Source organism: Aethalodelphis obliquidens, unplaced genomic scaffold, assembly GCF_003676395.1.
Source record: "Aethalodelphis obliquidens isolate GAN/ISIS:26980383/991018 unplaced genomic scaffold, ASM367639v1 scaffold5, whole genome shotgun sequence".
Taxonomy (NCBI): Eukaryota; Metazoa; Chordata; class Mammalia; order Artiodactyla; family Delphinidae; genus Aethalodelphis; species Aethalodelphis obliquidens.
This window is the reverse complement of record NW_020837949.1, coordinates 26,861,301-27,005,479: the sequence shown is the minus strand read 5'-3', so window position 1 is coordinate 27,005,479 and position 144,179 is coordinate 26,861,301. Positions and strand designations below refer to the sequence as shown.

The 144,179-nt window shown below is 37.9% G+C and overlaps 3 protein-coding genes, 1 long non-coding RNA gene and 1 other non-coding gene across 7 annotated transcripts in view; 3 read left to right on the top strand and 2 right to left on the bottom strand.

The window, feature by feature from the left end:
- The window catches only part of ASB15 (ankyrin repeat and SOCS box containing 15), a 25,808-nt gene extending 17,621 nt beyond the window's left edge, over nucleotides 1-8,187 (top strand). Inside the window, exons 8-10 of the mRNA XM_027101309.1 lie at nucleotides 1,100-1,670; nucleotides 2,178-2,331; nucleotides 8,015-8,187. Of these exons, the coding sequence (XP_026957110.1) occupies nucleotides 1,100-1,670; nucleotides 2,178-2,331; nucleotides 8,015-8,187 (898 nt within the window). The remainder of the gene's footprint in view (nucleotides 1-1,099; nucleotides 1,671-2,177; nucleotides 2,332-8,014) is intronic.
- A 15,565-nt stretch (nucleotides 8,188-23,752) lies between these two features.
- Nucleotides 23,753-31,778, top strand: LMOD2 (leiomodin 2). Of its 2 annotated transcripts, none has more exons than XM_027101307.1 (3): nucleotides 23,753-24,177; nucleotides 29,246-30,583; nucleotides 31,105-31,778. In XM_027101307.1, the coding sequence occupies exons 1-3, from the start codon at nucleotides 23,905-23,907 to the stop codon at nucleotides 31,129-31,131; spliced, it is 1,638 nt and encodes a 545-aa protein (XP_026957108.1). In that variant the 5' UTR covers nucleotides 23,753-23,904; the 3' UTR covers nucleotides 31,132-31,778. The 2 variants fall into 2 exon arrangements, with proteins under 2 accessions (XP_026957108.1, XP_026957109.1); XM_027101308.1 differs by having other exon boundaries at nucleotides 23,905-24,181; nucleotides 29,253-30,583; nucleotides 31,105-31,131.
- Nucleotides 31,779-43,214: 11,436 nt separating this feature from the next.
- On the bottom strand, nucleotides 43,215-114,305 carry WASL (WASP like actin nucleation promoting factor). Of its 2 annotated transcripts, XM_027102059.1 has the most exons (12): nucleotides 113,843-114,250; nucleotides 82,771-82,905; nucleotides 80,067-80,153; nucleotides 78,843-78,939; nucleotides 75,182-75,205; nucleotides 67,679-67,847; nucleotides 66,601-66,643; nucleotides 65,420-65,573; nucleotides 59,845-60,365; nucleotides 52,425-52,533; nucleotides 49,791-49,879; nucleotides 43,215-43,408 (listed from the first exon to the last, which is right to left on the bottom strand). In XM_027102059.1, exons 1-11 carry the CDS (start codon nucleotides 113,957-113,959, stop codon nucleotides 49,818-49,820), a joined length of 1,518 nt encoding a protein of 505 aa, XP_026957860.1. In that variant the 5' UTR covers nucleotides 113,960-114,250; the 3' UTR covers nucleotides 43,215-43,408; nucleotides 49,791-49,817. The 2 variants fall into 2 exon arrangements, with proteins under 2 accessions (XP_026957860.1, XP_026957859.1); XM_027102058.1 differs by lacking the exon at nucleotides 43,215-43,408 and having other exon boundaries at nucleotides 47,262-49,879; nucleotides 113,843-114,305.
- Nucleotides 67,881-68,396, top strand: LOC113618158 (uncharacterized). Its single transcript, XR_003431901.1, has 2 exons — nucleotides 67,881-68,189; nucleotides 68,274-68,396. It is a non-coding gene; the product is annotated as an uncharacterized LOC113618158 (long non-coding RNA).
- On the bottom strand, nucleotides 68,788-68,918 carry LOC113618653 (small nucleolar RNA SNORA18). Its single transcript, XR_003432083.1, has one exon. It is a non-coding gene; the product is annotated as a small nucleolar RNA SNORA18 (small nucleolar RNA).
- Nucleotides 114,306-144,179: the final 29,874 nt, after the last annotated feature.

Genomic DNA, 144,179 nt, shown 5'->3' with positions numbered 1-144,179 from the left:
TAAAAAGGCCAGATATACTTTTAAATCACAAAAATGTGCCACAACCAACATATCAATAGAAATCTATAATCATTATATTAAACTACCCACCATGAAAGGATGGTTTTAGGTAATTAAGTATATTTCATAAGTTCAAAAATTTTGAAATCATTAGGCTTTATCACAATTTCAGTGGTGACATTGGTTAAGTAGCCAATGACACGTAATTGACACTAAGTGACACGTTGTCAAAGTTCATAAATTCACGTATGGTCGCTCTGAATTAGGCACAAGAGATCAACTTATCCTTGCCTGTGGCTCTCATACCTCTCTAGTTCATCAGTCAAGTGTGAAATTCACAGCTATTTGTCACAGGTTCTTTGAAACATAAGCTGTGGTTAGTTGTCTCGGTTGAACAGATGTAAGGTTGATGGAACAACAAAGACTCTTCTTGTTGCCAATAATTCAATTTCAAGTAAGCAGACAGGATGTACATGGCCAATATTCAAGCATACATTGCTCAGGAAGCAGTGAAAGGGGAGTAACAAACGAGAATTCAAGAGGCCTAAATTGTAGTCATTGCCCTACATCTATGTGACCTTGGACAAGTCATTTCACTTCTCAAGACTTCATATGGCTCTGCTGGTATTAAAGGGGTTGAACTCAGTGATGCTCAGGGTTACTTCCATCTCTAACTTCCTGTGACTCCATGTTATAATGGTCAAGAGTGTGAAGCATTCTTCTATAGCATCAAATGGACTTACTTTCCTATTATATTTTTTTCGTTACATAGCATTGGTTGATTATAGATATTATGCTGTTCAGAGAAGAACTGAAAGATGGGGAGGGTTCCTGAATAATTACAATTCTAGGACCAAATATATAAGATCCAGTATTTTCCCCAGGAATATTTAGCCTGGGAAGCTAAATCAAAACTAAACTAAATTACACTAAACTGAAAAGGAGTAAGTCAATGGACAAATATTAAATGTTTTTGTGTAAGGTTATCTAGAGAAAATACAGGAAACTAAGTGAATTGCATTCACTTGTCTAGTGAGGAAACTGGTTTATTTAATTTCTTGATTTTCTTCATGCCGTGTGGATATTTGATTTCTTTTAGTGCACTGAAATATCTTATTCCAGTAACATCCAAACATGCCATCCAGAAAAGTGGGCTAACGCCAATTCACTCAGCAGCAGATGGACAAAATGCACAGTGCCTAGAACTGCTTATTGAAAATGGCTTTGATGTCAATACCCTGCTTGCTGACCACATTTCCAAGAGCTACGATGATGAACGGAAGACTGCTCTCTATTTTGCCGTTTGCAATAATGATATCCACTGCACAGAAGTCCTCCTGGCTGCAGGTGCAGACCCAAACTTAGATCCCCTCAACTGTCTTCTTGTGGCAGTGAGGGCCAATAATCATGAAATTGTCAGGCTGCTTCTCGCCCATGGAGCTAATGTCAATTGTTATTTCATGCATGTGAATGACACTCATTTCCCCAGTGCCATTCAGTATGCCCTAAATGACGAGGTAATGCTCAGGCTGTTGCTGAATAACGGCTATCAAGTGGAGATGTGCTTTGACTGCATGCACGGGGACATCTTTGGAAATTCGTTTGTATGGTCAGAGATAGAGGAAGAGATACTGCCGGGATGGACGTCTTGTGTCGTAAAAGATAACCCGGTGAGTTACATCCTTCTCTTCTTCATATTGGGTCATCATCCTAACGTTTGCTCATCAGGGATGTTAGAAGAAAAGAAAAATCAACTCCAACTTTTATATTTTTCTTGTTCTTGAGTTTTTGTTTGCAATGATATGGGGAAATAAGCATAAAACTAGGCCAAAAACAAAGTGTATTTTTCTTGAATTCGAAACCGAATGTTGAAGAATGTGGGAAAATATATCAATAATTTATGCTTATTTGGTGGAATGTTGGGGCTAGAAGCATGGAAAGAAGCATGATTCTTCCACATCGTGCTGAATACAATCACATCAGAGCCACGCGTGCTTCAGGGCTCCTAGTTTCACAGAAACAAGCAAACCGTTTATTTTTCTTTTTTTGTTCATTACAAGGAGGGAACTTTCACTTCCTGTAATATGACAGATAATAATTTTTCAGAACAAAATTAAGTGTTTTTGTATATAGTGTATTAAAAGTACTACTAAGTTAAATTTCATCACTTCTCTCAGTTCTGTGAGTTTATTACAGTTCCTTGGATGAAACACTTGGTAGGCAGCGTTATTCGTGTGTTAATGGATTACATGGATTATATCCCTCTGTGTGCTAAACTGAAATCTGCACTAGAAGTACAGAGAGAATGGCCAGAAATCCGTCAAATACTAGGTAAAAGCAAAAGTTTTTCCTACAAAATTTTTTATGGAGAATGTATAAAGGGGATATTTCTTTTTTTTTTTAACCTCTTTATTGGGGTATAATTGCTTTACGATGGTGTGTTAGTTTCTGCTTTATAACAAAGTGAATCAGTTATACATATGGGGGATATTTCTTAATGTCATTTTGATACTTTTTCATAGCTACTTTGTTTTCAGAATTATCTGTTTTTTCAAATCATCCTTAATACTTCCTCTGATAGAAGATACTAATTTTTTGCTTTCCTTGATAATTTCCAACTCTTTAATTGTATAATGAGTAATCCTATTACTATATTATATTCTGACTAGAACTCACTTTTTAAAAGTTAACTGCTATATATCATAAAGTATGTAGACTGTAATCTCCATGTGGGCAGGGATCTGTTTTGTTTATTTTTGTATTCTCAAGGCTTAGCATAATGCCTAATAAGCAGTAAATACTCAATAAATATTGAGTAAATGAATGAATGGAATGAATTGGAATTATCCTTTTTGATATGCTCTCTTCTGGGTCTTGATTGACAAATTCCTACCATCAAAAGTATGTATGACAAGCAGGCCATTTTGTATTCTCTAGGTTAAAGTTTACTTATAATCATAAAAGTGAATCATATTGCAAAAGTTTCAATTAAAGTACATCTAAAATTACTCCAAATTCAAATAGAAACTAGAAAAAAAATCATAAGCTGGAAAGGTTTTCTCTTTCAAAATATGGGTTTGGAAAAATGAACTTTCAAAACCTACATGGACATCACTTTATAGAGCTTGAAGAAGCATCATAGAACTTGGCATTACATTTAAATATTCTGGCACTCTTAATACACCTAAATCAAGTTTAAATGTGAAAAACCGTGACAGCCTAGCCTGTAGGATCTGCCAAATTTTATGCAACTTAGTAGATTATATTTTATAGGCAAGAAGATGAAACTGAAACGTTGAGCTGATTCACATACCATATTTGTTAGGTATAAAGTTCTATAAAAAGAAACAGGCAATATAGTGGTTTTCATCTAAGCACTTTGTTTCCATCAGAGTCTCATACATTAAAGTATATAATCTGAATTTGGACCATTTTGACTGTGGTAGCAAGAGACGTAAATTGGAGGAAGGATGGAGACTTTGATGGGCCAGAAAGAGTGATAGTTCAACTGAATGAAGATTTGGAGGGAAGCTTGGATTTTCCTCACATGGTGCTTCCACTGGAATGAGTTGGACGGTACAAGAGACTTTGTGGCAACTGAAACAGGAACCTTAGAGAATCTGATGAATCATATAGTATCGTGAGCTTAGAAATCGACCTCTGGGGTCAGATAGACCTAGAATGGGATGGAACTCTGGCCTTGCCTAGGTTAGGATGGCTGGGTCATATAGTGCATATGTCATTCAGGGCTGATATTTTCATGGAAACAGCAATAATTTATTGCATCATTTTTGTTTCATTGAGGGGAGGGGAATTTTTTATTTCCTGTAAAAAGACCAAGATAGTCATACTAGTTGTGTAACTTTGAGCAAGTTACTTATCCTTTTTATGAGAAGGTTTGCCCACTGCAAAATGGGGCTAGCATAGTATTCACCTCATAAGGTTGTTGTGGGGATTTAAAGAGATGATGCACGTGAGGTGTTTAGCATAAAGCCTACAGCATTAAAAACACTTATAAATTTAGCTATTTTAAAAACTAAATTATTAGCATTTTATGTTATTTTTATTATGGTAAGGTTACATGAAGTATCTGAAATGTATATGTAAAGGATGTCATGAATCCCCACAACTTGTAGAGTTAAGTGCTATCATTGCTAATTTTTATAAATAAAAAACTAAGGCTAGGGCTTCCCTGGTGGCGCAGTGGTTGAGAGTCTGCCTGCCGATGCAGGGGACACGGGTTCGTGCCCCGGTCCGGGAGGATCTCACATGCTGCGGAGCGGCTGGGCCTATGAGCCATGGCCGCTGAGCCTGCACATCCAGAGCCTGTGCTCCGCAATGGGAGAGGCCACAACAGTGAGAGGCCCGCGTACAGCAAAAATAAATAAATAAATAAAATTATTATAAGAAAAAATAGAAAGAGGAACAGAATAACATCCTCACAGACAACAAAAGCACACCAGAAAAACATGCCCTCAGAACAGATTAAAATTGAAACCCTCTGTTTCAAAACAAGCTAAAAAGCATAAGGAAAATGACACAAGACATGAAAGAACAACACAAGTCAGTATTAGAAAAATTCAGAAATGAGGTAACAGTACTGAGGAAGGAATTAGAAAGAAAAACAAAAAATTAATTTCGAATATAAAGACTGAACTGGAATGAAAACAAGAACTAATAATGCAATAGATAATGACAGGAGAAATAGAAGATGAAATTAAAGAAAATTTGAAAAATAAAGTAGAAATAAAGGGATATATAAAAGGCTTTGAAAGACAGGGACAGTTTTGAAGACAGCTAAAGAAAAAGAAAACCAAATCAAAGGAACAGAACAAATACAAAAATGTGTACTGTGAAAAACTTTCTGTAATAAAAAAAGATTTGAAGCTGAACATTACAAATTACTCTACTCTTTGGTCATGTAGGTAAAAAGAACAAGTGACTTATAAGGGAAAATTCAGATTATCTTAAACAATATTACTCTTCTGATGACGTTCTCAAGAATCTCCTAAAAAATAAGCTTCAGACAAACCAAAATAACTAAAGAGATAATGACATAGGACCAGTAACGAGCATTAAACAGAAAACCAAGACTAAGCGCCAGTTAAAAGGGAGAAGATATACAATGGTTATACTGTCAGATAATGTAGATATGACACAACTGTTTTTAATGGGAGAAAAATGGAAAGAGCACACACAAAGACATTTTTAACAGAGCTCAGAAATTATATTTGTTGGTAGCATGATATTGTTATGCTGAGAATGAGAGATGTAGTCAGTATCTAGGATATTCTAATTCTATTATTCTTTGTATCCTTGAGAACCAGCATTGCCAGTGTGGAAGAAAGGGAATACAGATGTAATACGGAAGAGCTTAAAGAAAAATTCTGTAGTTCTGAATTTGAATTGGTACTACTAGTATGAACTCATAAACTATTTTACCTTGAAAGCGTGTGTGTGTGTCCGTCTACAGAAGAGTCTTAGAAATAACGACAAGCCCAGTAGCAGTGCATATCCCTAGCACCCAGACTGTGGCTTTGAAATAGCATTTCCTGGAAAAAGAAACCAGAGTTTCTTGGAGAAATGGATGATTTCAGGTTTGGGGAAGGAAATATGCAAGATGAGTCAGGTATATCTGGTCATGCCAGATAAACTCTCACAGACTCACGTCCAAAGAATTCAGGAGCCAGCTTGAGGCTCCCACTGGCCAAATATGGGACAATTTAAGCTTTAAAAGGATAATTATTTCAATGAATTGAAACCAATTAAAATATTTAAATATAATATTTAAAAAATTGGTCAGCTCCAAAGGATAAGAAAATCAATTCATCATCTTGAAAATTAATGAAGGAAAAGATGCAAGCATTTATTCCACCTTACCTGTATGATTTGTGCCATGAGTAACCAAAGAATACATGAGCAAACGTATCCTTTTATAAAAGTATTCCAAATAATAAATTAAGATGAAATGATATAATTAGATATCACCATCTTGCAGCCCTCAGTAAGCTGCTAATACCCCGTAATGTGGTTCTTGGTGCAAGAACACGGCACCAGCTATAGTTTTGCCAAAGAGATCAAACCTGAGTCTGATCAAGCCTCTGGATCCAGCTAATAATCTGCAAGAAATAGAGAAGGCAGTAGGACACAGAAGTGCACCATGAAAATGCAGTCTCAAAATTCAGGCTGTGGGAAATACGGCATTTTGGATATTCAAAGATTAATTGAAAGGAGGAAGGGGATAGAGAGAAGACTCTGCAGATTAAAAAAGCCTTAAAGAACACATCAAATTCAAAAAAATATTGTCAATACTATAGGGTAGGGATAGCACACTGAGATGATGAAGCTCTAAAGGAAGTGATTACTATGAAAATCAGAACAGTAGTTCCTTATAGGGGAGGAAGGAATGAAGTTTGGGATGGATTGTGGAGAGAATTCTGTTATGGCTGGGGAAGTTCTTCTGTTCATGACCTGAGAAATGATTAAAGATGTTCACCCGATAATGACTTATAATAACTTAAGAAACTGTACGTTTGTGCAGTGGCTTTATCTATATTTTATTTTACAATAGACGAGTTAAAATATTTTGGAGATTGTAAAGGAAAAAACCCTAAGGCTTAGATAAATTCATTTCCCAAAGTTATAGACAGAAAATAATAAAGCAAGGATTTGAACTCTTAGGTCTGTCTCACGTCAAAACACAGGCTCTTTCTCCAACACCACTGTGCTTCCTGTCATAGAACAGATTCTGCTTCTAATTGGTAATTCATTGTCCATGTGTCTGTATTGCAAAAGAATGACCAATTCTTATGACTTCAGAAAAGCAATCCAAGTAAGAATAAGACCAGGAAGTTTTTTTATTGTTTCAGTCACACATCATTGCAACTAGAGCTTAAGTCAGTTGATTGCTATGAGTATGGTTAACCACTGGATGTCAGGATTCCTCCAGGTATACGTAAGGCAGAGGCTTTGTAAGGGAAAAAAATAAAATGGTAATTTTTTAAAAACGATGGGTTTATTCTGCCTATTTTGGTAACAATAACTTTGCCTCAATGGTTTTTCAAAAACACTGTTTTAATTTTTTCGAGATAATTTGAATGTTTATAATCTCAAATAGAACAGAAATGTGATCTCTTTGATTACTGAATTGAGTGATCATTCACATTATTGAATGATTACAATGTACCAAGCACTTTTCTAATACTTTACATGAATTAATTTGTTCGATCTTCAAACAACCCTGTAAGGTAGGGTTATCCACATTTCCCAGGTGAGAATACTGGGACCACAGAGGTTAAATAACTTGTCCAAGATCACACAAATACGAAGTGGCAGAGCCAGGATTTTAATCCAAGCCGACTGAGTCCAGAGCCCACAACTAAGTCCATGTGCAATGCTGCCTTTTCACTAGCTCATGTTGCTGGGATAATATATCGGTACTGTAATTATACTATAGATAAAGGTACTAAGAGATAAAGTAAGAGTTGAAAATAAAGGTTAACATCAGCTATTTGAATAACATTAGTAGATTTTTTTGGAAAATATAAAATGTTTAAGTATCAGACACTGAAACAAACCTAAGATTGAATAATGGATATATGGAAACATTTGTGTCAGATGTTTCACAGATAACTATTCATCAGAAAGATTGGTAGGAGAGAGCGGAAGTAAAGAAATATATCTTTCAAATACTCAATTCTAAAAAATAAATAGAAGGAGATGTGAGCCTTTGCTTTGTTTAATCAAGTCCATTCATTCATTTAACATATTGTAGTTGAACACCCTGTAGGAGCCAGACTCTCTAAACGTCTGCTTCATGGAGCTTACATTCTAGAGGAATGGTCTGGAAGGCTTAATTGCAATTTGAATTTTACTTAAAGTCACCAGTTGCTAACGTGTGCATCCCTGTTTTTTAGAATGACACTATTAATATTATTCTAAAACAGTCTGTATCTTACAGGTTAATCCATTAATATTGTTTCTATTTTTTGCTTGTTTTTCCCATTCACTTTAGAGAATCCCTGCTCCTTAAAGCATTTATGTAGGTTAAGAATTCGAAGACTTATGGGACTCCAGCGACTCTGCCAGCCAGCCTTAATGGAGAAGCTCTCTCTGCCACCAACTATTCAAAGATATATATTATTTAAAGAGTATGATCTCTATGGACAAGGGTTAAAATTGCCATAATTTAAAATAATATTTTTAAATGTGATTTTAAAAATGTGTTTAAATGAGATTCCTTCAGAGGATTTCTTGGAACCGTTTTATATCCTTATGTGTATTTAAATCCATTGACAATTTTATAACTGGATCCTGGGTTCTTTTGGGAGCACCATATTTTACATCTCTAAGGACCTTTTACATTGTGATTTTTTAAAGCTAGTCAATATTTTGCATTTGAATTTCTATTGATTGTCTTCACTTGCAGTAAGTCTTCAAACTCTCCTTTTCAAATGACCCCTACAATATCCATGAGCAAGTCTCTCCTATGTTTATAAAACAAAGAACCACTTTCTCAAACCCACATCTCCAGCCAGTTGCTGCCCCATTCTCTCCTTTCTTTTATCGCCACGTGGCATAAAAGAGCTCTTTCCTGTCCGCAGATTCACTCACTGTAATCTGGCTTCTGCTCCTTCCACGGCCCTTCCCAAGGTCCTTAACAACTTGCTTGTTGCTACTTTCAATGAGCATCCTTCAGTCCTTTCAAGTGATTCCTGCAGCAACTGACTGATTGCCTGCTCCCTCCAGGAAACAGTTCTCCGGATACTTTGCTCTCTTGGCTCTCTTCCCACCTCTCTGGCCTCCTTGTCTCTGGCTTCTTTCTGCATTGCTTATCTCCTGCCAACTCTTTAGTAATACGTCTTAAGTCCCCTTTTTTTATGCTAAGTTCTCTGGGAAATTTCATCCATGTCCATGGTTTCGTTTACTATCTACATGCTGTCGAATGTAAAATTAATATCCGAAGTTCAGCTTTCTCTCACGTGCTTGAGACCTGTGTAGACAATTGGCCTAAGGGACCTTTGAATACAAAGATACCTCAAATGCAGCATGTCCCCAAATGAACTCACTGTCTTCCTCCACAAAAAGGCTCCTTTTCTTACCATCTCTAGCTCAATAGTTAACCCAATTATCAATTCAGTTTCCCAAGTCAAAAGCCTGGACATCAACCTTGACCATCTCATTTTCTTTACCCAATAGAACAAATCACCAAGTCCTGGTAAGTTTATTTCATGAAGTCATCTTCTACTCAGTCTCACTAATTCAGCCCAAATACCAGCTATTATCTCCTTTCTTCCTGGGACACTGTAGTGCTACCCAGCTGGTCCTTTTCCCTGCTATCTTGCCTCATCTAACACACATTCTACACATAACGTCCCAGAGTAATCTTTTACAAATGTAAGCAAGTTTCACTCCCTTGCTTAAAATCATTCCCATTGCTCTTAGGTAAAGTCCAAAATTCTTCCATGGCCCTTCATGATCTAACTGCCTGCCTTAGCCTTATCTCCTGATATCTCTCTTACCTGTCCTCTTTAACCATGTTAAACACCTTTTAGAAGTTTATTCTTTGAACAGTGATTCCCAGATTTTTCGATTTCATATGTTAGTAGTTTTTAGTAATTTTAAAAATAGGGTCATCTATTTATCACTGTCATTTCATAAGAGAGGGGCCATTTTAATGCCAGAAAATGGGGCTGCCTTAAACTCAGTTATTAAAATTGAATGACTTTAGGGGAATTCCCTGGCAATCCAGTGGTTAGGACTCCGAGCTTCCACTGCAGGGGTCACGGGTTCATTCCCTGGTTGGAGAACTAAGAACTCTGTATGCCGCACAGCACAGCCAATAAATAAATACATACGTAAATAAAATGTTTAAAAAATCTAAAAAAAACTAATTGAAGGACTTTAGCTTTGAAAAGACTTACAGTTTGGTCTTCATTTTCCCATTGATGAGTGAAAATTTCATTCTGATCCAACAAGTCTCTGAGGTCTTTTATTTGGGAACCACTGTTATAGAAGAAAACATACTCTCTTGTACCTCAGCGTTTTTGCATGTTCTACTTCTTCTGCCTGGAATCCTTTTTCCATCTCCTTCTTCCCCGCTCCATCCTTTATCCTACAGGTCTCAGTTTAAATGTTCTTTCCTCTAGGATGGGAGGCCCCAGAACTGCCCTGTATTACAGGAGCCTATGTTCCCCATCTGTCTGCCCTACTAGACTGTAAGCTCTATGAGGGCAGATTTGTTTTGCAGTGTTTTCTTAGGGCCAAACACATTCCCTAAGAGCATAGAGAAAGTGCAAAAATTACTTGTTGAATATACTGAAGGAGCGAATGTCATATGAGAGCCAGACAAAAGTAATCAGTGACCTCATGGTAAAATGATAGTTTTGAGTCTCTGAATTGGTTATATACCTTTATAATGTAATTACTTAGACTCATTCTTCTTAGATTTTTCTTATATATTTATCTTAAGGGTTATTGTATTCTTTCAATAGTAATACCTCACTGGTTTATGAACTTTTCAAATTGTATTTAGCTCTAGTTATAGGTATGAAAAAAAACTGTATAATTAGAGCTATAGTTTTAACAGCTTTTATTCCCTAAAGAATATATTTTCCTATAGATTAAGCTCTAATGTATTTAAATACAACTATAATGCTTTGTGTATGGGATTTCGTGATTCCTCTGTTGCTCTCCTACTTGTGGCTAAAATACATTGTTACCTATAAATATTGCTCTAAATAAATTTTAAAAATAAGGATGTAAGTGTGCCATATGATACTTCTATTAAATAAACTAAAACTTTGATATTTAACGTATTATGGTATAAATACGTTCAGGATACTTCAGATATTAAATAAACTCTAGTATGCAAAAGTTTGACATTGGCTTTAATGTGTTTTATGTAAATATATTCAAGAAACACTTGAAGGTAAGGATATGAATTCACTGCACAGGCTATGGGTTGAAAGTGGCTCTTTTGGTATTTGTGAAGCAGGAGAAAAATATATCCTATGAAACTGAGGCAATCACTATATCCAAAATGGATTGGGTCTTTCTCTTATCACATTTTGAAAATTTCTAGCAGTGTTTTTGTTTTGGGGTGGGCTGGATGGTAAGAGAAGTAATTTACAGCTAATTAGGACTCTGTTTCTCCTAGAATATGTCACTTTATCTGGGAGAGGGCAACAGCGGCTCCCCCCAGTGAGCCTCAGGAGAAGCCAAACATTCTACAGTGGTGCCTGTTTAACCACTATCATGTTTAATCAACATGATAGAGTTTTGATGACATCTTCCCAGGCTGCCAAGATGATCATGGCTGTTTTGGTGACTGTGGATTTTGTTTGTATCATACAGGGTCTCTGGTTGGAAAGAAGCAGATATGGCTTTTCATTTGTGTGTGTTTTGTTTAGTTTTTCAGTAGGCGATCTTTAAATAGTATTTCCATTTCTGACTCACAATAATTTCATAAGCACATTGAAAACAAGTGCCCCCTGAAGAATATGGTTTAATCATTTTAGATAATCACAGGACATGTTTCCGTGCACAAGATGGCAACGCAGAAGATGTGAAAACAGTTGTGTAAATGTGGTACAGCAAATATTCATAGGTAACACTCCCTTTGATGCAGGTTTTTGAAAAGTCAGTACATAGGGGTGAGACAGCATGGAAACTACCCAAGAAAAGTGGAGTCTTTTATGACGTAGAGAACACACTTAAACCTTGACCTTTTATTAGACGTTCCTACCGAAATTTTAGGTTCAAGTCATATTACTCTTATGTATATAGGCACCTTCCAATCAGAAATTACTTAGAATGCAAAAAAAACTCTAATCTGCTTCAAGTTATTTACGAGACAAAATCAAACACCACATGCATATATCCATACTTTCAGACACACATGTATGCACATATATATATGACATATCCGCATCTAGTATACATACATACATGCATGCATTATAGTGTGGCATATTACTACAGTCGTATATAATGTAGTAGGTAAGGACATATACTTTGTAGTCAAACAGGCCTTTCTGGCCTTAGTTTGAACCAGGCTCCACTAATTATTGGCTGCTTGATTTTGGACAAGACATGATAAGTGTAAAAACACCAAATCCAACACAGAGTAAGTGCATGTGAAACTCAAGCTCTCATTATTATTGTTACATAGTGGCCATGCCAATGCCAGAGTTGCAAGCCTCAAGAACTTTGGTCTTATGGCAGAAGTCTGAAGATTGTCATGCTTAAATGGGAAAATATGAAAAAATAATAATGTTAGAGATATAGATGGCATCTCACTATCATCTGTAAATACCTTGAGAAAATGCACAGAATGAAAACAGCAGAGAATTGCCCCTAGCGCATAAAACCCCACATCTGCTGTTGCTTAGTAAAGCCCCAATCATCAATCGTTAAAAGGGAAGAAAGGGCTTCTCGGGGGAGAAGATGTGTAGAAGGAACAGACTTATTTGACCTCAATGGCCTGTGTTGTGTAATCTCAGGGAATGCTAAAAATGTCTGGGGATTTGCTGTTTTTGGAAGGAGACAGTCTAGTAATCTGAATCTGGGCACTGGGAACGCCTGAGTTCTAATGTCGTATTGACCAAGGAATTCCACCAGAGGCACTGGACGGGTGCTCATGTTCTGTGCTTTCAGATTCTAGTAAATGACGGACAGCCATTTCTCTTGCCTTGGAAGTCTTTCATCCCAGGATGTCCCAATGAGATTTAAGATAAAACTTCTTGGAAGCAGCCCATAGTGTTGGATAAGGTAGAAAGTGTGGAGGGTGATAGATGTGATACTTACTTGGGGATTGAGTGGGTGTGAGATACTAGTATCCGGTTCTTTCTGTTTGAAGCAAAGTCTGAACTGGCTTCTCAGAGAAACTCTTTTTCATGCTTTGTGGAAGTCAAATAACTAGACGTGACATTTAGTAGTCAACAGTCTATGTTCCTGAATATTTGAATAGCCCTCACGATCTAGTTACACCAATTGGTTTAATATTGTTTCAGTGAAGTGACAATTTTAATCACCTTTGACTGGAGGATGGAAACATTTGCTTAGACTTTAACTCATTGGAAGCCCCTCAACTGGACTCAACTCTGTCCCCAACTCCCTTATTGGGGGCCTGACCTTCACAATCACCTGAGGTACCCAAGAGGCAAAATTGAATCTACGGGTTGGAGGTTGACCTGATTAAATTTGAACTGCAACTGTACAGAGTCCAACTTCCTATAGTGATTCTAGGAAATCTGAAGATCCTCTCTTCAACAGGAAAAAAAGACTTTTATTTGACAATCAAAAATAGAGTTTAAAATACAAGTAAATTTAAGAGAGGTAGAATAATTTTAAAACCTTTCTAAATGACAGGGTTTGGTAAGGGAAAGATGGTGAGAACCCCAAGTCTATAGAAGGAAAAGGGTAGTTATTTCCTACAGATCATTTGTTCTATGAATGTAGAAAGAATCTTGAGAGAAATCTAGTTCATTTTAATACATTCTAGCAAGAGTACTTCAATAACAATGCCTTTCATATGTCCTGTGTTTTATAGCTCACAAAGCATTTCACATACATCATCCCACTTGATTCTTACAATTGCTGTAGGAGAGGACAGGAAAGGAGTTCATGAACTCTACTCTACAGATAAGGAAATCATTTTTTACAGTTAACCAAGGTAGTAAATGCCAGAGCTAGGATGCAGTCTGGGACTCCTGACTCCAAATCCCAAGTCTTTTCCACCCCATCATTTTTAGTACAGATTAGGAGAGCATTGTTCAGAATAGTCAAAAAGTGGAAACAACGCAAACGCCCATCAACTGTGAATGGCTAAACACAGTATGGCCAATCTACACAATGGATTACTATTCAGCAACATGCTACAACGTGGACAAATCTCAAAAGCATTAGGTTGAGTGAAAGAAGCCAGACACAAAAGAACACTATTTCGAGATTCCATTTATATAAAATGTCCAGCCAAGGCAAGTACATAGAGACAGAAAACAGATGAGCGGTTGCCTGGTGCTCGGGGGGTAGGAACAAAGGGTGACTGCAAGTGGGCACAGGGATCTTTGGGGGTACTGGAAATGTTCTAAAATTCTATGGTGGCGATGGTTGCACAACTTGGTAAAGGTACTGAAAATAATCATTGAACTTTACACTTAAAGTTGAGTGAATTTTATGATATGTGAACTACATCTGAATACATCACTTAAAAAAAACAAAAACACAATAAGAAGAGCATGCCTCTCACTGACAGGTGGCACCATGGTTACAACCTCGCTGAGGTCGCCCAGCTAAACAGTGGAATCATCTGGCTCAGAGGAAAGCACTTGGTTCTTGTGCTGGCAGCATGTGATTTATTAGTTTTGCTCTGCTGATAAGACCATTAGAAGCAGATGAGGACACAGCATTCAAGGGCAGCACCGTGCTTGCCGCGTGCACCAATCTCACTGGCTCTCAAACACAAACAAACGCAGGCTGCTCTGCCGACCTCTGACATTTTCGTGCTGGTTGTAATATCACTTCCCCACCTTTTATTATTACCATTACTATTATTATTGTTTACAAAACACACAAAAACATACAGTTTGGAGAGCTAAAAATGAAGCTTTCCTGTCCCATTGAGGGCATACCTTGACAAGAATCATGTTATCATGGGATGGGTCCTTTGTAACACTCATGGAAACTAGCTCTGATTCCCTGGACGTTCAGTGGAAAGGAGAACAAGCAGAAATGGGGGGAGGGACGGCATTCCAGGGGAAATCAGAGAAGGTAAACTTTCAAAAGGCTGTGGATCTCAAGAACACAGGGGAACTGTGGAAGGAAAGGTCAGTGAGGAACTGTGAGTCTGTGCGAAAAGACAGTGCCTTTGATTTTCTGGATAAATTTGCCAATGAAAAAGCTCAGTAACCAGACACCAGCTCTCAAGCACTGACTGTCCCAACACTGGGCGCACCGAGTCCCCAGATTCCTGGACTTTGACACTGAATTTACCTTCCTAGCCGCTTTTCAAAGTGGGATCTCAGCTGTTCTGCCCTTTCAGTTACCACTTCCCTTCAGGACTGGAGTGGTAGTTATTTACGAGACAAAATCAAACATGCATATATCCATGCATATATATCCATACTTTCAGACACACATGTATGCACATATATATATATGACATATCCGCATCTAGTATACATACATACATGCATGCATTATAGTGTGGTGTATTACTATAGTCGTATATAATGTAGTAGGTAAGAACATATACTTTGTAGTCAAACAGACCTTTTTGGCCTTAGTTTGAACCAGGCTCCACTAATTATTGGCTGCTTCATTTTGAACGAGACATGATAAGTGTAAAAACACCAAATTCGACACAGAGTAAGTGCATGTGAAACTCAAGCTCTCATTATTATTGTTACATAGTGGCCATGCCAGTGCCAGAGTTGCAAGCCTCGAGAACCTTGGTCTTACGGCAGAAGTCTGAAGATTGTCATGCTTAAATGGGAAAATGTCATGCTTAGAGGAGGGAGCCCTCCCGGGGCACAGATCCAAGTCTTGGGTGGTCTTGGGTGCCGACCCTCCACATCATTCTTCCTAATACACAGTGAGCAAACCTTCTAAAACTGTCATATCAACACCCAGGGTTACAACTAAACTAGTTGATGAAATGAATGAAAGCCTCAGAACTTCCAGCACGCCCCAAGTAAAATTCCCTTTATTAGGACATCATATAATATATATCAAATCTGCTCCTGGTTCCATAAGTGGAATTCCATTTTTATGACCTGTGTTATAAGCTGGAAAACCTGATTGAGGAAATTCAGCTTTTCTTTCCTCACTATTGTATTTTTCTGCAAACCATTTTTTTGTCTTTACAATTTTAACATTATCAGTTTACCTTTCCATTTACTTGCATGGGGCTCATTTTCACATGCTTGAATTAGTTCAGCAAAAGATACTTGAGGGAAAGCATTATCTGTGTTGTTAACAAATTTCTGTCTTTCATCCCATCTGTCTTCTATTATGGTACATTTGGAAATGACAAACTAGCAAATCTCAGTATGAGAAGCAGCTTGGACTTACAGAACATAACACTAATTATCACTTCCTAGCTGGGTATGCTTAAAGGGAATTTTTAACCTCTCAGAACTTCAGAACCCATTTTCACCCTTTGTAAAATGAAAGGCATAGTGTCTCTTTCATCGAGTGTTGCCTCGCACGCAGTAAGTGTCAGCTACACACAATTTTTTAAAAGGAGATCAGATTGCTATGTTAGACTACCTGGCACATTGAATTTTGTAAACTATAAATTATACAGTTGCAAGATATTATTGTTATAAATAGCTCTAATAATTTTAAATTTGACTCACGCTCATGACCACAGGCTGGCATTGCTGGGAGACTGGCTTGGCGGCCAAGCCCGAGAGAGAGAAGACTTGATAAGGGTATTGCCAGCTCTCATCTGATCCCCGTGGCCTGCCTTGTTGTTGTCTGTGCTGAGGCTGACCTTTGCCTGACATTCCCCCGGGAGCCTGTCTCCAGCTAATCTGAGAAGCTCCCAGCAGACTGAGTGAAGTCGGAAGCTTAACTTCCTTAGGGGTCATTGCATTGGTACAGCAGCTTTAGGACCAACCATCTGCAGGAAATGTTGAAAACCCAAATGCTTCTGCCTAAGTGAGAAACAGGTTAGATCTGGTTCAGGAAGCAACCTGGCACCTGTACAATGAGAGAGATGAGCTAAGCCTTAAAGAAAGAAAGAAAGAAAGAAAGAAAGAAAAATTTAGGAATGACTGTTAACAGTGGATAGACAGTTGACATTTGTGAAAATAAGAGAATTTCCAGTTTCCCAATCATGCAAGTGACCCTGTGGCATAGATTTTTGTGCTTCCTCATCAGCCAGTTGAGGACAATTTAAATAAGAAAGGCATCCATGAAATGAACAAAAATGGCTTCACGAGATATGAACACATAGTGACCAGTTGGGCTAATTTGTCAGTCTGGGGGCCACACTCAGAGGCAGACTGATCATGAAGCAGGAGCTTCTGGGCCCTTGTGGCTGTTGGTGGTCCCAGGAGTAGTGGAATGTTGGGAGCAGGGTGGGACAGCCGAGAATCCAGGTTATAATTAGGTAGCATTTCTCCATAAGCACTTCATGAGCTGCTTCAGAAGCAGAAAGCTCGAATCACCTAAGATCTAGTAGTTTGTCGTGATTCTATCAGTGTGTTATATACAGCCTCATAACTAATCTTGTATTTAAATGTTTTTATTATTATTCTTAAAGAGGCCTCCCACACTGTAAAATCTCCAGGCTCTGTAAGACCCGGATCTACCCCTGCCTACACTGCAAACCCTCTGGGCTTTGTATTTTTTTAAACGTACTTCCTGAACACCTGAGAACTATGCTAGGCCTTGGGGACGGTGAAGGCGCAGACATGGTTCCTTCCTTGGGAGAAAACGCCTTTCCTGTGAAGACGATTTCATATGAAGCAATCCCAAGTGGGATGCTGTATGGAATGGAGTTTTTTTTGTTTTGTTTTGTTTTTATAAGAATGGCTAACTTTTTTTTTTTTTTTTTAGATGTTGGGGGTAGGAGTTTATTAATTAATTTATTTATTTTTGCTGTGTTGGGTCTTCGTTTCTGTGCGAGGGCTTTCTCTAGTTGCGGTGAGTGGGGGCCACTCTTCATCGCGGTGCACGGGCCTCTCACTGTGGCGGCCTCTCTTGTTGCGGAGCACAGGCTCCAGATGCGCAGGCTCAGTAGTTGTGGCTCACGGGCCTAGATGCTCCGCGGCATGTGGAATCTTCCCAGAACAGGGCTCGAACCCATGTGCCCTGCATTAGCAGGCAGATTCTCAACCACTGTGCCACCAGGGAAGCCCCTGGAATAGAGTTCTGTGGCAGTTGGGAGAACTAAGCTGGCCTTGGGCATCAGGAGAGGCCTCCTCTCGGGAGTGTTACTTCAGAGCAAGGAGGAAGACGCGTCGGCCTTGCAGGAGAGGGGAGGGCATGCGCAGTGGCTTGGAGAAGGAGCCAGCCTGGAGTTCAGAAGCCCAGCTTGGCTGAGGGTGAGGGTTGGAGAAAGCAACCCAAGTTGAGGCTGGAGAGGTGAGCAGGGCCTGATCCTGGAGCGGCCAGAGGGCACCGTGAAAGATTCTCTCTGAAGGACAATGGAAGCCATTCGAGGGTCTTAGGCCGAGAATGACCTGTTGAGATTTGTGTTTTCAAAAAATTACTCTGGCTATATTGTGGCAAAGGGAAAACTTTCAGTCATCAGAGAAAATGAGGACAGGAGCTTAGACTCAAGTTGGGACCAGGGGAGTGGTCACACATGAAGTAGGATTCAAGAGCTTGGGACCGAATATGACAATGTTGGTGAGAGAAGGTGACACACAGGCTCCACAACTGGATGGATGAGGATACCGTTTTCAGAAATGTGAAAGCCTTCGGGGTGGGCGGGGGGAAGGTGGAAAGAGAGAAATCATATCTGGAGCAAGTCAAGTTTTTGGTGCCGGTGACACCCCCAGATGAAATTTATCTTGGTAGTTTCATAAATCATTCTTGAACTTGAGGACACAGATTTTAGCTCAGTAAAATTACATGTCATTATAAATCTTGGCCCTTTGGGATACTTTCAAATCATTGAAACTACGTATATTAAATCTGTGAGTGACAAGTGCCTACGGCAGAACAAAGCCGAGGACCAGGGGAAATGAAAGTTTTATAAATGTGCTCCTGCAGTACATTCATTTAACTCTGCTTTGTGGTTATAGATAAGAAACGCCTATACAGTTTTTTTTTCTTTTCCATTAGGCTTTGTTATAGGACATTGAATATAGCTCCCTGTGCAACTAGGACCTTGTTGTTTATCCATCCTATATATACTAGTTTGCCCAAAACATTTTGAAATACGAACAATTCCTGAAATTACCAAATTCTTCCTGAAATGTGGGGATTATTAAAGAAAACGTATTGATAGGAACTTTCAGCATTTCTGAACATTAAGAGCCAAAAGTACAAGCCAAGAAACCCACCTTTAGGGAGAGGGTCTCCCGCCTTGCCGAGCATTAGGCTGAAGTAGTTATTACTTACAAGTGGAGTTAGGAGGTCTCTGATCGCTGCCTAAAAATATTATTTATTGAAATACCAGGTGTGCTGGCAGGTCTAGCAGTGCTGATTTTTGGAGATGCTGATGAGTTTTGCTGTTGTTGAGTCTTCATTAACATGAAGACACTTGCTGATTAACAGTTGCCTGTACTTAAGAAGGCAAATTCTGGCTATGGGATAATGTTAGAGATTTTTTCCACTTAACTTTAGACGATAATAAAGTCCCAAACTCGTTGACCTGGCCCTTCAAACAAAAAATATTCAACATCGATAGGCATCTGCCAGGTGCCAGACATGACGGTGGTGGCTACAAAAAAAAAAAAAGAGTTGCAGGGGAGGCGAGTTTCTGCCTAGCTCTATACCTCCTCCCCACCTCTATACCAAAGAATGCCCTGTTTTTGTTACGTTTTTGTTTTCATACTCCTGTGTGTTTGCTCCGGAGGCTGCTCTCTCTGCCAGGAAATCTCTTTAGGGCTCCTGTGCCTTCTCTGACTGCACCCACGTGGGCTGCCTTGCTTCTCCATCTGTATTTATTCCACGGCTCTTGTCTTGCTAGCACCTTGGCGAAGCTGTCACTGCACTGTGTTACTGTCAGCTGTCTGCCTCTCTCCCGGGAGTATGAGCTCCTGAGGGCAGGGACTAGATCAATTTCTATTTATCTGTTTAGAATCCTAGCTTCCAGCACGGTACCTAGCCACACAGCAGGTATTTGGTAAATGGGTGTTGAGTAAAGAAACAAATAATAGCATTTTTGCGAGGAAACTAAAGGGAAAAAAAGGTTGAAAGAAAAAAAAAAAAAACTGTTTTCACCAAAAAGGGAATTGCTGATGTCCTGGGAAATAGTGTGTATCAGATTGACAATCAAGAAGCATGAAAAGAATTCTCTCCAAGATAGAGAATTTTTTAAAGAGAAAATGCAAATCTTCAGATGGCTTATAGTATTGTGGACTCTAAAAAGCAATTCTACTCAAAAACACAGTGTGATCAGGTAAAAATCCCAAAACAGAAAATGCTGGTGCTAGGAGCACATATGAATGGGAATTTTTTCCCTCAGTGTAGACAAGGTTGCAAAGAAATCTAAATTATTCATCATACTTAGGTCTGGCCAGGGTTAGGCAGTGATGTTTAATTACTCAGCAGAATTTTATCCAATGGATTTAAAGTTTCTGGAGAAAACGTAAAGAGGGATCCAGTGAACTAAGCTCATCCAGGAGTTGTGATTATTATCGTAATCAGAGTGATTTGTAACATATATATAGAATATCTGAATGACCATTGTTCTTAAGGTAGTGTCTTGAGAGGCCATAATTCTTTTCAGTGATGCTGGCACAGAGAAGAACACTTTAATGTCTCCTCTTCCAGAGCTATTTTCAGAGTCATTCATGGGCCACCCAAGATTTGGAAGAAGAAACTCACATGAGACCATATTTATTCTGGGTTGTTCCAATGAGAAAACTAAAATATATGTGTAGTGATTTTTCAAGAGATCAGTTTCAACACAATAGAAAAAAGAATTTTCTAATGATTTGAGCCATCCTACAGTGGAGTGAATTTTTGGTAATGTACAATTTTCACTGAAAGTTTTCAAGCAAACACTAGATGACCATTTATAGAAGTGATAGGGGATTGATGTGTTCCAAAGTCCCTTAAAAAGCTGAGAATCTGTGATTCCAAGAATATCTGAGTCATTAGTTTATAGTCACGTTAGTTGTGTATTATAATCTGCATCAAGCCCTCACTTCTCCAGGTCTGTGCTCATATGTCACCATATTAAAACAGAGATCTTTCCTACATGAAATATTACTCTCACAATCTTCTTCCTTCCCATTTACCCTGATTTATTTCTCTCCATTGAGCTTCTGTCTGATATGTTCTGTATTTACCTGTTTATTTACATATTGTCTGTCTCCCCCAACAAGACTATAAACTCCACAAAGGAAGGGACTTTGCTGTTTTTCTTCAGTGCTCTAACTCCAGCTCTTAAATTAGAATCTGACACACAGTGTATGTTCAATAAGTTGTCGAATAAAAATAATACTGAAATATTACAGGAAAGTTATAAACACAAGAGAAAGAATAAAACACAATTTCATTTTTTGGTACATAATTGCATCTCTCTAAATTTGTATACTGGTCAACATAGCATATGGGCCTAATACAAAATTGTTGAAGAAGTGAACCTGTACTATTATTTTAATGTATTTTTTTCATCTTTTTTTCCAAAAAACACATAGGTTTTTACATAGTTGTAATCATCATTTTTTAACCTAAAATGTCATTATTCAGCCAGATAACTCATCTTATTCACCAGATTTGGATTTAATAATTTGATGTCATTTCCAAAAATCAAACTCATTTTCACATTAAAAAGATGTGTCACCACTAAGACTACACAAAGGTATATGCTAGAAGCCACAAAAAAAACAATGAACTCAGCATTTCTAATATCATAATCATCTCTGTCACTAGTATCATTGAAAAGAGTCATAGTTATTTTGGGAGGCAGACTACCACAATGAGTTAAGGTCATAAGTAGTTAGCCAAAACATTCTTGCAAAAAAAAAAAAAGTTGGAGGACTTCCACTTTCTGGTTTCAATACATACTACAAAGCTATAGTAATTATGCCTAGGTGGTATTGTCATAAGAAAATAGACTTACAGATCTATAGAACATAATTGACTGACCAGAAATAAACCCTTACATTTGTGGCCAATTAATTTTTCACAAAGGCACCAGTGCAATTCAATAGGAGAAGGCCTAGTCCTCAAAAAAAAAAAAAAAAAAACGAAGACAATTGAACATCTGTATATACAAAGATGAATTTAGACCATCACCTTACATATATGCAAATATTAAGTCAAAATGAGTAATAGACTTAAATATAAAAATCAAAAACTATAAAACTTAGAAGAAAACATGAGTTAGTCTCTCAGACCTTGTGTTAGGAAAAGATTCCTTAGTTATAATACCAAAAGCTCAAGCAATAGAAGAAGAAATTGAGAAACTAGACTTCATCAAAATTAAAAACATTTGCTTTTCAAAAGACACCAACAGACAATTCACAGAATGGGAGAAAAATCTGCAAATCATATATCTGATAAAGTACAGAATATACAAAGGACTCTTATAACTCAGTAATAAGATAACCCAGTTTAAAACTGAGCATAAGATTTGAATGAATATTTTACCAAAGTAGATATAAGATGACCAATAAACACATGAAATGGTGCTCAGTGCCATTAGTTATTTGAGGAATGAAATTTAAAACTATAATGAGCTACCATTTCACAGGCACTAAAATAGCTATAATCAGAAAGAAGAGCAATGACAAATTAGAATGTGGAGAAACTGGAACTCTCATCATTGCTGGTGGGAAAGTAAATTGGTGCAGCGGTTTTGGAAAATAATTAGTTTCATGAAAAGTTAAACGTAAATTTACCGTATAACTCAGCAGCTCCACTACTGCATACCTACCCAAGAGAAATGAAAACACATGTCTACACAAAGACTTTCACATTAAGTGTTCGTAGCAACATTATTTATAACTACCCAAACCTGGAAACAACCCAAATATTCACCGACTGCTGAATGCATAAACAAAATAACATAATTATACTTGTGTTGATAAATGTATATTTCTGTGCATATACATTTTAACCGATGTTTATATATCTCTATGCTAAAATGATATATTTATGAAGCCCTGTAAACTATGTATATATTTCATCACATTCATAAGAATATGGGCACATATATAATTTCAAATTAGCATCTCTTCAGTTTTCAACCCAGATGCAAATCTAGTTGCAAATTTCTAGCTCCACCACTTCTTAGCTCTGTGGTCATGAGCTAGTTACTTAACCTCTCTGAATCTGTACTAGTAAAATATGGGTAATAGTGTACACCTTCCAGGACTGTGGGATTAAATGAGATAAAATGTATAAAGTGCTCAGCACTAGGCTGGCACGGTGTCAGTCCTTAATAAATCACACCCAGTATTATTATTTGTCTTTTTGGAGTTTTAGTTGCAAATCTAGTTGTTTACTAATATTCAAGGGTGAGAAGAAGGAAGCCATTTTGTGCAGAGGAGAGAGCTACATCTCTCCTTCTAGCTGTCCAACTTTTTCACTTAATTTCTCAGAGCCTCAGTTGCCAAAATCTGTAAAGGAGGATAATGTAAGTCATCTCACAGGACTTATGATCAGGAAAATTACATTCAAGTGCTTTGCAAACTGCAAAATGCAAGGTAAATAGGAAAGTGCTATATTATTATAGCCTTCTGTTCCCATCAACGCCACCCACAATATGTTTTTAGGAGAACCAGAATAACTAGAGGGATGTGCAGTCATTTCTTATCCTGGGAGATTATAAGGAAAGAATCTTTCTATGACAGTGGTGGTGGTAGCGAGGCATTTTCAAAATAAATGTTACCCCCTTGTTGTCTGAATACAAAGCAAGAACTGGGCTACTCCCTATCTGAAGCACTGTCTGCCTGTCCTCATGAGCTATCAGGCTCAGCTAAATATGTCCCTGGCCAGTATGTGAATAATCCCCACTGGTTCCGAGACCTCCATCGATGTGACATTCTTTGTGTTCAAATGTCTAGCTGACGTCTGATGCTTAAAACAGCCTATGTCTTCACCCCTCTCTGCATTGTCACAGCCTGTACCACCACTCTTAAAAGGCTATCGCAGGCACTCCAGGCACCAGTTGCTAACCAGCCTACCCACTTGTTTCCCCTGCCTGCTGCTGGCTGCCTTGAATGCCTCGTGCTCCAAGCTCCTTGTGGGTCTGACAGAGCAGGGACCATGTCTACCTTCGGCTACAGGAGAGGACTTAGCAAATACGAATCCATCGATGAGGATGAACTCCTGGCTTCCCTGACAGCCGAGGAGCTGAAGGAGCTAGAGAGGGAGCTGGAAGATATTGAACCTGATCGCAGCCTTCCCGTGGGGATGAGGCAAAAGAGCCTGACCGAGAAAACACCCACGGGGACATTCAGCAGAGAGGCACTGATGGCCTACTGGGAAAAGGAGTCCCAGAAACTCTTGGAGCAGGAGAGGCTGGGGGAGTGTGGAAAGGTAGGCTCTCAGATTTTTTTTTCTTTGGCTGCTCCCACGGCCCTACCCCGAACCCAGGAAGCTGTTTTTTCTAACTTTTCAGCCCTCCTCACTTTTCTTTTCTTATAACCCACTTGTAGCTGCTATTGAAAATCTTCTCAGGCTGAAATAGTCATCTAACTTTTATGGCCACCCAATGGATTATATGTAAAATTCTTAGTTGGGGTCCCATGATTGACAAGGATGGGATCTTCAAGAAGAAAAAAATTCACAAGCAAAGCATGGGTTTAAATATTTTGCCAAACGTAAGTCTAATTTGAGTTATAAGTTGGGGATGCGACATAATAGAAATGTAGATGTATTTATATATGTGTATAGATATGTGTGTGTGTGTATAGATAGTGGTTAACTAAATTTATTCTCTTCTATAAAGACGAAAGGGTGTACTCTGGTTGCTTGGACTGTGATGGTGACTGTAGTAAAAATAATTCTTTTTTTTCCAACAACAGGAAGTGTGGGGTGGTGAGAAGTATATGGGGCAGAGAGTCAGGGGACCTTATTTCTACTCCCTGCTCTGTGCCTAACTTTTAAGATCTTAAACAGATAGTCGCTTCTGCAGGGTTCTTTTTCCCATCTGTCGATGGAGGACATTGGATCCAGTGTTTCTTTTGTGAATCAAACACCCTTTTGAGATTTTGATAACTTATGGACCTTCTAAAGAAAATGAACGTGTGCTTGTGTAAACATACACAAATTTTACATAGAATTTCAAAATGATGACACACATCCTGAAACCCACCTAAGGACCCAAGTTAAGCATGCCTGCGTAGATGATCTCTAAGATTCTGTTCTATTTTATAATGGTGATTCTAAGGCCAGGAAATGTGCTTATATTAGAGGTCAGACTTAGTAAGCTCTTGTTCTCTGACCCGTAAACAGTTACTTTGAATTTGCCAAATGAATCATTCACAGAAGGAAGTTCAAAAAACTAGGCTCTGGGAAAATATTGTAGTAATGACAATAAGAATGTCAAAATAACAAATTCCTGAATTTGTGGAAGAACACTGGTCAGGAGCAACAGTTTAATACCTCTGTGCTCCACTGGAATCATCTCAAATCAAAATGGCCCAAAGCCAATGGCGAGACTTCCATGGTACTAATCTAGGCGCTGTTAGATGATCTTGATGATAGGGTGTGTTGGCCACATTTTTAGCAAGATATGTGTGAGTCTTGTCCATGTCAATCATCGCAGGAAGGGCCACTGGGATCAGGCCAGGAGCTGCCAAGGCCACGGTGGCCGCCTGCAATGAGGGGCTGAAGGAGTGGGGTGGTGGTGAGAAGGAAGGATACACATGATGGGCCAGGATTGGGGTTGGTCAGTTCTTCCACAACCATGATTTTCAGAGGTCTTTTTTTTCTTTTTTTTTCTGATGTGGAAATGTGTGTCCAAAATCTGATCAAATATAAGTATGACATTTTCCTAACAGTTCTTAAAGATGTTCCTTAATAAAAAGATTAAAATTGCCTCATAATGTCCAGGACAGATAGCCATTGGAGCAATGACCAAGCAAAGGCATTTTAATGGCATAATGTCTTGAGATCAGTGGAAAACAAAGGGCAAAGCCTGTTGTCAGCTGTTGATGAAACCCACTAGCTCCTGCCAAAGGTTTTGCTGATCCCTGATCCCTGCCAATAGCTTATCAGCTCAATTAGAGAGGCTTTATGTTGATGAACTTTGATTCCTTTCTCAGCTAGTTAACTTTTCTCCCGCTACCCTTTCCCTGCTGGCTAGTTGTCTCTGGAGTCACAAGGAGCGCTGAGCAGAAGCTTGCCAGTGGAGGGTGTCCATCCATTTTCACTCCAGGAAAAAGCTCAAAGCAGCTGACTGGTGGGTAGGAGGGGGAGGGGGACGGCAGCGTAAGTGAAGAGCAGCCCGGTACGGACCATGAGAAGGAGACAATTATTAGGCTCCTCCTGGCTCTGTAAACGCTTATGAAAATCCTGTTCAACCCCTAGGGAATGACAGCCTCTGCCCAGCTGGACTCACACAAACTTATCCTGCATTAAACAGCTCCAAGGGGCCTTGCCGACCCAGAGGTGTAGCTCCCCTAGCTTGAGTGTCTGCCGGGCTTCAGGCATAGGTGCCAATGAGTACATTCATTTTATTTCACTGAATTCTTACCTTCTGGACATGAGAACTGAGACTAGGAGAGGTGAAGAAACTCATTTGAGATAAACAGCGTCTAGCTGAAATTCAAACCAAGTTCTGTTGGCACAAAGACTGTGATTCTCAGGATGTGGGTATATCAGCATCACCTGGGATCTTCTCAGAACTCCTAATTCTAGGGCTCCCCCAGACCTGCTGAATGAGCAGCTCTGGGAATGGGGCCCAGCACTGTGGCCTCACATAACCTGGTTATGTGACACACACTGGTTCAAGAACCGCTCAACTCTACTGCAGTTTCTTTGAGACTCCTCTCCACAGAGGTTTAGTGATTTGTCTAAGATCAACCCGCTCTTTATGCGTAGAACCAGAACCAGAACGGAACCAAGCCTCCTTTTTCATGTAATGGTGCCAGGGAGGTAATGAGGAGAAATGGTTAGACACCCTCTTCTTTTTGCCTAATCTATGCCCTAAGTGTACCAACATCGCCCCCCAGCACCTCATGCCCCCCCCTCCATCTTCCCACCCCTATATTCCTGCAAGGATCTGGGTTAACTACAGAGCAGTGGCAGATAGGTGATCTGGAACAGTGCAGTCAGTACAAATGCCAGAATAATTTTGAGACTAGGCAATGATTGTTTTTATATCCTCCTTCCTCCCCCTCCAGACACCTTTCTCCCTTCTGCTGTTCTTCTCTTAGATGTCCCCCACCCAGGATGACTAACCATCTCAGATTGTCTGGGACTATCTAGATTTTAGAACTAAAAATGCTGCTTCCTGGGATACCTTTCAGTCCTGGGTAAACCAGGACGGTCGGTCACCTTCCCCCAACCCCAGCCCCATCAGTAGTTTTCTCCTAGGCCTTGTCCCTTCTCTCAGCGGCTGTTAAAACCAATGTCAATTTAGAGCCATTCCGTTAACAAATGTTATTGAGTCCCTACTACGTGCTGAGCGCCGTGCAAGGTGAACAAAACAGACATGATCCTTCTCCTTACCCCACAAGCAGTCTTTTGAGAAAAATGACAAATCATTAAATAGGTACTTTATTGGAGGAAGTACAACACTGTGGGAACACGTCACAAGGATAATTTAAGGAGGTGTCAGAGACATTTCTGGAGGAAATGTCATTTAGATGTTACAGGACAACTCATTGCTGGATAACAGTTTCGCATATGACCTCTCCAGATACATTTAAGGGGAAAACATCTCTTGCAGATAAAGCCTAAAGTTCTTTTAAAAACTAGAGTTTATAATTTAATGGTGGTATGACAGGCAGTATACCTTGAATTTTGTGACAGGTCCCTTTCTTCCAAATACTGAAACAGCTAAAAACATATACTTACAACACACACACACACGCACACGCACACGCACACACACACACACACTGTATCACTCTCCCTCCTCCTCCTGAATAAGTGAGTAAAAACTCAAGACTGGAGGAGGCAACCGAGGAGCGGCCCCTTCCCCAGGCCATCGCGTGGTGCCTGCCACTCCAAGCAAGTGGATAACTGGAGGCTATTTTGTGATAGCAACTGGGCAAGCAAACCTGGAGACCAGCACAGTGTTTTCCAAAGCTCATTCCATACGCCTCGGCCTGGAGTCAAAAACATTTCCAGTGTGGAGGGAAGAATCAAGGCTTTGGGGACAGGAAAGCAACTCAGGACTTTAGAGAAAATAACGGACTAAAAAGATCGCATTAGAGAAAATCGGACTCTGTCAGCAAGTTCGAGATTTTTATTTTATCAGAAAAGGTAGCAAGAAAAAGAGAGATGGGGTCACCTGAGCTTCTCAGTACAAAGAGTCTTGTAAACAGGAAAGACAAAGATGGAATGAAATTGTGTTTGCCTGAAAGTCTTTCAGAATTAACACCTGGTAACTAATTTAAGACCATCAGGCTGAGGCAGTGGCTTGCTTCAAGATTTTCTACTGTTCTCTGCTGTTCCACATTATGGTTGGAATCTAGCTGGTGCCAAGGGCGATTATCTTTCCCATCTCATGTCTCCTGCAGTCCTGTCTCATTTAACCCTGTGATAACGCGAGATTTCAAGCTGATTTGCTGAAAAGGGTGACCTGATTGAGTTTCTGCAGAAAGCTGGGTTTTGACCTGCTGCTGCCCTGAACAAGCAGCCCTGCCCCCTCGGCTTCTTTCCCCAGAGAAAGGACAGAGACAGCCTCAGCTTTCAGGCGCTGTGGAGTCTCTGAGTCCCTGTGCCAGGCTCTACCCCAGAGGGACATGCCCCGCCTCTGTCTACACTGAGACAGGACAGGGCAGAGGGCTCTGGGCTCCTGTCACATAGGCTATAGGAGGCAAATTGGGGGAAGAATTTTTGAACATTGAGAAAGGGAACCCATGCACCTGTTGTATATTTTCGTTGTCACTCGTATGTTTGGGATGGAGAAATGAGGAAGGACAGAGGGGTGATTCCCTAAGTGACAGTTGAATTTGCTAAACTGTAATAGACTAGGAGTCAAGTAGTTCAGAAGAGGTAGTCAAGAGAATAAAAACTTTATCAAGGGCTTTCCAGAGCAGAAGTTCCAACACATCTGTTCCAACTGGTAAGATGATAGCAAACTTTTATTCAATAAACTGAATTCTGCATATTTATTTTGCAGAAAACAAAAGAAACGTTTGTAGAAAAAGCTGTTGGGCTATGCAAGGAAATATTAACCTTGGTCACCCAAACTAGAGAGCTCAGAAGGTGGAGATGAACTTTTTTGTCTTATATACTTCCGTGTTACTTGCTGTGTGTTACTTTTTAAAAAGTTTATTGAGATGTAACTGACATATCACATTGTATGAGTTTTAGGTGGACAACATGATGATTTGATCCATGTATGTATTGCAAAACCATGTGTTACTTTCGTAAATTTTAAAAATGTGCTTAGAAATGACAAACTTAATGAGGATACCATGCTCTTTAGGTTGCAGAAGAAGACAAAGAGGAGAGTGAGGAAGAGCTTATCTTTACTGAAAGTAACAGTGAGGTTTCTGAAGAGGTGTATACGGAAGAGGAGGCCGAGGATGAGGACGAGGACGAGGATGAGGAGGAAGAGGACCGCGAAGGAGAGGAAAGAACAATTGAAAATGAGAAAGGGATGAATGGATCTGTACATTATGGTAGTGTCAATTCTGACAACTCGAGGCCAGAGACATTTAAAAGCCAAATTGAAAACATACATCTGACCAACGGCCACAGCGGAAGGAACACAGAGTCCCCGGCTGCCATCCACCCCTGTGGAAACCCTACGGTGATCGAGGATGCTCTGGAAAAGATGAAAAACAACGACCCTGACACCACGGAAGTTAATCTGAACAATATCGAGAACATCACGTCGCAGACCCTCATCCGTTTCGCGGAGGCCCTCAAGGCCAACACGGTGGTGAAGACCTTCAGTCTGGCCAACACGCACGCCGACGACAGCGTGGCCACCGCCATTGCGGAAATGCTGCAAGTCAACCGCCACATCACCAGCGTCAACATCGAGTCCAACTTCATCACGGGCAAGGGCATCCTGGCCATCATGAGGGCTCTGCAGCACAACACCGTGCTCACCGAGCTGCGCTTCCACAACCAAAGGCACATCATGGGCAGCCAGGTGGAGATGGAGATCGTCAAGCTGCTGAGGGAGAACACCACGCTGCTGAGGCTGGGTTACCATTTCGAGCTCCCAGGACCAAGAATGAGCATGACCAGCCTCTTGACCAGAAACATGGATAAACAGCGGCAGAAGCGGATGCAGGAGCAAAAGCAGCAGGAGGGGTACGATGGGGGAGCCAACCTTAGGACCAAAGTCTGGCGAAGAGGGACGCCCGGCTCTTCACCTCACGCATCCCCCAGGCACTCTCCCCGCTCATCCCCCAAACTCCCCAGGCAAGTCCAAAGCGTGAGGAGCCGTCCTCCATCGCCGGTGGCCCCGCCCCCTCCGCCGCCCCCTCTTCCTCCCCAAAGGCTGCCGCCCCCCCCTCCTCCACCGCCACCCCCTCCGCCCCCAGAGAAGAAGCTCATCACACGGAACATCGCAGAAGTCATCAAACAGCAGGAGAGTGCCCAGCGGGCCTTACAAAATGGACAGAAAAAGAAAAAAGGGAAAAAGGCTAAGAAACAGCCAAACAGTAGCCTAAAGGAAATTAGAAATTCCCTGAGGTCAGTGCAGGAGAAGAAAATGGAAGACACTTCCCGACCTTCTACCCCACAGAGATCAGCTCATGAGAATCTCATGGAAGCTATTCGGGGCAGCAGCATGAGACAGCTAAGGCGCGTAAGTAACCCGAGGGCAGACCCTGGGGCTCAGACCTCGTAAAGGAGCCGGCCTCCACCGCACAAGGGTACCAAAGTCGCCTCTCAAATACTTAATCAATATTTTAAATGTTTAAGTATGCCAGAGCAGGCTACCAAATTTGGAGCTTCAGAAGCAGGTCACCAGATAGCACATTTCCATTTGAGAGATGTGCCTGGTCCACCTTCTTGGCATCTCAGTCTTTTAAGGGCCAGGCTCATCTTAAGATACTTCAATCTAAAAAAAATCCCGATTTCCTTAATAAGAAAATCAGGGCATTATCATCTACATTCCAGAACAGATTCATCACTTGTCAAAAATTTTACCACAGAGTTGCAAGTGATTTAAAACCTACTTTATAATATAAAATTTGAGTACCAATGGGCAATAATCTATATCTGAGTTCTTCCTGGAGAATACTGCTAAAGACATACTCTACAGATATTTTTTTCACTTTATCATTTGTACTGTTTTTATTGAAAGAAAATCCCCTATTTTTGTAGGTGGAAGTTCCAGAAGCTCTGCGATAAAAACCCGATCTTTAGAAGAGGATGCAGAATTATTCAGTGGTATTAGATAAAATGCATTGTGAGATGTTTCTAAAATACCTTCTTTAATTTGAAATGTTCTCTGACTTTAAAAGTAGCCTCACCCATTAATTCCAAAGAGAATTTGAAGAAACTATCACCATGTTTCTTCTGTAAATATGAAAATAAACTTCTTTTTTATGTCATGAGATTTGTATTGGCAAGGAGCAGTTTATTTAAACATGCTCTGGCTGTGTTGGTAATTCTGAGCTGTAATGAGTTAATGAAATGTGCTGTTATTTTTGTAATCCCAATAAATTTGGATTGAAGTTTTTCGGTTTTTTTTTAAACAAACTAATTTTTTTTTGTAAATTGATATTCACATCTGTCAGGTGTGTTTGTAACCTTGCTAAATATTAAAAATATTACATTCTCAGCCCCCCCAAAAGGTTTGGGTCCTTAGCATTTGCCTTTGTTTTCTCATGTCTAAGAAAATCTGATCAGAGCTCTCTCTAAAGGTCTGGAGTCAAGAACCTTCTTAAAAGTCTTTTTGGTAGTGAGATAAAAGCTTGGGAAATGACCCCAAAGTGACCATTATCATCTTAGATGCATGGATGTTGGACCCAGGATGGCAGCTGACACTCCCATATTTGCATAAGGCTGATAGGTACCCAGAAGTCATTCAATCATTTATAATTAAAACCAACTATTTCTGGAAGAAAAAAAAAAAAAAAAAACAGTTGAAAGTTAGAAATCTCTTGGTAGGGCTTCCCTGCTGGCGCAGTGGTTGAGAGTCCGCCTGCCAATGCAGGGGACACGGGTTCGTGCCCCGGTCCGGGAGGATCCCACATGCCGCAGAGCGACTGAGCCCGTGAGCCATGGCCGCTGAGCCTGCGCGTCCGGAGCCTGTGCTCCGCAACGGGAGAGGCCACAACAGTGAGAGGCCCGCGTACCTAAAAAAAAAAAAAAAAAAAGAAAGGAAAAAAAAAAAAAATCTCTTGGTAGAGAGGAACTAAGTGCTAAGGGAACGTCTGGAAGATAGGGGCTCCCCTGAATTCAGAGCTATCTTGAGGCTGATGCTAAAGGTTCACCTTCAAGTCTCCTTTAAGCTCTCCCTGGATGAGCTTTAGTTTAATGCGTCTCAGCCTTTTTGTGCTCTGAATACATAGTGATGATGTCAGAGTCCACCACACACATCCAGGGACAAGGGTACATGTATCTGCAGTCATTCTACCCCCCCTCCCTCTCACTCAAGAAAGATCTGAATTCAGTTAGAGAAAGACCTATCAGAGATTCCCTTCATTCCACCCTAGCGTTCCTCTCCAATTTATGAAAGCTATAAATCTCCTCTGAAGTCCTTTGTATTATCTATGATTAGCGATGTTTCCCTTGTGTCCTACAGAGTATGACAGTGGTCCTGGCGAGCTCCCTGGGCCACCCGTTTAATAACTGTTTCCTGACTTTGTGTAGGGAGTGACTGACATTTTCAGAACTAAGTTGTGTAGTTTTCACAGCAACATTAAAAGGTGCTCTCCCCAGTTAGTCCATGAGGAAACCCAGGCTCAGGGGGGCTGGGGTTGCCTGGGAGCCTGGGTGTTTCAGAAGCCCATGCTCCTTCTGCATCGCTGCCCGTCTCTGCTTGCATCGGGGCTCAAACGTCCCACCCCACGAAGGCTCCCTGTTCTTAGAATAACAGTGGGGATTTCAGTTTCCCTTAGTAGTGACTTCACTACTTTACCCCTTTCCACTAGTGTTTACAATCATGTTCCTTATTGTTGCACAAAGAAATAAAAGCTAAAATGTAGGTTTTTAAAAGGTGTGCATGGGTGTGTATGGTGTGTGTGTGTGTGTGTGTGTGTGTGTGTGTGTGTGTGTAGTGAATTTAGGACAGAAAGTCAAGACTGACCTTCCTTTCCCCTGACCTTTGTGTGTGCATGAGGACGGGGCTCTTCTGAACGCCAACAGCTTTCAGCTCCATCATGATGAGGCAGAGGGGCAAATGGTTGCTGATAAAAGGGTCCTTTGATAAAACCACGTAGATCATGTAGGCGGACTCCCAACCACTGTGCCACCAGGGAAGCCCATCTCCTTCACATTTTAAAAGACTGCTTTGCTGGAAATTTTTGGGCTTCAGGAGAGAGCAGCGTGCACTTACGAGGCACTTCACAAAATGTAAATAAGGATATCCTTACAGTCAACCCACAAAACAAAATATGAGAAAGCCCCTAATAAGACAAGTATGGTATGGTCAGGCACTAAGTTGGCACGTTTTTCATTCAGGAAAAGCATTTCTCGAATGTGATTTCAGAATACAGCAAGGTATTCAGGCAAGGTGTCATGACTCCTCAGCACAGAACAGGGATCCTTAGTTCATCCTTCCTGCAAACTCACAGAGCTGGTGTGAAGGCCAGTTAGTTCATCGTCTCTAAAGAGCGTTCAGCTCACTGGGAGAGAGGCTGTCCAAGACCAGATGAAGCGTTTAGACCATGATTTATATCTGCACATTAATCTCTTAAAGTACGCCTCATCCTGATTGAAACAGGGCCAGGATGCCGAGTCTCACCCTGCTTCTTGAGCCCTGCTGCCAGAGGTATTCAATAACTCAGTGATTTAATCCCTGCCCTGATGTAGTTGCTCCAAGTGAGTGAGAGGGAAGAGGTCATAACAGACTGCAGTGGCCAGTATGGAGAGGCACGGAAGACTGGGGTAAATCGATACATTCTTGAAAAGACCTCTTAACTACTTCATTTCCAGACAAGTTCACACTGTCTTTTCTTTGTTTCTCTGAGGTTTGGAAGGTGGGGGTTTGTCTCCATCAGTCGTCAAATAGCGGATGTAAAAGACAAAGAACTGAGGTAAGAATTACAAAACTCAGAAATATGGTACCAATACGGACGCACCCAACTTCCACAACTATTTTCTGAGCATCTGCCATGTTCCAGATACTTCTGGATACTGAGGATACACAGTGAATGAAGGAGATAAGACGCCTGTCCTCGTGTCACTTACAGTCTAGGAGAGGGAGCTGACACCATTCTTTCACGCATCGTGCGTCTGTGTATCAGGTGCCTCCCGTGGATGAGGCACTCTCCTCGATGCTGGGGAGACCAAGTTGAATTAGAAAGTGTCCTCCAATGCCAAGCAGTGAGGATCCTCATTCCTTCCAGAATACGCAGTAAGAACTGAGCTAGAGGCTGGTGTAGGGTCCTATATGAGCACTGAGGCAGCTTAATTACCTCAAGCTGGGCTTAGCATACTTTTTCTGTAAAGAGCCAGAGATATTTAAAATGGCATATAAAATATTTAAATATTTTAGACTTTGTGGGCCATTTGGTGTTTGTCACAGCTATTCAGCTCTGCCGTTGTAGGGTGAAAACAGCCACAGACAATACGTAAGTGAATGAGTGTGTTGGTGTTCTAATACAACTTTATTTATGGACACTAAAATTTAAATTCCGTATAATTTTCATGTGTTGTTAATTTTCTTCTTTGATTTTTTTCAGCCATTAAAACATGTTAAAACTCTCCTTAGTTTGCAGACTGGACAAAAACAAATGTTGGATGCATCTGACTTGTGAGCCACAGTTTACCACAGACCCTTGACCAAAAGCAGATAAGGGTCAAGAGAAGCTTCTCAGGGAAGGTGACACTTGTTTTGGATTTTTAAAGAATAGAGAAGATGCCAGGCTAAAAAAGGAATCAGATGGTAGGGGTGATGAATGAAGAGAGATATTTAAGTTTGAGAAAACAGGGTATTATAGAAAATGGTAGAAAATCATAGGGTTAATGTAATTCTATAAAAACAAGAATTTGGCAGGTTTAATATTTTAGTTTTTTTTTTCTGGTATTGATAATTCTGGTGGATTAAGAATAGTACTAGTATGTAGTTTCAGTATGGTCTTTTCTTTTTACAAAAATAGTATGTGATCATTAAGAAAAACTAGAATATATAGATAAGGTAAAAAACATAAAGAATCCCCAAAGTCTCACCCACACAGAACTACTGATAACCTTTTAGTGTATATCCTTTTAGATCCTTCTTAATGCATACTTAAACACACATATAACTTTTTTCTACAAAAAGGGGAAAATAACACACATGCCATTACGTAGCCTAGCGTATTTTATTTAAGCAATTTCAATAGCTTGAATATTCAGCTTATTCTGATTAGACCGCTGATGTTGGAATTTAGTTTGTTCCAACTTATCTTTTTGAGTTATTCTAACTTGTAACTTTTCCAAAAAGCCCTTAGAAGAAAGGATTGACTGAAAAATCACAGCTAAGGAGCCATCTCCCAGTTAGACAAGAGTTGCGAGTACATCATCATTGTGGTATACCAAAACTGGAAATTAGGTTTCAACTAAATTGTCATGTTTACCAGTTTCCTCTCAGTCAAATTATACGCCTATCTGAACCACAGAGGCATGTGTTGGTAAGACACATTTCAAAAAGTCCATTCAATTTTCTATGTCTGAATAAAAAGCCTGGGAGGCGCTGAGAGTCACAAAAGTCCGTCCTGAACAACTCAGTGTGGGCTAAGGAATGTGGATTCATTATGAGAGTCACGGAGAGCACAGAGGATTTCAAGAGGAGGAGTGACATGATGTTTATACAGCTTTACAAAAATATGGCTTGTGTAACCGAGAGAAGGATGGGCTCAGTGAGGCCCAGGCTGGCGACAGGAACACCAGTTAGGAGACCATTGCAATGATCTAGAAACAAAGTAATGCAGACGAACTGACCGCTGTGTAGGTATGAAGAGGTCAGAACAGAGCAGAGACTGAGAAAGCGCACGTTCCACAGAATTTAGTTACTGGTTAGACGTAGGGGGCAGGAGGCAACAAAAGAGAGAAGTCTAGGTGGATCCGATCCTGGCTGGGCCACCTGGGTGGGTAGTGGTGCCGCAAAACGGGACAATGGCACACAGCAGGAGCAGGCTTGGAGGAAGAAGGTGAGCTCAGTTTTGAATAGTATCGTGTCTGAGGTGCCTGTCCATTTGAAAGTAGGGGTCTAGAATCATGGGGTGGGATTCGGGCTGGAAGTGAGGATTTGGGGGTTGTATATGAGTAGCATTTGAAGATGGGGATTTGGACGAGGTCACTCAGGGAGACCGTGGAGAAGGGCAGAGGCTGAGTATGTCCAGAGAGAAACCAGACGAGAGTCAGGTGGCAAAGCAGAGAGTTGCGCTAAGGAAGGGCCAGTCGGCAGCATAAGATGCCTCAGTGAGTTCTGCAGCTTGACAGGGTTTACTTGAGCCGGTGATCTTGGTGGGAGCAAGTCCATGGGAGCCGTGGAGATGGAAACTAGACTGTAGGGGTAGAGTGGGGCGACTCTACCACTGCAATGAAGAATGTAGGGCGATGCTTCAAATAATGGGTGTGCTGCTCTCTTGCAGAGTCAGCCGGTCCACAAATCTCAAAATTAAAAAGGCACATCTTCCTGGTATGTCATTACATTATATTACATTATATTATATTTTCACATACACAAATATATACATACATTATCATCTTTACTTTATGTGAGAAAAAAATGTTATATATGTTTCTCTGTAAATACATTTATATATTATATACATACTTTCCTCATGTCAAATAGAAAGGACATATATGTGCACATACATGTATATATACAGTCTAGATAAAGTTAACTGGAAACCTCAGTCCACCTCTGTGACAGTCCAAAGTCTTCTGCAAGGTTTCTGAGAATTTCTGGGATGAAGGGGCTGGGGGCCGGAGGTTTATCTGCCCATCGTTGTCTCTGGCTCCACGCACCAAGCATGCATCTAGCAAACCTATGGTTTAATGGCCCTATTTCAAACCACATGGAAATGGACCTGTGGCAATCAGCCCTCTTTCTTGGTTTCCACAGGTTCAACATTACATGAAAATTTGGGAAATAAAGGTAAGGTTGACATTACAGCAACACAAATGACTTGGTATCAAACATGAGATGTTATAACAATAACAGAGGGGCTAATTCCCCATCAGAGATTTTCTTCCCCCACTGGCTATTTTATCGCACATAATAGTCTGTATTTTCTTGTTAGTTTATTACACTTTCCTCTTCTCTCATGATTCACCCTCATTAGTATCCTCCTAAGTCACTCCTGGGAATTCCAGATTCTCTTCATTTTGTTTTGCACAGCAAATTCAACTCTCTCCAACCCCTGGTGAAGGGCAGCTCCAGTTTACCTTTGCATATCCAAACTGGTCAGAGTGGTGCAGATCAAAAGATGCTTTTATTTAACAGGAGCCTCCCTAAGGTTATGGCTGTGAATAGAATTTCTCCCCTTGAAAATGGCATATCCTCTCATTGGTCACCACAAAAACCTTTGGTGGGTCACTCACAATCTGTTATCCGGACTGTTGCTTCTGAACTGGCTTCTTCCTAACTGGTTCCTAACCAGTTGCTTCCTAACTGGTTTCTCTGTCTCCATTCTCCCTCACCCCACATGGCTCCTCCACATGCTAGAGTGAGATTTTTCCAAGATGCAATTCTATTGACATCAGTCACCTGCTTGAAATTCTTCCGTGGTAACCCATATTCTGCAGAATAAACTTCAAATCCCTTGGCCTGGCAAACATGGCCCTGCTGATCTTTCGACCTCATCTGTCCTCATGTGCCCTGTGCTTAAGCCATCCTAGCATCGTGCAGTTCACTGAAGCAGTGATGCTGCCTCTTGACACACACCTTTCACATACCATCCTACCTGCCTGGAATTCCCCTCCCACTCCTTACCTCGGGGGAGCGCCTACTCATTCTTCAAGAGACCTTGAAGGATGAGTAGCTAATTGAACCAAGGAGATGGGGAACAGGGCGCCTTTCAAAGGAGACTCTATTCTCTTCCACACTCTCCCTGGGTGACCTCAACCAAACTCCTATCTTTAAATTCCACTCGTACCACGTGATGCCCAAATCCTTACTTCCAGCACAAATACCACCCTCGTGATTCTAAACCCATACGTTCAAAAGAACAGGTACCTCAGACACAACGTATTTAAGGCTGAACTCATCTTTTTCCTCCAACACTGCTCCTGTTATAGTCTGTATCCTACTATCTCGCAATACATTTTACCTTGCGTTATATACTACCTGTGTAGATGTCTTAATCTTCCTACTATCCTACTGGATTCTATATCGTGGAGATCTGGGACTTTATCAGCAAGCCCTCAATGCATATATCTGAATAGATGGAGATGATTAGCTGCTCAGCAACAATGAAGAGACCAATGACAGTATCTTCTCGCCATCCCTCCCAGGGTGGCCAAAGGGTGATGCGGGACCAAAAACGATCATGGTCGAGAAACCAAGCTTAGAGGCGAGATTGGTCCCAGGGTCTGTGACAGGGCAGGACCTACATGTGGAGGCTGAGGGGCTCCAAGGAGTGCATCACTAGGGAGCAGCCAGTGGTAGGCACTCCCCCTGTGTGCATTGCAGGGCCAGAGCTCTAAGAATACCTGCATCCACTCTTGCTGGCCCTCCTCTCTCAAAGCCTCACTCCACCCCTTCTCCCGTGTGATCTGGGGCCATGGTCAGGATGTAGTCACGAGCGGCTGCGCAAGCTACAGTCGGGAGAGTGTTCGGGTAAGCCGAGGACTGACAACTGGCGGATGGAAGTCCTGTTCTCTACATCCTGAGGTCAAATGAGTATCATCCTTAAACCCCTAACCCTTGAATTCATTACACAAATTTGCACGCCGAAGCAGAAGTCTTTACTCTGATATACTATCTATTCGTACATTGGCTATTTTGCACTAATTTTCAGATGACTAATCACTTGTTCCATATTGGAACTTTGTGTAATTAGCCATCTAGTCTTTATGACAAGTTCAGCAGGTTCTTAGCAACACGACTTTTGTGGGGTTATAGATTTAGAAGTTTTAAAAATGAAGCATGTATTTGAAGTCTAGCCATCTCCTCTGATCGAAATACTGTTGTCACTCGTACCCACAGCTAAATTCTCTGTCTTCCTGAATGAAATCTCAGCTGATCCATCTGAGTAATCATCATTACATAAACACAAAAACAAATGATCTAAAGTCAGTCTCAAGTCACAATTTGAAATTTGCCCTCAGCTGTTGCCTCATAGTTGCAGACTATGCAGGAGACCAGCAGAAAGCTGAAAATATCACAGTCAGAAAGAACAAGATCATACTCACCAACGTGTTCATTTATCTTTCTCTAAACGCTGCCAGGAAGTTTTGGTGATTCTTCTCCGCGACACTCATAAGAAGGTTAACAAGAATCTTGATCTGTCAGAACTTGTTGGGATGGTAACTATGCTTTTACCCCAGAAGCTGTCATTAATAAGTTTGTTTTTAAAGAAATGCAAATTATTTTTAACAGAAGCAAAAAAAAAAAAAAAAAAAAAAAGGCAAAACGAATCCAGCTTCTTCTCTACACATGATATTCACAAGTTAAAAGTCATCATTGGGGTGATGAAAAATATGAAATCAATGAAAAATGCTCAAGGAAAGAGACACACTGACAGAGATTACTTGAAATTCAGAGAGAAGATTCTGAGGTAATTCCAAATAAATTCTTGTGTAATCATTTATTAAGCATTTGGGATTCCTCAAACATGCCAGTTGCCTAATCTAATATTTAAATGGAAAAAAAATTTTAATGGCGATGGAAGGAGAATGGGGATTGGGGATGAGCAAACACAACAATTATGAAAGATTCTATTTACCGAATACTCCGACCATCTGAGGCTGTACCAATCTCAAAACTGGCCTTGGCTTTTGCTTGAGTGGCTGTTGGTTTGGCTGCATGATTTTAACATATTTTCCTTCCTGCTTTTTTTCTTTTGGAAAACAGAATGACAGCATTTCCCTTTGGGTCTTTACATGTGCAAAAGCAGAACAATCCCAAGCCTCCTACATTTGAAGTAAAGATATTGGAGTCATATTTTTTATCCAGATCATTGCTGGTGTCTTGATGCACCTGAGAGGCCGGGAACTATAGTGGTCGAGGGTACATCCTTTGTATTAACACAGACCTAAGTCTGATGCTCAGCTCTGCCATTTACTATTTAACTTGGTGCAAATTGTTTGTTTCATTTGCCTTGGCTGAAAAATTGGGATAATAACCTCCTCATGTAAAACATCTCATGTAATGCCCAACACTTAATAAGTGGTCCAATAAATAGTGGTTAGTATTATGATGGGTCCTTTTAAACATGACTTTTCTCAAAGGAAAAACATCTCAGTTAGGAAAGGTCCGGGAGTGGAATAAGCACAGCCAAGGGGCTTCCGGAAGCCCCTTTAAATGGCATCATCATTATCATCAAAAAGTGGCTTGGTCTGAACTAGCTGATTGCTCACATTACAGCATCCCCTGCAGAAAGGAGACAGGGCCAGGGGATGCCTCCCTGTGGAAGTTAGAGCAGTCTACACTGGGAATTGCACACTAAGTGCGCAGGTGTTGACCGTGCCCTCTGGGGACAGTGTTTATCAGAAAAACACTTGTATGGGCAGGGAATGTACTCCCTGTACAAAGCAGAACCAATACCTGGAGGTGTTCGTTCTTTTTTTTTTTTTTCCTTTTTGGCTGCGCCATGCAACCTGCAGGATCCTAGTTCCGCGTCCCCTGCAGCGGAAGCATGGAGTCTTAACCACTGGACTGCCAGGGGAGTCCCTATTTGAAGGTGTTCTTGACATTACTTATACAAGAAATCCATTGAATTTCCACTGTGCTCCCCAAATCCCAGTATCAACTCACAAGTCTCAAGAACCCACACGTGCGAAACCAAATCCCCCTAGCTCTCTTGGTTACCAGATAATTACCGTTAACTTCTGTCATCGGGGAGAGATGTAGGAGGGGATGACAGGAACCATAAAACAACAACGAAAAACATTGTATTGGATAATTTCTAGGAGAGGTAAGCAGAATGGAGGTTATTGCTTTAATAGTCAGAGAAAGAGTAAAGCTGGAGGATGATTTAAGGGGACAATGCTTTCAAGAGAAGCAGTAACTGAAGACCGGGAAGCAGCCCCCATAATTTTCTGAAACCTGTTGCTGCTTCCAGTTCCCTAGTCAACATTGTGTAGTAATTTCTATCTCTGGGGGAGATGCTGTGAAAAAAATGCCATTGGGAATTCAGGTATGGAAACCAAACAACTTGGGGGAAAGTTTTCTATATTTTGAACTTTACATGGCATTATTTTTGTTCCTTCAGACTTGTCAGAACAGATCTCGAGTCAATTAATACCGTCGTCAAGGCGCACATTTATTCAGGCCAGTTATTCCAGAAGAAATAGATGACAGTCTAAATGTTGCCTGGGCCTGCATTTCACTGAATAGTGTGTAGGGTATCGAGATTTGTCCATGTCTAACAGTTGGTCATTTTTCCCAATTATAAGAGAACAAACAGCCATGGAGAGATGCTGACATAGCGTTGACAAAGCTTGAGATGTATTTCCTATATTACATCAGTGATTCAAACTCTTGCCATATTTAGAGATAAATCTTATGGCAATTTGATGTTAACACTCCTACATAAAACAGTCTGGAGTCACCAAATCTTTAAACTAGCCTAAGTTTTCATCACTAAGCTCATTGCCAATCTTGTGGGTAACGCTTACCGATAGAAGCCTTTTCCCTATCTTTTTCTGTCTTCCCCACATTTTCTCATTAGATGCTGAGTGCGGTCCTGTGAACTCCCTAAGAATCATGACCTATGGCTAAAATGCTATTTCTCAATCTAAATGGAGTCAGCTGAGAAACTGTGCACTAATTCCTCCTACTTATACCTGGTCAAGTTAGTAATTTCCACAGGCCAGGATAGTTCCATAAATATATTTTCTATACATCAAAATACATAAATGTTCCTGTTCATACACCCTAACACAAAGAAAATTTCTTGAATAACGTCAAGTGTCTCCCCAGTGATCTGCTAGAGGAACCCACACAAGTGTTTCTCCAACATCTAGTGTCGTTTTTTCCAGCCCTTCTTTCTTCTTCACCGTGTGCCTTTTTGCCATTCTTTCATGATCGGTCATGAGCACACCTTCTATTCCTGATTGTGTGAAGGTAACTGAGTAAACTACAAAAACCTGCTAGGGAGCTGGCAGGCGGGGTTGAGAGGGGAGCCTGATTTCTCAATGGGTCTTAGAATTACGTGGTCACATGAATTTCCTCTATTACCCTGATGTAGATATATTAATACATGGAATGAGAGATGTGTTTTATTCTGAAGCCTACTTCCAACTTACAGTAACAAAAATCATTTAAAATAGTTTGGTTTAGGATAGGGCATTAGGGTAACACTTGCGTTCAAGTGCATTCACCTAGTAGCTCTGAAAATACGATGTCTGGGAATTTGTGACAACTTGGGAACATGATCTAGGAGAACATTTCCTTATGTTTCTGTTTCTTCTTGCTTGATTCACCGGTTCCTATTAATATTTAAGAAACTTGTGTATTTGAAGGCTTTGGGGGCAAGATTCTCCAAAAATGTTAACAGTTTTTACAACGCCCATCCCCATCCTCAGTTTTGTGGAAAATCTTATCAACATAAAGACACAGCAATGGTTTTCATGGAGTATGGTTTTCATACTCCAAAGTTTTATTATAATGTCGGACAGTTCATATGCAGGGTCATTACTGCAATTATAATTTACCACATATCATGAACTGAGACCAAGATATGAAAACAGTGCTACATCTAAGTGTTAACCAGCCATGCAGTGGAAAGAATACCACCACATTTTTTTCCTACAAGTATCCTATCTTTTCCAACAACCACCAAATCCCACTTGAGGAGTAAGCTTTACAGAATTACAACTGAACTCGAATGCATAATGTTTCCCCTTATCCATCTTCTCCCACGCAGGCTATTGGAATAGCCAACGTAATGATGATTGGTTTCAGATTTAGCTAGCTGGGAAATGAAGAAACATATAAGAAAAATATAAAGCGGTCCCTCAGTACACACAGAGGATGAACCCCATGGATACCAAAATCCAAGGCTGCTCGAGACCCTTATATAAAGTGGCAGTCCAGTGGTTAGGACTCTGTGGTCTCTCTTGCCAAGGGCCTGGGTTCAATTGCTGGTTGGGGAACTAAAATCCCACAAGCTGCACGTTGAGGCAAAAAATTTAAAATAAAAGTAAATAAATAAAATAATAAAAGTAAAGTAAAATAAAATAAAATAAAATGGAGTAGTACAGGGAATAGAGTTGGCCCTTTGTCTTTAGAGGATGCGACACCTGCGGGAACAGAGAGCTGACTGTAGTGTTCCCCGTCAAACCAGTTTTTCTGTTGTTCTGCGTTCTGGAAAACAAAGTGATGAAAATGGAAAGTAAAAAGGATGCTGAAAGGGCTCAGGTTGTGTGTAGAATTTCTCTTTGCTCGTGGTCTAACTGGCATAAACCTCATCAGGCTGTCCCAGACATGTTGGCTGTAAAACCGTGGGGCACTGGTACAGATCTAAAGCATTCATCGGGCTCAGAATCTACTTGAACTTTCTAAACATCTTGAGGCAACAGGTCCTTATAAACATGTTCCATAGGGGCCAGAGGCATTCATGCATGAACAAGGCAAGACCACTTACAGAAGAGAATCCATTTACAGGTGGCTTGGAAAGTGGTTGCAATTCTAGAACTACGTTTATTAAGTTAGACTCTAATAATAATTTTTTTAAGTTGGTTTTATTTTTTTTAAAGATTTTTCTGATATGGACCATTTTTAAAGTCCTTATTGAATTTGTTACAATACTGCTTCTGGTTTTATGTTTTTGTTTTTCTGGCCATGAGGCATGTGGGATCTTCGCTCCCCGACCAGGGATAGAACCTGCACCCCCCTGCCTTGGAAGGCGAAGCCTTAACCACTGGACCGCCAGGGAAGTCTTGACTCTCATAATCACTTAACTATTAATGTTAACTACATCACAACCTTCAGCAAATATCCACAGCAAAGTTCACAGGAGTCTTAAAAAGAAAAAACAATTTTTTAATTTCCATTTGAATGGGCTAGTATGGATTGAGCTTTAGCTGAATATACAACTAAGATGTTGGCCTTACTACGTTCACATCCTTGTGCAATAAGCAAAACCCAGATATGCTGAATATTTCATCAGCTTCTCCCTAACGAGTTATCATCCTTCAGAACGGAGATGTGAATATACTTAATTTTACTTGCCGAGTGTTTTCCCAATCCCATTCTGAAAACAAAAATCTGGCAGCAGACACAAATCCCTTCTGTTCTCTGCCTCCTTGGAGTCCCACTCTAGTTAAAAAAAAAAAAGAAAGAAAGAAAGAGAAGAAAAAGGAAAGGTTGCTTCTTTTTAGGCCCAGAAACTGATTTAAGAACCAGAATTGTCTTACAGACAACTACAGAATTGAGATATTATGAACAGCTTTGATGATTTGTTTCCCTACAGTTAACTGCACATAATGTCTTTTCCTTTCACTTGTTTCTTTCAACACCACAAATACTAAATGTTTTATTTTCCTGCCTCTTTTACAATAAGGGTGAAGTACATGCAACCAAATTAGAATCTCCCCTGTCTCACTAATAAGAAAACCAGGAAATTGGATTTAAAGTGTTCAGTTTGTCCTTGTACTCCTTGGAAGAACTCCTGGTCTTTAAATTGACAGTACAGCTGTTGATTGGAAATTATACAGAAAGATTAATACATCCTCAAAGTAATTTTCTGTGAGGCCGTTGACTAAGGTTTTACAAAATACGTATGTTTATATAAAGGCAATGCCCATTTTACATCTATAAGAAACGAATGAAAATAATTTGGAGGTAGAATAAAAAGCTCAATTTCATTTCGACCCAGTACTAAATGACAGGAGTGTCCTGTGACGACTGAATGCCTTGACAATGTAGGGTGGCCGCCATCACTGAGCCAGAATACTACCACATGCCTTAGAGTCAGAGGCTGGCTCCTCAAGCCAGCCAGCTTTCCGGGGCAGATGACAACAGGATGTGCTGGAGGCTTCTATCAACACCCAGCTGACATGGGTGACATTTGTAGCCATAAATCTTTCAGAAACAAAGTAAATCTGCAATTTATCCACAACTTAAGGAAAATAGAGAAAACAAGGATAAAACAGTATTATGGTAATAAATGGAAAAGAGCAACTGACCTAGTAGCCAGATCTGGCTTCTAGTACCTAGCTTTCTAATGGGCTTCAGGCAAGGCCCTCAACTACCCTGGATACCCTCTCACCCAGGAAAGGAGAATAGGCTTGATATAACTCGATTGTCTCCAACTGTCTTTCAATTGTGAAGTTAAATATTTTAGATTTCAGGAGGAAGGGAAGCTGACTGAACTGTTATATTTTACAATACCCATCACATAGTTAATTTTAATAAACAGTTGTTTAAATAAGGTGATATTGATGCTTAAAAATTCTTAGACTTTTGGGCTTCCCTGGTGGCGCAGTGGTTGAGAGTCTGCCTGCCGATGCAGGGGACACGGGTTCGTGCCCCGGTCCAGGAGGATCCCACATGCCGCGGAGCTACTAGGCCTGTGAGCCATGGCCGCTGAGCCTGTGCGTCTGGAGCCTGTGCTCCGCAACGGGAGAGGCCACAACAGTGAGAGGCCCGCGTACTGCAAAAACAAAAATCTTAGACTTTAGGCCTTGATGAAAATCCTCAAACATCTAGCAATAACTAAGATAAAACTGAATTTAGGTCAGGACACGCCAACCAATTTAAGGTAGAAAATGCCAACATGACACTTGGAACTTCAAGTTCCACAACGCAATTTGATACTGCTAAAGCTGTACTTCTTCTTAAATAAAAAAAATTTTTAAATCCTTAAATTTTTTTGGTTGTTAAAAAATTAAGGGGCTACTTCGATTTACTAGAAATTCCCCAACACACAAACATCTAAGCCAGAAACCACCCATAAGCTACTGTTACATTTTACTCAAAATAATTGTTATTCATATCTTGACTTGTCAGTCGTGATGGTGGTACACATGACCAGTTTAGATATACACGGGACTTGTGTAAAAAGTAATACTATATGTGTATCAATAGTTAGTATGGCCATTGGTATATATTAAAAAATGTTTTTTTAAGCTATGGTTGATTTATCTAGATTTTGTTCTAAAGCCAAAATTTGCAATGGGTTCCCTCATGGCAAGGGAGGATACCATGTATCACATATGGAAGTAAAGGCAGTCTTCGTATTAACTGCAAAGTAAGTTCCCCATCATATTCATAACAGCCAAGTTATTACACCTTTTTCCAGTGGCTTCACTAAAAGCAAAGTTAAAAAAACAATCTATGAATAAAAGAACAAGTGATTACAAAGAGTATGCTGTGTTTTGGAGGTATGATGTGAAAATGTCAGTAAGATAGGTGTGCAAAATAAAATGTCTCAACTTTTCCATAAATAATTTTCTATTGTACAATAAACAGGCCTTATCTCTATAGTTGTCCTTTAAGAACTCCCTTTCTAAAGCAGAGTAAGTTGTTTCAGGAATTTCTTCACTGATTAGATTAATATAATGCGACAAGAGCAATTCTGAGGCACTTCCCTCTTTAAAAAAATTTTTAAGAAACAAAATTTGTAATAGGACATATCATTATGGAAATGTTTAAATTTGACTAACACTCTTAGAAGGCATTTTTGTAGCATCCTACACGCTGGATTCCGTAACTCAGTTTAATCTTTAGACACCCACTTGTGCCAGGGACAGGAGAACAGAAAATTTTATTTATCAAAAACTGAATTTCCTATTTAAAAGGAAGCACCATGTTTGATACCATTTATTAAAAGCTATTTAAGTCCCACATGAACTTTACATTTGGTTTCTACTGCAACTACCAGTAAACTCCACTATTACTCTGATTTAGGAAACTGCAACATTTTCGGTGTGCGAGAGTTCTGGTTTGACCTTGCAATGTGAATGCTCTGTGTACCACAGCAGTGGCTCCCAGGGGAACAGCTGAGCAGCCGTCACGTTTCCCAGAACAGGGTGTAACATTCTTTTGCTCACCATGTTTATTTAACGGCACGCTCCAACTCTCAGGGCATGCAGTCAGCTAAAACTTTCAACCCTATTGTTCACTGCTATGAACCCGTTACTATACAGTTTAAGATTTTTTTACCCATTTTAATCTCTTGACAATAAACAAATAAGAAACACACTATTTTATACTATTTGGGTCAAATTAATTTTATTATGCTCCATGATGAATTGCCACCAGTGCAACATCCTATTCACTATACATTTCAAAAAAATATTTCACATACTAAACAAAATTTCAGTTGATAAATGGAAGTGAATGATTGAGAGTCTTTATGAATCTCATACATACAGCATGTGGCTAACTGAAACTATCACGCAGCATTCAGATATAAAAAGCCTCATGCTAGTTTGTTAAAGGCGAAGGCTGTCAGACAATCATTTAGCTGGAGCACACGTGGGAGGCCCTCAGGCTGTGCACAGGTGTAGTGCTGTCCACAACGCAAGGCAGTGGGGGACTGAAACATGCAACCTTTACGTCTAAAGCGGATTTAGTCTTCGTGGCTGGACGGAGCTCCACAGCTGCTGTGTTTAAACCAATAGCGCCTCAGACTTTGTGCAACAACAAACAACAACAACAAAATCTTTTACTTTTCCTTTAAGAAGAAAGAATAAACTCGATTATCACTGGCAAATTTTATACCCACCTGACGTATTTCAAATTGCGTTTCCAATTCAAAGAATTGATATCCTCTGCTCAGAGCAGCTCCTGATAAATCTTTATCATAACAAAGTCAGCGGGGAAACCCTGAATTCCTTGCCCCAAAGTTAACAGAGATCTTAGTTGGCATTACTTTAAAGATATTTCTAAGATATTTTAAAAATTCTGTATAATGTCTAAAATAAAAGAAAGGAACACGTTTATTATTACTTAAAATAATTACAATGTTCTATTTACCATTTGCACAAATTTCTAATTTTACTGGTTAGTAGTTGTCCAGCCTCATCCACACCAGACCCACAGAGCTCAAGCCACAATAAAAATGAGAGTAAGCAGAAAAAGGTTTCCAGCAGCAGAGGGCACTGTTTTTGCAAGAAACAAAAAGTCTAGAATCTTTCCCACGTTCTTAAATTATTCCTGCAAGGTAGGTAACATTCTTTGAATAACTTAACTGTTTTACTGCACCACTTACTGCTTTCAGCAACAAAACCTTTTAAATTATTTCTCATGATAACTAGACGCATGATCACTAGAGATTATGTGATAACTGGTTAAAATTCAAGCCACATCTTGCAGGTCCAGCCTGTCAAGATCATGCCAACACCAGATTTTGGTCGGTACAATTATAGACAGCTTAATTTTTAGTTGGATATTGTGACTATAGTAATGAAATACATTTGCAACTACATTCTGACTCAATGTGAGAAAAACGGGTGTCTGTATGTAAATCAGATAATTTTTCTACCTAAAATTTAAAGTAGGTAGGTATGATAATTAATGCTATAAATATGAAACCACCACCTTTAGGCAGACTAGTGTATTGTAGAGAGGCAGCGTATCATTTAGCATACATAACAAATGTGCAGGTTGTAAAGTTTTATTTGTTTTTTTTTTTTAAACCTGTCATTCAGTTTTGTATTTCAAGAAATTTGACATTGGGACCACCAATCTTTTAAGAAAAATGTAACCCTTCACCTGACATTTGACAAAAATCTTGAGAAATTATCAAACTTTAAAAAAACAGCATAATAGTTTCATCATTACAGTGTATACCTTTGCCAAATAGGTAAGATTTTTATGTCTGGTATTTCTGAATACCTCAATCTATACAGACTGCAAAATAAAAATACTTAATTCCACACCACTTTTATGATGTTCTGATTTTTACAGTATATTTAACCAAATATTGAAGTAACCACAATGTATAGCCTCCTTCAGTTCATGTAGAATGAAATTATCTCTAAGATCCCCAAACCTCAACAACTTTTGTTTCAGAATAGTACCAAAAATATTTTTAAAATTTTTGCCTAACAGAGCCTGCCACATTTGCTATAGCACAAAAATAACCTCAGTCAAGCATAGGTATGCAAGGGCTCCTTATGATTCCAGCCTCCAAATACCACATCTGCACAGTAACAGGCAATATTGCTGTAAGAGGTGTGTTACCATTTTCCCAACTAGCATCTCTGTAGTGATTTTACATAGAGCATATTGCTAAAATTTGAGAAACTGCATCAGTGTAGTGATGTCTAGAGAACTGTGCAATGTATCAGCTTCAACATTCATGTGGCATGTGTTCGAAATGAAGGGGCTAAATAAACTAAAGTTTGCATCACTTAAAAAAGAATGTAGTGCTATACTAGATTTTAATAAGAAAATTTAGGTACAGAAAAAGTAGGGTATGAAAATAGTGTTTTCCTTCTGGCATTATAACTAAATTACATTAAGGTTTTTGTCAGTCTCACATATAATATTTAAACTCCCTTGTTGATGGAATGAGAAATATTCACAAATTAAGTGAGCATCCTGGTGTAAACGTGCACACAGTAACAGGGAGTAGCTTTGCAGAGGATTATGACAAACCCTTACAGATTAAATGAGGTATTGCACAGATTAATAAAAAAAAGCAAAAAAGGCAACAAAAATATACAGCAAATTGGTAGAACATTTACATGATAATTTTACAGAATCCATAGACAGAAAGTAGTGTTTAGTATTTCACCTTAAAAATATATATATAATATATAGATCAGTCTTCCCATTCATCATCATCCTCAAAATCTTCTTCATCATCTTCATCCTCATCTTCATCTAGAAGAGAATCATTAATACAAACAATTAAAACATATGTATAAATCAAATGACATTTCATAATTCTTAGGGGACTTCTCTAATTATTCAGTTTCTAAAACACAAACCTGGAGGAATCTAGTTACTAAAATGGTTTAAAATGAATCAGTAAAATACATCTAAAGAGTATTGGATAGTAAGCTGAAGATTAGAACATGACTAAGAAGACTTGGGTTCTAGTCCCTAAGTATCTATGTAACCAGTTTCAACCTGCGTTTCTTTATATGTAAAATCACATTTGAGTTGATCTCTCTGAATTTTAGGCTCACATATCGCAAACCCAACAAAGGCCCCTTCAATGACTGTCTTTAAAGAAAAGTTGTAAAAAATATAACCAGCACATTGTTTGGCTACCAATTTTAATTATAATTCAGTGACAGGTGGGAACCGCATCAGCACTAAGCCATAAAGGAAACGGAGTAGGCAGTCCCAGTACCTAATCTCCTCTTCTACCCCCTATTCTCCCTTGAACCCACTGACACCGCTCTTTCCAGGTCACCAAGGACCTACCGTCGCTAAAGCTAAAGCTCAATTCTCTGTTCTCATTTTCCTGACCCATCACACCCACCTGACCCAGATGATCACTCCATCCTCCTTCAAACACTTCTTCACCTGACTTCTAAGATACCACACTCTCCAGTGCTCCAAACTCATTAAACTTTCTCTTCTCCATTTATACCCACTTTGATGATCTCATCCAGTTCCATAACTTTAAATACCATGTATATCTTAATGACATGCAAATTTATATTAACCGTTCACATCTCTCCCCTGAATTCCAGACTCATAACCAAATGTCTACTCAATATCTACTTTTAATTTTTTAATAAGTATCTCAAATTTAATTTGTACAGAATCAAATTCCTAATCCTTCCTTTCCAACTTGCTACTCCTAAATCTTTCCCACTCTGTTAAAGAAAATTTCACTCTTTCAGCTGCTCAGTTCAAAAACCTCAGAGTTATCCATCACTCCTTTTTTTCCAAACCTCACTTCCAATCCATCAGCAAACCCAATGACCTCCATATTCAAAGTATAACTGGTATCCAACCACTTCTCAGGTGCTCCCAACCTGATTCAAACCTGCATCATCTCTAGCTTGGATCACTGCCACTCCTCTGCTAAGAACCTTCCAGTGGCTTCCCATCACATTCATGGCTTCCAAAGCCTTACTCCTGACCCGCTGCCACCTCTCAAACTACATTCCTTCTTCTTTCTCCTGCTCTCTTATTCCAGCCCTACTGACCTTGACTGGCACTGTTCCTCAACCTCAGGAACTTTGTACTGGCTGTACACACTTTCCTGTTTTCTACATGGTTTACTCCCTGAACTCCGTCTGGTCTTTTCTCACATGACATCTTAGGTAGGCCTCATTATCCTATTTCAAAATGAACTTCCCTCTCACGGCCTGTTAGTCCTTATATCTCCCTTTTCTGCTTAATTTCTGTCCTTAGTACATATCACCATTTAATATACATATTTTCTAATTTGTTTTATTTATTGTCTCTCTCTTTCTCACTAGAATGCATGGTCCATGAAGGCAGGAATTTTTGTTGTTTTGTTATTTTATTATTATTCCACAATAAATATTTGTGGACTGAATTAACCTATCCTATCTTTGTAACACGGTATGGAAATAAAAATGCCTATTTAAGAAAAACAAATGTTGCTAAAAGATCTTAGATACCCACATCCTTAAGGAGAAAGAAAGAGAAGGAAAATAACATTTACTGAACACCTACTATGTGCTAGGCAATCTGCTGGTTAGCTGCATATTAGTTTACTTACTGTTCATATCAATCATCTGATTTATGAATTCTCTACATGTAACAAACTGGAGAATTGAGGTCCACCACAGAGAGTAAGTAATAGATTTAATAAGAACAAAGATCTGCTTCTAGTACATCATGCTCTCCAGTAAACCTCAACCATCACATCAGCAAAACCCATATTCTTTCTCTCTTTTAAAAGTGATATTCATTTACGTGGTGGTGTGTATATGTTTAATAACCTCAAATGAGTACTAGTTTATTCAAATAAACCTTTTAGGAAAAAAAAAAGAGGAAACAAAAAACTTTAGGATTCTTTACTAAACCCTAGAAACAGTATAAATTATCTCATTTCTCAGCCCCAACTCTTGCAAATCAGGGAAACCTAAATTTCTTATGTCACAAGAATGTCACAGGAATGAGATTCAGAACTCTCCAGCCTTGTTTACAAGTTGTTTGCCAGGCATTCTATTAGTATTTCTGGTTCAGGAAACAAAATTGTCATTTTGCTAAAGTTGTTCTTCCAATTTATGATTATGACAGTGGTGTCTTGACATCCATTAAGCTTCAAATAGACTAGTCACAGTTGCAACAACTTAAAATATATCCTAGAACCTACATCAATAAGTTATTCAATAGCAGGGGAAAATCTAGCAAAGACTGTGTCACAGAATAAAAACAGAAGCAGAACTTCAAATATTCAAATTTATTAGATATATATATACACATGCAAATATACCTGAAGAATGAATGGCTTTGCTCCTTTTCTGCATCACTTCCATTAATGCACCTACAATTCCTGAAGTGGGTGCAGGTGTCGGTGGTGTAGACTCTGGGCCGTCAGATACCTTGGAAAGGAAAATCAGCAAAATTTAGTAACACATCCTTAGCAACAAATCTCTGTCTCCAGAAAATCTTTCTCTCTTAGAATCACTTTATTATTTTAAAACAAAACAAAACAAAAAAAGCAAACAATCAAGCCTAGAATAGGATTAACAAAATTAAGAAGAAAAAAAACTGCTGCCTTAAAATAATTCTCCAAGATACATTTCCCCTCCTTAACGTATAAGCCATTAATACACTTCCAAATTTAATACAACAGTCAAACTTTTTCCTAAATAATACTTGCCCTTACAGCTGGGTTACTGTTCATTCTAGTACACAAAGCCTTGGCTGATGAGAAACTTTACAACGATTATCAAAGGACATCATTTTACAAAACTAAGGTAGTATGTAGATGCCTAAAGTTATCAGAGAAGAACATTTTAGGATATCTAAGAGCAATTAAAGAGACTTATGGTTTCCTAGAAAAACTCAGCTTTACTAATAGGCTTTATAACTTTAAATATTATACTTAATATAAAGTTATAATGTAAATATGTACAATATATAATATATATACTAGAATTCAAAATGAACTTTCCTTCTCATATCATGTAGGAGGAGGAGATCAGATGCGTAGCTTTCAAAATGTGCCTCACAAGGCAACTGACTATCCCTAACTAAAGTACTTTACCTAATATAAACTACATTTGGGGGAAAAAAATCAATATCAAAGGGTCTCATTAAAATCTAATTTCTATATAAAATAATCCCTGATTCCAACACTCATTAAAAACGAGACTACAGGAAGTTTGTAGAGATTTAGGAAAAAAAAATATAATTTAGAAACTATTGCTGTATGTGCACTCTGACTAAAATGAGCAGTCATTTATACAAAACAGTCATTTTGTTAACTTTGTCCCTGGGATGATACTGGTATAATTAAAAATGAAATAGCACAGCTATACTAAATAATTACATACACACACACACACACACACACAAACACACACATAGTTGACCCTTGAACAACACGAGTTTGAACTGCATGGGTCCACTTATATGTAGATTATTTTCAACAAATATATTGGAAAACTTTTTAAGGATTTGCTACATTTGAAAAAACTTACAGATGAATCACACTGCCTAGAAGTATGGAAAAAATTAAGAAAAAGTTAGATATGTCATGATTGCATAAAACATATATACACATCTATTTTATCATTTACTACCATAAAATATACACAAATCTATTATAAAAAGATAGAATTTATTAAAGCTTATACACAGACTGTACACGGCACCATTCCCTGTTGAGAGAAATGTAAACAAACATAAAGATGCAGTTTTAAATCATAACTGCATAAGATTAACTGTAGTGCACATTGTACTACTGTAATAATTTTGTACCCACCTGCTATTGCTATTTCAGTATGCTCAAGTGTTGTAAGTATACGCTTAAAACTCCCTGTGACGTTATTAGTGTGAGCAGTTTGTCCCTCCAATAAATTGCATATCACAGTAAAAAGTGATCTCTCGCAGTTCTCGTGTATTTTTCATTGTATTTAGTGCAATACTGCAAACCTTGACCAAAACCACGGGACCCATACTAAGCACCACTAGTAATGCTAGAAGTGCTCCCAAGAAGCGGAGAAAAGTCATGACATTACAAGAAAAAGCTGAATTGTGTGATATGTATTGTAGACTGAGGTCTGCAGCTGCAGCTGCCCACTGTTTAAAGACAAATGAATCCGGCATTAAGGACCATAATAAAAAAAAGACAAGAAATTCATGAAACCATCGCTGCAGCTACATCATCAGGTGCAAAAACCTTGCACTTTTTGTGAAATAACTTTATATCTCATATTGAAATGCAGCTTCCATGTGGATGCAGGATTGCTATAAGAAAGGCATACCTATAGACTCTAATGATTTGAGAAAAAGTGAAGTCATTACATGACAACTTAAATGAAAAGGAAGGTGAAGGATCTAAAGCTGGAAAATTTAATGCCAGCAAAGGACGGTTTGATAATTTTAGAAAGAGGTTTGGCTTTAAAGGAAAAGCAGCTTCTGCCGACCAAGAGGCAGCAGAGGAGTTCCCAGATGCCATTAAGAAAATAATAGAGGAGAAAGGATATCTGCCTGAATAGGTTTTAAATGTAGACGAAAATGTCCTAGAAGTGCCCTGGAAGAAAAATGCCACAAAGGACACTTGTAAGTAAGGAAGAGAAGCAAGTACCACGACTGAGGAGGGTTAAGTTAACTCTGCTGTTCTGTGCAAATGCAGTCAGGTTTACGATCAGGACTGCTCTTATCTATAAATTTGCTAACTCTTGTTGAAGGGAAAAGATAAACACCAGCTGCCAGTCTTTTTGGTTAGATGACAAAAAGGCCTGGACAAGGAGAACACTTTTTCTGAATTGGTTTCATCAATGCTTTGTCCCTGAAGTTAGGAGGTCCCTTGCCAGTAAGGGACCACCTTATAAAGTTCTTTTGATATTGGAGAGTGCCCAGGCCACCCAGAACCCCATGACTTCAACACCACAGTGGTCTACTTGCCCCCAACACAACATCTCTAATTCAGCCTCTAGATCAGGGGGTCATAAAGACCTTTAAGGCTCATTACACATGGTACTCTATGAGACGAACTGTCAACTATAGAAGAGAACTCCGGGAGAGAGAACATCATGAAAGTCTGGAAGGATTACGTCATTGAAGATGCCATTGTTCTTACAGAAAATGTGGTGAAAGCCATCAAGCCCAAAACAATAAATTCCTGCTGGAGAAACTGTGTCCAGATGTTCTATATGACTTCATAGGATTTACAACAGAGCCAAGCAAGGAAATCATGAAAGAGATCATTGATATGGCAAAAAAGGTGGCGGGGGGTGGTGGCAGTGGTGGTGAAGAGTTTCAAGATATGGATCTTGGAGAAATAAAAGAGCTAACAGATACCACACCAGAAAAATTAACAGAAGATGACTTGATGAAGATGAGTGTTTCCAAACCAGTGCCAGATGATGATGAAGAAAATGTAGAAGAAGCAGTGCCAGGAAAACAAATGGACATGAGACAATCTGGAAGAAAGAAGGGTTCTCAGATTATTCAAGACTGCATTTGACTTCCTTTACAACATGGACCCTTCTATGATATGGGTACTAAAACTAAAACAAGGAATTATTGGGTTGGCCAAAAAGTTCCTTTGTAAAAAGGAAGCAAAATAAAAGACACATTTTTCATTTTCACCAAGCACTTTAGTGAACAATGTAGTCACCCTTTTGTTCCACTATCTTCTGCCACTTTTCAGGCAACATCATAATTCCATCTTCTAAAAACTTTTTTTTTTTTTTTTGGCAGTACGCGGGCCTCTCACCGCTGTGGCCTCTCCCATTGTGGAGCACAGGCTCCAGACGCGCAGGCTCAGCAGCCATGGCTCACGGGCCCAGCCGCTCCGCGGCATGTGGGAGCTTCCCGGACTGGGACACGAACCTGTGTCCCCTGCATCGGCAGGCGGACTCTCAACCACTGAGCCACCAGGGAAGCCCTTCTAAAAACTTTTTATCTTTTCGAGCAAAGAACTGTCCCAGGTGCCTTTTACAGTCTTCCAGGGAATTGAAATTTTTTTCATTAAAATAATTCTGTGAAGACCGAAATAAATGGAAATCCGAAGGTGCAATGTCTGGTGAATATGCAGGATGAATCAGAACTTCCCAGCCAAGCTGTAACAGTTTTTGCCTGGTCATCAAAGAAACATGCAGTCTTGCATTATCCTGATGGAAGATGATGCGTTTTCTGTTGACTTAATTCCAGATGTTTTCATCAAGGGCTGATTTCAGTTGGTCTAATTGGGAGCAGTACTTGCTGGAATTAACTGTTTGGCTTTCCGGAAGGAGCTCATAATAGAGGACTTCCTTCCAATCCCACCATATACACAACATCACCTTCTCTGGATGAAGACCGGCCTTTGGTGTGGTTGGTGGTCGTCCATTTCGCTTGCCCCACAATCTCCTCCGTTCCACATTATTGTACAGTATCCACTTTTCATTGCCAATCACAATTTGTTTGAAAAACGGAATGTTTTCGTTATGTTTCAGTAGAGAATTGCATGTGGAAATATGGTCAAGAAGGTTTTTTTTCACTTAACTTATGTTGAACCCAAACATCAAAGCGATGAACATAAATCAAGCTGGTGCGAATGATTTTCAGCGCTTGATTTGGATATTTTGGGAATGTCGGCTATCTCCCGCGTGGTGTAACACTGATTGTTCCCAATTAATGTCTTGGCTTGATCGCTATCAACTTCAATTGGTCTCCCTGACCGTGGAGCATCAGCCAGCGTGAAATCTCCGGCACGAAACTTCGCAAACCACTTTTGACACGTTCGATCAGTCACAGCCCCTTCTCCATACGCTGTACAAGTCTTTTTTAACGTTTTGGCTGTGTTTTTACCTTTCTTGAAATAATAAAGCATAATATGCTGAAAATGTTTTTCTTCCATTGTCAATATTAAAACGGCTACACAAAAATTCACCGATTTTTGGTAAGTTTTTTTTTTTTTAATGCACGCTGATATGACAGCTGTCACAATACAATCTAATAAAACTGTTTCAAATGAAGTTAAAGACAACCTAAGCGCTACTAGAGCCATCTTACGGGAAAAACCGAACAAACTCTTTGGCCAACCCAGTATGATATAGTTCTATAAAATTAGTGTGCCTGCCTCTCCTGCCTACCCTTACCCCTCCCTCCACATCTTCCATTGAGGCCACTCCTGAGACAGCAAGAAAGACCAACACCTCCTTTTCCTCCTCCTGCTCTTCAGCCTGCTCAACGTGACGACAACAAGGATGAAGCCCTTTATGATGACCTACTTCCACTTAATGAATAGTAATCATCATGCTGTACAGTTAATAAATTATCTGTTGTGTATGTGTGTCTCTGTGTTAAAATCTAATAACTATATGGCAAGAACTGTATGAAATATTTTTGTGTCATCATCATCACCTAAGTATTCATCATGTAGAACACTGTGTGTAAGAGTTGAAGTGGATAGCCGCTCCTTACATAGGCGTAAGGTGAGGGATATTTAATATAAAATTAATACTGTGTTAGTTTTCTTACTGTTTTACAACTTTGCTTTTGGAGAACTACATTACCATACAGTATGCCCCCCTCTCTCGTAACTGGAGAAACTGCGTATCTGCCTACCTTCACAGGCAAGTGGTTTTTGAAAAAACATATAACAATGTTCCCAATACAGTATTATGAATATGACTGTACTAACATATGCCATAAAAATTTTATAACGATTCATTCACTAGTATATAGGCTGGCTACTGTGAAGCAACCATATCGAATATGCTAGGCTGCCATAAAGCAATCATGGCTGCCTCTCCATTAACGCTGCATGAATTATTATACATGTAATAAATATAAATTTCTCACATTCTTTTCATTTTTGATGTCTACTGTTAGTATTATAAATAACATCTACAGTGTTTGCATTATATTAATAAGACAATATTGACCAAATTGATGTAGGTACTAACAGATAGATTATTCATCTTGTAAACAGATGATGTAAACTTACAGCATCGATAAATACAGTTCAGTACTGTAAATGTATTTTCTCTTCCGTATGATTTTAATAACATTTCCCTTCTCTAGCTTACTTTGTTGTAAGAATACAGTATATAATACATATACAAAATATGTGTTAAATTAACTGTTTATGCTATTGGTAAGGCTTCCAGTCAACAGTAGGCCATTAGTAATTAAGTTCTGGGGAGTCAAAAGTTATACACAGATTTGACTGCTCAGGGGGCTGGCACCCCTAACTCCCATTGCTGTCCAAGGGTCAACTTATGTATTTGAAATTCTAAAGTATATGACCCCATTAAAATCTGCTATTCACCTGGGCTGTGGTCATTTTGACAATAATTCCCCCCCCCCAACAACTATTCAAAGTTCTTCAACTGCTCCTGAGAAACCTGTAGTCTGAACTAAATGGGGAGAGGGAGCAGAGGTGATTGTTCACAGGCTGAGCTAAGTATCATCCTGAATACATATTAAGAAAAGATGTAGACACATTTTAAAGAAGTTTCTTAAATCTGTGCTAGGTTGATGTTTAAATGCTTTCCTTCGATTAGCTGTGTTCCCTAGCCATCATTCTCTTCCTAGCTAAAGCTTCTGAGATTTAGTAAGTTATCATAATTCTCTACACACTGCAAAATAATTTTCAATTAAAATCTCCTTTCAGCTCCATTTACTTCATAGAAAAATCTACCATCCACAACCTGCCTGAAGCCCTGCAGAGCAAATGTTCCTCCTGGAACTGAGAGACCACACATAAAGGCCCAGAGGAAGCATGTGAATGTTAGCCAGGTTAGGCTCTAGGTCAGGGGTCAGGAAACTACGGCCATGGACCAAATCTAGCCTGTCCCCTGTTTTTGTATAACTTTTTTAAAGCTAAGAATGATTTTTTACACATTTTTAAATGGTTGAAAGAAAACAAAAGAAGAATATCTGTGATATGTGCAAATTACATGAAATTCAAATTTCAGTGTCCATAAATAAAGCTTTATAGAACACAATCATGCCCACTGACTTATGTGCTGTCTATGGCTGCTGCTTTTGTGGTATAATAGCAGAGTTGAGCAGCTGTAACAGATACCATATGGCCCGCAAGCCTAAAATGTTTATTATCTGGTCTTTTAAAAAAAAAGTTTGCCAACCTCTGCTCTAGAAGATGAAACGATGACCTCAACCAATTCAGAGAATCCAAAATTATCTGTCACTATAGAAATTCTAATTAGAACTCTTTGAATTTTCTGTGGAGTCTCATTCTCTACTAATCTAAATTTCAGACACATAAACTTTAAAATATGGTTTAGTTTTCATAAAGTTAATGGTTTGACTTTGCCAAAATGATTACAATTGGTTTCAACAGGGCTATTTTTACTTCTGTATAGTTTAATAAAGATTTTTCTTTAAATTAAAATTTATTTAAAAGTGTAGAACGACAGACTGCAAACATAGTGCAATATTCTTTATATGAAGTTCTAGAATAGGCAAACTAAACCTATGGTGATAGAAATCAGGTCAGTGATCCTTTCTGAGAAGGGAGAGGCATGAGGGAACTTTCTGGGGTGATATTTTGATACAGAAGTATGGACCACACAGGTAAAGGTATAAACTTACGCATTTTAGGGTATGTAAGGGTTGGAAAAACACACACCAAGAGAAAAAGTAAAAAAATTTTTTTCAAAGATGTCTTATAATTGCTTTAAAATTCCATTAAGACAGGCAGTCTGAACCGAAAGGAACAGATTACTTACAGATTTCAGCTGAATACCCTGCCGTATCTGGTCTAAAAGCGCATCCCTTCCAGAGCAGGACACCGGTCGACTGTTCTGTTCCACTTTTTTTAGCTGAGCACCCTCTCTGATTTGATCTAAAAGAGCTGCTTTGCTTCCTGCAGAAGTTGGAACCTGATGGTCACCATCGGAAGGGAGGCCGGGGGGAGGTGGCGGCCCCGGCGGCGGGGGAGGTGGAGGCGGCGGGGGCGGTGCCGCCGGCCCCGCCACCGACATTGGCGGAGGAGGTGGCGGCGGCCCGGAAGGCGCTGAGGAGGGAAGGGCCGGAGGAGGGGGAGGGTACATCCTGTTTGGCGGTGGCGGAGGCACCCCGACACCTGGCCTGGACGGAGGCGGCGGTGGCGGCGCAGCCGAGGGAGCTCTTGAAGGGGGCGGGGGAGGAGCCCCTCTTCCCCGGGCAGGAGGGGGAGGAGGGCCCGAACTGTGCGGAGGCGGCGGGGGAGGAGGCGGCCCTCCCCGGGACGGTGGTGGAGGTGGTGGTGCTGCAATGAAAACAGAAAAAAAGAAAAGCATGCTTCCCCCCCCCGCGCCCCAAAACATGATACTGAAAAAGCGGCTCATTTCAACATGTATTAAAAAAAAACAATATGAGGGGGAAAAAAGAGGCCTCATCTTTGTATGTTACTTTACAAAGATACCTGGGCACAGATGATATCTTACAACTCTGTTTGGGACTACTCGGCCTAAGATTGCCTTCGTGGTCTATCTTGAAAAAATACTAGCTAAAATAGTAGAATTTAGTTTTTAGGAATCAGCACCACTTATCAAGGTAAGGGAATAAACACATTTTTATGTAATAATAATAATAAAACTATAACAATGATATCAAACATTTTGGGCAATAAGCGACATTTTACATTTTCATAAAAATGGATACCTTCTCTCTTTAAAGAATCAAGTATATTTAGTTGTTTTATAAAATTAATTTACATTCAGAATTAAATAGCTAATGTAGTATAATCTATTAGAATTTATTCAAGTTAATCTGAGCTAAACTCAAAACTTTTTGACAATGTAAATCTTTGTCACCTTACATTTGTAATTTATATTGTCCTACATTTTTACATGTATAGAACATATAATAACATATAATACAAGTTATGTAATAAATAAATATTATAGTGATATATAATACAATATATCATGTATATATTGTATCTGTTGTACTACATTAATAAAAGATGGTCAGCAATTCCAGTGATGGCATTAAGGGAGGCTGGTTGCTCAGCTGAAATGTTCAACTACTTATCCATTAACAAATTAACTGAGAATTTCTAAACACTGTAAAATTAAAGTTATTAATAAAATATTAACATTATCCTGGTAGTAATGACATATACATTCTTATTTTACTTAAGGGAAAATGTAAGCTAAAATAGAGAAACAAATTCAAAGTACAAAATTTATTACATTTCTAGAGACATGATTTTACCAACAGCATACACAAACTTACATAATAATGAACTTCATTATTTCTCCATTCATTTAAAGAGTGACTAGAAAAAATAACTATTTTTAGGAATAAAGAAATCCTAAAACCCATAACAGCTATTTGTATTTACTGGTACCAACTAATATATTATTGATGGATATTTCGACAATCTATATAATAAAAACACCTACCTTAATTTCAAATAATAATAGGCTCAGATGCTCAATAATGCAATGATACCAGAGAAGAAAAAGCCCCCCTCAGTTCAAAGGAAATCAAACATTATCTTCTGATTTTATCTGGGGCTATCATGGGAAATACACTCTAAAATATGCTATCAAATATAGTCATAAACATTAGATGAAATATACGGAAAGGCCAAAGCTCACAAGGGTACTGTCTCCTGGCATAGAAACTTTTAAAACTGGAAATAATATATAGCTGCAAACAGGACAGTCATCCTACTTGGATACAGGCCATCACTGAGGAAAGTTCCTATGATTTACACTCAAGGCATACTGGAGATCTGGGTGTTGCAGCTAAGGTTCACCCAATTTTCTCACCAGATCCAAGGCAAGGAGGTTTAAACTTGCTAAAACCAAATTCTTTTCCTAACATAATTTGTAATAACAGGGTAAAACCAAGAGGATATGGCATATGTATATTATGTATACTCCCTGAATAAGATAGTACATCAAATCCTTTAAGCAGATACAAAGATTTCATTTTAATCAGCTGAGGTTTACATTTCAAAAAACAATGTTGTCTGAACTAGCATTTTTATGATTTAGTTGTTTGTTAATCAAGAGGAAAAGGACCCACTCTATTCTACTACAAAAGGTATTAGTCCATCATTTCCTGTGGTTTCACCAAGGACTCTGGAACCATAATCTTTTCTATGTACAATGATGTATCTCTTCAATAGATAGATTTAAAGTTCTTTTGAACTGGGAATAAGCACATTTATTGGAATAATTTGGGATTCAGCTAATACCCATTCAAAGAGACAGTAAATTATTGTTCAGGCAAAGGGAGAGCCTTAATTGATAGTGAATAAATTATCAACTGCACCAAGTTTGGGTACAGCACAAGTTCAGCATTTCTATTATCTGAAAAGTGAGCAGTAACATCTCTGTATTTTCATGAGGAAAACATCTATTACCAACTTTCTATTTTTAAAATCTGTATTATGCCTACATAAAAAAAGGAGAGTATGCAGAAGATATGCCATATCATACCAAGGTAAAAATGTGAAAGAATTAAAACAGGAGGAGAGGAGAGACGGCACGTTAGGTTCACATGCACAAAAATGTCTGCTGAGCAGATCACACACCACTGTGAGAAAGTCTGGCGGCCTACAGATTTTCAAAACTCAGTCACACAAACACCAGAATCAGAATGACAATGATAGTTCTTAGATATTTAATAAATACATAAAGTAAAAAGCATGACACAAACGTTACAACAAATAAAACTGTTCTTACTATCAAAGCTTAGTTAGAAAAGAAGAAAGACTGAGGCTTATGGAAAAAACCCCGTCTTGATGCTGCACTATAAAGAAAAGTTGATATACTTAACTTTCAGATATTATTTCAGATCAAATTAATATTAAGAGTAATTGGTAGATAACTCTAGATATTTATTTAAGGGAATTATAAGCAGAAATTGTAAAATAATATAAATATAACTAATATTTAAAAGAAATGTAGTTTTATAGAATTCAGGAAACTACTCTCATGAAGATGAAGTAAACCAGGCAAGTATTATTCAAGACAAATTTAAACTTATGGGAATACTAACAACTCTCTGAGTAGTCATTTATAACTGCATGTTTGCTTATGTTTAGTCCTCCCCACTGCCCCAAATTAATGTAAAAATGTAAGTATATTTTATGTAGGTTATTGAAATAATGCCAATTGTGAAAAGCAATCACTAAAAATAAGTATATTAATAATAAAAACAGTGGTGCCGTTAAGAGGTAATCCACAGAATTTCAAAAAAATTATCTAAATTACAGATGAAATATGAGCTCTGACTCATATAGAAATAAACTTCCTTTTTTACTTTAGCATCTATGTAACATTAGTTACATAGCCCCAAACATTAGTTTGAATAGAAGGCAGAAAACCTTACTGGATGTTAGATTTGGAGGCAGGATAAATGAGTTGTAGCTTCTTTGAAAATAAACACATGCATAATTTAGTACACTGGGCCAAATAACATCCCCCATACATACCACTCCACTGTGGTGGACCTAAGAACAGATTATTAGAAATTAATGGACTTCAAACAATTGCAAAGACACACACACAAAAAGATACAGTGGAAATCACAAGGTCTCCTACTTTTTACAAATTTGATTACATGATTTTACAAAATAAATTTCAAGAGATTTAAGTTTTACAAAATATATTTTTATGATAACTTCATAAACTTCTCTGTCTCTAATTTTTTTTCATACTTCTGAACACACTATATGTTTTGCCTAGAAAACATTTCCTTAATAAAAATCATTAATCTGTCTTTTTATTCTTCCTCTAAAAAAATGTACCTTCTATAAAATCAATCTTGGTTGTCTAAAAGGTTTCAAACTGGGAGTTAGATTCTTGAGTATATGAATCTTGAGTATAAGTTCCCAAAGCATGTTTTATGTAATGCCTGTGAATTTTTTTTGTTTTAGGTAATTTAATTGAGGAAAGACCTTGCCTAATTTGATGTTTTAAAAGCAATTAGAATAAAAAGCAGTAATAATAAGTTTAAAAAACAAACTCAATTAAGTTAATACAGACAACTCTCAGTTACAGATATTCAGGTGAGAGGGCAGCAGTATGGACTAACAAATGTCAAGAGTATTTATAAACTTATAAATTCAGAGAACTCAGAGAGACCCTGAAAATATTTTGGTATAAGGTGAAGGTGAGTGGTAACGGTGGAGAAAAAGAGAGTCAAGGAACAAACTAGAGGTCCACAAGACCTTCCATCATCTGTATACTAACTGTAACTACAACTCATTCTGGCCGCATTAAAAAACAATAATGTTGCTGTGCCCCAGATGTTTTTATTAAAAATCCACAAATTTGGAAATGTAATCTCTTCATGAAATAAGATAAATTAGCATCATACTAGTTTCAGTGGGACTAGCATTGTGTTTCCACAACAGTAATTATGACTGTATACTTGTTTATATACCTGTTGTCACACCAGACTAAGATTTCTGGGGGCAGAAACCGTACCTTTATATCGAAATATCCTGAGTAGAGACCAGTGCTGACATAACAATGTTTACTGAATATATGAATGAGTGAATGAATGAACATCAGCAGTGAAAAAGATACAGGTAAGTCAAATACCTAATTGAAAATGAGTTAAATTCTTCAGAAGAATGCTATGATTAACTGGAGCTTTTGTTTTGCTACACTATCTATCATGAGTATGCAAAGACTAGGAAGAAGAAAAGTAACCCCAAATGAATAAGGTGGCAAAGAGATAACAGTTATATTAGAAAACTCAGAATTAACTGTATTTGCATTTTACTGTGATAATTATTAAGATATGACCAAAAAACAAGGTGATTTAAATAAAATATCAGATCTTAAAAGGTTGCAAGTTGTTTGTGCTCTCAGGTACCGAATGACAAATTTTATACTTTAGCCAAGAAAAAAAATGTATTTCAAAATAAATAGATTTTTCATTATTTATATTCTGAAAATGCTTATTATACATTACAGAATTCATGATTATATTTAAATTACTACTTCTGAATTGTAATAAAAACAACATTGATAGTGGTCTCTAAGATTCAGTAAGTGAAATATTATGCAACTATTATTTTTTATTCTAAAACAAATAGCCAGAAGATTTTGTATGAATTTTCATTAATTTAATATAAGACTTTTTAATAATAAGGAAAGCCTTGACAAGTTTTTCAATTATACTGAAATAATGTAAAACACAGTACACTGGGCCAAACTAGTTCTCCATAAATTTGAACATTCTGCTTAAGGAAGGTTCACGTGAATGTATGTAGCTGTCGTCCATGAAACTGACCTCAAAAGAGTCAAAAGAAAAAATAGATCAGAATGCCTGAATAGAAATAAAAGTTACCTTGCCTTCGTAGTTCATTTTTAACAGCTTCAACACCTCCTGTTTTTTCAATGAAGTCATATATAACTTTTGATGTTTCTCTGTCTTTAAGTTGTGCCTCTGAGATTCCACACAGATCAAAAAGATTCTTCAATTCTGGATCCAAATTATTCAGCTACAACAGACAAAATAACTGCTAACTATAAAACCTATGTCAAATTTTTTACAATAGCAAGTTGAAATATTATTCTCATATCTATGCCCTTTATGAAATTATTTTCTTTTATGTTTATAAATTTTTAATATAGTTAATTTATATGCTAACTAAACTGTCTTACAAAAAATAGAAAAGATAAGAACAAAGAATAGGTTTTATATTTTATCTCATCTCTTTGTTCCCTACCTTTAAAAAGAAGGCATATCATTTAAAGTTTTACTAATCCTTCCATGACTCAGACACCTCTAATGCTCACCTACTATTCCACCTTGTCCTAAATAAGATTTAGGTATAATCACAAATACCACAAAAAAAGTAAATCATTTGAAAATTTGAGGTCAAGGACCTCTTTATGACCCAAGCACCCTGTACAGTGCCCAACACAAAGAGGCACTCAAAAACACTGTGGTGTTAACATTGTAGTTCTAACAAAAATAACCAAAATAATTTTTGACCCCAATCACAAATAATATTTCTTTTCAAATAATTTTTCCAAACCCTGATTATCTGCCAAATGTTAAATACGTAACTTAGGTAACCAAGTTTCAACTATTTTGCTCACAATGCTATAAATTAATGAATGATGAAATTGCCAAAAAGAATACTAGAATAAAAAGATCTAGATAATTTTAACAATTGGATATTCAGAATTTTATTATAGTACTTTCCAGTAATTTGGCATATATTCCCCTCGAATGATCACTTTGCAGAAATAATTTTCTTCTCTTGGCTTTCAAAACATAGAGTTTTTACATTATAGTAGATAAAGCCAAGGAGTTAAAAAAAACTTTCTCTTTAGAGACTTAGCCATCAATGATAGAACAGTCTATGATTTAAAACCTCAGTGGAATATGAACATAAATACAAGCACATTCCAATAAACACTAGAGTTAACAAAAATGAATAAGAATAAAAGTCTAAAGATAGACCATGACATTCCCACATATTTAGAATAATAATGCTTATGGCTTGAAAAGACACTTACATCAAAGCCAGTATTCGGATCCCAACCAACATGTCCAATGTGCCTAAAGCAGTAGATAGAAAAATATAGAAAAATAAAATGCATAAATGGCATTAAAAACCTAATATATATGAAATCCAATCCACTCAGTGAATTTTTGGCCTGAACTAACAGTTCTCATAGACATAACCATATTCAGGGAAAAACTGTACAAGCAGTCAAGAAACCAGGATTCTAGCCCAGGCTCTGCTACTAATTGGGCTGTAACATTTTTACACAATCTTTCTGAGTATCCATTTCCTTAACTGACAAACTAGCATAAGAACACAAGCATTGTATGTATGAGAGGACAGGAGTTTTGTAATGAAGTAATGAAATAATGGATAAGAGAATGCTTGAAATATGTCAAATAAATACCAAAGGTATGATGCCTACTATAGACTGAGTGTGTCTTCCGAAAATTCCTATCTTGAGACCTAATCCCCAATGTGATAGTTCTTGGAGATGAGGATTTGGGGAGGTCATGAGAGTGGATTCCCCAAGAATGGGATTGGTGCCCTTAAGAAAGAGGTCCTGGAGAGCTCTCTCGCCCTCTTCCAACATGTGAGGACACAGTGAGAAGATGGCTGTCTATCAACCAAGAAGTGGGACCTCACAAGACACCGAATCTTGCCTGCCTCTTCCTTTCTCACAGCCTCCAGAACTGTGAGAAATAAATTTCTGTTGTTTATAAGCTACCCAGTCTATTGTATTCTGTTAGCAGCCCAAACAGATTAGGACAATGCCTTTAGGCAATTTCCAAATATCATTTATAGGGAAAAGTGAGATTTCCTTTTCATGTCCAACAATTAGTTGAAAAAACAACTCTAATTTTTCTTTTCTCATGGGTGGAAAAGTAAATAAACTCAGATTAATAAAACGTCTATTGAGCAATAGCCTTTAAAAAACTCCAACAAAATTTATAGCTGAAAAGGTATGCAAGTGATAAATATAAGGGTTCTCCCAAAAAGCAAACCAAACTTTCTAACAATTTAAAAAATCAAGAGCAGAAATGAGTAAATCAAAAGTAAAGATAAGAATAATAAAAGAACTGTCTTACTGGAAATTGCTTGGTGTTCCAATATCTGCCTTAGTTAATCTCTTCTTTTTAGCTTTTCCTTTTTTCTTTTCTTTGGTATGGGAGATGTTGTTGACTTGTGGACCATAAAATCTATTTGTTGTAATTTCTGGATTTTTTATGTCAACTGTTGCCATGGGTAGATTAGGACCTGCAAATAAAGTCAAAATAATATAAAAGGGATATAATTTAAGATAACAATTATTACAATCATAATTTATAATTTAAATATTTTTTTCCTGCAGTAGGACCACTTCATTACTATAAATTATTTAAATTTTAAACCTGCATGTTAATTTTTTATAATTTCAAAAATTCCTATATTTCCAAAGTCTATAATAAATTCTTTTTTTTTTTTTAAAGTGTCTGTCTTTAATTCCATATAACTTTCTTACAGATTATACCATCAGTTACCTGAAGTGAAAAAGCAAAAGAGAAAGCAAAGCAAGACGCATATGCCCAAAACAGAGCAAGGGCAAAAGAATTTCATAAGGTGAGCAGCCACCGCCCCCCCCAATTTTTTATGTCTAAGGCACATCAGAACTATAACTGATAAATGTTATTATTCCCTCCACAGAAAACATTAGAGACACTTCGAGCCAAAAATATATGCTGACTTTCCGTACAAAGTGTAAAGGGTTTTTTTTTTTTTATTATGTGTAACACAAAGTTATTTAAGTCAATAAATTTTTAAGGAATTTCACACGTTCTGATTCTTTCCACTGCCAATCACCTTAGTTCCTCCAAACTCATAATCTTCAAGATAAAACAGCCCTTTCAAAAAGAAGTTATCATGTGAGTCAGCCCACAATTCTTTTAGTTAGGCTTCTTTGATCTCCAATGAAATATGGACACACTTCAAAATTCCCCACCTGTAAGTTTTGGGATCCAATTTCCTCAAGCAATTTACTTTAGGACCATGTTTAGGGTCAGGAGATGGATCTGCCTGGTTCTGAATTTGACACCCTCTAAAAACGTATTAGATTCAAATCATAGTCACTCCTAAGCCATCACAACCTAGTACAGATCATTGGGATATGCCAATACCTAAGATAAAAAGTTTGTTAGGTTTTTCACAGTTTACTTGGCAGCTCTGTCTTGTAGTTCTTTCCCACAGATCTAACAGGTAGTTCTATGAGTAAAGGAAACCACGCAGTTAATCTATGAGGCGTTTCCAACGATGTAGGTTTACAGAAAAAGCCCCATCGGGATAGACCTCAACTATAATAAATTCTTAAATTAGCATAGATACATTATTTCAAAGCAAACTCTTTTTATAACATTAAATCTCATGAATATAAATTTTCAACAAGAATTTAAATTTAATTGATCTGATCCATCAAATTTTGACTGTAACAGCCTCACATCCAACACATTACTCATTGGTAAAGTGGCATATATTACATAGGAAGAGTAAAAGAAGCATCTACTTTGTTTTAAATCTAGTAAAGAAGTCTAGTCTTACTTCTTTATTTCAACTTTATTAGTCTATGATGAACAAAAATTTATACAAATATTACTACCATTTTTTTCCAAAACTGTCATACTTAAGTCTAGTAGTATTCTCCCCATTATTATACATACACTTTGGCTAGCAGAAGTACAGACCTCAAAAATTTAAAATAGAAAAATTCTCAAAACATTCCATCTTCCACAAGGATCAACAGTAAAAAGATCTCAGGCATCTTCAGGTATTATTAATAGCATCTTCAGGAATGACACTAAACGTAGCACACAAAAATTTGTTTTGTAATTCACAAAAGTATTTTGGTCTTAAAAGTATGAGAGTCTGAAAGAAATATATTCATCTTAAAAATTCCTTAAAAAATTTAACCAAAGGGCAACCCATGTTCCTTAGAGATCCCATTTTAACATATAATTCTCTGACATAACTTCCTATTAGACCAAATTCCTCTGAGATGATATTAATGATGACTTTTAAAATACTGTATAAAATATAATCACTACTGTGCAGAGAAACAGTCAACATAGCAGGCCTGAGACTGCTATCTTTAGAAAGGCCTGCTTTGCAAGGTTGGCCCTTAACTGGCATCTAGGATCTAGGATTTCAAGAGGGTTCCCATTATCCCGATAAGATGGGCTCATTGTGTCTCAACTATTTGTGCTAACAATGTGGTTTATGCTGAATACTTGCTTTCCTTCTGGGAGTCTAGAATCTTGGTATGTCCTAGACAGAAGATGCCCACGTGACTAGCCCCCAATAAACCCTAGGCACTGAGCTTCTTTAGACAACAGTTCATGTGTGTTGCAACAATTCATTGCTGGAGACATTAAGCATATCCCCTGTGACCAATGAGAGAATACTCTTGGAAGCTTGTGTGTAGTTTCCCCCAGACTTAACCCCATGTGTCTTTCCCTTTTGTTAATTTTTGTTTTATATCCTTTCACTGTAATAAATCTTTGCCATGAGTACCTCTATGTGCTCAGTCCTGTGAGCCCTAATGAATCACCAACTGGAGGAGTGGTCTGTGGAATCCCCAACGCAAGCATAGAATGGCAGACAGAAATCCCAAGACATTACAGGCTAATGTATATCGAGTGATCACTAAATGCTAACTTGACTATAATTCTTCAATTATGCTGAAAACCTCAAATGCATCCTATTCATAAAAGTTGTCTGCAATAAAATATTTACCTATATGGGAAATTATATATAACTAATTTTCTCTCCCTCAACTCTACTATTAAAGACAAAACAGAGTTAAAATAAAATTATAAATGCCATCTGCCACTTTATCAGACAAACAATTTTGAAAGAGGTGCAAAATTCATCTATTTTCCCTTAATATTCAAAGTCTAATTACATAAGTATAATAATGTAAATGTCTAAAGTTCTATTTATAATTTCACACAAAATTCCATGGGAAGTTGCTCATATTGGCAAGAAATAAAAATTCTTCTTGGAAAAAATGGAAGCTAGTGAACAATACGGATAAAACCTTTAAAAGCTGATTCAGTGTCAAGGAATAATCTGAAAATAACTGGATCAAAAGTTAAAGGTTAGTTAAACAATAAAGAAGGCTTATTAAATAGCAGATGAAGAACTGGATTTTCAAACTGGTTCAGATTCAAGATTTCAGAATTCACTGTAGTTTCACAAAATAAGGGACTTATTAAAAATATCCAGAATTTGAGCGTTAGAGGGTTGAATTGGGGTGATACTAACATTTTCATAGACTTAATCTAGTAATATGTTTTCACTTCTCATTCTTCCCTTTCTGCTTTCTCTCCTCTTATAGTTTATCATTACCAATCATCATCAGCAACACCATCCAAATTAAGATGTTGCAAATTATTACTCTCCTATCTTTACACTTAATAACATTTAAGAACTTCCTTGAGACAGATTTAGGTAAGTCAGAGTTAGGCACTCTCTTTATACATGTCATCCTTCCTGAAATAGGTGTCCAAATAGTTAATAATGAAGGAACAACCAGATTCACCATTAAAAAATAACAAAAAATTTGGGAATTCCCTGGCGGTGCAGTGGTTAGGACTCTACGCTTCCACTGCAGGGGGCCAGGGTTTGATCCCTGGTCAGGGAACTAAGATCCCTCGAGCCATGTGGCATGCCAAAAAAATGGAAACAAAAATTTTAAAATTATAATTAGTTTTTAGGAAAAAAACAAAAATAAAAACATTTTGATGCTACTTTAGTTTACATAAAAGTAACCAATTATACTATGGATGTCCTAAATGCTATAGAGCTAGTAAGGTTAATAGTTTAAATTATCCAAACCAGTAAATTCTTTTCTGGGAAAACAATAAAGTTAAGGTTCTTATAAGCCTGATTTATAACTCACTAGAGAAAATAACTCAGCCATCTCTGAAGAAAGCTCAAGGATGAAGAAGACAGGTATAAAATATAAGTGATACGCAGAATGAATACCAAAGTTCCCCCTCCTCTCTCTACCCCAAAATCAGGTGTGGATATATTGTTATGCATCCACCAAGCAGTTCATAAAGCTGTGGCATTAGCTCCTTAGTGTCCTTACACATGAACTTCATCAGTACTGGTTAAAACATTATTTAATTAAGTCTACATAGAAAAATCCAGATTAGAGAGATGTACAGAAAATTGATATTAGCTGGGAAATTAAAGAGCTTTTCTAAATCTTTCATTTTATAGATAAAAACTAAGGACAAGAGTCAGGTGACCTGTCTAAAGTCACACAATTAGTGACAAAGGGAAAGGTGGACTCTACTATCTTGGTTCCTACTCCACTACTCTTTCTATTAACTATTATAACTTTTTTCACAAAAGTTAAATGACAAGGTGATTGATAATGCTAACTTTACAAATGTTATATTTTATTTCTTTACCAATTTATCAGTTCTCTTAGTTTGCAGTCCAACAGTTCATCATTCAAGAAATACTTACGAATAACTTTCAAAATTTAGAAAAAAGGCTTTTTACACATTTAAGAGATTAGGTATTTGGATATTCCTGTTAACAAGCGTCATTTTACAGTTTGAAGATGTTAGGAAATAAATTTAAAATAATGTTCTAAAGCCCAATTAAATATTTGTTTCAAAAGTGACAGACCAAAAAAGTGATAAGTTGTATAAGGCACAGAGTCATTTTTTAATAAAGTTTATGAAAGATATGGTAATGGAAATACTCAAATCATATCTAGTAAAGTTTAATTATTCCATTTCTGAAATTACACTCATCCTAAGAACATGTACTAAGTAAATAGATAATAAAGGGGACTGTTTCCCTTCTTTTTCAAAAAGCAGTCAAAAGACAAATTACCTTCTTCTGATTAAGGACAACTGTCAGAGAAAAGATTTTTTAATATTCTCACTGAACAGCATTTCTAGTTAATTTTAAAACTAAAAGAACAAACTAAAGTCTTCCCCTTAATTACATAAAAAGCAGAGAGCTCTCACCAAGGTAAAATAGTTGAGAAATAGGGGGCCTAGAGGCCTCTAATGTCAAGCAGTCATGAAGCTGAGAACAAATCATTGGAAAGCATCTAAGCTAAAAGGTGAGACTGACCAATAAAGAAAAAAAAGAAAAATATATGTGGATTAGGAGTTAATGAGGAAGACACTGAATTGTATTTCAGGAATATATGTTACTTCTACATAAAGTGTCTTTTTAATAGTTAACAATGTGAAAAAGGTTTGCTAAACTGATCTTCTAAATGAGGATCTGGGACAAAGCTCCTGTATGGACACTGCTAGGCAGTTAAGGTGTCCACTGCCACCTAGTGGCAGTGCAGCAAATGCAAAAAAGTAATACGCCACCTGCAAAATAGTGGTCTCCACACCATGAGGAGAGCAAGGCAACCCACTGCACAGCAGGAGAAAATATTAGAACTTCTATTAATAATTATGTTATGTATATTTTAAAAATATATAAGTATGCAAATATTGTCAAGACATGCTGTATAATTTCGCATTTTAACAATGCCATTTTTTTAAACTCTCCTTTCATTTAATGAAAAAAGTTTGGCACCACTGTATCAAAGGGTTAAAACTTTAGATCTAAAGATTTAAAACCAAGAACAAACTCAGAGAAAGAAACTGCACTTAATTATGAGTATCTCTCTTACTATGGGTAATAAAATTGTAAGACACCATTGTCATAAAGAATATCCAAATTCTATTATGGATTAGGTGCCTTTTCAAAAATATATTTTATATGTATTGAAAAGATTAAATTTTAAAAAAATCATGAAGTATTTACATCCTTAACTTTAATTATATTATTTGTACAACATCCACACTTTAAAATCTCACTCAGGTTACTTTCCCCAAAGATGGTACCTCTAGGAAGCCTTCTGCACTGGTATTTAATATATGCTCACAGAATGCCAAATAGTTTAATAAATTAAAAAAGACATTAAAATATTGAGCACAGAACAAGGGGGGAAAATTCTAACGCCACATTAAAGGTTCACGGATGAAGGACTTCTGGCTCAGCTGCTTCTGCTTCCTTTGTTTCTGTGACATACTAGCTGCATACCTCAAGGCATGTTACTTACTCTCTCCAGGTCTCAGTTTCTCCTTCAAAATCATCTTGACACAGCACAGTGGTTAAGGGGGCAGGCTCTTGAGTTAGAACACTTGAGACTGAATCTTGCTCCACTTTCCTAGTTTTTTGTGACCCTGAGCAAGTTACCTATTTGTGCCTGTTTACTCATCTGAAGTAGGGATGATAGCAGCTACTTCATATGGTTTCTGGACAGTGCCTGGCAGGTAGTAAGTGATCACTAAATAGTAGCTGCTATTATTATCACTGTCATTGTCTTCATCATGATAACTATACTGATTAAGCACCATGCTAAACACTTTGATTACTTCATTTATCTCCAAGCAGCCCTATAACGTATTAAAAATTTCCATTTAAAAGAGAAAGTCAAAGTATACAACACTTGGCACATGGTAAGCACTACTGAAGGTACAGTCAGAGTTTTTTTAAATTATACTGAAGTAAGTAAACCAAAATTTAATACAGCAATATTTGGTTCATGTTTTTGTATCAGGAAAACAAATTTAAGGACAAAATCAGAAGGCAATATTTTGGTTTAAAAGAAAAAATACCCAACAACCACTAACAGTTGTCATATATTAAGGACTCTGTACTATATTAAGTGTTTCCCTGAATAATCACTCTAAATTCTGATGAGAGAATTTGAGATGCCTTTAAAAAGCAGCAGCTATATTCCCCATTATAACGAAGGCTCCTGGAGCAATGTTCTTTACTATCATAGGGTCAGGGGTCCCACTTCAATCTGATGAAATCCACGGATCCTCTCTCCCCAGAGAAAAGAACATATATACTTACAATATTTGGCACAAAGTTTCAGCGAGGGTTTATGGGGCCCAGGATGAGACTCTATGCCCTAGAGATCTGGGACCTTCGTATTCTGCTTTTATTCTTTGGTATAAATATATATATTTTAAATGAATCCATATTACTTCAAGTATTCGTTAGCAAATTAAGGAGAATTATGTACAGCTACTATGTGTTCTAAACGCACCAGCACAGTAAGCATAGCTACTATTTGTTTAAACACACCAGAATAGTTAAGTGTTCATTCTTGAAAGGGGCTAGTTTTATATTCCCAGTATGAAGTAATCTTTTGAAATAAGAAAAAAAAAGACTAACATGAAAATAGGAAATGAACAAATATGCTAGATAAAACTTACCACTTTTAAGGAAGACATTAAGACCAGGTTGTACAATTTCTAAACTTAAACAACTGTGAATAAGGAATTAAGATATAAGTAATAGTGATATTCACCCTATACAGTCTTCCCTCATCCTAGAAAAAAGCCAAAGAATAGTACATTTCTAAGTCCCATCTGTTATTTATTTTAAAATAAGAACACAATAAACTACAGTATTTAATCGTAGATATTAAATACTAGGTATTAATATATGATACATGTTTCCACAAGGATTAAATTAAATCTAAAATCTTTTTGATCAATAATTATCAAAGTGCTTACCGTTTGGAGGGTCTCGTCTTTTCTCTGTTAGGAAATAAAGGAATATTATTAGACATATGCAATACAAAAATCAACATAAAAAAATCAACTCATCTAAACTGTCTTATTCCTACGTCCATATATAAGTGGTTAACAAGTTTCTCTGAGGAACTGACATTGGAGCAGACATTTGAATAAAGCAAGAAAGGGAACAACATATTGAAAGGCCCTCAGGAGGGAAGAACATGAAGGAACACCATAATACTGGACTGCAGTGAGCCAAAGGAAGAGTGGAAGGAGAGAAGTCAGAAGGAGAACCAGGGAACTGGAGCGTGTAGGGTCCCACAGGGCATGGGTTAAGGAATATAGTGTTCTATACATGATAGGAAGCTCTTACAGGTTTTTGAATAGGGGAAGTGACATGATCCAATCTATGTTTTTAAAAGTTTTGCCTGGTTACTATGTGGGAGAGAGCTACTAGGGGGCATACAGTGACAGTAGGGAGTCCGTCATAGTCCCGATGACAGACAACGGTAGCTTGGATTAGGGTGGTAGCAACAGAGGTGGTGAGACAGATCCAGGACTTGTTTTTTTTTTTTTTTTTTTGTGGTACGCGGGCCTCTCACTGTTGTGGCCTCTCCCATTGCGGGGCACAGGCTCCGGACGCGCAGGCTCAGCGGCCATGGCTCACGGGCCCAGCCGCTCTGCGGCATGTGGGATCTTCCCGGACCGGAGCACGAACCCGTGTCCCCTGAATTGGAAGGCGGACTCTCAACCACTGCGCCACCAGGGAAGCCCCAGGACTTGTTTTTGAAGATAGAGAAAACGGGACTCACTGATAGGGCTTATGAAGAACCACTGTGAGCCAGACTGACAAGGTGGAGCCAACGCCTTTTACTGGGATGGGGACGGCTAGGAGAGGAGGAGGAGCAGGTCGAACTGGGGCTTGGGGAACACGGGTCAGGTGTTCTGCTCACACATACTAGGTCTGAAGGCTATTCTGAAACCCAGCTGGAGCACACAAGTCTGAAAGTCAGGGGCGAGGTCAACAGGAGAGAGAAAACTTTGGGAGTCAGCAGTATATAGACAGTGTTCAAAGCTATGGGACTGAATGAAAGCATAAAGATAATGAAAATACCTAGAGATGCCTGAGCTATGGGGGAGACCAAAATAATACTTAGAAGCTATAGCCAATTAAGTAGGAGTAATACCAGGAGAACTTCTATTAACCCTTTGCATTCATACTCTTACATATCAGGTTTGACACAATTTTGGTTTCAAGAAAGCTCAAAACTGGTTGAAGAATTTTCAACAAATATAATTTCCACAGATTTTTTTAATACAAAAATTTCCAAAATTATAAGACAAATAGCCATAAATAATAACATAATAAAATATTTAGTTTATAAACAGCCACAATCCTAAAATTAATTGGATTTAATTGAGGGACAAGTTGAAAATCCTGGCAATGGGAAATATAAATGTATTACTCCATCTGGTGGTCTGATGAAGTAATTTTCTGAAACATTTGATGTAAGCACATCCTATCTAATGTCAATGAATGTCAAATCCCCAATTTCCAAGGTGATGTTACCTCTGCATCCACAAAGGAAATACTTCTTAAATTGGCAGTGCCACAAATATGGAAATATGCTGAGATAATGTAAAGTTCAGAGTATAAGTTCTAAAAAGCAATTACTTAGAAACATGACACTATCGTGGCTTGAGAGCCATTCTTATGAAAAAAAGAGGTTTGGTTGAACTAAGAATGGGAGTTGATGGTGTGATGTATTTGCTAGAAACATTAGCAGAACAGCGTTTAATCATATTAGGGGACGTTTTTAGTATCACAGTACTAGTCATACTACTGTTGGATTACTGTGTTCAAATCTGGACATATTTGAGCTGGACCATTTTCTCAAATCTGCATCATTTGAAGAAGACATAAAAATGTACAGGGCATTCAGAGCACAGTATATAGTGCTCTGAATACAGTATGATGAGTCTGTAAGTTATACAGTATGATGAGTCTATAAATCATATCATGTGAGGAATAAGAAACTGGAACTGGTTAAGCTAAAGAAGTGTAGGCCTAAGGAGGGCATGGTAGATGGCTTCCAACATTAAATGGCTAATGGAAGGAAAAGAAAACACTAATTCTTTGTTGCTCCAAAAGTTGGACCCCATGCATCTAAGTTAAAGAGAGGCAAGGCTGAAGGCTGACTTAGCATGAAGGGGCTACCCCACAATCAATCAGCTGTCTCCCATATGCTGTGATCTTCTGCTTCTGAAAACACGATGCCTAAAAGCTTAGGAACTGTATAAAACAGAATTCCCATACCAGTTAAAAGACACCTTCAAGTGACCTATCTATTTCAAAAGTCAATTATTCGATATTTTAAGAAGTATTTTTTACTTTTTTTTTAATTGAAAATTTAGTCACACAGTTTGACTAAAAGAAGTCCCAGGGAGTCCCTGGTCTGGCACCACCACATGTCATTGAAATAAGAACTGAACCGTGAATTATTCCACAGAATTAAATTCTTCCACAGCATGGAATCAAGTGGTAAACACCCTTGGCCCCAAAAAGAAGTAACAAAAAACAATAGGCTCCTAATCATTCTCCTATTCACTCATGACAAGGGGGATATATAAGATGGCAGTAAGTAAGGCAACAACTTAGTTCATTTCATTTTCATTTTTACATTACCTTCCTCTCGGAAACCCATTAAAATAACAATAAACATATATAAAATGTAACACACGTGTTTACATTTCTGTTTTCAGGATCCAGTGCCTTCCTTTTTCATGACTTATTCCCTCCTATTGGTAAAGCACATCCTTGAATACAGTGATTTTCAGACTGGGGTAACATGTATACTTGGATGTACAAACTTTTCAAAGAATATATGGGCATGGTTAGTTTTAAGGGGATTTATTTGCTGATCTCAACTCCCATATGTTATTTCTCCTAAAAGTGACCTGCTTAAGAAGATGATTTTGGAGAGGTTCACCTTTCCTAATCACCCTTCTCCCACGTTACAACAGAAAGGCCTGGTATGTGACAGCTGTCAAATAGTTCCACATCAATGAATTTAAAGCTTTACACTATCCTGCGTCGTTCTCTAATTGTCTTATATGTATTAAAGTCTCATGCATTAAACTAAGTTCCTTATAATTTTACAATATACAACATTAGGGACAAAATAGAGACAAGGCAATGTTTACAGATCTTGTTTGCAACTTTGCTTATTTGCTTCTAGGCTTGCCTAAAGTATTTGTTCACAAACTATAAAATATTTTTGTAAATGTAAGTTACAAATAATGTCATAAAAATGCAAAGTTAAGAGTCAGTATATGTAAAATGTTATCAACAGAAAAGGTTACTGGAATGAGTTCTTTAATAAACCTGAAAAAAATCAGCTCTCAATGAAAACAGTATTTCTTGTAAGGTAAGGATTAGCAACCTGTTTTTTGTAAAGGGCCAGATATGCGTCACATAGTCTTTGTCATAACTAGACAACTGTGTTGTGGAAAAAAAGCAGCCAAAGACAATATGTAAACCAACAAGCATAGCTGTTTTTCAATAAAACTTTATTTACAAAAACAGATGGCAGGCCAGATCTGCCCCATGAGCCATAGCCAGCTCCTGTTTAAAGGAATTTTTGTTTAAAAAGTTTACCAGATTTCCTTTGTCGACGGCCCAACAAGTCTGTAACTGCTTTTCGAAATTTTTTTGCTTCTTCTTCATTGGCAAAATTAAGGGCAACTTGACAGGTCTGAAATATTTTCATCAAAAAAGGTAAACAACAAAAACCACAAATCTAGCTTTACTTGACAAAAAAATTAATAACCAATAGAAGTACACTCTGAAGAAGAAAAGTTTCACTTTATTAGCAGACAAGAACTTACTTTATGACTTAAAAGTTATAACTTATAACTTAAGAAGGCAAAAAGCATAGAGAAGGTAGAGTAAAAGAGTACTATTAGAGAGGTTACCTATCACAGTAGACACTCAAATGTTAAACTGAATACTTCATCTTCAATTAAAAAAACAAAATAGTAAATAGAATTTGATCCTTCAAAAGAGCTCTATGAACATTTGGATTTGAAAAGGCAAACGCTGGAAACATTGATCAAATGCAGATCAACTCTATGTTTTTCAGATATTATTTAAATTATAACCTTAATTCATGTAAATTATTAGAAGTGTGGAAACACCCTGAATTATTATGGCATTTAGTCCACACTTTTATATATGTACATATATTTATATACAATCCAGAAAAATGTGAAAAATAACAAATAAGGAAGAAAACACTTTTTGAAAAGATGGACATATCATCTAATCCAACCTTTTATTGTAGAAAATTTAGGAAATACAAATATGAAAACAAAAAAAATTAAAGTCACCCATAATCCAGTCACTCAGACAAGTCCTGTGAGTATATGGTATAAAAATCCTTCTACTTATTATATTTTAGTACTCTTCTAGATCATATTCTTTCACAAAATAATTTGAACAGCAATATAATCTTCAATTTTTAAAAGTTACCATGGATTAGTGGTTTCACTTTTATAGATAAGAAAACTAAAACTCAAGAGAGGTTAAACTATTTGTCCAAAGTCACACAGAGGTAAAACTATCTGACTAAAGAAAGAGAAGACGAAAAAACAAACCTCTTTTCTACATACCAAATTACATTTACAGTACTCTTTGAAACCTTTTTTTTTCCCTTAAAATCTTAGCCATTGCTTCCTACTAAGCCATAATATGGAGGCTTTTAAAAGTAAAATAATTCTTTATATTTTATACAATGTTTACACAAAAAGCTCAAAAATACTTTCCATAGACAAATGTAACAGTAATTACATTAAACAGGGCAATAAAGAAAATATGACTTACATCTCCAGCAAAGGTATGAAAATATCCTCTAGGACTATTATATACAAAGTTATTGTATAGCTCTTGTTCCCACAATAGTTTCCCATCCTAGAAAAAAGTAAAAGTTAAAGTAAGAACTACCAATAAGTAAGCCTCTTGGAAAAAACACACACACACACACACACACACACAAAACAAAGCCGATGGGCCTTCCCTGGTGGCACAGTGGTTAAGAATCCACCTGCCAATGCAGGGAACGTGGGTTCAGTCCCTGGTCTGGGAAGATCCCACATGCCGTGGAACAACTAAGCCTATGCACCACAACTACTGAGCCTGCGCTCTAGAGCCCACGAGCGACAACTACTGAGCCCACGCACCACAACTACTGAAGGCCATGAGCTCTAACGCCCGCGTGCTGCAACTACTGAACCTGCATGCTGCAACTACTGAAGCCCGCATGCCTAGAGCCGGTGCTCCGCAACAAGAGAAGCCAGGGCAATGAGAAGCCCACACGCCACAACGAAGAGTAGCCCCCACTCGCTGCAACTAGAGAAAGCCCGCGTGCAGCGACGAAGACCCAATGCAGCCAATTAAAAAAAAAAAAAAGCAGATGACTCATATTAAAGAAACTTTATATTAATACTAGCTTTTACATACACACAGACCACATATATATATAATACATAAGTAACATATCACATAATTTAGTAAGTAGTAACAGTAAATACTGGATAATGTTTCTTTCATAAAAACTACATACCAAGTGAGTTGAATTCAGTATGCTAAGATATAATCTCATTAGCCAAGCATTTCCAAATATAGTTACTTGGTCAAATACATAACCAAACACTTACTAGATCATCAACGTCAGATAGAAGGGGTAGGATACTTTTATATATGCACTGATTATCAATGCATAGTTCCATCAGCAGTACCTAGACTGTATGCTATCAAATATTACAGAAGGATTTCATTCTTTTCCTCAATTCTGTAGATGCTGGGAGGGTCAAATAAGTCTTCTCTGTACTGCTCATTAACCATCTTTGAATTCCTAAGTTTTGCAGAGTGGTCTAATTAAACATTGGTATAAACAGTATCAATCACGTGCAGAAGGAGACTGAGGATTAAAGTGCACCGAGGTTAAACTATGGTTAAGAGATCCATGGTGATTGTCATATTGATAGCTGTAGTACAAGAAATATAATTAACCTTAATACCAAAGGTGGCTAATTCCAAGTATTTAGCAATGGCTATCTATAATTGGAGATGAATGGTTAGACAAATATAATCATTGCCCTATTCTGGTTTTGTTGTTGTTGTTGTTATTTTTTTTGCGGTACGCGGGCCTCTCACTGTTGCGGCCTCTCCCGCTGCGGAGCACAGGCTCCGGACGCGCAGGCTCAGCAGCCATGGCTCACGGGCCCAGCCGCTCCGCGGCATGTGGGATCTTCGCGGACTGGGGCACGAACCCGCGTCCCCTGCATCGGCAGGCGGACTCTCAACCACTGCGCCACCAGGGAAGCCCCCATTGCCCTATTCTGAAATGCAAGGTTCTACATAGACCACAATTTTAAAATATTTTAAAATGTTGTACACACATTATGACCATTGTAATAGAATCCCTTTCTTCTCAGTGGAGTTATATGTACGTTTAATTTCTAAACAGTGCTTCTCCTTGGTGGTGAGAAATAAATATATCAAAGGACTTAGGAGTGTCTTTCAAACTATGCATGTGTTCCCCATCCCCCAGAATCACTGCCATAGTAAGTAAGCTACTGTTAGTAACAGGAGTATGCCACATCTCTCAGCTGTCTTGGGGTATGGAGAAGGGGATGTTACAAATTTCTAATGTACAAAGTGCAGTAACTTAAATATCATTTAATCTCAGGGGAATACTCTGCAACAGATCCAGATGGTTATCCCATTTTACAAATAAGTAAGCCGGAGCCCAGGGAAGTAAACCAGTTTGAATACAATCTGTCTAACCATAAGTATCGTCCAGGAGTTCAAACTCAGTTTTATTTTTCTGTAACTACAATCCCATTACACTTATAGCCACATATGAATATTAAGCAAGGAGGCTTACCCACGGAAAAGATTTTAAAAGATAAATGGAGACTTCATCTCAGCCAAAAAATTATTTTTAGTGACTATCAGAGATGAATTCCTGACAAAGGGCATCCAATCTAAGACAAGGTGGATTTATGTTTAAGAGTGAGGGATACAAAGCTGTGAAAATCGGAACATACCTATGTTGACAAACAACATAAAATGGGTAGCAAATACTTTATTATAGATATTGTATAATGCTTTGAACCCAGGCCGAAGTAAGTAAGTACACACCAGGCTAAATATACTTTTGTAGCTCTCTGAAAGAACTATATACACTAGTCTGTAATGGACAGGATGGGATAAAAAGAGTATCATTAGAAAAAGAGAGAATGTGGGAAAAGCTCAAGACCCAAAGGAATAAAAACAGACAAACCAACAAAACCTTTAGTGTGCAGACAGATAAAATGGGGAACTATTCATGTCCTGGTTTAGAATGTATTCCCAATTTGGTCACAGTGCCCATGGTTCAGTATCTAAAACCAAGCTTCACTCTTCTAGTGTTAACTGAAGTAGAATATAAATATTACATACAGGATAAACAAATCTATACTATTATAAATTACAATTGAGGTAGAAAACCCTACAGTTTAAGTGGAAGCAAAATAAAACTCACCTTGATATCAAATATTCTTAAAAAATAAGATCTCTGTGGATTGTCCTTAACAAGACAAGCAACACCACTGCACTTCTTTGACCACATACAGTTCCGATCTGCTGCATATAACTGTACCACTGCTGAAGACATAGTCTGCAAAATATAAAATTTATAGCCATTAGGTTCAAAATAACACTAGGATAACCATAGCTTCTGCTAACACCTTGACTGCAATCTCGTGAGAGACCCTGAACCAGGACCCCCTGCCAACCTGCTCCTAAATTCTGGACCTGAAGAAATAAACATTTATTGTTATTTTAAACTACTTTTTGAAGTAATTTCTTATGTAGTAATAACTAATATAATAACTATACTAAAAATAATTATTGAAAGCTAACATTCATTTAGGCTTAAAATGTGTAAGGAATGTGCTAATAAGCACTTTAAAATATTGGGTTGGCCAAAAAGTGCCTTCGGTTTTTAAGTAAAAATAAAAGACACATTTTTCATTTTCACCAAGATCTTTATTGAACAATATATTCATCTTTTTATTCCATCTTCCCAAAACTTATCACCTTTTTGAGCAGAGAACTGTTCCAGGTGCCTTTTACAGTCTTCCAGGGAAGTGAAATTTTTTCCATTAAAAGAATTTTGTAAAGACCAAAATAAATGGAAATCTGAATATGCAGTGTCTGGTGAATACGGTGGATGAATCAGAACTTCCCAGCCAAGCTGTAACAGTTTTTGCCTGGTCATCAAAGAAACATGAGGTCTTGTGTTATGCTGATGAAAGATTATGTATTTTCTGTTGACTAATTCTGGATGCTTTTCGTCTAGTGCTGCTTTCAGTTGGTCTAATTGAGAGCAGTACTTATTGGAATTAATCATTTGGTTTTCCGGAAGGAGCTCATAATAGAGAACTCCCTTCCAATCCCACCATATACACAACATCACCTTCTTCGGATGAAGACTGGCCTTTGGTGTGGTTGGTGGTGGTTTACTTCGCTTGCCCCACGATCTCTTCTGCTCCACATTATTGTACAGTATCCACTTTTCATTGCTCGTCACAATTTGTTTTAAAAATGGAATGTTTTCATTACGTTTAAATGGAGAAGTGCATGTGGAAATATGGCCAAGGTTTTTTTCCGCTTAACTTACGTGGAACCCAAACATTAAAGCGATGAACATAAACCAAGCTGGTGCAAATGATTTTCAGCGCTTGATTTGGATATTCTGAGTATGTCGTCTATCTCCCGCGTGGTATAACACTGATTATTCTCAGTTAATGTCTCGATTTGATCACTATCAACTTCAACTCGTCTATCTGACCATGGAGCATCATCCTGTGTGAAATCTCCAGCACGAAACTTCGCAAACCACTTTCGACACGTTTGATCAGTCACAGCACCTTCTCCATATGCTGCACAAATTTTTTTTGCGTTTCGGTTGTGTTTTTACCTTTCTTGAAATAATAAAGCATGATATGCTGAAAATGTTGCTTTTTTTCTTCCATCTTCAATATTAAAATGGCTACACAAAAATTCACCAATTTTGATAAGTCTTTTTTTAAATGCACACTGATATGACAGCTGTCACATACAATCTAACAAAATTGTTTGCAATGAAGTTAAAGACAATTAAGTGCTACTAGAGCCATCTTATGGAAAAAACCAAACGAACCTTTTGGCCAACCCAACATAACTCAATTGTTATTACTATTATAACCTCACTTTATGCTTGAGAAACCCAAGATTAAAGAGGATAAATAATTTGCCCAATATCACACAGCTGAGCTGAAATTCTAATCCAGGCAATTTGTGACTTTAGATCCTGTATTCTTACTCCCTGTACTATATACTGTTTTCCAATAAAATGAACATTTGATCAACAAAGTAGTAGTATCAATAAAGTCTGACATCCATAAAGCAGTTAACCCCTTAAGTAAAGATACTAAGTCAAACCTGAAAGCAAGATTTATGTTTACTAATTACAGTGCTGGAAACTTTGAACATATTATCATATGAAGATAAATTCTAACATCTCCTTTTTAAAAAATAATTAATTGATTAATTTTTGGCTGTGTTGCGTCTTCGTTGCTGCACGCAGGCTTTCTCTAGTTGCAGTGAGCGGGGGCTACTCTTCGCTGTGGTGTGCTGGCTTCTCATTGCGGTGGCTTCTCTTGTTGCAGAGCACGGGCTCTGGGCGCGTGGGCTTCAGTAGTTGTGGCTCGTGGGCTCTAGAGCACAGGCTCAGTAGTTGTGTCTCACGGGCTCTAGAGCGCAGGCTCAGTAGTTGTGGCGCATGGGCTTAGCTGCTCCACAGCATGTGGGATCTTTCCAGACCAGGGCTCGAACCTGTGTCCCCTGCATTGGCAGGTAGATTCTCTTAACCACTACGCTACCAGGGAAGCCCAAACATCTTTTTTAAAGATGATAAAACTGAGGGGAAAAAAAGATTTAAAGTGAACTGCACCTGGCCATACAGCTTGAAAGCTATACTGAAGATATGGAAAGTGATTTGAGTGACGACTGTCCCAATTATCCCAAGGATATACCTAACTAGTACTCTTTTAGATGCACAGTAAAGAAGCTAATTCATTACATACAATGGACACCTTAGAACGTGCATTAGGGTTTTCCAGTACACCACGCTGCCACCTCCCTCATGACTATATCATGAACCAGTGGAAACTTTCATTTAACTCTAATTTAAGTTTCCTGTATATTATAATCTAGAATGTTAACTATTCAATCCCAGTTTCTGTAAGAGTTATTAATACACCCATTACTGGTACAGCACTTACAAATCTTCTAAAAATGATAATTTCTTCTGATCCAGCAATCTCACTCCTAAATTAGAAATTAAGGAAACAATTTAAAATAAAACCAAAAATTGTATTTTTAATATAAATATAAAAACCAAAATAGTTATATGAATATATATTAATTATGGTTTTTTAAATAACCAGAAATAGGAGACAATTAAGTAACTTGGTACATCAGTTCAATGAATACTGGGCACTGTAATAAAAAACAGACTACATTAAGATTTGGAGATGACACTGTTTTGGGTTACTTAACTATGCCTAGGGAATGCCCTCCTTTGACAAGAGAATTCCAAAGACCTATTCTACACGCGAGTCTTTTCTAATAATAATAAAGTCAGAAATGTAAGATCAGTGTACTGCTGGAGATCAGAATTTCAGAAGAACTTTCTTTCCCAGATAACAGTGATCGATGCTGTTTTTAACTTTTGCAGACCAAACTCATCTTTGAATTTCATAGACGGTCATGAACAGGACACAAAGCAGCAGGAAAAGTTCCACAAGAGCCATTTTAAAAATTATGAAGATAGCTTAGAAACTAGGACATTGGGTTTTTAAAAAGTAGATTGAAGAATGTGGGTGTGCCTTTGGCCTGCTCAGAACATACCAGTGTGCTGCAAGTGCACAGTCTCAACATGATACCTCCACAGGCCCCCTGACCCTAAACCCCTAGCACTGAAACCATCAGAAAAATGGATTTTGCATACATTATACAAAGATGTTAAAGACCAAGCTGAAAAATTTAAAAATCAGATGAGAAAATTTGTTTTCCAAGGAAAATTCATATAAATTACAGCCCTTTTTAGTATGGTGCTGTCAAACTGCAGTCATTTCTAAACAGAAAAGCAATTAGTAAACTAGATACCAAGATAAAGTTCTAAGAACCTTACTTTACGTTTTAACTAGAAAATAAGAAGTTACAGCTTGCAAAAGAAAAAAATATGCTATTAAATAGAGTATGAAATTCCATTATGGAAATCCCCTTGTCAAAAGAACCAAATATAAAACCAAATGTAAAACACTGTCTGGATGTATATGTGAACTTAATAACAACAACAACAAAACCCCCCAAATCCCATTTAAACATTTACATAAATTTAAAACAAAATCTAAAACATCTGCTTTTAAGAAATAAAGACCCTGGAAACAATGTTATAATTTTCCACACAAACATGTTTGGCATTATAAACAATTCATAAACTTTTTTTTTTTGCGGTACGCGGGCCTCTCACTGCTGTGGCCTCTCCCGTCGCGGAGCACAGGCTCCGGACGCGCAGGCTCAGCAACCATGGCTCACGGGCCCAGCCGCTCCGCGGCACGTGGGATCCTCCCGGACCGGGGCACGAGCCCGCGTCCCCTGCATCGGCAGGCGGACTCCCAACCACTGCGCCACCAGGGAAGCCCCAATTCATAAACTTTTAATACTAAAGAACTCAACTAACCAGCAATTTTCAGTAATGAGATTTTCAAAATTTTGCTACAATGTTATTGTCAGTCTAAGTGTGCCTATTTCATTCCTTCTTATCTTAACCTGTCAAAAGTCTGAAAATTATATACTATAATACCTTATAAAAGCCTTTTCTGACTAATTCAGAATAATTATAGTAAATGCAAGAATAGCATAACATTTAATATACAAATGCCAGAAATAATAACAACAGTGACTATCCCTAGAACTCTAGATTGACAGTCGCTTAATTAAGTTTTTAAAAACATTCCTTCCATTCCTTTAAAGTAATTATAGCTAATCAACTCTATTACTTTTTGTCTTTCATAATCAAGAAGGTAGTCTTGAAAAACAACCTAAGGACAAGTGCTTAGGAAAGGAAACCTATTTCTTATTAGCTCAATAATGTTAGGGTTAAAATTTGTTAATTAAAAGGGGAAAAAAGTACTCTATCAATTTTTGTAGAAACAGAACCTGCCCTATCTCACACATTCCTGATATCAGTAGTGAGTTACTGCAATAAATAGCACATCCGTCCTCAGAACTTTCACTGTCAAGGGCAGAAATAAAATGGAGGATGAATTCTGGGATGTGAATTCCTCCCACTCTCCTTCAGCATGGCATGTCCACCTCTCTGGGGCTGACTGCACCAGTCAAGAAGTATTTGGCTGATTCTCTAGGTTGAAACGACTGCTTTTTCTTCGTGTTTCTAGAGTACCTTTTTGTGTATCTTGTATAAAATCTTGTCATGTGACAGATCTTATTCTAAAATAGAATTTTCTATATTGATTTACTATCCGTTAAGTAGACTGTAACTCCCTTAAGCACCTAAAATAGTTTTGTAAGCCTATATTTCTACATCACCTATACTTTGCCCCAAGTAAGCAGACACGTGTTAAATTAAATTAAAAACTGCATACTATGATTTTGATAATGATACTATGATAATGAAAAAGAGATTGACCTTTGTTTTAGGATACACACTCTGAAGTATATGGGGCATCATATCAGCAACTTATTCTCAAGTGATTCAGAAAATAATAATATGCACGTATATACACACAAAGAGTAAAATGTTATAAATGGTAAAATGGTAACCCATGGTAAAATGTTATAAATGTTTGACAAATATATTCGAAGGATATACAGGAATTCTTTGTACTGCATTTGCAACTTTTCTGTAAGTTATGAAATTATTTTGAAATAGAAAATTTTTAAAAGCACAAATGATTCAAAACAATGCAAGACTCTTAACCCCCTTCCACAGTCATGACAGGCTTGCGAAGGTGGTTCTCTTCTCAGAGTCAATGCTACCTCAACACATGTTAGCCACTGCCACTCTGACCCAAAACTAAGAAAACTGCCACTTCTTCCAAGTCCCTCTATACTAATACTAACTTTGTTAAAAGGAGTTTCATCTTGAATAAGACTCAAATCATATTATCAGAACAACCATACTATATAACAGGTCAGAATAAGAATTTTAGGTCAAGAAAATAGATTTTTATTTTAGAATCAGCTAATGACAGGGAAAAGACTGAAAAACACCAGGAGTTACAGATCCTTGCTTGACAACCGTCTACAACAAGTACTATGACTTAATACTGAATAATTGTCTACAATGATTACTGTTTTAATAATCAAAAAACATACAATGGTGTTAAAGAAAAAATTTTTAATATATTTTCAATGAATATGAAAAATAAACTGAGTATGGAAAAGGAAATCATATGATTGAATAAATAAAAGTCTTTTCTGCAATCACAATGGCCTAGATTAATAGTCAAAAGATTTCAGCTTTTGGGCTTTCCTGGTGGCGCAGTGGTTCAGAGTCCGCCTGCCGATGCAGGGGACACAGGTTCGTGCCCCAGTCCGGGAAGATCCCACATGCCGCGGAGCGGCTGGGTCTGTGAGCCATGGCCACTGAGCCTGCGCTCCGCAACGGGAGAGGCCACAACAGTGAGAGGCCCGCATACCGCAAAAAAAAAAAAAGATTTCAGCTTTTTTTACGTGCGTGTGTGGCCCCAAGTTCCTAAAAACGAATCTGGGAAAATCCATCCTAAGTTTTCTTAATACATAAAAACTAAGCTTTAAATATGTTCCTAGATACTCTGATGACACATTCACATGAAATGTCCCATTATTATCCTGAACATGAAATTTTAATATGAAACATAAAAGAAATTTTAAAAGTAAAGAAAGATAAGGAGTTTGGTTATTCCTCAATTTAAAAAAATTTAACTGTAAAAAATTTGAATTCTTATAATTACTTAATTATACAGTGATCTCAAAGAGCAATTTCCTAAATAATTAAATTATAACACCACCTAAGTTACATGGCAACCTAAAAACCCAATACAGAAACCACCTATTTAAAAAACAGAACCAAGATTCATAAGTGGTAAGTACCAGTAAAAATTATCCAGAAAAAGAAAACAAATAATTCACTTTGGAAAGAAGAGATTTTTATTACCTGGTAATTTCCACAATGAGAAATAACCAGAAAAAGAAAGAAAAAAAACAATAGAAAAGGTAGAGATTGAAAAAGAATACATCAAAGACAAAAGGCTCCACAAGGAGTAGTAATTTTAAAAAAGCAAAGCTGGAGGACTGAAAGAGGAGGAGCACAAAAGCAGTAAGTAAAAAGCAGGATCCCAACAGTGAGGAAAAATGGAGCCATATAAAAGCAGCTACTGCCTTAGGACCAAGCACAAGTAGTCTTTTAGGTCTTATTAGCTATTTAAGAAAACTGGTGCTGGATGTATTCATTCATCAAATGCTTACTGAGCACCTACTATGAACACAGGACTGATCAATGGGGGTGGGGAGGAATAAAAGTGGGGTCAAACACAAAAGTGAATTAGATAGACACGGTCCTCGTGAAACATGAGTTCTAATGGGCAGACAGACATTAATAACTATTACAAATGCTATAAAGGAAAAATCCAGTATGCAAGGAGTGTGTACAGTCTACCGAGCATGGAAAGGCTTCCCTAAAGTGACACTATACCTGAAGGATGAAAAGGGATGAGTCAGGTGAGCAAAGAGTTGGGGGGAAGTGGAGAGGAAACAGCATTCTAGGTAGACACATCAACAAAGACCCTACCACGGGAAAGTGCTAGGGGAGTTTTAGAAGCTGTTTGGGGTGGGAGATAAGAAAGAAAAGAGTGGTATGGAATGAAGTTACAGCCAATATTAAAGCAACATCAAACAGTTCAACTCCAGTTGAGAGAGATAAACAGAGATACACAGTTTGGAGATGTGGTACAGCGGGTTAATCGTTCCTATATTGGCCCTTGATTCCTCTCAGAATCCAAGTTCTTTTATAAACTCTCCTCCCCGCCTGACCCTGGGTATGTCTATATGACTTGCTTTAACCAGTAAGATTTCAGCAAAGTAGAGCTTGAAAAGTACTTGCACATTGTGCCTTGCCTTCTTAGAACTGCTGCCCTGGGGTAAAAGACCACACGGAGAACATGGGCCCAATCATGTCACCTGCACTTGCTGAGCCCAGTTCCCATCAGGCCTGCCAGGTGAACGCCACTGCATGAGTGAGCCCAGATGACAGGAGTAGACTAAACACCCAGCCAGTCCACAGAATCGTGCAAAATAAATTGATATTGCTTTAAGTCACAAAAATTTTAGACGCTTTGTTTGTGGCAATACATAACAGATGTTGGGGATTGTTTTAAGATACTAAAAAGCACAGTAACCTATAATAGGTAACTGTAGCTCCTGCCTCCATTCCATTTACATTGGACCTGTGTTTAAAATTACAAGTAAAATCATAAAAATTCTAGAGCTCACTCTCATTACCAGTACACTCTCTTTTTTGAAACCATTTAAAAAATCACTTTATAAATGAAAGCCTTACTAAAAGATATACGCTGTGCAACAGACGAAGCTCACTCAGTAAACTCACAGCCACACATCATCTCACACGGTGCCTGTGATTTAAATTCATACATCTAGAACACTGTAAATTATATGGCACAGATCTTCAGCATTACCTGCAAATGCTGGTATTTACAGATGCTAAAACTACAAATGGCAAGGCTTACTGTATTCTTAATTTTCTACTTCAAGGATAATTATATACAGATTAAGGCTCTGAGAGGGATACTGATCTCATTACAGACTGGGTCACATTTGCAAGCAGGTGAGGACACTGTTAAAAGTGTGAGCACACAGGTATGGCTTGCTCTCTTCTGCTTCTCCCTTCGCTGCAGCTTAAGTGGACCTACTTAAAAGGGGTTTTTCTCTTGTTGCCTCTTCCCTTTGTCTGCTTCTCTCTTGCAAGGTCAGTTGGCTTATGGTAAAACCTGAAGTTTAGGATTGGGTTTTCAGGGAAGGAAGGTGGGAAGGGTTCCCTAGGATGCTCACCTCAGCTAACCAAAGTTTAACGTTACCAGCTGAGACCCAAGCTCTCTGATGACAAACAATCCCCTCATTTTACAGATGAGGTCACTTTATTTGCCAAAGGTCATATATTGGTCAGCTCTGGATGCATTTTCCAATTAGCTGCTCATTTTCTATTCACTGTACACCATACTCATTGATTCATCTAGTTCCTATATTGTCATATTTTTGCCCTATCCCATCTAAATGATTCTCTAAGAAAAATATACCCTTAATATAATTTTATTTCTCTACTGATCCCATTTGGTTTAAGATTCTTACCTTATTTTGGGGAAGGGAAGGGAGAGGCTGGCGGTGGTGAAGGTGGTGGGAAATAGAAGATTGCTAGTGCCTGAGAGAAAAGGATCTTTGTGAAAAGAAAAACTTCAAACAGATATACATTCTATGTTCTGAGGACACAGGTAGATTTATCATGAAGTCAGTTAACTTTAAGTTATAGGCAGATTTACCATGAAGTCAATTAAGTTTAAGTCAGGTTAAGTTAAGTTTCCTTTACTTGGAAAAGTCCCTTATAAGGCTTGGCTTATTCTCCTTTGAGGACACATGAAGTAGCAGCAACCCCTCTCATTCCCAGGGGATCCTCTCCAGCTATCCCTGGTGGTGATCTTGGTATTTCCACCAATGATGCCTTATCCCAACATTTGCCCAGCCCCAGAAATAACCTGTCCCTCTTGGACCACATGATCCACGCAGACCCAACCTTTAACTCTAAGCAGAAGGATCTGAATAAGTGCTGTCCAGCTCCCTGCTGGGGGTGGAATACTATGACCAAACTTCATGGACATTTCTGGGGGTGGTGGCAGCGGTCCAGCCAACTGAGATCAAAGAGGTGGAGTTTTCCCAAGGCAAGAAGCACCCTCTAAGCAAAGTGAAGGAAATTAGAGATGTGCCATTACCTGTAACTGCTTTCAAAAAATTTCTTTCAGCTTTACAACTATCAATAAATAATAAGAAACAATAAATTTTGATCAAATGTACTAAGCAGGAATCTTTTTCTGCAAAGTGCCAGACAGTTAATATTTTAGGCTTTGTGAGCCATTTGGTGGTCTCTTTCCACTCTACACTGTAGTGTGCAAACCCAGCCACAGATAATTTGGAGATGCTTGTGTTCCAATAAAATTTTATTTACAAACTCAAGCAGGCTGGATTTGGTATAGAGGCCATAGTTTGCCAAGCCTTGGACAAGAGGAAAGATTCTCTCTATAGAAAATATAAGATTGTTGTCATGTAAAGAGGCGCTGATAAATATGTGGCCAAAAACAGTAGATAAAAACTATTAAGGAGGTGTATCAGTCAGTAGTAGCAGAAATAAGTTATAATACTAAGGAGCTACTTTTCTGAATTTTGTAATGTTTATGGTATTTTTTATTTGTTGTGATCCTTGCTCATACTAAATAACCATTCATTTTTGTATTTAGTTTTTGGATTCTTTTTCTTAAAGACAGCCTCTCCAAATTGAGTAAGTTTCAGACCACAAAACCTGGATCAGCCTTACCTGGAGTGAGAAAATGATGCATCAATTAGAGCAACAAAATTCTGAATCTAAAGAAAATGAACTATCTAAGCTAATATATTCCTTTTGCCAAACCAAATTTAACATAGTTATTTTTTAACATACAATGACCTTTCCCCACTAAGAAAACAGGCTAAGCAACTTAAAAAAAACCCACTAAATAAAACAGGCTGGAAAGGCCAGTTATGTGTTTTGGGGGGGGAAGGAGGGAGGGGATGCTTTTATAGTCAAATCCTTCATATAACATTCTTAATAGATGACTAAATAGCATTTGCTTGAATGCCTGCTGTAATGAGGAGCTTACAACTTGAGGGAAAAAACTATCTCATCATGGAGCAGCTCAGTTAGAAAATTATTAATACGTAACCTAAACCTGTTTTCCTAGCAATTACCACTCATAGGTATTTTAATCTTTAATTATCCATTTAAACACCTGTTGAGCGTTTGCTATGTGATAGGCACAGCGCTAGGTACTGTAGCTACAGCAATACAAAAGTGGAGGTGTGTACTGTCCTCACTAATTACAGCGTACTGACTCCTGTGTAGCGGCAAGAACATTCACTTCCCTAGAGATGTGTCCCCACAACCCTATTTCTCAGGTCATCTCCTTTCCAGCTAAAATTTATTTTGATCATTCATCATCTGACCTGATTTATGGATTCCTTATCAGTCTGGTAAAATGAAGTAGATGATATTTAGATGTGGTCTCATCAATGCAGGATATTAGCTAAATGATGGGGAAATAATTTATTCCCAATCACAAAAAGGAATGCATGTAGAGCCTCATTCTCATCTATCACACTGCATATTGGAGACACACGGGATTGTCTTTGTCTAACTCATTATCCTTTCTCATATCCTGATCTTCCATTTCAATTCCATGCTCCCAAAGGCAAAACACCCTGCATCTCACCCTCCTTTTACCTGGCTAACTCTATTCATCTTTCAAATCTCAGTTCGGGGGTCATCTATGGGATGCCTTAAGTGTTAACACTTAACCTACTATTATAGCCTACTACTTATGAGGATACGCAACATGAGCTTGCCTAACAAAATACTTTGGTCAGCTTCAGCCATCAAAAACTAGAGGGAGAAAGCAGTGCCTCTTTTCACTAGGCCTTAACAAAGAAGACTCTTCAAAAATGCCAATGGACTGGTTAGGTAATTAGGTCCTTTCAAACTATACAAATGAGTGGGTTAAGTATTTTTTAGTGGACTGGAAATACTAAAGAATAAAATGAAATACAGAATTAAAAGCCAACAAGAAGCAAACATGCTGAGAAACTTAAAGTTCATTTGGAAACAAAAAAAAGCCTGGAACAGGAAAAATTACAATCTCTGATGTAGCTAGTACAGGGGTTTCCCCATTAGCACTCAACAGATACTAAGAACAACTCTCCTAGAAGGAAGCCTAATGGAATGTTTCCTTGACAGCAGAGTTGCCATAAATCCTCTGCAGTCTAGCCCATGCACTCAAAAAATATAGGCAAGCATTACTCAAACAATCTTGCCTATGTGGAACAGTAATAAATTTATAAAACACTGAGACAAAAGTTTTTAGTAATTAAGAGGGATGAGAAATATTACATAATCAAAGATAATATAACATACAGTATAAAAGAAGAGCTGTAACTGATTGGCAATAACCCTAAAAAGTATTACCATGGTCAAGATGAATAAATTCATAAGATTATTAGATAATTTGCATCCTACAGTAACAACAGACTTTGGGGCAAGGAAATACAACACAGTAAAATATATGGTACCCAAAATGTTCACATAGATGACCTACCTTATCATATAGGCGTTAAAATAAGTTCAGTTCGGTCTATTTAAACCAGGGTAAAGGAATAACTCATTTTAGAAACACTTCCATCAAAACTATTAAAATAATTCAAATCTTACATTTATTAATTCAAACCTTCAGAACCTTAAAATTATCCAAAATTACTCAGGCAACTGGAATTTTCTAGATCATCAAGAAAAATACCCACTCAATTTATTAAATAAGCCACAATTCAGCTATACAATGGGATATTATACAGCTGCTTAAAAAAAAAATAAAGAGGCTCTTTAACTCATGATAAAGAAAGACCTTCAAGATACATTGTTATGTGAGAAAAAAGCAAGATATAAAATGAAGGGTATAGTACGCTAACATTTGTGTGCAATAGCAGAAGCAAGAATAAATAATTTGCATTGCCTAAATATGCATAAAACCATCTGGAAAAAGACACAGAAAGCTAGTAACAGTTGCCAGCTGTTTAGGGGTTTTCTGTGTGTGTATGGGTTTTGTCGGGCAAGGAGGGACTGGGCAAATAAATGTAGGATAGGATGAAAGAGAAACTTTTCACTTACTTTTCATACACTTAATTTTAAACCAAGTAAATATTTTAGCTTTTCAAAAAATTAAATATTGATTTGAAAAATACACACACAAAAGAAAAACAAAAGACCTATTCGTGTCATATCGTGGTATAAGTCTGAGAAAAATAAAAACATCATCTTTCTGATTTAGAAAACTATAACTGAGGAAGCATTTCTAGTAGCTTTTAAAAGCCTTCCCCTTAAAAAGAATTAGAAGTGAACACTGATGAAAATAACATACTACAGTGTCTAAAGCTATAAAGTAAGAGAAAAGCAAACTTTGGCTAGTACAGGGAGATAGCCTATGTCTGTAATGAAGGTCAAAGTCTATGATTTCTTTCACAAACTTTCCCTTTGAGTCTTTTGAACTCTTAAACATGACTAATCAAGTAAGCAAGTTTAAAATACAGTTGGCTCTATCGCCTACATTTGTTACTATATATGCAGCAATTCATAATTATCCAAGCTTTTAAAGACAATCACAGGAATGTGCTTATATATTATATATATAAGCACATTTAATTTGCTTGACTTTCATATGTACAATCAAGCTGGAGAAGGACATGCAAAGAGAAGGTTAATCTAAGAGTCAGTAACAGTTTAAATTCAATGTACAACCTAACTTAAGGACTTTAAGTACAACATCTGAGACTCTCCCATATATTATGCATAAGAATTAGATAGGCAAAAAGGGGGGTGGGGATTGCAGATAGGCAAGAACAGTTCTGAAGTTGTTTTTACGATTTACACTTTATAGGGCTTCCCTGGTGGTGCAGTGGTTAAGAACCTGCCTGCCAATGCAGGGGACACGGGTTCGAGCCCTGGTCTGGGAAGATCCCACATGCCATGGAGCAGCTAAGCCCATGAGCCACAACTACTGAGCCTGCACTCTAGAGCCCGTGAGCCACAACTACTGAAGCCTGCATGCCTAGAGCCTGTACTCCACAACAAGAGAAGCCACCACAATGAGAAGCCCACACACCGCAACGAAGAGTAGCCCCCACTCGCCACAACTAGAGAAAGCCTGTGCAGAAACGAAGACCCAACACAGCCAAAAATAAATAAATAAATAATATTTTAAAAAAAGATATGTACAAGCTTCCATGCACCTATTTAAAAAAAAAGATTTACACTTTATTACAATTTCAGAGACTTAAAACTGTAGTGTAAAACATTAATAATGATCTAGTCAGTAATTTGAAAAATAAATTTACTCAACAAAACAAGCTTTATATACTTCCTCAGAAAGCTCAATGTTGCTAGTTTCAAAAGGCAATTTTTATTCTAAATGCATGAGCCAACATTTCTAACTCTGGTTATTATTACTGAAATCGAATGACCATGCATATCTAGATGTTAGACTGCAACCCCTACAAAGGAGTAGGAAACTGACTGTATTTAAAAGGTATATCATATTAGTTTTTTTTTTTTTTTAAGAACTTTACCATTTAATAGATCAAGAACTTGTGGGTAGCAGGGGCAGGGGAGTGGGGAAGATGTGAGGATTTTATATAATAAGAACAGCTCTACTACCAGCTTATAAAAACTAGTAACTGGAGTTCCAGCATTCCTCAGTTTTCAGCAAGTTGGTCAATGAAAATAAAGAGAACCAGGAAAAACCCCAAGCTTCCAAAAACACGAAAGATACTCTTACACCTTTACTATCTGCAAATCTAGGATCAAAGTTGTGACTAAAAAAGTACGCCAGTATAGTACAGAGTAAACATTTTTAATAATGGCACCTAAAGAAGGTTTAGGTCAGTGAGAGACCAAATAAATAATCATGTACTGTATCTTGGTAGGATTTTCACTAGCTTTTATATATATGATAAACTTACCTTGCAGGTCCTGCCTGTCCCCCACCCCCAATACTTCTAATTGTTAGAGAACTGCTGCCTCTTCCCAGGGACAAGCACAGGCGCTACAGCTCAGTCAGTTTAGATTCTCTCCCAGGAATTTAGAATTCCAAACTGAGTCATAAGACTGAGGAGTTCAGGGAAGAGATGAATGGAGTTGAGAGAAGTTCCACTGACTCTTGTTGTTCTCAGAGCTTCCCAGCCTCCTGCTGTTCCTGAAACTTTATTGTTCAATTCTGTTTTGGATTCCATGGGATCCTCTGGTAGCCAATATATTCCTTTTTCCTTAAGCCATAACATTTCATTTACACATCCAATGAAGCACTTATCACTGAATGACTTGTTATAGATTCCTATGTGAGGTATGCTTCACCAATAAACTGTTCATCCTCTAAAGACAAGGGCCATGTATGTCCCTCAGCCTTAGCACAGTACTTAAAATGCAGTGTGCACTCATTCACTGGATGAAATAAACTGAGAAAGGTGAAAAGTGAAAGGATTCTTTCTTAGAATCATATTAATTATTGCTACATTATCAAAATTATTTTAAATACTTTTTCAAAAAGGTAGAAATTGCTAATCTGTGCTATTTAAATTATTTTTAGATGACAACAGTTCTCTTCTTGGCACTTCACTGACCGAAAAAAACATCTACATGACATAGTGAAAAACTTCAGTCAATGCAACCACATTCCTAATATTTTAAATGCCACAAAACACAGGAATTTGCTTCCACCACAACCTCCACCCACAGAAAAGGGGAGTGAGCAAGGGTTTGGGGACAAAAAAAGCATACCAAAGTCAAAACATATTTTTAAAAATAAGAATGTACTTTCCCCACTAATTTTCAAAGCATGTCAAGGCCAGTAAGATGAGCACAGAAGCAGGAAATAATTTCCAGTACATTCACTTAAATAAACAAACAATGTTGTGGTTTTCAAGTGAACCTAAAAAATAGACAGTGCTCATCTTTTAGAGAATACTCAATCCCATCCATCTGGATCTGGTTCACATTTATAGAATACTTCAACAGTCAAACACACATTCTTCTCAAACTTACGTGGAATAATCACCAAGACAGACCACATTCTGGGCCATAAAACACAACAACAAGGAATTCATACATTGTTGTCTGTTCTCAGACAACAATGTAGGAATCAATATAAGAAAGACAGCTGGAAATTTTCAAAACATTTGGGGATTAAATATACTTCTAAATAACACATGGATCAATGAAGTCTCAAAAGAAACTTTAAAACATTTTGAACTAAATGAAAATTAAAACATGGCTTACCAAATTCTGTGGATGCAGCAAAAGCAATGCTTAGAGGGAAATTTATAGCACTGAATGCATGTATGAGAAAAGAAAAAAAGATCTAAAATCAATAACCTAAGCATCTACTTTGGGAAACTAGAAAATGAAGAGCAAATTAAATCCAAAGTAAACAAAAGAAAAGAAGAAAAATAAAATTTATAGCAGAAATCAATGCAATTGAAAACAGGAGGAAAGAAATCAAAAGACAAAAAAGAGATAAGACACAAATTAATAACATCAGGGCCCAGAAGTAGACCCATACAAACATATCCAACTGATCTTTGACAAAGGAGCAAAAACAATTCCGTGGAGAAAGGATAATCTTTCTGAAATACGGACATCCACTTACCAAAAAAAAAAAAAACTAGATACTGATCTTACACATTTCACAAAAATTAGTTCTAAGTTGATCACAGATTTAATTGTCAAGTGTGAATCTAAATAACTTCTAAAAGATAACATAGAAAATGTACATGACCTTGGGTTTCATGATGACTTTTTAGGAACAAGAGCAAAAGCACAACCTGTCAAAGAGAAAACTGATAAATTGGGCTTCATTAAAATTAAAACTTCTGGGGCTTCCCTGGTGGCGCAGCGGTTGAGAGTCCGCCTGCCGATGCAGGGGACACGGGTTCGTGCCCCGGTCCGGGAAGATCCCACATGCCGCGGAGCGGCTGAGCCCGTGAGCCATGGCCGCTGAGCCTGCGCGTCCGGAGCCTGTTGCTCCGCACCGAGAGAGGCCACAACAGTGAGAGGCCCGCGTACCGCAAAAAAAAAAAAAAAAAATTAAAACTTCTGCTCTGCAAAAGAAACTGATAAATGAATGAAAAGCCACAGACTAAATAAAAATATATACAAAATTCATATATGATAAAGGATGTATATCCAAAATAGGCAAAGAACTCTTAAAACTCAATAAGAATAAATTAACAATCCAACTAAAACCTGGGCAAAAAGACTGAACAGACACCTCACCAAAGAAGATACACAGATGGCAAATAAGCATACAAAAAGATACTCAACATCATATGGCATTAGGACTTGCTAATTAAAAGGATGAGCTATGACGATAAACCTATTAGAATAACTAAAATCCAAAATACTGCTAACACCAAATGCTGATGAGAATGTGTAACAACAGGAACTCTCATTTATCCCTGGTAGGAATACAAAATGCAACAGCCAGTTTGGAAGACAGTTTGTCAGTTTCTCACAAAGTTAAACACATGTTTCCCATATGACGCAGCAATCATGCTCCTAGATATTTACCAAAATCAACTGTAAACTTACGTCCATGCACAAACCAGCAAATGAATGTTTATAGCAGCTTTATTTATAACTGCCAAACATTGAAGAAATTGCGATTTCTTTTAATAGGTGAATGGATAAATAAACTGTGGTATATCCACACTAAAATGAAATATTTTTCATCAATAAAAAGTAACAAGATATCAAGCCACATAAAGTCATGGAGGAATCTTAGATGCATATTGCTGAGTGAAAGAAACCAGTCTGTAAATACCACCTACTGCATGGTTCCAACTATGACATTCTGGAAAAGGCAAAACTATAAAGAAGGTAAAATATCAATGGACCCTAGGGTTTCAGCAGGAGAGAGGAGGGATAAATAGGTGGAGGAGAGGGTAGTTTTAGGGCAGTGAAACTATTCTGTGTGATACTGCAATGGTGGGTATATGACATGCATTTGTGAAAACCAAAACTTATATATCTGTACAGACTAAAACCTAGTGTAAACTATGGACTTTAGCTAGTAACAATGTATCAATATTGGTTCATCAATTTTTTTTTTTTTTTTTGCGGTACGCGGGCCTCTCACTGTTGTGGCCTCTCCCGTTGCGGAGCACAGTCTCCGGACGCGCAGGCTCAGCGGCCATGGCTCACGGGCCTAGCCGCTCCGCGGCATGTGGGATCTTCCCAGACCGGGGCACGAACCCATGTCCCCTGCATCAGCAGGCGGACTCTCAACCACTGCGCCACCAGGGAAGCCTGTGGTTCATCAATTTTAACAAATGTATCATACTAATGCAAGGTATTCATAATAGGGGAAAGTGGGGGTGGGGAGAGGGAGACAGGGTAACGTAAACCCTCTACACTTTCCACACGATTTTTCTGTAAATCTAAACCAGCTGAAAAAATAAAGTCTATTAATAAAAAAAAAATACAAGCTAACTATCTATATTAGAAATCAGACTTTCAAACATAAATTTGCACCACAGCCAAGAACAATCAGATAATTGAGGAAACGGGAGCAAAGAAGAGAGCAACTATATGAATATTAATTGAAAATTTTTTTCAATGATGAGAACTTAAAAAAAAATTAGTATCTTCAGATATATTTAATTAGTTATTATTGCAGAAGGAGGGGGGAGGCTGCTCTTAAAATACAGCAACTAGCAAATGCAGAATACTTTGATGGAAAATAAAAAATAACACCTTACCATTAAAAATTCAAAGATAAGTGTCACAATATCTGGTATCCAATAAAAAAGTTACCAAGTATGTGAAAAAGCTCTTACCATGCTAGAGCAAAGATAGAACATGTTAAGTAGAAACACAGAATATACTTTTTTAAATCCAAATTAAACCCCAGAGATGAAAACTATAACATCTGAGATGAAAAAACTAACATCTAAATGGTATTAATGGCAGATTAGACATTGTAGACAAAAAAGATTAGTGACTTTAAAGACGTAGCATTAGCTACTATCTAAAAGAAACAGCGAGAGAATAAGATGGAAAGAAAAAAAAAGAGCTGTACAGTAGTGAAGTCTAGGACAAATTCAAGCAGTCTATATGTGTCTAGCTTTTTTGAAGTCAAGGGTTTTTTTTTGGGGGGGTGGATATTTGGGGAGAAAAAAGACTGAAAATTTTCCAAACTTGATATAAACTTACTATAAACTCACATATCCAAGAAGTTTAAGAAATCCCAACATAAGAAACAATAAGAAAACTAGAGCAAAGCACATCATAATCAGAGTCCTTAAAACCAGTAATAAAGAGAAAAATCTTATAAGTAATCAGAGAAAAAAGACATGTTGTATACAGAAGATTAAAGAAAAGGACAACAGCAAATTTCCTGTCAGCAGTAACTGCAAACCAAAAGATACTGGAGCAACATCTTTACAGAAAGAAGAAAAACAAAAAAACTATCAATCTAGAATTATATATATATCCAGAAAAAATATCTTTCAAGATTCAGGGCAAGATATAGACTTTTTCAGAGATACAAAGCTGAAAGAATTTACCAGCAGCAGACCTGTACTACAAGAGATGTTTGGGGAGGGGTGGGGGGAGAAAGAAAAGAAAGAAAAGGAAGGAAGGAAGGAAGGGAGGGAGGGAGAGGAAAAAATACTCTGAAGAAAACTGATAGCAGAGAGAAGTCTGGATCTAGACAAAGGAATTAAAGGCAACAGAAATGATAACAAGTGGATAAATATAAGAATTTTTTTTCCTTACCATCAAATCTCCTTAAAAGATACTTGAATCATTATGGCAAAATAACAATGTATCAAGGAATTTAAAGGTAAAATGTATGGCAACAATATAGCATAATGGCTTGAAGGGAAGAAATGGAACTGTGCTATTGTAAAGTTCTTATACTAAATGTGAAGTGATATAATAGCCTTTGAAAGTAGACTGTAATAAGTTATATACTGTAAGCTCTAAAGCAACTACAGAAACAAAATAAAGAGTTACAACCAATAAACCAGAAAAGGAGGTTAAAAGAAAATTTAAAAATACTAATCCAATCTAAAGAAAGCCAGAAAGAGGAGGAGGAAAGGAACAAAGAAAATGTGAGACAAACAGAAAACAAGTAGCAAGATGGTAGATTTAAACCCAATCATATCAATAATCATCTAATTAAATGTAAATGGTCTAAACACCCAAAGTAAATACTACCAGACTGGGCTTAAAAAGCAAGACCTAACTATGTGCCGCCTATATGAAACCCATTTTAAGTATAAAGACTCAAAGAGATTAAAAATAAAAGAATGCAAAAACCATTATAACACCAATCAAAAGAAAGCTTCAGTAGCTTTATTAATAACAAAGTTGCTTTCAGAGCAAAGTATATCAGGGACAAAGGGGGTCATTTCATGATGGTCAACTCTTCAACAGGACATAACTGTTGTAAATGTTTATGTACATGATAAACAGGTTCAAAACAAGTGAAGGGAAACTGATAGAACTGCAAAGTGAAACAAATTCGTAATAACAGTGGAAGAATTCAATGCCTTTCTCTCAAAAAATTGATAGAGCAAGTAGACAGAAAATCAGTAAGGAGAGAGACGACTTAAACTACACTACGGACCATCTTGATATAATTAACATTTTCTGAACACTCCACACAACAGTGGAGTACACATTATTTTCAAAGGCATGTGCAATGCCAATTTAGACCATATTCTTATCAATAAAAAGGATCCATGTATTTTCTAACATAATAGAATTAAGTTAGAAATCAGTAACAGAAAGACATCTGGAAAATCCCTAAATCTTTGGACACTAAATTGCATACTTCTAGAAAACCTGTGGGTCAAAGAAATGAGAAGGAAAATTAGAAAGTAATTTAAATTAAATAAAAAATAAAATACAACATGTCCAATATGTGGGATGCCAGTAAAGCAGTATTTACAAGAAAATGTATAGCACTAAATCTCTACATTAGAAAAAGAAAAAGGTCTCAAATCAATTACCTAAGTAGTTACCACCTTAAAAAAGAAAAGCAATTTAAGCCCAATGTAAGCAAAAGGAAATAATAAATATCAGAACAGAAATCAATAAAATAGAAAACAAGAAAAACAACAGAAATCAGTTAAACTTAAATCTGTTAAGAAAATCAATAAAAATAACAAACCTCTAGCCAGACTGATTAGGACAAAAAAAAACCTTATATAATGCCCGCTATTTATTTCCAAATAATACAGGAAAGGCAAAAGTGGGTAGCGATATACAGCAAACAAGACTGGCCATGAGTTGATACCTACTAAAGCTCAGTGACAGGTCCACGTAGATTCATTATCCTATTTTACTTCGTATATGTTTAAAAGTTTCCATAATAAAAATGTTAAAAAAAAAAAAAACCATGAGGTCAATCTATATGTACATAATATAATCTGCCAAGAATATGACCCCTTTCAGGTAAAATGCAGAGATACGTATTCATATACATACTTACAAACAAAAAGGAAGGGAAAGAGACACATCAAAACCTTAAGAGCTTTCTATGGAGCCTAATTGTATTAGGGGATGAGAAGTGTAAAGGGCTGTTTTACCTTTTAACTCCATATAGTGCAGACTGCATGTGTGTGTGTGTGTGTGTGTGTGTGTGTGTGCGCGTGGTGTGTGTGTGTCTAAACAATGAGTATAAATGGGTATCGCTTTTGTACCTAAAAAAAAAAAAAAAAATTTAATGGCTAGTACGGATGATATGAAAACTATATAACTACAGAAGGAAATAAGACAAGTGGCAAATAAAACAGACTTGCTTGCCAATGGAAATCCCCACTATGTCAATTTTTCTTAAATTAATCTACAAATCCAATGCTATTCTGAAGCAAATATGCTTTTGGTGGGAGATGGGGTGGGAGGTAGTCTTGAAAAAATACTAAGCATAGGCACATAAAAATAGCTAGAAAATACTGAAAAGGAGAGTAATGAGGGACTTTAATCAAACTATGTCATAATTATAAAGCTACACTAATTAAAAATTCAGTATACTGGCAAAGAAATAAACAAAAAATAAGAGAATGTAGAAATGGATCTAAGTACATCTGGTAAGACAGCGTTTCAAATAGATGGGAGAAAATCAATTGCTCAATAAATGACATCGTTTGTAAAAAGGTAGCACTGGCTTTCTACTACCCTTGTTTTCCAAAATCACTCCAGAAAGATCAAAGATAACACGTACAAAATAAGACCATAGAAGTACTAGGAAAATGTGAGTAAATATTTTTGCAGTTCTCAACTAGGACAGTATTAAATAAGAACTTGATATACTAGAAAGATTATCATATTTAACTACACAAAATTTAAAACTTATGCAATGACCAAAAATACTCGTCGAAAAATAAAATGATGACTGCCAAAAAATACTGTAAAATTACTATCCCTAAAGAGTTCTTTAAGTCACTAAGAAAAAACAACCCAATAGAAAAATGGTCTAAAGACAAGAATAGGCATTTCACAGAAGGAATATAAATGACCAACAGACATGAAAAAATATTTAACTTCACTAAAAACTACAAATCAAACAATGAGATTTTTTTGACCAGTGAAACTGTCAGAAGCAAAAAAAGATTTTTAAATTCTAGTGTTGATGTGACTATACAGAGTTTGGTAACACCTGTTTTGTAAGATAATTCAGCAGTATCTATTACTATTTTTTAATACTCATGCTCTCTGACTTCACTGCTTTGAATTTACTCTATAGAAATACTTGGAAAGGATACAAAGAAATAGGTATTTGAATGTTCATTACAGCACTGTTTCTAAAAATACACTGTTTATAAAAATACCCATTGTTATGGGTTGAATTGTGTCTCCCTAAAAAATACATTTAAGTCCTATACAAAAAGAAGACAGAGAAACAGACAAGTAGAAAACATCCTGTGATGATTACATAGGTAGAGACTGGAGTGATGAATCTATAAGCTGAAGAATATCAAGGATGGTCAGCAGATGCCAGAAGCTAGAAGATGCATGAGACAGATTCTCTTTCAGTGCCGCCAAAAGGAACCAACCCTACCAACACCTTGATTTTGGACTTCCAGCCTCTAGAAATGAGAGAGATTAAATTTGTTTTTAAGGCCACACAGTTTGTGGTACCTTGTTAAACTAGCCCTAGGAAACTATTAGAGGTTAATAAGCTATAAGAAATACATAAAATATAGGATGTAGTAATGAAAAGGATGCACCAGATATAAATGAACATGGAAATGTTTGAAAGATATACAATATGAGTGAAAAAGTTAAGTTGCAGAATACCACTTCTCTGGTAATTTAAAGAGAACATCTTTCTCCCCCTTCAACTCCTCACTGAAACCCATCCTTTTCAAATGTTGGTCAAGTCAAATATGGACTAGACTGCCTCCCTCTGTAATCTTCACGTGCACTGACACCTTCACGGATCTAACTCCACTCCTAAGGCCTCGACAACCAACACTGTAAAAAGGATTCCAACAGCTCTAATCCTACAATTTAGCCATTTCCACAAGGAGGTTCTGTTGTCATCTTGAATTCACAAAGCCAACCAAGTACTGACATTTTTTTCTTCACAATGTTTCTAGAATAGAGCCTTGGAATGGCAACTAGATTTCATCAACTGTGAACATGGACTGATTGGTAGTGGCTGTGTGTAGGACAAAGTAGGAAAAAATGCTGTTAGTGATAAGTGGTGTCTGCCATGAGAGCAAAGGCCAAGGATTTACTATCCTTCATAATCCTTTTTCCGTACCAGATGCTGCTACAATTCAGGTTCCCTAGCCAGGCCAGGTCTGGTCTGCTAAGATAATGAATAAGAAATTGTTTAGTAAACTTTAAAGTGTTAATTATTCTTATTACGAATAATAATTTCCAGTTTTCCCCATTCCTAGATCCTTCCTATCTTGACATTTTTTGAATCAAAATCTTTGTGACTTCTCCCTACTTAGGGACTAAAGCTCAATCCCTAGGTTTGACGTTCAAGGTCTTCTAAAATCTGGCCTCAATTTATCTTTTGAACTTATCATTCACTATCTCCTCAAGCAAATACCATTCTCAGTTCTAGCCAAGTCAGTCTATTCAGTGTTGCAGAACACTCCATGAAAATTTTCTACTCCTAAGTTGCTCACACATTTTCCTACACTTGAACTGGGCTACTTCCTTATTGACATAAATTCTGTAGGCCATTTAAGGTTCTCAAGCTCAAACCCCACAATGATGTATTAAAACCCACAGTGATACACCTATCTCTCCTATTATTCAAAACTTTATTATATGCTGGCTTGTAAAACTATCTTTACATGGATAATTTTTGTCTTCCCTGGCTTAGTGAACAACTGAGGGGTAAGGACTAAATCTTCCCTACCCTTTCCATGCAGTCCAAGATACCGGGAAGGTGTTATGTACTCAGCAAATCCTCAATTCTTGATCATGACTATATTTTATTAATAAGAATAGAGGAAATCATTTGATTAGCTTCATGCACTGCATACAAATCAATAAGCTCCTTTACTACTATGAATATTTCTTAGGTATTTAGGTATCCTCTGATATTTTTATGGCAACAAAAGTATTCACCTTACTGGAGGGAGAATTTCACTTAAAATTTTTTATTTTGGAACCAAAAAGAATGATAAACAACTTCACCTCTATTTTAATACTTAAAAACACTAGATAATTTGAGCTTCTCCAAGTTTAATATGAAAGTTTAACTTTAAAATCAAACTTTAAAATATTTCATTGTCCTAAAGTTACTGTGTATTTGTCTGATGATAATTTCGATCTCCTCATATTTTTAACAGCATTTTATATTCAGATGTCTTTCGCATTTCCTTTTGTTTCAATTTATCTGATCTTTAATGAGTACTCCTTTTATAGAGACAGATTTCTATAGTAATCTTCAGGTCAAGTAAAAAATAAGTTAAAAAGCCAAATCATCATGGCAGAGGAACCAAGGACATAGAGAACAATTAAACTAACAGATAGTCATAGTAATTGAAATATGAAGTTACTACAAATCTTTCATTTGATTTTATTTTCTAAAGGGAGTTCTTCTAGATTCACCTCTTCAACATTACACCAGTTATTTGGTTTCTTTAAAAAAAAAGGGTAATAGGGACTTCCCTGGTGGTCCAGTGGTTAAGACGCCATGCTCCGTACAGGGGGCGCGGGTTCCATCCTGGTCAGGGAACTAGATTCCGCATGCCGCAAGTGAAAATCCCGCATGCTGCAACTAAGCCCCGGCGCAGCGAAATAAATAAATAATTTTTTTTTAATATGCTTTTCTAAATAAATAAGGAGTCATAAAGTCCTTTACAACACATTAACTCCAAAGGGAAACTGATGTTTTCTAATAATTCCACTCTCTTATATTAACACTATAGTGATGTAATCCTCTATTTCCAAGAATACTGATAGATACAATAAAGAAAAACAATACATTTTTGTTACACTACATTTATGAATATAGTTAAATATGCCAAATGTCTTCTAATTAGTAAACAATACTTTAAAAAATACTAGATTGTTCAGTTATACAGCAATAAGAATTTTATTTACAGTTAACAATATATATTAGATTACTCTGGAGAAGAGTGTATAAACTTGTTTTGCTTCCAGAACCTTTACAATGAAAGTGAACTCTATTAATAATGCTGAGTTCTTATCTGTTGGATCAAAGCTATGACTCTCAGACAGAATAATTTATAATGAAGCTGAACTCCATCTGCTCTTCTAAACCTCAACTTTTAATCATTCTAAAATAACCAAGTCAGTTCACTATAACTACTGAGTCTAACACTTAAAACTAAAAACTTAAAAAAAAAAAACTTATTTTTAACCTTAGATAATAAGCAATAAAAGGTAACACCAAACTATCATATCACTAATAAAGTTTCATGCAAGAAATGAGGTTCTAGACGGAACTGGTTAACAAAAGAGGAACTCTTTAAAATAACTCCATCTTAATTAAAAGGCATACTTATAATAAGCCAAAAATTCCTTGTAATTAGAATAAATAATTAATAATTCAAAGTTAGTGAGAGCTGATTATTCTATTACTAATGCTTTTTAATTCTGTTTACCCTGGTTTTTCTATGGTAAAATATCTATCAAATTATGATGCTAAGAAAAAGGTGAGTTAGAAATGGGAATCTGCAGTGAAATGACTGTAGATTATCTACCTTGCACTTAAATATATACTATCTTTGTCTCCACTGAGCAAAACACACATATTCCAAGGTTAACAGAAGCTCTGTTCTTTCCCTGCTAGAGTCCCTGGCAACTAGAACATTTAGAGTGGTAGAACATTAAAGGTGGAAAGACTGTGGTGTTACCTGTCCAACCACTCCTTTTCAGACCAGGAAAGTGAGGTTCAGGAAGGTAGATACCTGTTCACATTCACAATTAATTGGTGGCAGAGCATGGACTAAAACCCAGGAACTCCTAACTCTTATACCAGTATCCCTTTTTTCCTTTCCGGTCAGCAGCCAGAGGGGCTTAGGCTGCCCAGAAATTCCCCAAAGAGATTTGTTCCAGCTGCTGCTTAACTCTTAATTTACATACTCTATAATGTACTGACTTTAAGCCAAAATGTTAGAATTAATTTACCTAAATCAAAACAAATACAATATACAGTTCAAGATTTTACTTTAAAACCTCTCTGCCAGTAACAAGAAATCTAAACCAAGTAGTGAATAGTATTAATGACAACATTCTTTCACATGCTTCTCCAACTCCCAGAACACTTTGTAAGTGGCCGGCGTTCTAACAGCTTTACACACATTATCGCATTATTCTCTGAAATCCTTGACTAAGTCCATTTTACAAATCTAGACACTAAGGCTCATACTTGTTAAGAAATATGACTATACTATAGAGCTAAGAATAATAAAAAAAAAGGATATATAAACCCAGATCTGCTGGATTCTTCTAAATCTCCTGTGCTTATAGTTCACCCCGTATGACACTCACTTTTGTACTCACCTTTTCCCTCTTCACTAGCCTAGGTTGCCTTCATGTCTTTGTCTATTCCAAATCCTGTGAATTTTTACCTTTTTTTTTCTCCTTAAATATCACTCAAGGTGAAATACATTCCCAGCACTAACTTCCCTCCGGGACCGCCTCAATTTAGGGCTTCATCAAGACAATCATCCCTCATAGGCACCTCTCTCTCTAAACCTATTTAAGAATTTAGCACAGAAACAAATGTTGGACAGCTACTGCTACCAACTACATTAGTTCAGCACAAGAATTAAACCACTTTGTTCTCCTAATAAATGAAGACTGAAGTCCAGATACCATCTGTATTAGAAACTGAAGGTTTTAACAACCTGATCAAGCAATGAGAAATGCTGAATGAATTCCTAAGGAGTAAACAAGTTAGCTATTATAAGTATGCAATCAGTAAGTATTCAGTGATCTGTATGCTGGTTATTATAAAAATTATAGAAGACTATGTAGGCATAAGGTCTAATCTCCCAGAATTGTATATAGGGTGAGAAAACAAACAAAAAACTAAAGACTTTAAGCAAGTTTAAAACAAGTGCTGAGGAACTAAAGAAAATAAAAATTAAACTTAGTTAATAAAAATGCCTTCTTAAATATCACTAAATCCTGAAACAAACCAAATGAGTATGCAGGGAATGGTAATAGTTAACATTTCTAACCCCAATCCATCTGGACCAGAGGGATAGTATAAGGTTTTGTTTTCTCCCAATCCTTAATTTCTTACTTATTCAGGAATGTATATATTTAACTTTTCTTGGCAAGATGGATATACTCTTTACAGAAAATAAGTTAAATCACACACATGAAAGGCAACAGAACTAACTACAAAACTAGACCTAGTAATCTTGTTTCTAACCCTTATTAATTGTTCTAAGAAAATACCACCAGCTAATAAATTGCAACAGAACTATTAACTTTATGTAAAATTACATAACATATATTTACATATAACTTTAAATGAACCTCAACTTTTTCAAAATCTATTTTTAAAAACTGTGGTAAAACTATAGCTTTACTGAAAATTCACCTCCTCCATGAAAACAATCAGCAACCTAGAGTTTCATTAACATCTAGGCATATTTACATCTAGTGACACATGCCTGTTTCTGCATACTTTTTCTGCTGGTGGTTTTATACCTGACTTTTCCCCAGTTCCCTTCCTTCATGCCCTCTACCTAAGGGGGATGAAATCCTACTGGAGTCTTTTGCTCCTTTATTCCACTAGCACTGCTTTAATTCACACCGTCATCATATTTCATGCAGGTGATTGTAAACACGTATCTGATCTCCTTTGCCTCCAATCTAACAACCCTCAATCCACCTTCTATAATAGAGTGCCTCTACCTTTCTCCCCAAACTTTCTAAAAGTCAAATCTGATCTTGTGGTACCCCACTAACTAGTGCAATACTTCCTCAACTGCATCTCTTACACCTATGAAATACACATTGTTATCTGAAGGGGTTAGAGAAATGCTGTCCTGAAAGAGTTTATGGACCAAAGATTGAGGGAAAACCTATTAACATTTCCAAAGTGCTTCAGAATTACCCTATTAGAAAACAGTGGATTTTAGCAGTGGTTCTCAAACTGTGATATAAGTTGGAGACTTCTATTAAGCTTGCTAAAAATAGAAATGTCCAAGTTACACCTCAGACTCAATGAATTTGAATATTATCTAGGAATTTGGCCTAGCCATATGCATTTGTAATAATCTCCCTAATGATTCCAATGTATACCTAAACTTGAGACCCCTTCTTGCTCCATAACATACTATTAGGAGGTCCCCTGACTTCCCAAGCTGTTTCATACCTCTCATCAATCTGGGGGGTAGTTGGCCCTCCAAATCTCTGGACATGGAGGGCTGACTGCAAGGGACTTGAGCACCCGATGACGACTATACCTACTAATCTTCAATGTTCAGGTACTGACCATTCTAAAAAGCGTTTACTCATCCTCTCTTCTGATCTCCTAAACTTTTATAAAAATAATAGCATCTACACATATAGTCCTTCTAATCCACACAACCACCCCAAGAGATAGTATCCTTATTTTAGAAAAGAGAAAACCAATGCTAGGACAGGGGGCTTAAGAAACTTGTCCAAAGTGACCATATGAGTTTAAACCCTGATCTGCTGATTACAAAGCCAGGATACAGGATTTTCCATTGTGACATGCAGCCTCTTGCACATCACTCTGAAGTATTGACATACTCATCAGTTTACACATTTGTTTCTCTTTTTAGATACAGTAAGCTCCCTTAGTGCAGGCATCAACCCTGATTTTGACCTCAACATTTAGCTACTCAATACATATTTGCTGAGTGAAAGAAGGAATGAAACTCCTTGAGAGCTGGAACTACAACTACACCTGTTTCATTTCCTGAATTCTTAGATAGAGTTCTGAATACATCTTGCTAAACAAATTTGGTTTGACCTATAAATCTCATTGCTTCATTTTTTTTTTTAATGAGACCATGTATTTCAGTATTGTACAAAAAACTGCATAGTCAGCAAAGGAAAAAAAAAAGGACTGTTCCAGAAAATTAACATATCATTCTTTACTCTGTAATTGGAGACTTCAAATATTAAAGTTAATCTCCACAACCATTTCACACCACAAGAGCAGGTAACTACAACAGTGTGGTTTTAAATGACAGAAATTCATTCTCTATCTATCGCTGTATTCTTCCACATCAGTCATTTTTTTGAAACCAGTAAACATTACAGGTAAGCACAGAGCAATTAGTCAGTATACTTGGGTATAAATGTAATGTCCTTCCTGCTTAAAGTTAATGCGTCTGGTAGGTTACACACGGTACAACTACTTGCTTTCTGATACAGATTACACAACAAAAGTGGTAAACCCACAAACTTTAAATAATGTCATTTTTAAAGTACTGAAGATTTTCCTAAGTTGAAAATATTCAAAAATTAGTGCTGCTTTAAGAGTCTTACACTTTAATTATATCAGTTTCTGATGAAAAATAGAAGTTACTATTCCTTTCATACCACTTTTAAATAAGTCAATAACAAGTAAGAAAAAAAACTCTTCTAAAACAACATGATGTAGTGGAAAGTACAACAGAGTAGGCATCAGGAGTCCTGGTTTTCTAGTTCTGGTTACATTACTAAATTGCTGGGTGACTTCGGGCTCACTGGCTCAGTTTTCTTATTGGTTTAAACAGTGTGTGTGGGGAGTAAAGGGCTTGACTGCCCTTACAGTTGTTTCCCCCAGTTCTCATTTTAAGCCACCCCCCTCATTTTATTCTTCTAATCAGGTCTAACTTCTGAAATCTGAAACACATCTGAACTGAATGTAATGATTCAATCTCCTACTGGATGGCACAGGATACAAAGGGTAAACTCCTAGAAAATTAACAATTAATCTGGTAACTTCCCAGAACCTGTCTAATCCCAACTTCTCAAACAAGCAGGTGGAGTCTGGTTTGACACACTTAGCACTACTAAGAAAAGCTGTAAAAGGTACAGCCCTGTTGGCATTTCACTCGGTGCTTCCCGGGTTCCAGTGGCACATACTCCGCAGGTGTTAAGCAGTAAAGGGGGGAGAAAGGGACCCAAACAGCGTTCCAACAAACTCAACCACAGTTCAACCCAGCCAGCGCAGTAAGATGCAGCCTAACGAGGCCTACCCCGCAGAGCAGAACCTCCCCACCCGCAGAAGTGCCAGCGGCCCGTGTAATGAACGCTTCCGTCAACAACACACATTCCCCTTCCCACAGCAGAGCTGCTCGCTCCCAACCGGCCATCGGGGCTTGGACCAGGCCGCACTGCACCAACCTAAGAACCATTCTCAGACCCCCAAAGGCCAAGAACTGCTGGAGACTGCGGTTCCTCTGCGCTTGGTGTGGGAGAGCAACATCTCCCACCTATGGAAAGAAAGAAAAAGAAAACAACAACAAAAACCCCAAAATCAAAAAACAGTGGAGAGGAGAGAAAAACCAGGCCTGGGCGAGACCGCTGGAGAAATAAACCTCGTTTCTCTGCAATGGGGAGCAGTAGCATTTCCTGCCCTCATTCTGAACAGACGCACTCGACTTCATTCCTCAAAGGAATGAAGATCCTCAAAGGAGATTAAAAAACCACCTTATGGTCCGATTCATTCATATTTGGGCCTCGGTCCCCGACCGACCCACTCCTGAAACCTCTGGCATTGTGAAGGAAGGCGCCCCCAGATCGGCTGTAGGTGGAGAAGCGAGGGCCAGTCCAGGGGCCCAGTTACTAAGATCAAGCATCTCGGGCAAGAAGAAAATCCCCGTGAGGCCTGACAGTAAAGTCTGAATCAGCAGCAAGGGCACGGACCCGGGTCCGACCGAGCAGGGCTCCAGGGCAGGCCTGCGGAGGTGACACTTCCCTGCGTGCTCCCCGGGCAGGTCCGGGAGGCGGCGTCCGGCCGCGCCGGCCCGCACCCAGGAAGCCGGGCCGGAGGGCCGACGCGGGGCCGGAGGGCCGACGCGGGGCCGGGGCCGACGGGAGGCCTGGCCGGCAGCACCACCGCCCACCCGCGCCGCTCCCGCCTCCTTCCCCACTCCCACTTCCCGGCCCTCCAGCCCGGGCCCGTGAGGTAAGGTCGGGGGCGGCGACGCGGGTCTCGTCCACTGACCACACATTTCTTGCCCAGGAAGGTGAAGAGGGACTCGTTCTCCTGCGGGGTGAGCAGCAGGGACCCCACGTTAGTGACCCTCCGCGGCGGCGGCGGCTGCTGCTGGCCGGAGCTCATGGTTTCGCCGGCGGGGTAGGGAGGCCAGGGCAGTCTCCTCCAGCGAGTGGGCGAGCGCTCGTCCCCTTTCTCGGTGACAGGGGCGGGAGGAGGGTAATCAGAGGCGCAGCATCTCGCAGCTCCGCCGGCGCGGGGAGGAGGCCACGGGAAGGAGGAGTCGACGGCGGGCCGCGCTGAGAAAGGGAACCTCCCAGCTCCGGTCGGCCCAGGCTCTGGCCGGAGGCTCGTTGTCTTCGCACTCCGGCGACTGCGCTAAACTCCCAACTCCTCCTCCAACCCTCCTTCCGCGGCGGCGGCGGCGGCGGCAGCGGCGGCAGCGGCGGCGGCCGCACAATTCAACATGGCAGCGGGGACGGGCGAGACCACAGGACGCAAGACGCGGGGGAGCGCGCCGGAAACGCGCGTCTGCGGCCCCGGGAGGACCCCCCCCCCCCACGTCGCGGCTGGCTTCGCCGCGCCGGACCGAGGCCACACCCCCTTCCGGCCGAGGGGCGGCCGGATGCGGGGCTGCGGGTCAGGCGCGGGCTCCCGGGTTTGGGCTTCTTTCTCGGGTGTTTTCCGCTGGCAGAGCCCTGGAGGGAGGAGGCGTCAGGTCTCCGTGGCCGAGCTGCCCGTCTCTCTTATGCTGACGCACACCTTTGCGGAGCTTCAGTGCAGACCCAGGTCATCCTCCGCGGACGAGGTCGCATTTCTGGGGCGCGACAGCCGGACGTCCACGCCGCTTGTCAGAAAGGTCTGGAATCTGCAGACGGAAAATGGGAGAAGGGACGCGCTCCCCCGTGCTCCTCGCTGGTTCCGTCAGAGCCGCAGGTGCCTACGGTTTCTCAGAGTTTGTCCAGACTTCAGCAGTGGGAGTGGGAGTGAAGGACCAGGTCTCTCCCAGAATTCTGAAACAGAGATCTTGCTGATGGATGTTCCGAGAAAGCAGACGCACTTAGAAAAGATTTCTACCGCCCGCTGGTGTGTCTCGTAGGACAAATGTGTTTGTAACATTTCAGTTCAGCCTCTTCTCGAAGGGTCCTCCACACATTTCCCCCCCCTGTTTTGTGAATTAAAAAATATTTCTTTTTTCCCCCCTCTCGTCTTTTTCTTTCTCTCAAACCCCAAAGACTTTGTGTTCTCTTTATCCAAAATGAATGTGCCCATTTTGGGGTGTCACCCAGGGAAATACATATTGTGATTTAATCCTTAGAACTTATAGATCTCAGGAGTTTTTTTGTTTTTGTATGTCTCAGAATACTGAAAGCCACCTAGGATAACCCCCTTTGTTCAGTAAATTAAATACTAGACAGCTGTATTAAAACCAAGTTTTGGAATATGTAAATGATAAATAATACCCACTGCTGTGAATTATAAATAAGCATCTCCACTTTAAACAAATTAGCATTTATTGCATAAACTTTACCATCATGTTTGCTTGCTATTCGGTTAAAACAAAAGAGTTACCTATATTAAACTTAGGACATCTGTCCTTTGCCAAATGAAATTTGGTAAAACTATTTGATTTTAATATTTCTGAAAGCTCCCAGTACAAATCTTGGATGTACTAAACAGATTGCTAAACCATTATCAATACACTTTAAAAATATAAAAAATTTGGGCTTCCCTGGTGGCGCAGTGGTTGAGAGTCCGCCTGCCGATGCAGGGGACAGGGGTTCGTGCCCCAGTCCGGGAAGATGCCATATGCCGCAGAACGGCTGGGCCCGTCAGCCATGGCCGCTGAGCCTGCGGGTAGGGAGCCTGTGCTCCGCAACGGGAGAGGCCACAACAGTGAGAGGCCCGCGTACCGCAAAACAAAAAAAAAAAGTGAGGTTCCTATATATAAAAGCCACAGTGATAGTGGAAAGCATTACCAATTCTTGAGAAGTAGAGATTAGTTCCGTAATATTTTCAAACCTGTGAACCAGGATAGTTACAGAAGTATAGGCTTCAGATAGGCCTAAGTTGGAGTTCTTATTCTGTCATTCTAACCTTACGGACTTTGGCCAAGTTGCTATTCTGAGTTTGTTTCCTCATCCATAAAGTGAAAATAATTTCTGTTGAATAAAGGTGTAGCATAAACAGATAATTCAACATACTTCAAAGTTACAAAATTTACCAAGATAACGTGTAAAATACCTGATACAGAGTGGTTACTCAAATACTATTTGTCCTGTCATTGACCATCCTTGCCTGTGGTCTGCTCTGCCTTCCCTTAGCTAAGGGAGCAAGCGTTGAGCTAAAATGTGTACTTTTACCTTGGTCGTATCTAAGCATGCTACTTTGAAAATTGTCCTTCGTATTTGGGACTCTATATAGTTCTTCAGATAGATAGTGGTGAATTTGGGGCATAATTTCTTTGTTAGCAGAATTTCTAGTTAGGCTATATGTTATGTCACATAGGTTTATGTGTCCCAGTATGCTGAAATTACAAAACTTTTTGAAACTATCAATCTAGAGACAGAATCATATTAATTTCTAATAAAAACTGAAAGATAGCAATTTTTATGCCAGAATGCCAGCTTTTAAACGTTGCAGACTACCAAACTATTTTGAAGATAGGAGAGAGAGATGTGGAAAAGGACTGAAAAAAGAAGCTATAGGAGGATAGTTGAATGGACAGTAGCTATGAGTTGAAGAATCTGTCCCGTGCTGACAACTGTTGGGTTCCAATCCTTTCACAACCTGTTGTTAGTCTAGACTATTTATGTTTTAATTGATTTTTTTTCTTTCAGGAAATTTTCAACAACCTACCTATTTCTAAATGCAATTTTCTGACTCTTTTGCCCTTGTTCTTTTTTCTTTAGAAATGAGGATGGGAAATTATAACGACCATAGGCTTTTGTCTCAAGCCCAAAACATGTCTTTAACTTTTCCTCAAAATTTTAAATATGGTTTTGTCCACAGAATTGCAATTTAAGTTCTTATTTCCTACCCCTTCATTGTCGTTTTTGCTTTTCTCTAGGCTTTTTCCAGCTTTTTGTTCTTAATTCTTAAATTGTGGGAAATGTAAGCGTGGACATTGCATTGGCAATAGGACTTCCTTACTCTCGTGAACACGTGAACAAGCAATATTTGGATTTTCCTGCCTTACCATGCATACAAGGATTCTATTTTTCCACGATCATCCTGAGACCAAGCAGTACCAGCTGTATTTGTTTGAAAGGTTTTAGCAAGTCCCCTTCTTCCTTTGATTCTTGAGAGCATATCCTTTATTTGGCAGAACACAAGACAACCTTCTCTCTGTTTTCTTTGGCAAGTTATTTTCTTATCTCAAATTCTTTTTACCCAGTTTGAGAGACTGGATTTGATCCAGGAAATAAGAAGGATTCTATTTCCCTTCAACTAAGTATCTTGAAGTTTGTAAGCTAGGTGAAGAAGACTGTAGGGATTCTATCTTCCTGTAGGTATAAAATGCATAAGCTGTCTTAAAATGTCTATGGATATCACTCAGAATAAGGCAATTCATGTTTAATTTTTCCTATTGACTTTCCTTGACTCACTTAGAATCTATTTTAGGTCTTCTATTTTCTTCTCTCTTTGCTATAATCCTTTAAGGTAAAGTCCTCATTTTAACAGAAAACATTAGGGTAGCTTATTTACGGAAACGAAGGCATTTTTTTCAGATGCATTCCCTGCCGTTATTGTTATACTTTGCCAATTTCTCCTGTCCTAGTGCTCTGTTAATCCACTTTTCTCCTTTACAAATATCATTGTTTATGTACTGTTACAAGTCCTCTGAAGCACCCTGTTCCCCTTGCTAATGTTAATCATTTAAAAATGGAATGACACCCTTCCTTGTAGGGGAATGTAGAGGTAGCTGCACACAGGGATCTGTGACATTCAACAGCCATTGTAGTCATAATTACCAATCCTGACTTGCTGCTTTCCCATGGCAGAGCTGAGTTGTAGAGACAGAACAACAGCAAACCTGGCTGCTGCAGGAGTGGTGAATGTCACTTCCCACACGCAACCTCCAAGTGCCATGGGTTTAGAATATGCGCCTTGTAAAATATCTCTGCACGTTTATGCGAATGTTGCATATAGAAATGTTTAAGAGAATTTGTCCTTGTCCTCCCAAGTTAAATGTTTTATTTTTCATCAACTAAAATCTTGAAAAGTAAGCTAGCAAATGATATTCCACTCCCTCTCCCTTTTAAATTCATTTTGAGTACAAGCCTCTCTGGGGCTTACTTTTTTAGAAATAGACAGCTTATTTACAACCCATTCTGATTTCTTATTGGTCTTAGTGGAAAACTGAATTCTTAATCGTGCTAGTGAATTACCAGTGATAGTTACTACCACTACATGGCCAGTACCACTAGTCTCCACATACCTAATACATAGCTTTATTCAAGAAATTATTTGAAATATGTATGTTATAGTTCCCAGGATGCTGCTAACTGTTTTTTTTTCTTTTCCACTGCTCTTTAACTTTAATGAATACTCAGTGGTTCTCAGTTGGATTATTCCAAATGAGAGAGGGCGGACATTGGCTTCTTTATTTTAGTGTGCTCAAGGTCAGTCTACCTTATGGATGAGTAGGCAGTTTGGATACTTATGATGTTTTGACGATGTCTTGAGTCTCCATGGATTACTTCACTGAAAGTATTGAGATGAAGGATATGGACTCTTCTACCATACAACTTTTTTGTTGTAATTTTGATCAAGTTTGTTATTTCTATTTCAGTAATTTTTGTGTTCATTTTTATTACTCTTTTCTTCAGGTTTATTAGTAGTTCATTTTCCATTTCAGAGTTGAAATCTAGGCTTACATATTTTCTTTTTTTTTTTAATTGAGATATAATTAACATATAACATATTAGTTTCAGTTGTACAACGTAATTCAATATTTGTACATATTGCAAAATACATATAAATTTTTAAAAATCAATTTTTAGCTTTATTAAAAATGATACATTCACATGATTTAAAAAATAAAATGATACTACAAAGCTTATAACAACAGCATAACCCAGAAGCTCCATGCTTCCTTCTCTACCCCTATTTACTCCCCCCCAGAGTCATCCTCCACTCTGAACTGTTTCTTTTGGTATTTACATTACAATATTTACATTCCTGTAGGGCTTTTACTTTGTTGGGTTTATTTTCCCCTCGATGATTTCTTCAAATTTTCTTTTGTTTAATTGTTTCATTTCTTCTGTATTCTTTAACAACTGTAAAATCCCTCCCCATACTCTTTTCCACATAATCAAATGTATCAGGAATCTATTAGATGTACTTATGTTGTTTTTGTTTGTTTGTTTTAATCAGAGACCTGTCTCCCAGGGCCCTCCGCTTAATCTAGACTGTTGCTCTCTTGACTGCATGGCTGTTGTCTGGGATTTCCTTCACCTCTTTTGTGTTGGGTTCTCTGATTCTTGGATCCTATGTTAACTATCTTGTTTTTTTCCCTTGTTTGGAGAGCATGTATTCATTAGTGACTTCCCTAGACAAATATATGTAAAAAGTAAAATTTTTGAGATCTTGCACATCAGATGTCTTATTCTAATCGCACAAGTGGCTGATAGTTTAACAGGGTCTAGAATTTCAGATTGAAAATCACTATCCTTCAGAATTTGGATGTGTTATTCCATTGATTTCTAATTTTAACATTGCTGTTCAAATATGATATTATTCTGATGCTGGTCCTTTGTGTGTGGCTATTGTCTCTAGAAGTTTTTAGGATCTTCTATTTGCTCATGGAATTCTAAAATTTGATGATATACCAACAGTGGGATCTTTTAACATTTATTGTATTAAATGGGTATTTCAAATGCCCTTTCTATCTAAAAACTCATGTCCTTTAGTACTGGAAAGTTTTCTTGTGTCACTTTCTCATCATTTTCTCCACTCTTTTCTTCTCTTTTTGAAGTTTTTTTCTTCTCTTTCTGAAATACCTGTTGGTCATATGTTAGGCCTCCTGATTCATTCTCTATGCAACTAGGAACTACACCCAGGTTTCACTCTGGAACTGCTGCAGTGAACAGTGATCTGTTGTCATGTCTGGAGAGACACTGTAAATCCAATGCTAAAGTTGAGAACTAGAAACTAGAATTCTTCTGGGTTTCTAGAAGCTGTATATTTCTGCTGCCACCCTTATGCCACCTGCTTCTTTATGTGCTTTGAAGTCACATTTGCCCATGAGTTGTCTGTTTAGAGAAAAGTCACAAAGCTGTGTCCTAGCTGGAAGAGAGTCTGAGATTTCAGGTTCAACTTTAGGGATCTGCAGATTCATAAGGTCAGAAACTCCCTGAACATAGGATGAGTATTTATAGGTACTCAGCAACTAGTTAATTTAGTTGGGGAGAAGTTAGCAAGAGACAGTAGGAACTTTAGGACACTGGATTACTGGAGAGGAGGTCTTTTTAGACAAAGCAAGAATATAAAATATTAAACATAAATAGTACTTGCTTTCCAATTTTATGAAAGTGATAACGATAGCATTTTGTGTACTGCATTACATGCATATAACATACATACCTGAGAGAATTATAAAACTTTGTCTCTTCAAAGTAAGCAGTCCTTTTTATTCCATTCTTTGTCTTTAATATGAACTAGCAATTTTTTTTCCCTCCACATAAATTAGGTTATTTGCCCTTGGAAAGCTAGTAATGGTTGAATGGATTGGTACCATAAGATAATACATTTTGATGTCATTTATCTATGAATAGCTACCTAGCTAATCCATTAAAGAAAATCATAGTGTTCATTTTAATATAATATATTGTCATAGCCAGTGATATACAGATTTTCCATTTGGAAATTATCATTACTTTTTAAATGTCTGTCTCCATTGTTATTCTTAAGGCTGTCTTGAGAGCTGGGAGCATGTCTTATTCATCTTGATATCTTCTTAATGTTGAACCTATACAATATTAAATGTATACTTATAAATCAAGTGATCACATCTGATCCAAGGCACAATATGTGAATATTTTTCATGAGGTACAAAGATAGCTATACATGGTCTGAAATCAGGTCAAGAAACTTAGAGTCTTGTCCAAACTCTGCCACAGAGTATTAAGCATGTGATATTCTGCGAGCCCTGGGAGAGAAAATGCGATCTGCAGAAATCAGCACACAACCTAAGGGGAGCAGGGAGAGGGGTCGTGGCTAACAGCAGTAGACAGGAATGGCCTCCACCTTGGATGACCAGCAAATTAATGCAAGTCCAGAGCATGAAGTGATTTTTTTTTTTTTTTTTCCCTGAGCAGGAGTAGATATCCAGGGTCCCAGTCTGAGAGGAGAAATACAGGGTATGTTTTATGGGTTTCTGGGAGTAATAGTTTTTAGCTTGGTGTAATTGCCAGAACAGTAAATCAAGGTTGACTTGGTTTGGGAAAGCAACTCTGGAAGCAAATACTGGAGTAAGAACAAGAACCAGAACAAGATATAGTAGACTGGCCATCCCTAGGATCTTGGGGGGATAGACCAGTAGTTCTGAAAATGTGGTTCCCCCGACCAGTAGCATCACTTGGGAACTCGTCAGCAATGCAAAATCTCAGGCACCACGTTGAATCAGAAACTGAATTAGGAATGTTGGAGGTAGGCCTCATCAGTTCATGTTTAAAAGAGCCTTCCGGGTGATTACGATGGCCGGGCCTCCATGAGGGCGTCCAGGGGATTCAGGATTCAAGTTACCTCCACCAACAAACACCTTCCCTCTCCTCCCCCAACATATGACACTCAGTAGTGTATGTCAGGCTGTATCTGAATCCCATTGCTTTTTTGGGAGGGAACTATAAACCCCCCTGGGATATATTCTTGTCAGTTTGAGGCCTAGATAGTGTAGGCTCTGTAGGGACAATGTCTTCATTGTTCACATCTGGCAAAACAGCTGCTAGGGCAAACGGATTAGCTGTTCTAATCTGAGTTCTGATATTAACTAGCCATGTAATCTTAGTAAAGTGACTCAGCTTCTGTATGCTTCCATTTACTGCTTTGTGAAATAAAAGGAATGAATTACTGATTGCTAAGGTCCTTTTCAGCTTAAAATGATATAATCAATCCCATGGGAAAAGACATCCAACTTTTTAAAAAGTAATGGGTAAAAAGGCAGTGCAAAAGAGAATATAAACAATATTTTTTTTATTATTACAAACAACCTTTTGGTGGTATAGAAATGAATATGTAAACCTTATTATAAGCCTACCTCTAGGAGGGGGTGATAAGAATTACAATCCCTTGAGCATAAATATCCTACTTTTAATTACCTCAGTAGAAAGGAATGGGTGATTTGTGACTGTGGTTTCATGGAATTATGGCTCTAATATGTATCATTTATATTCAAAACTAGATTGCATAATACTTGATCATTGTTAAATCAGTCATGCCTCTCAATTCCCCATGGCTGGAAGTTAATATTTTGGGGTTTTTTTTTTTTTTTTTAAGTAGTTGAGGAAAAACATTGAACACTCAAATAATTTAGCCAAAGTCAGTGGTCATGTTAGAAATAAGTTCCTTATTCCTTGTTTGGGAATCAAGGGGCCTTAGCAATTATTTGTTCAAACTCCTCGTTCACCCGTGTCTAAAAATGGAAAAGGCAGAAAAGTATAAGAGAATATGTGGATGTATATGGTTTGTTATTTAGCAACAGCTGTCGATTAAATGTGTCTAAAAATTTCACTGAGAGGCAGCATGATATAATGAAAATAATGCAGTCCTTATAGTCAGACAGACCTAGGGTGAAGACCAGCTCTACAGTGGTCAGATTACTTCACTGTAGCTCAGTTTTCTCATCTGTAAAATAGAGATAATACCTATCTCATGGTTGTAGGGAATAAAATTGAAATAATGTATATAACAGCACCTGCTACAAAACCTGGCACTTAATGGTTGCTCACTGAATGGTAGCTATTGCTACTAAATAGAACTAAAGTTAATGGATCTCCCACAAAAAAAAAAAAGATTTTCCAGAATCCTTTTTTCTACTCAGCCATAAACTTGTAACCTGAACACCCTATAGAGTATAGAACAAGTTTTAAAACTTATTTCCCTTCTGTTTTCTCAGTTCTTAAGTTTCCAATACCAAACAAAATATTTTGTCATCTCATCAATAATTACAACTTTGCATATTATTTAAGGATCGAATCCCTAAATCTTAGTATTGGAGTACCCATTTTATCTTATTGCTTAAATTATTCCTGTGTTTCTCCAGAATCTATTTGTCCTCGAGATTTTTTTTAAAAAAATCATCATTAGTACTTGTATTAGAGCAGGTTCCCTAGAAACAAAGCCTGAGACAGGGGTTCAGGCACACATGCTTTATTGAAAGAACGTTCTTCAGGAAACACTTACAAGGGAATGAAGGAAGCTGCATAGGGAAGGGGAAATCACTGCACAGTTGACATGTCTGATGAAGTCTAGCCTTAGCCTGATCCAAGACAATGAAACACTGGATCATAAATGAAATTTCACTTCACAGAAATGTCACCTTGAGGCAAGAGGTTCAGCCTTTTGTGTGTCACTTATTACACACTCAGCCATTGGCTTTGGGAAGAGGGAGCTTTGGGATTTGGGTGCTGACTCCCATTAGCCAAAAGCAATGCCAAATCTCTGGAGAAGGGAGCAACTGTGAGCTGTTAGCAGGCAACACTCCCAGCAGCTGGGAGCTGGGTGCATGAACTGGTCAAGGGAAACTGTCAACAGTGTAGTTCCTTTAAGTGGAAGGTTTCTAAATCCATGATTTTCCATTGCACTCACAGGATGCCAAATGATAATTTCTATATCTGTATGAGCTGATATCTGGCTCACACTCTGTTAGACAAGTCGTGTGCCCTGGCACCCAGAGGAGACATCTTTTGCTAATTCCTACAAAAGCATTGAATAGACTAGTGACAGCTCTAAAGCATAGGCTGCAAGTGAAGGGCCTCAATAACTAGTCCTGAGCAGGGCAAGGAAAGCAATACTGACAAATGTTTAAAGTGAAATAGGACTTGGATATGTTATCTTTTCATCAAAGTCCAATAATTGTTTTTCTCTGCTTGGTCAGCACTCTCACTGAGTGAACCCAGCTGGAAATCAGCTGATTTGGAAGCTGGGAATTGTATCTTGTAAGGGTGACCCCCCTACAATACAGAACCGAGCAGAGACAGGGTGAGAAATTGGTTCGATAGCCATTTCTCAAGGACAAGTACAGTTATTTGCTAAAATAACCTTAGAAGTTTGTGTTTGGCTGTCTAAGTTCCCAGTCCCTGTATCTCCTTTGGGCATAGCAACATATATATATATGTTTTCAAATCATTTCCTTTTGGCTGTACTTTTCCCATTCAGTTTCTGCTCATTGCTAGCTTTCAGATCACGTACTGATCACTGGAATCCATGTCATCTTTACTCTTCTATATTTTCCTGTAATAGATACCTATTCTTTTTCAAAAGCTGATGTTCATGATCCTGAGTAGTGGTAGCCACATTTATATTTTGTGACCTTGCCCTTAGAAGGTCACATCTAAGGTTTAAGGCCCTTCTGGCCATAGAAGATTGGACCAGGGCTAAATAATCTCTGCGCCAACAAATTTGTTTCCTGAGATCTGGGGATCATGTATTCTAGATGTTAGTATATGCTAATTGCATAAACTAAGGACATATAAATTCAAGGAATGTGGGGTGGCCATTTTCTGCTGTGTTCATGAAAGAAGAACAAAGCAATTTACAGAGAGAAATTGGAATGAAGTGGACTTAAAGAAAGAAGCAAAGATGTGAGATCATGTGATCTCTAGAGAGGGAGATAAAAGGAAGAGAAGTCTCCATCCCTGCTAGCTTTCCATTTCCTAGTTGAGGCCCAGTATCAGTTCTTGTTCCTGGATTCTCCATCGTCCTATGTAAGTTCCTCTTTTTTGGTTTATTCCAGAGCTCTCTGAAAGTGCACCTCAGGTGGTACTGGAACCCAGTTGCACCTCAGCTGGAACTTGAACCCACAGTCTTCCAACTGAAAACCACAACTCATCTCAGGACTTAATGAAGCTCAGGTTCTTTATGTCTCGGCACAGAAGGAATTCAGTAAGAGGCAAAGTGATAGGTAAGAAGTAGATTTATTAAAATAGGACGCTTGTGAAGGATTCAAGCGGGCAGGCAAGAGGGCTCTGCCCCAAGAACTAAGTGGGCTACATTTTTATAATCAAAGGAAAAGTGGGGAAGGGTAGAAGACCACCTTCCTCAAAAGATGTTGCAAGAAAATGGGGCACGAGAGGATGGTCATATCCCGGGTCTCAGCTGAGTCCCTGGGACAGGCTGCCAAATGAGGGTCCTTGGCTTCATGCAGGAAAGAATTCAAGAACGAGCCAGAATAAAGTGAAAGCAGGTTTACTTAGATACTCATTCCATAGGCAGAATGGGGTCCGTCTCAGAAAGTGAGACAGCCCTGGGAGATACACACTCCATAGATAAGAGTGTGGACCATCCCAGAGGTGAGAGAGCCCCCAGGCTGCAGGAGTGGTTAGTTTTTTGGGCTGGGTAATTTCATAGGCTAAGGAGTAGGAAGATAATTCCAACTCTTTTGGGGGTGTGGGTGGGGATTTCCAGGAACTGGGCTATGTTTTGGCCTTTGATGGTTGGCCTCAGAACTGTCATAACACCTGTGGGTGTGTCATTTAGCATGCTAGTGTATTATAAAGAGTGTATAATGAGGCTCAAGGTCTACTGAAAGTCTAATCTTCCACGTCTTGGGCTTAGTTGGTTCCAACCAGTTTGTGTCTTAATCCTCAATGGCTATGTCATTCTTTTAATGGTTGTGCCCTGCCCCCTTCTCTCCTGTCTCATTTCTATTACCTGCACCTAAAAGATCCTTGACCAAGATAACATTTTAAACTAATTTGAACAAGTTGTTTAAAAATTAAGTTTCATATTTTCTTTCTCCCATTTCCATTTTCCTCCTTTAAGATTTGTAGGAAGATAAAGACAGTGGAATACTGGCAGTTCTTTTTTACCTGGATACTCTTTATACTGAAATTCCTGTATGTTTACGTTATATTCAGTTAGACTAGGACTCTGAATTGATGAAAGAGGGAAGTTCTAATAAGCATCCAAACTGACTTGGTATGATGACTCAGCTCCTACGTAATGATGGTGTCTATGTGCATGCACATTATAGTGTTCTGACACACGTAAGGAGCATGTGTCATTCTTTCACAACTTGCTGTTTTCATGCAGGTTCATACACATCCCAATCTTATCTTCCTCAGGCTCTCCAAGCACCAGTGGATTTAATCTAGATCTGTAGCTCCGACTGATAAGCTCCTTAAAGGCATGGTGCACAAATTCGAACTCATTGATCTTTGTTGCGAATCTTTCTTCTTAAGGTGTTTTCTTGTCTTAGTGAATAACACAGCTGTGTACTCTTTTCCAGTCAGAAACCTCAAAACCGTCCTGTCCTCCTATCCCTCACACTGTCCCCGTCCTCTCTCCAGTCGCTGTAGCCTGTCAGTTTTACCTCCTATTCACTCTCTATCATCACCTCTTTTTCGTCTCTTCTGCCTATGCCCCAAATCAGACCATCATTGACTGCCTTCTTGGTCTCCCTGTTTTAAGTCTCACTGCTGTGCCCCCAGTTCATCCTGTACATTTTTGCCAGCAAGCAAGAAGCCGATCATGTTAGCCTCCCTAAAAATTTCTTCAGAGATTCCTCATTACTTAACAGGGTAAGATTTAAGCTCCTCACTCAGATATATAAGGCCCTTCAATATCTATCCCTCCCAACTTATTCAGCCTCATGCTCTGGTAACTCTTCCCCCTGCGCCCAACCTCTTACACTTCACACTCCGTCAGTGCTTAGAGTTGCTTCAACAGGCAACATTTCTCACACCTTATTCCCTCTGCTTGGAGTGTCCTCTCCTGTTTCCCTAAGGTTGTCTGTGTGGCAAGCCCTCCTTCAACAACCAGGTCAAGTATTTACCACTTTTGTGAAGGCTTTTCTGAATTTCCCAGGTAAGGTGCCCTTTTCTCCTTGGTTCCCACATCGAAACTTGCATGCAATTCTGCTACAGCTTAAAATGAATTAAACCGATGTGTATTTGTTTCCTCATTTGACTCTAAGGTGATGGATCCTGTATTTTTATGTGCATACGACCCCATATATGTGTATTTTTCAGTTACATGATCCCCCACTGCCTAGCACAGATTCTCAATAAATATTTGTTGACTAAGAATTAGAGAAATATGAAAGGGAAGGAAGGAAAGAAAGGAAGGGAGGGAAAAACTAAAGGAGGACTGTTCAGAGTTCTAAGAAACTGCTTCATATCCTTGTAGTTCTCAATATCCTTTTCTTCTAAATAATCCTGGCTCTCCCAATGCAAAATTTTTGAATCACGGCAGAGACTTCTGTTCTCACCCATCAGGATATAAATGCTGAAGCTACCCTCTGCAGCCAGGTAAGACTTCAAAATTCTCCGATTTTCATTGGGAGATCTTTTGCCAGGTACCAGCTTCCTCTCTAATCTTACTTGCTTTTCTTTGACACTCTTGATACATAACACTCTCATAAGCAAAGAAAACAAAAATTTATTTTGAAGGTGACAATGACTCTGAATAATAGAAATACATTCAATAGTAGTACTGGTTTGCCCAGGAATTATATATTATATTTAAATAATCTGTCTAAATATATTTCTACTGCAAAAATGCAACATTAAAGACATAGAAGCTAATCACTGTGGACATTTTATTCACCATTCAAAGTATATGTTAGTCAAAAAACTCGTCAGTTTCTCATGGAAAACTGAACATACATTTTTCTGGAAGCTCTTGCCTTGTATTTCTTTTGAATTAACAAAGCTACAAGTGATAAATAAAGAAAATGAATTGTCACACTGATATTGCCTGTATAGAACAATCTTCTTGTTTTCTAAGCAAGTTGGGCAGGAGTAGGAAAGAGGGACCATGTCAGTATAAGTAAATAGAGAAATTGACAGTATACAGTTGTTGGGGATACAGTATGTTAGGGGTTTTTGCAAGTCAAGGGTTTAAAATGTAATCATTGGGTGGAGAAGTCACTGCTCGTAAGACACTATTGGGGCTTCCCTGATGGCACAGTGGTTGAGAGTCCGCCTGCCGATGCAGGGGACACGGGTTCGTGCCCCGGTCCGGGAAGATCCCAGGTGCCGCGGAGCAGCTGGGCCCGTGAGCCATGGCTGCTGAGCCTGGGCGTCCGGAGGCTGTGCTCCGCAACGGGAGAGGCCACAACAGTGAGAGGCCCGCGTACTGCAAAAAAAGAAAAAAAAAAGACACTATTGGGTATCTGTTAATTCTATGGGAAATATGATAAGAAAGGGACTTATGGTCTCTTACTCTAATATTTTGCCTTTAATTCCCTTCTTAGTTTCCATAAATTTCTGAGAAGTAGTATATGCTAATGAAGTAGTTTTTCCTGCAAATATTTATGCAAGTAAAAGAAAAAATAACTTACATGTTTAAATTACCAGAAACGAAGACTTAAAGGAATAACTGCTTTTGTAGTCCATCTTTCTAGAGTCATCATTTCTTCAACTAATTCACTACAAAAACAGTTCAGGTCTTTAACCTAGTCTTCATATTTATTTAAACTAAGGCTATGATTAAAACTATTTTCATACCTAAAAATAGAAAGCAATATACTCTTCTTGCTTCCTTAGTATAGCAAAACATTGTCCCAAGGAGCTTTAGTCTATCGATATGTTCTATCACTCTCTTCTGTTAGGTCAGGTTTCATTTTTTATCGCTTTACTCTTCCTAAAGCTATTTTAATTTCCTTCTGAAGATAAGCTTTCCAAGGCCAAGTCCTGATGTTTCTCTCATTTGCCTGTTGCTGTTGTTCCATTATAATACTTATTCTTTCTCCAACAAATAGATTGTTAGGTTTCCCACTCTCCAACTTCTATTCCTATAGTTCCTAACTGAAGAGGCCTACTAAATTTGGATTTCTAATAGCTTATTTTCTCTTCTGAGGGACATTATGTTGATATCTTACCTATTATGACAAGGTTCCTAATTGTAGTTGCTACAGAACTCTTTGAATTACAAAAAGCCTTTTCTTTTGGTCATCAATAATAGTTGCCTTTGTTTTCTTGATTTTGAAAATGTCAGAGTCTGTCCTCAAGTAGAAATGTAGAACACCAGTCCTTCAAAACCACCTCAGACAGCATAAACCATAATTTTTTGCTATTCAGCTACTCTCAAAACCCAGTGAGAAATGTGGGATTTTGAAAAGTTTTCAATGGAAATGCTCTCCATCGAAACCCCTAGGTAACTTAACTTTTATTTTTGCATTAAATTCAGTCCCTGGGAGGCCGCATGGTTGTACTGCATTAACTTAAGCCACTTATAGAATCAAGTGCACTAAGTTATAGTGTAAAACTCTTGATTTTAATAGAACATTATTGTAAGAAAAAGTATTATGAATTCACTTTTATATTGATGATAAAACTATTGTTCAGGATATTTTTATTAAGTAATGTAAGTTAGTAGTCTCTCTATAAGAGTGCTAAGTGAGAAGTTTCTTTCGGAATTTAGTTACAGAGAATAAGCTGTCCAGAAGCATTGGTACAATTTCTCTTTTCCGATGATAGTTGTAAAATAATGTATTTCTTTCCACACACCCCCTCCCAACCCCACCTGCCCCACCTCAGGCTGCTCAAATACTCAGAGCAAAATTTGATGCTATCATATCAACTATGTCAATGCTTTCAAAATTTCAGACATTTGCATGATACCTTCATGACGTTTGCCATATCCTCATACCTCCAGAAGAATTTATATTCTAATTTTAATCAAAGCAGTTTTTTACTTTAACAAATGTATTTTAAAAGAAAACTTGGGTTTGATATGCTAGCTATATTTTTAATCCACATCAAAATATTATTAAACTGTCAAAATAAATGATTTGTATAATGCTTAAAATCATCTCACATACTATCAGTAGTACATATATCATGCACTGGAAAACATTGAACTGTGTTAAGTTAGGATTAGTTTATTTTGCTCTCCTATTCCTGGTTCTGATTTTCTCTTAAATAATTTTCTTGTGTATGCCTTTTGTTGCCTCAAAATGTCTTTGATAAAAGGGACTCTTGACTGCAGGTGTCAGAATCTAAGTGCAACTAGCATATGTAAAGAAAAGAAGAAGGAGAAGAAGGAGAAAGGAGAGGGAGAGAGAGAACTGGGTCTGTTAACTGACAAGTTCAAGATAGACCTCTTAAGGCTTAGCTGGATCTGTCATTCATTGATGTCAGTAGGTCTCAGCCCTTCATTCTCTACCTTTCAGCTTTGTTCTATGTGGCCATGATTCTTGGTCAGACTCTCAGTGTACTGGCTCCCTGCAGCTCCAGGACCTATCACCTACCAATTTAGCAATAATTCCAGGGGAAAACACACAAGCAAATTCCTCTTTTCTCACAACTAGAGCAAAAGTCTTAGGTCTGATTCTCATTACTCTGACAAGCATCATGTTACTTAACTAATCACTGTAGCACGGAGTTTTGCAGTGTCTGACTAATAAATTTGCATCATGCACCTGGGGAAGATGGGTCAGTTCCACCCACACCAGATATAAGAATACTAGGGTAGATAGTTTCTAAAGTAAAAAAGGGTATGGTTACCAGCTGTAATAGACTTAATGTTTATGTCTCCTCTCCCCCAAATTCATATGTTGAAATCCTAATCCCCCAACATGATGGTATCAGGAGGTGGTGCTTTGGGGAGGTAGTTTGGTCATGAGGCTGAAACCTTCAAGAGTGGGATTTCAGCAACTATATATTAGGGTTGCTGGGCCTCGGCACTGTTGATATTTTGGACTGGCTAATTCTTCGCTTTGGAGGGTTTTTAAACTAAAAGTTAGGTTGAAATATCAGAATCAAGGATAACTGTTTACTTTTTTGTTGTTTTTGTTGTGTTTTTTTATTTTTAAAAATTTTTATTGGAGTATAGTTGATTTACAATGTTGTTTAGCTTCTGCTGCACAGCAGAGTGAGTCAGTTATACATATACATATATCCACTCGTTTTTAGATTCTTTTCCCATATAGGTCATTACAGAGTATTGAGTAGAATTCCCTGTGCTATACAGTAGGTCCTTATTGTTATGTATTTTAGTGGTCCCCAACGTTTTTGGCACCAGGGACCACTTTCGTGGAAGACAGTTTTTTCAGAGAAGCGGTGGGGGGTTCAGGTGGTGATGCGAGCGATGGGGAGCTGCACGTGAAGCTTCGCTCACTCACCCGCTGCTCACCTTCTGCTGTGGCCTGGTTCCTAACAGGCCGCGGACCAGGCTTGGGGACCCCTGATCTATTTTATATATAGTCGTGTGTATATGCCAATCCCAACCTCCCAGTCTTCCCTCCCCCTCCCCCAAGGACAACTGTTTAAATAAGTGCAGCCATGTTTATATAATAAATGCTGCTTAATGCAGCATCTGTGTGGCATTAAGATGTTTAACAACATCTCTGGCCTCTATCTGCTAGATGCCAGTAGCATCCTCCATTGTAACAGCCAAAAATGTTCCCAGACATTGCCAAATCCCCCTGGGAGGAAAAGTTTCCCCAGTTGAGAACCACTGCAATATATGTAGATATAGATGTACAGATGTAATGACATTTACAGTTAGAAATGAGCCTCATTGCTGATCCAGGTTTGTGATTAATGGTAAAATACTATTGATGGTATTACAACTACTCCATGACCAGCATTTCCTTCCTTATTACATCTACATAAAGACTATCCTTAGTTGTATGGTCACTGATAAGATTTATGGAATTTATTGCTTGTGCTTCTGTATCTCTACCTCATGGATTCATAATTATTTTGCATGACAAAGGAGAGAAAACAACTTTACTGTACATCAGGGGAATCTGTCAGTTGCTGCTCTCACACATAATTCTATAGCCATTATTTATGTTTGAAATTGTATTTGATTTCAATCCATATCAATTGTTGTTCTTCTCTTCAGCTCATCATTTGTATACGTTTGTAATTCTATAATTTTCCTCCATATATATTCTTATAGTTGAGCTATGCTATAGCATTTCACCTTCCTGCTAGTATATTGGTTGCAGTTTAGAACATTTTGGTTGTTATAATATTTTGGCATTTTTGTTATGGGTAGTTTGTACATGATTCTAATTACTTGGATTTGGAGAGAGGTCACTAAGACTGGAAGCTGAGTGGTTAGTGGATAGAATCCATGGATAACTGCAATATCCGGTCACAATTCAAGTAAAGTGGGCACCAAAATTTACAGTGGGTGGAAAGAGCATCATCAGACATGTGATACTCTGACATCTAGATGTAATTGTCATCTGTGAGGGTGGTGCACAAATAATAGCATTTCCAACCATTAAAATGATGTTTCTAGAACAAAATTTCAAACCCAAAGACTGAAGTTTAAAAAAATAAATGGCCCCTAACCTAAGTGGTGGGAATGAGCAACTAGGCAAAAAACTGGAATTGAAACTGAGAATTCTGGACAGCACAGAGGCCCCATTAGTTGAACTATGTGGTATAGAAATTGTGACTTATGGAATAGTAAGGGAAACCAATGGTAAGTGAGGTATCTTTGGAACAGAATTATAGAAAACTGGCTTAAAACTAAGCTTTGCCTGATGAAAGCTTCTTGGGCACTTTCTGCCTCAAGTCAAAGTGGAAGTGCCATGGGGTGAGCAGATCAAAGAACCCAGAGGGCTATCTGCCAACTGATGAGCAATGGAAGCTGATAGCCGATGTTCCAGTTAAAAAACTGGATTTGATGGCAGGCTATACAACACCTCTGAAAAAAGATTCATAGTACCAACTATTGATGACACAACATGATGTCTCCTAAGATTCATTGGTTGTCTTGATTTGATTTTCTTTTTTCTATGTCACTGGAACCTGTATTGCCTCAGTAGAATATTTTTATAATGGTTTAAGTCTATTCTTGTCTGTGGAAGACTGGCAGCCTTTAATCTTTTTCCTGGTTCTTGCTCAGACTTATTACTTGCTTCTTTAGATTTGGCAGTCAATTCAGAAATTTTTGCTGTTAATACAATTGTCCATGTTCTTCTTGTATGAGTTCCTATTTGTACACTTGTATGGGAAAGAATTGCACAAGCTGTAGTTTATCAGGCTTGAGCCTTAGTTTTACATTTTTTTAAACAAATTTATTTAATTTATTATTTGTTTATTTTTGGCTGCGTTGGGTGTTCGTTGCCATGTGTGGGCTTTCTCTAGTTGCGGCGAGCGGGGACTACTCTTCATTGTGGTGTGTGGGCTTCTCGTTGCAGTGGCTTCTCTTGTTGCAGAGCACGGGCTCTAGGTGCACAGCCTTCAGTAGTTGTGGCACGTGGGCTCAGTAGTTGTGGCTCACGGGCTCTAGAGCACAGGCTCAGTAGTTGTGGCGCACAGGCTTAGTTGCTCCGCGGCATGTGGCATCTTCCCAGACCAGGGATCGAACCCGTGTTCCCTGCATTGGCAGGCAGATTCTTAACCACTGCACCACCAGGGAAGTCCCTAGTTTTACACTTTTAAAAAATTAGACATTTACTATTTCAGTTATTTAATAATTATAATTATGAATAATATATGAAGGAATAATGTAAAGTTTGCTCTGTTATTCTTTTTAATTTCTTTCCCTCTTTTCTATGGAAAATAAGATAATCTCACTACCTGAGATTACATTATTGGTTTTTAAATTTTATATTAAATTGTACTAGCTCAATTTTATACTAGTTTGGAAAAGGATAACTACAGTGTATTTATATGCTCATCACATAAAATGTTTTTACTTAGCATGCATTTCTCACATGGTATTAGCTTTCTCAGTTTTACCTTAGTGTATGTATGTGTGTGTGTGTGTTCTCTTTACATCAACCAATGCATTGTTTGAGTCAAATTTTTACTATTTGCTTTACTTAAATCCCTTAAGCTTATGATTCAGATCTCACAAGATACCACAGAAATCTCAACCTAGATGGGAATTTTGAGTTGTTCAAATTGAGCTTTCTTCTTCTTTAGCAATGTTCATTCTTTGTTTTAATCTCTCCCCTCAGGTTCTGTGCTTTTTTAATGAATAAATTTATGTAGTCAGTCAATCAGTGAATCCATATTCACCCATCCGTTCATAAAATATTTGCTTCACACTATGTCCTGCTTGGCAGTTGGCTAGGCAGTGAATGGACATTACCTCACAAGCCAGATTCTTGCCTCTATGCTTTGCTCACCAGTGAGGTATGCTCCCCTGCCCTGCCCTTCAGTTAGTGAGCAAATCCTGTCAAGTCCGCCTCTTTTTCAACTGCTAAATCTGTCCTTTGCTGCTCCTACCTGTCTCTGTTACCACATTCCTAGATCAAGTGTCTATCTTTTGTCATTGGGATACCTATGACTGATGAATCTCTCTTCCTCTGATTCTTATTCAACTCTGCAGTCATAGGATCTTTCTGAAATGCAAACCAGCTACTCATAACCCCTTGGAAACCTTCCATTCTCCTACAGTGAAGTCAATATCATTAACATTCTTCAAGGCTTTTCCTGATCTGACTCAAGTATATCTCATCTGCCTCATCTCCTGATACTTCCTCCCTGAAACTCTTCTTGTCCTTCTATCCTTTATATCCTTGTCTTCTTGTTTTTATGTCTCTTCTTGTCTTTATGAGACAAGGGAATAGTCTTTTCCACTCTTTATACCTGGAAACTAGCTTAGTACTTGTTACATTATAAGTGTTAAATAAGTACTTGTTGAATGAATGAATGATTGAACAAGTGAACAACTCATCAAGTATCTCAAATATTAAAAAAAACCTTCTAAGTCTTAAAAAATGCCATTAGAGTCTATGTTCTATACTCCATACTAGGATTATAAATAGAAAATAACTAATGACTTTGTTGTTAGTTCTCAACCATGTCTGGAATAAGACAAAAAAAAAAAAAATACATGCAGGAATAGAGTCACTTTGCTTTGTGTCAAGTATAAAATGCTGAGTGCAGCCAATTTTCGACAGGGACTTAGATTTAGGTTTCTTAATTTCAATCTCTGGATTCCCTTTTCTTTTTTTTCCCCATTAAATGACACACAAAAAGAGTGCCCCCCCAAACACACACACCTTTTTGTCATCATTCTCCGTATGAATCCTTAAAGTAGCAAACATTCCTAGACAACTGGTGTAATGGAAAGCCCACTGAACCAGAAGTGGAAGACCTGCAGCAATTTGGAAAAATAGGGGAGACTACATTTATCTCAAGGGCAGGCTTAAACTGGTTGGGCCACTTTATTCATCTGGGAAATTAGAGGAATTGGATCAGAAGAGGCTATTCCCGGAGAACATCAAATACTTACTATTCTATATTCCATTTTAAATAGGAATTAATTTACAAATTTTCAATTTATATAAAAGTTTCAGGAAAATACTACATAAAGTAAGGTATATTTCTACAGGTCTCTGCATTTGAATTACCTTAACTTACATGTAAATCCTTATGTGACAGGGATCTCAACTTCAAAGTGGACTGGGTCCACCACCAGGATTTAGTCTTGACTAAGCATCTCTTGAAAACTGCTTGCACAAGCCTCAGAAGAGCCTGCTTTTCATGGGTTGCTTGTCAGGAGGACTTTGGTTTGGAGTTATGGGAAGTCTGAGGAAGTTTAGTGCATGGGAGCCTGGGCTCTAGAAACAAATGCTATGGAGGGCACCATGTCTCTTTCCCGCTCTCCTATTAAATGAGAGCCTTTGGGGAAGAAGTGATTTGGGTGGAAGCTGAAGGAGCTGTTTTTATGACAGAAGGTGAGATTTGGGAGAGGGACATTTTCTACATTTTGGAGCAAGACATTGCTGCACTGGCACAGTAAATTGTGACTGGAGTGTGGTGCCACTTCTGATCCTTCAACTGCAGATTTGGGATGCACTGGGAGACACGGCTTTTGACAATGATGATGCATCCCTTCAAGTGGCTTCTTAACTGAAGTAGGTATGGGGATTGGCTGTGAACACAGGCAAGACATCCCTGGACACTGAAAAAATATGCTGATGAAGTGGAATATTGCAACAGACTATTGTCCTGTGAAGTGTAAAGAACAACAAGCTCACCAAATCTGAGTAATTGCTATCAATAAAAACAACTCTTTTGTATCCCTAGGATGATGACACCAGGGGAAACTTGGATTAAATTTACAAAAGGGTCATATAGGTACAGTCTAAGCCATAACTACCATTGTGCTATTTTTTAAATTTTGTTTTTTTATTTTATATTTTTTACTGAAGTATAGTTGCTGTGCAATATTATATAAGTTATGGATGTACCCTATAGTGATTCACAGGTTTTAAAAGTTATATTCCATTTATAGATATTATACAATATTGGCTAATTCCCTGTGTTGTGCAATATATCCTTGTAACTTATTTTATACATAATAGTTTGTACCTCTTACTCTCCTACCCCTATATTGTCCCTCTCCTTTTCCCTCTCCCAGCTGGTAACCACTAGCTTGTTCTCTATATCTGTGAGTCTGATTCTTTTGGTTATATTCACTAGTTTGTTGTATTTCTTAGATTCCACATATAAATGATATCACACAGTATTTGTCTTTCTCTGACTTATTTCATTTAGCGTAATGTCCTTCAAGTCCAACCTTGTTGCTCCAAATGGCAAAATTTCATTCTTTTTTATGGCTGTGTGTATATATATACGTATATGTGTGTGTGTGTGTGTATACATATATACACAGCACAGTTTCTTTATCCATTCATCTGTTAATAAACATTTAGGTTGCTTCCATATCTTGGCTGCTATGAACATTGGGGTACATGAATCTTTTTGAATTAGTGTGTTTGCTCTTTTTTAGATGTATAACCGGGAATGAAACTGCTGGCTCATATGGTAGTTCTATTTTTAGTTTTTGAGAAACCTCTGAACTGTTTTCCACAGTGGCTATACCAATTGACATTCCCATTAACTGTGTAAGAGGGTTCCCTTTTCTCCATATTCTCACCAACATTTGTTATTTGTGTTCTTTTTGATGACAGTCATTCTGCCAGGTGTGAGGTGATATCTCACTGCGGTTTTGATTTGCATTTCCCTGATGATTAGCGATGTTGAGCATCTTTTCATGTAAATGTTGGCCATCTGCATTTCCTCTTTGGAAAAAGGTCTATTTAGTTCTTCCACCCATTTTTAATTGGGCTGTTTATTTTCATGTTGAGATGTATGAGCTGTTTATATATGTTGGATGTTAATCCCTTATTGGTCATACCATTTGCAAATATTTTCTCCCATTTAGTAGGTTGTCTTTTTGTTTAGTCCATGGTTTCCTTTGCTGTTCAAAAGCTTTTAAGTTTAATTAGGTCTCATTTGTTTATTTTTGCTTTTATTTCCTTTACTTTAGGAGAGGGATCTCAAAAAATATTGCTTCAATTTATGTCAGTGTTCTGCCTATGTTTTCCTCTAGGAGTTTTATAGTATCTGGTCTTACATCTAGGTCTTTAATCCATTTTGAGTTTATTTTTGGATATGGTGTTAGGGACTGTTCTAATTTCATCCTTTTACATGTAGCTGTCCAGTTTTCCCAGCACCACTAACTGAAGAGACTGTCTTTTCTCCATTGTATATTCTTGCTCCTTTGTCATAGATTAATTGACCTTAAGTGCATGGGTTTATTTCTGGGCTTTCTATCCTGTTCCATTGATCTGTTCCACATATCTTGTTCCATATGTGTCTACTTCTTTTGTTTGTTTGTTTTTTGCTTTTTTTTTTTTTTATGGAAGAAATTCTCCCATCATGATCTATACTTGCTCTGTGCAGAATTGTAGCCACTGGCCATATTGGTCTGTTGAGTACTTGAATTGTGGCTGATCTGAATTGAAATGTGCTGTAAATATAAAATAATGATTTCTGAGACTTAGTATTAAAAAAAGAATGTAGGGCTTCCCTGGTGGTGCAGTGGTTGAGAGTCCGCCTGCCGATGCAGGGGACGCGGGTTCGTGCCCCGGTCCAGAAGATCCCACATGCCGCGGAGCGGCTGGGCCCGTGAGCCATGGCCGCTGAGCCTGCGCGTCCGGAGCCTGTGCTCCGCAACGGGAAAGACCACAGCAGTGAGAGGCCCGCGTACCGCAAAAAAAAAAAAAAAAAAAAAGAATGTAAAATATCTCAATAATTTTTATATTGATTGTATGTGGAAGTAATATTTTGGATATAGTGGGTTAAATAAAACATATTACCAAACTTAACTTCATCTGTTTCTTTTTACGTTTTTAAATGTGGCTCTAGAAAATTAAAAACTACATAAGTGGCTTGCATTGTATTTCCATTAGACAAGGCTAACCGATAATTAACATTTGGCCAGTCAATCATATGCCATTTATTTTACTTTTTAAGTTATGCATACAAAAATTTTTAGGTTGATAAAATTATAAACTTCTTAAGGATAAGTTCTCTGTTTCTATTTTTCATTTTTCCAGGTACTTATATCACTGATAGTATGTGATAGGTTTTACTGCATGCATGTTCATTTGAATTGATTTAAAAAGACTATTTGTTTATTTCTATAAAACTGTGACGTACTTTTAGATTGTGTCCTAGATAAGTGTATTTTGGTTATAAACAGAACTTGGTATTGTTACAAAAAGTATTCAGTTCAGAAAATGTATTAATAAATAACAATTACTTTAATTCCATCATGAGCTCATTTATCCATTTTCTTTATAGTTTTTAAAATGAAAGTTAAGAAAGGCATTAGGGCAATTTTCTTCATTAACGTGTTTATTTCTATAAGCCTTTTGATAACTTAGTCTAATTGGGAGAAATTTTAGCTGAATTTCTAAAATTCCAAATTAGTATTTTTATTTTTAACTACTTGTTTTGAAATAATTTTCCTACAGAAGACATAAGAGAGGACAAGAAACTCCTGTGTACCCTTCAATCAGATTCATCAGTTATTTACATTTTGCCACATTTGTTTTATTACTCTGTATTTTATCCTTTATCTGTCTATCCATATTAATTTTTTCATGAACCATTTGAGAGAGAGACACAGACATACTTTTTTACCCCAAAATACTTAAGTTAGTATTTACTGAGAACAAGGATACTCTTATAAAATCATAGTACAATGATCAAACTTATGAAATTTAACACTAATTTAATGCAATTATCTATTAATCGATACATATTTAAATTTTGGCAATTCTCTTTGTGTTATACCTCCATCCCCACCCCCTACTTCCCCACCCCCCGACCCCTGCCAATCCAGGGTCCAATTCAAGAGCATGCATTGCATTTAATTGCCATGTCTTTTTCAGTTGCTTTTAATCTAGAGCAAGTTCCCCAGCCTTTTGTTTGTTTATTTTGGTATGGTCTTTCATGACAGTGATATTTTTAAGAGTCTGGGACAGTTGTTTTGTATGGTGTTCTTTGACAGGAGTTTCCTAGCGATTAGAAGGCAGATTATGAATCTTTTGACACAAGTATAACAAAGGTGATCTTCTCAGGAACCACATCAGGAGAACATGATGTCAGTTTCCCATTTTGATGATGTCAGCTCTATAAAGGTGGTGTCCACTAGGTTTCTCCACTGTTAAGTTACAATTGCAATTCCCAAATTTTAATTTTTATGAATTTGTACTTCATAAATAATTAGGAGGGAGATACTTTAACTATCTAAATGTCCTATTCCTCTTAAAACTTTCACCCTTATTTTTATCCTATATTGATGATTCTTACCTGAATTAACTATACTTTATATTCTTCAACCACCAATATATTGCAACAGATTAAATACAAAAATAGATATGAGAATCCAGATGAATTCTATCCAGCAGACAATAAGAGATTTGCAAAAATGTGCAACAATGCCACTCTTCTACTAGTTTATTTTTGTTTTGGAAAATAAAGCTATTTCCATAAAAATATGCTACTCATATTAATGTATTATTGGGTTTATGATTCCACATTTCAACTAAACTTCACTGTTATTCTTAAATGAATGAATTTTTAAGAAATTTCTCAGCAACAATTTCTAATATAGTAAGCATTAATAGGAAGAACTCACAAAAACCAAAGCTCTCTGAGATCCTCAATAAGTTTGAGGGTGTAAAGGGGCCTTGAGAACAAAAAGTTTGAGAACTATTGTCCAGAACCAAGTGAAATGCTGACATCACTGCTATAATCTGGAAATTTCTTAGGAAAGTGACAATGAGGGGAAATTGTAACTGAGGTTCTCAAATGAAGTCTATCTTTTGGACAGTAGTATCTTCAGTATAAGCCTGAAATTCTCCACAGAAAAGTCTTATCTTTTAGAAGTATAGCTGATTCACTTTGTTATAAAGCAGAAACTAACACACCATTGTAAAGCAATTATACTCTAATAAAGATGTTAAAAAAAAGTATGTAATGAGAGGTGGAATAATGTGATGTCTGACATTTGCTTTAAAATAATACAATGGCAATAATGATGGTGTGGTGGTGGTAGGGGTATAGATGAAATGAGATTGTGCTTTAACTGTTGAAGTTGTGTGGTTGGTACATATGGGTTCATTATAAAATTCTATTTTGAGTATGTTTGAAGATTTTCAAATTTATTTTAAATGTTTCATCTCTAGATACACTTTTTAATGTTATGGATTTAGGAGAGGATCAAGCTTGATTGCCTGAAATGTCATAATAATTTAAAACATGTTAATTATACTTTCTTGGATTTATGTAAATATCTTTCTTCTAAAAAGTTCAAACTGATTGACCTTGACTGGTTTTTACAACATGAATACTCATATATTTCTTTAACCTTTTGAACATCTTAGGGAAGTTTGCAAAATAAAAACAAATACATTGAGTACACATCAAAAACTCATAAAATGACAAGTAATATTATTGTATTTTTGGAATTAGCTGTCGTGAAGTATATATTACCATAAAATCAGATAGACATGAGTTTGATTCCTGGCTCTGCTACTTCATAATATTTATAATAACAATAACAGAAATAATGTACTAACAAGGCCAACATTAATTGAGCTTAATATGTGATAGGTTTTGTGCTAAATCTTTTTTTTATATATAAATTTATTTATTTATTTATTTATTTTTGGCTGTGTTGGGTCTTCGTTTCTGTGCGAGGGCTTTCTCTAGTTGCAGTGCGCGGGGCTCTCACTGTCGCGGCCTCTCTTGTTGCGGAGCACAGGCTCCAGACGCACAGGCTCAGTAGCTGTGGTGCACGGGCTTAGTTGCTCCGCGGCCTGTGGAATTTTCCCAGACCAGGGCTTAAACCCGTGTCCCCTGCATTGGCAGGCAGATTCTCAACGACTGTGCCACCAGGGAAGCCCTGTGCTAAATCTTTACATTAGTGTATTCACTGAATCCTTACCACAGAACCAGAAGTTACTCTGCTTAGGAAATGACCTGCCAAATGATCACATTTGATAAGGGATTGAGCAGAAATTCGAAGCTGGGCCACTGGATCAGCTGGATCAGCATCCTTGCTTTATCCACTGCACTACATTGCCCTATTTATCACCTAACTGCCTTGGACAAATTATTTCTTCCCTCTCAGCCTTAGTTTTCTCTTTCATAAAATAGGGATACAAATAGTAGCTACCTCACAGGCACAGGGATTACATCAGACAATGTATGTAAAACACTTGACACAAGTGGCTAGCATGTAGGAAAATAAGAAATGCCAAAAAAAAATGATTTATTTTTACCCAGAAATCATCTGGATAGTAGAAGTCACTCTCCAGTTTGGTAACCACTAGCCACATGTGGCTACTGAGCCCTTGAAATGTGGCTGGTCAGAATTGAGTTGGGCTGTAAGTGTAAAATACACACCAGACTTCAAAGATTTAGTATGAAAAAGAAAATATCTCAATAATACATTGATTGTATATTAAAATAATATTACTATGGATATGTTGAGTTAAAAATATTATTGAAGTGAATTCCAGCTGTTATTTTATTTTATTATTTTTTTAACATCTTAATTGGAGTATAATTGCTTTACAATGGTGTGTTAGTTTCTGCTGTATAACAGAGTGAATCAGCTATATGTATACATATATCCCCATATCCCCTCCCTCTTGTGTCTCCCTCCCACCCTCCCCATCCCACCCCTCTAGGTGGTCACAAAGCACCGAGCTGATCTCCCTGTGCTACGTGGCTGCTTCCCACTAGCTATCTATTTTACATTTGGTAGTGTATATATGTCCGTGCCACTCTCTCACTTCGTCCCAGCTTACCCTTCCCCCTCCCCGTGTCCTCAAGTCCATTCTCTACGTCTGCATCTTTATTCCTGTCCTGCTCCTAGGTTCTTCAGAACGTTGTTTTTAGATTCCATATATATGTGTTAGCATACGGTATTTGTTTTTCTCTTTCTGACTTACTTCACTCTGTATGACAGACTCTAGGTCCCACCTGTTATTTTAAAACATTCTGTAAGGTGACTATTGGAGCATTTAAAATTACATAGTGGCTCTCATTGTGTTTGTATGGACGGTGCTAGTCTAGAATTTGGGTTACTTCACAAGTGCTGACTTGCTTATGGAGCTTTTTTTAACCCTTGCACCAAAGCGTGAAATACTGCTACCTTTCTGTAGTTGAAATCATTTACAATATGGTCAATGCTCATAATGTAAAAGAAAGGAGAAAGCATTAATCTCTGCAATCCTAGTATTTTGAGTGGCATGGGGATGACCTCATGGGCAGAAGCCAATATTTTTCAATTATCTTCCCAGCTGCTAAGTGAGGAATTCCACTGTGTATTATTCTTCCCCAACAGCATAACTCTGTCATCACTTCCATCATTCAAATTATACAGTTTCAAAGGAAAAGTGGTAAAAATGGTGAGGATTCTTGTGCTGGAAAAATAAAAATATATCATTGTGTTTAATAGTTTTGTGATCTTCCTGTTGCTGTTTTCAACTCAAATACTAATATTGGATATGTATTAACATAAAAATAGTTTTGAACTTTGACCTGTTAGTTTAGTTTTATTTCAAAGTGCATTCCAAAAGAAAACTAATCCTGTAGAATTAGGATGACCATACATCCTGGTTTGCCAGGCATAATCCCAGTTTATACCTACTGTCCTGACATAATTATTAACAGCTCTCTCTTGCATTCAAGAGCAGTTGCTCAGTTTGAGCAATAAATTCATGGTCATCCTTCATGAAATCCTCATTGATGAAAAGATTCCTTTGTCAGATAAGTTTAGGAAATGAATCACACTCCATCCTTCTCTTAGAAGTTTACAACACATACCAGCATTTGAGAAGTTATACAATAAAGAAACTTGTTTAATTTCATTTAACTCAATGTTTCCTAAATTTACTTAATTGTGGAATTCGTTTTTTCCTGTAATACATATTAACATCCCACAGAACACAGTTAAAACTGGTTTAACCATACTTAGAATTTTTCAAGGCCAGATTTTTAACTAATAGTTACAATTATTTTTTATCATTATGAAAATAAATATAAAATATTTATACCTTTATACCTCTTATACCTCTATAAAATATATAATATACCTCTGCCTTTTTCTAGAGTGTAGCAATGACATGAACAGATACCTGTTTAAGGAAATGTTCCTCTTTTATTCATGATCAGGAAATCTGAGTTTCAGCTCTGAAATTCCGATTCAATTCAATAAATTTTCACTTTATGCCTTTTATACATCAAGTCCTGGCCTAGTACTGATAATTCAAAGATGAATCAGGCATGATCATTAGACTCAAGTTGCACATAATTATATGGATTGATTTGCCTCCTCTATCAGGGACTTTTCCCCAAGTTTTGGTTGATTGGTTGTTTTTTCTAATTGTATTTCTAGTTCTTGTCACATTTCCAAAATTCTGTAAATGTTAGTGGAGTTTAGTGGTAGAGCGCACATTATCCTGTTAAGTACTGTAACGCAGGTATAAACAAAGTGTTAGTAAAACACAGAGAGGGTAACTGCTCAACACCACCCCACCAAGGTCATTGAAAAGTAGTTCACTGAGGAGGTGCTATGTGAGTAGAGAACGTTAAAATGCTCACAGACACAGAAGGAGTAGCAGTATTTCCAGGCAAAGAGAATTGTTTGTACAAAGAAGCAATGGCAGAACAGTTTGTTTCATGCTGCTGTGGGTAGGTTAGGTGTTGACAGGGGACAAATGTAAGTTTGGAAAGATAATTGTGAACCAAATATAAAGGTTTTTTAAATACCACTTAAGGATCTTGAAGAAATCTTGAGAAGTACCTATACTTCTCACTACTATGACTTTATGACCTGGATGAGTACATCTGTATTCAGACAACTCATTAAGATCCTGAAGAGGAACTTC

What these genes read in the sequence shown, in the direction of transcription:
- LMOD2 (XM_027101307.1), top strand. Translation starts at nt 23,905, where the DNA reads ATGTCTACCTTCGGCTACAGGAGAGGACTTAGCAAATACGAATCCATC. An exon ending in GGCTGGGGGAGTGTGGAAAG is followed by an intron (nt 24,178 to 29,245) that starts GTAGGCTCTCAG and finishes CATGCTCTTTAG; the next exon opens with GTTGCAGAAGAAGACAAAGA. An exon ending in GCATGAGACAGCTAAGGCGC is followed by an intron (nt 30,584 to 31,104) that starts GTAAGTAACCCG and finishes CTATTTTTGTAG; the next exon opens with GTGGAAGTTCCAGAAGCTCT.
- WASL (XM_027102058.1), bottom strand. Translation starts at nt 113,959, where the DNA reads ATGAGCTCCGGCCAGCAGCAGCCGCCGCCGCCGCGGAGGGTCACTAAC. An exon ending in TTCATACCTTTGCTGGAGAT is followed by an intron (nt 78,940 to 80,066) that starts GTAAGTCATATT and finishes AAAATATTTCAG; the next exon opens with ACCTGTCAAGTTGCCCTTAA. An exon ending in AAATGAACTACGAAGGCAAG is followed by an intron (nt 60,366 to 65,419) that starts GTAACTTTTATT and finishes TTTTCATTGCAG; the next exon opens with CACCACCACCTCCACCACCG.